Genomic DNA, 132830 nt, shown 5'->3' with positions numbered 1-132830 from the left:
GACATAAAACTTAAACATTTCCTTTGGTTTTCCATTTACAGTGCCACGTCTGCCAATCACATCCCTTGAAATGTTTTCTAAGCTTGAATTGGTAAATGTTATTCACAATTTATATATTTCTTTCTTATTATATAACCTGAGTGTGTGTAAGTGAGTTTGAGGAAAGAGAAAACGCTGTAGGGTGCATGTGTTAGGAGTGCATCTACAGGTTCACATCCTATGATAGTGCCTGACTGTGTTTGTATATGTGTGTCTCGGGCCCATGGGACAAGGTTGGAGGAGTGGGGAGTGAGTGGCCCACAGCTGTTTTTCTGCTCATTGCCGTCTGAGGTCGGAGGGGTGAGCGGATGGACTTTTAACTACCTCCCCCTCCCCTTCTGCCACCAGTCCACACTTTTACCATTGGGGGGCACGGGATGGACAGGAGGAAAGGAGCAAAGCTGCTTTGAACTCCACTCATTGTCCCTGCCTCCTCTTTCAAATTCAGCACGCCCCCCTCTCTCTATCTCGGTCATCTGTTTTCCTCTCCTCACAGACTAGCAGAGTTCTTTGAGGTTTGAGGAGTTTGTTTATTTCCATGAGTGAGTTTCTGACTGATGGATGTGCTCTAGTGGAGCAACAGAGTGGTTATGAAATGTGGTAGTCAGAAAAGCATGGGGTGGGGAAATCAACAGCTTGGGGGAATCTGATGAAATGTGACTGCTGGGTGTTGTGGGGTTCATTTTAAAGGAGTGTGATGTCAGTGCCATGGATATTCTGATTTGCAGATGGTGGTATAAAACCCACAGTACTGTTTTTTCAAATTTATAGATCTCTCTTTGATGGCACTCCCTCCATTTATTGAACACTTTATGAGGTAATTACACGGATAGATAGAAGGTGTGGGTACTAGCCAAAAGGTTGTAACGGGCCATTGTCAAGGTTAATCATATTTTTTTCTCATCCCAACCAGCAAAAAAATACAGGTTTTATGTGACCATCTCCCTGTAATAGACTGCTTTGGCTTGTAAAGGACTGAGACTGTGTTTGGGTAACCTGCCCAGCAGTGACCTTCCTCTGAGGCTTTTGCAAGTGGCACATGGTGGGCTTTGCTTTAATAGGATAACTTGTGAAAAATCAAAGATGGATTGGCCCCGTCACAAGAAGTCCTGAGGTACTCGGGGCGCTGGCCAGGGTTTATGTTGCTGCCTTTTTCTTGGCTCCTAATGCACCTTCAGGGCCTGAAAGAATGTAAAACAGTGTCTTGAGGGTTTAAAAAATACAAGTGTAAGTAAGTATGTTGTGTACATGCTTGTGTGAGGAGGAGGGTTAATATATACCCCTCAAACATCTCGAGCAGCCCCTTCCAGTGAGTTCTGGAAGAGGAAAAGGCCCAAAACACACAGTGCTACTGCAAGCTGTTTGATGTGGAAGTCTTATCGCTCGGAGCACTTTCAGAAGTTATTTTATCAAGCCATCAGAGTCACTGCACCACTCCTTCCCCTTACCTCCACGGTCTGCACAAAGGGCCTTTGGAGACTCGTGGAGAAAGTACTCTCCAGACCACTTCCCCTCGCAGTTCCATGAATTGTCCCTGCAACATTGTGAGAAGCCATTACACCAGTTTCCGTGTTCGAGGAACGAGTGTTCTAGCAGCCCCCTTTTACTCCCAGCTTTTGCACTCAGCACCCCTACGAATGGCTTTGCATATGGGACACGGTGAGAGCGAGCAAGGAGCGCTGGAATGCACTTTGCTACTTTGTCTGTACACTCTAGCTATCACCCACACTGATAATATGAGTTAAAATACTGGCCACCAACTGAGTAACGTACGTTTGGTCTTTACGGTGTATGGGAATGGCTGGGACTTACTGTACCCACCAACACAACCATTGTTTGAGTGCAGGACACAGGGCTGCCTAATTGGAGCCTGGCACAGAGTTTCTGGCAGCCGAAGCCTCTGAGTGTCAGAGACCGTGGTTGTTTGCACATTCTTTCTCTCACTGGACAGTAGAGTGGCTACATCCATTCAGCAGTGGTCGGATCAGTGGCTGCATGCTATGACCAAAAATGAATTGTTGCGCGGGTACACAAAACACACAATGCACGCATGGCAACAGGACATAGGCGGGCATCCATGGAAACACAACCCACTAGGCTCTCCTGGGTGCCTTTGCCCCATGACTGGAGAATGCGTGTGAGATGCCACATAAAATACATGTGATCAGTGAAGTTCCCAGAGCTTATCACATGATGTTTGCTGTTGTGTCAGGAAAAAGCTCGAGCAGAAGTTACTAAATGCAGAATTGTATTTAGAGGTATATACTTTAGTTATTCCTGCAGCATTCATAATACTGAGCTGCAGTATTTTATACTCAGAAGCATGGAGGTGGGTTGCAAAGTGGCTTGCAGATATGCCTCAACTGTAGACGAGCACATGAGGTCAGTGACTTGGATGTGATGGGAATACTTGGCTGTCATATTTCCTTAGGTTTTTCATCTTCAGTTGAGCTGCTGCATACAGAATAAAACACCTGGGTGGTGTTGCTCTGGCGTGTAGCTCTTAGATTTACCAAGAGTGGCAACAATGTGTAATAGCTGTTTCTGTCCCCTATATTATTGTAGTTATAAAGAAAACAGGGAATTCCAAATGCTAGTTTAACAATTTAAATATTTTTTTGTGATTATGTCTTAATTATCAACATCATCAGTCTAGCTTTAACATCCTTTACACCCATATTGAAGTCTCTTCAATCACTAGCCTACAGCTTGTAAGAAATAATTATTAGTGGTTTGAATAAAAACAAACAAATTCAAAGTGAAATAAATTGTCAGTTTTAATTTAAATATATTAATATGCTGGATCTTCACATCAGCAGGGCCTGGTGTGGGATATTTCCTCTGAACTGAACATTGGGACTCTGTCCAGATAGTTTGGCCAGCTATGGGTGGCCCCCAGAGGAGGGTATAGACACAGCTATTCCAAAGATAGTGGGTGTGGAGATGGGACTGAGAGTACAGTGGTGGGGTTGTGGAGATAATAATGTTGGACCGCTGCTGTGATCACAGAGCCCCCCCCCCCCCGTTTTGTCCTCATGAGCCACATTTCTCCTCCTTTCCTATAAGAGCTTAATCTACAGTCTGTACCACAGCCAGCGAGGGCCTTATCAGAGGGCCGGCATGTTCGCTTCGGCCTTGGCTCCGTTTCACTGGTCAAACCTGGCTGAATAGATACACACTCCATACAGATACAGTCACAAGTTCAAGCTCATGGTTTACTCTGAGAGCAATAGCAGTATCTAAATAGCAGTCTATAAAGCTTACGAGTATGAGGCTGTAGAACAAAACTATATCAGTTTCACTTTAACGATTTGCAGCATCTGTATTTATATATATGTGTGTGTGTATAACTCTGTAACTTCTGTCGGTGCTGTGCTTTTTTGGAAATCGAATTTCCCAGAGGAACCCACCCGAGGGATTAATAAAGTTCTATCTTATCTTATCTTATCTTATCTTATCTTATCTTATCTTATCTTATCTTATCTTATCATCAGTTCAAGAAACATGATCAGTTTAAGGCTTGTGATTCTTTATAGCCTAATAATCACACGTCTTTTTAATAGCTTTGTTTTTGGGCATTTAAAAAATATGGAAGCAGCTTAGCTATGCTCAGCATCAACAATAAAGGGGAATGCAATGTATTTTACACATCAAAGTCTGTTTACAGGTGCTGGGAGGACTGTTGCATATGTGTGAACAAAGTTATATAAAGACTCGTGGCTCCAAAGGGAGCTGCACAAAATCATATAAAAGCACAAGATTGATACTGCTTATTACTTGAGGCTAACTGTTTGGTGCAACATTAGATGTAAGTAACAGATTGTGTGACAGATTTGGAGACAAATTGGTTGGGCTTAACTTCCGGGCAGCAGTATTGTTCTTGGAATATTTCCTTTCAGCTTTGGAACAAAGCTGCTGCTACCTTTTAGGGAGGTGAGGGGAAAAAAATCTGGAAGCAAATGGGTGTATTCACAAAAGTACAATTTAATAATCTGAACACAAAGAAATCTTTATGTACAATCCTAAATAGACAGTATATTATAACCCTTAAAAAAGCTTTTCATGTCAAACTCTCAACCTTTTTTGGTTCCTCTGGATTCTAGACCTTCAGACATAATGGCATTCATTCCAGGAAATCATAAAGATACAATTCAGCAGCTCTGTTTTTATAATCTCAAACTGGGGGCTCCTCTTTCTTCGATTGTTTTTCCAATCAAAGGCTCTGTATTTCATTCATTCTTACTGTAAAAAGATTGTTTTCCTTAAGCGGTATTACTCTGGCAGTGCAGACCACGAGGCTTCTGCGTGTCTCACTTCTATGGAAAACATTTTAAAATTCTACTCCTTCATGCACAATTAACTTCAGATGTCCCTGGTAGGTGGCTAGTAAATTCTTGAAATACTGGAGTGTTTTTTTTTTTCTTTCTGCCTCACTGTATTTCAGTAAGAACAAATTGGAGATCTGTGCTTAAGAAAAAGCAACGGAAATGAAATGAGACAGACTAAAAACAAGGCTTGTCCCAGCACCCCACAGAGAAAGGCTTGTTCAAACTCACCATCAGGCTGCTGGTAGGAGCTGTGAGTAGGGAAGGGCCCCGGTATTAGAGGAAGGATAACCATGCGGATGCCACACGGAACCTAATGACTATTTAAGGCTACATTTGACGTTTTAAGGTTGCTTTCCCATTCATGATTGGAGGTCCATGCAATCTTATCTTCAGAAAGCTTGAAAACTTACATTTAACTTGGCACATATCTTTATTTATGCTAAGAAAAATCCCTGTTTGTGGTTTATAAAGCTACAAAATGTACTGAAAAATTTGGATTTTGTGGTCTCTTTGAAAAACACTTAAAGATTTCAAGTACAGAAAATAGGGGATTAAACAGGAAAGCAAGCGCACTGTTTTTTAACTTAAAACCTGAGCAAAAACAAAATTCCAACTCTAACCTTTCACCTTGCTTTTTGGATTCTGAATCTTTACGCTTCAATGTTATTGTTCTGGCCATCAATTTGGGATGTTGGCAGAAGATACCATATTTGGACAAGCGGGTGGAGTGTTATGTTAAGTTGGAGTATCAGCTAATACTAGGAAGCAATAGTTGGACAAACTGAAACAGATATCTGCTAATTTTTGCAAACTAGCAGTAGTAGTTATGAATAGTTATTATTTATTTATATAGCGCCAAATCACAACAACAGTCACCTCAAAGGTGTCAGTATTGTAAGGTAAAGACCCTACAATAATACAGAGAAACCCCAACAATCAGACGACCCCCTATGAGCAAGCACTTTGGTGACAGTGGGTGACAGTGGGAAGGAAAAACTCCCTTTTCACAGGAAGAAACCTCTGGCAGAACTTGCTTTGGGGAGAGGCATCCATGTGCCGTGACCAGTGGGAGGAGAGGGGAGAGAGACAGAACAAAAGCCACACTGTGGAAGAGCCAGAGATTTGTACTCACCAAAACTGAAGCACAAACTTGTTGAACACACAACAAGTCTTAATATTTGTCAGATAATTCCATCCAAAATGCTCTCTTACGTTAGCTTCACTGTATTTTGCTGATTTGTAATTTCATTGAAATTGTATATTTAGACAGCATGCCAAATCAGTTTCTGTTCTTAATCACATTTTGACTAATTGCTACATTGTGACTTTGTAAATCAGAGTATTTTCCCTGGAAGGTGGAGAAGCTCCGAGAAAAAGACGGAAACAAGCACTTAACTCGGTGGGCTCAGTTCAGGACAATATGTGAGGGCGAAAGCCACAAAGACAGCTTTGTATTTCAGCTTTAGCTCCGAGTGGCTCTGCTGGCAGCTACACATAGACCAGTATTGTGTCTATGGATTGTCCATGGGACCCAGAATTAAGTCACACCCCCACAGTGTCACATGAACCTATCCAGATGTGTTGAGTGTGCATCAAGAGACAGAAATCAATCTTTTATTCTGAGAGAGTACAAAACTAGGACAATAATACTGTATCTTTGTCATCGCAGCATCAATGCTAGCATCTGGATACAGAGCCGTCACCTCACATTTATCTCTGCTGCTAAAATTAGAACTGCAGATCTTGTATCACCTCTTGCACTCTGAGGTGATGAAAAGTCTACTCCAAGAGGTTGGATAAATATAGGCCCTGACTAACTTTGGAGGTATCCATACTTAGAATCAACCCAAATTCCTAAAACATCTGAAAAGTATCACAGGAGCCCGCTTGTGTCACACATCAAGTCTTTTTGCCTGAAACAGCTCGTGATGTCTGCCATCGGCACAGCAAGATTGAGGTTTGCTGTGCAGGAATGAGAGAAACGGAACAAACAGAAAGTCATCCTCGGGAGTATTATCCTATTTTTGAGGCATATTTTTATTCATCTCTCCATTCGCCTCCACCTCTGATTTCCTCAAAATCAGGAGCAACAGCGGAAAAAGACAGAGATGAAACACGGACTGCTGCCTCTCCTCTCCCCCTCCTCCCACTTTCCTCGTTGGCTCCAATTAAACTGGCCCTAGTTCATATTGCGTAATAAAATCCAAATAAAACCCCCCATCGGCTTCCTGTGCAGGTTCATGGTGTGGTTAATAAAGCCGCTATCAGCTCTCAAAGCAGGACGAGGTCTTATTAGAGCTAGTGGAATGCAGTAAGGCCCACTGGATCACAGACTCCCAGCTCATTAGTGAGCATCTGTAACAGCCCACTGACATGGGAGACTGGCTGGCTGATTGGGTGATAGTCTGGCTGGCTGACCAGAATGATTGACCTATGCTTTGTTTAATCCGTCCACTTTGTTTTGACGTATTTTGTTTAATTTTGATTCCTTTAGTGGACTGTGACCAGGGATGGATGGAGGGATGGATCCTAATAATAGTTTTGTCAGGCAGAAGGTCAACAACCAGATAACGCTGATGTTAATGCATTAAAGAACCATTATGATAAACATTTTGCAGACCACACAATCTTTATAATCAGTTAATAATCAGAAATGTAATTTCCTAATGTCCCTGTTTGGATCAGTGGACTGATCTAGAGGTGTTGATCCTACTGCTATTTAGCAAAATTAGACTCAAATCCTACACAAAGTATCTCATGTATTATAGTTTTGAACAAGCTGGAAGGAGATGTCCTTTTGGCTAAGCCAAGTTCTTCAGAGGCCTTTTACAGGCACACTTTAATTTTTTGACACATTTTAAGGTTTTTTGATTTCCTGAGCTGGACAAAGCATCATGTACCACGCTGGTGATTTGTATGCCAACATAAAGCTGACACTGTAGCACAGGTTATTAAGACTTTTGTCCAAGCGTTGACTCATGTTTGGGTATCTGAATAAAAAGATCTAAAATTTGGACCCAATAAGCCAAAAACTGTACAATACACAGCATTTAATATGAGAAAGATAAGCCAGATAAATGGAGGAAATATGTATTTTACCCACTGGTCATCTGACCAACAGGGAGTATGAATAAAGAATAAAATAGTACCAAGAAGTGAATCCTGGAGAACGCCACATGGAGGGAATTTGAGGATGAGATGAAGTCTTGTTTTTTTTTTGTTAAAAACAAAACAAAAAAAGCAAACAGTTCTCATTTTTCTAATTTGTTTTCGCAGAACGGTGTGAAGTTATTAAGCTCTCTGTTATTCAGCAAGTTTAGAGAAGTACAATAAGATGATCCGGCCTATCATGTTTGATTAGAATTATCCTATTTGATCAACGGTATTTTGGTAGCTAAGAACTTCCTCTGTGACATGAAATTAAGGGCCTGATATGGAAAATCAAAGGTTCTTGATCCGAGACAATAAATTAAAACATTTAAACATTAGTAAGAATCCAGAGGACAGGACCAGATAAGAACTCACACTTAGTTGGAAATAAATTAAAGAAGACTCTGAGGGGAAAAAAGTGTCGGCCTTAGGCAGCTTATGAACTTGTATCTTGAATAATTTTTTGGACAGAATGAAAAGCCTTGATGATAGCAGGTTTAAACAGGGTCTTTCTTGAAATATGTTACATATTAAAACTTAGTCAACACTTATTTCCAGATATCTCAAGCCTTCTCTGCCATCTGGATAATAAAATAGTCTGCAGGCTTTGTGATGAAAAGGATTTTTAACCCATTTCTCAAAGCCGTATCTGTTCCTAATCTAAAGTTCTGCTTAATTTCGCCTACAATCGATTGCTTTGCAATATATTCAAAAGTACAGAAATGGGCTGAAAATCCTTTATATCACAGAGCAGATGGAATATTGTTTTTTTCCACAGGGTCAAACTTCTTAAAGTCTTAAAGTATTCTAGGAAACAGACTGAGAACAGAGCTAAATGTTGAACACTGCTCAAAATCACATTTAGGAGTGCCTACCCATCACAAGCCTACGTATGAGGTAGAGAAAACTTTACAAATAACAGAAAAAATATTTTGAACAGTTAACAGTATATATCAACGATGATATTAACTCATGCAGGATGGGCCTTTGGCATTCTATCTTTCTTTTTTTAAGTTATACATTCCTGTTGCATTTCTAATGGTTCCAAATATTTGGTAAATAAATCTTTACTAAATTCTCAGCTGCAAATGTTCCAAGTTTGATGACGGCCTGGCTTTCTGAGGTTTTATTTTACATTTCAATTCAATTCAGTTTTATTTATACAGTGCCAAATCACAACAACGGTCACCTTGAGGCTCTTTATATTGTAAGGTAGACCCTACAATAATGCAGACATACATTTGACATGTTAATTCGCAGTCTACTTTTCTAATTTTATTGGTATTTCATGTTTTTAAAAATGACAGTAAATTCTGTCAAATTTGATAGAAAAAAAAGTTCAGTTACAGATATTTTGTGTGCAGGAGGAGGGGCGCACATTAACACACAGATTTGGTGATATTTCTGTGCACATTTATTGATATCCATTCCAATCAGAACTAAGTATCAGAAACTACCTATAAGCTACACTTTAAACAGTCCCATGCAGAAGCGTGAACGCAAACTTTCATCAGTCTTGTCATTATTGTCTTTGGCTTTCTGTGACAAAATACTGATGAGCATCCCTTGAGAAACTACAACCTACAGTGCGGCCCTGCAGTGTAACACTCTGCAGCCTAACTGCATTTCTTTTCTTTCTTTCTATTTCTTCTTTTTTTTTTTTTTTTTTACAATTTTGAACATTTTAAGTGTCTTTAGGGAAAGATGCCACGCAATAATGAGCAGTTTTAAAATGTGTTGCGTAGGCTCATTGCTGTTTAATGATTATGTCGTAGTAATGAATCACTCCATGTTTTAGGTGCCTCAGTGCAATAACACTGAGGCACCTAAAACATGGAGTGATTCATTACTACGACATAGTCATTGACTTTATTGCAATAAGAGTAATAACTCTAAACGCTTAAAAATTGCAATAAAGTCAATATACTTTCATGTCTCGGTTTATTAGCAGTGATCAAGCTTATGCATGATTTGCTCTTGTATCCTGCCCTATAGCAATGTCAATAGGCTGCAACAAAGGGTCAAGCTCCTATAATTTGTCATTTCAGTCTTAAGCGTAATGATGTTTACGCTTTGCATATCTAATATTATACTTTCTGACCCAGTAGTCTTTTAAATGAAGACACATCTTCCCATTTGTATGAAGAAGGTTAATTATGAGTTTACTGTGGCTGGGAAAAAAAAAAAGGAGAGACAGGCTTGGAAAAGAAGTAAGAGGAGGGACTTGAGCTTGACTAGGGGCCCGCAAGAGACAGACCCTTCCTCTAAGGGGATTCATTTGGTAAAATGATAGCCCTGTCTGGGATAATGCAAAGTAGAAGAAGAAGCCATATGGGCAGAGAGCAGCACGATGTTAATGCTTTTTTCCTCGATGGAGGCTGTTCTCCACAAAAATTTAGCCCCAAAAACTCTGGATCAAGAGGCACACTGTGGTTCAAAGAATGCCCCAGAAGTCATTGTTGCCAGAGATGGAGGGTTTGTACAAATGTAGCAGTCAGGAATCTTTGGAAAATCAGTTTGTGCTGGGAAGCTGAAGTGTGCTGAGAAACATTTAGCATATTTTAGGCAGCCAAAACAGATGATTTTTTAAAATCACATTTCAATATCTAATGCATAAATGCGAAACAAACATTATGTAACACAATCGAAATTTTAAATGATAAAAATTCGATTCGAGGGAGATATTTACTTTTGGTTCCATTTTTCTCAAAGTTGAAGTCGGAGCAGGGCGTGCCTTCCTCTGCTGTGTTTAGGTAGCAGACGTAAGGGTAAAGAGACACGAGCCAGAAACCTCCACACGCCAACAGCAGGTTTTAATTTTTCGACCGGCGAGGCAGGTTAACTTATGCAGACACCAGTGTGTGCGTTTGGCCGCGTTTATTTTCTTTTGATTAAATAGGCATTTGGGGCATGTGCAGTTGGGTTTGAGACTCTATAATGCCTTTATTCTCCAGGAACTTGCCGGGGGATTGAAAGCGGTGGAAGGCGAGGTGAGAGAGGAGTCAGGGAGGGAAAGCAGGAGCACAGGGACAAGTGGCGGTGAACTGCTTCTTTTTGTCACTCCTTCTCCTTTATTCGCTGTGACATCTTCACCCTCTGCTTCCATCATCTACTTCTTTCCCAGGGCTCTGGCACGAAATTCCACACATGCCTTTAATTTGGAATGACGCAGCTCAGGAGTGAAGTTATCTTACCGCTGTGGAATTTTCCACTCTTGCCTCTGACATGAGCCCAGAAGCAATTAAGCAAAAGGAGGAGTAGGGTTTATTATCGGATTGGAGAAGGGGGCGATGGCTGTCCGTGAGAGAAATCGAAGGTAACACTTGCTTCTGTTTGCTCGGGCCTGTGTTTACCGGGCAGTGCCAGCGAGAGAGGCAGGATGGAGAGATAACGATTAGGGGGTGGGAGGTGACAGGGGGATAAACGCTGCTGTCCTTGGCACTAAAAGTCCACGTGCTCTGAGAATGAATTGGGAGAAGATGGGAGGAAGAACATTTATCTTGGCCCCGTTGACCCCAGCTCGCTATCTCACTTTCTCAACTCACTCGTTCAGAAAATGTTACCCTTCACATGATGGACTGAATCTGAACTGAGTCATGGCTTTCAATACGCTTCCCAACCCTCTCCGACAGAGTAGTGACCGCCGTTACATAAAAGACGGAAAAGACAACATTTTTAAATCGTCTCCTCTTCCGTCTCACATGGCCTCCTCGGGGGGAATTTGTGGGGTCAGAGTAACCCAATCAGGGCCCGTGTGATGGATCTTACAGATATGTTAGATCCGTGGCTCGGCAATTGACCGCCTGGCCTGTTTTTGTACTCACATCCTCGGTTTGGTGTCTGCTCCTTTTGTCTAACTGGCAAAGGAAAAACTGGGTTATAAAAAGAATACTGACGAAAGGCCTTTGAAGTTTTCCACGAGAAATTGTGGAGAGGAGTGGGGGAAACAGTTGGGTCTCTTCTACTTGAAATAGTAATTATGCTAACGCTTTGATACTTTGAAAACTGGGAGCACACATTCAAGTCTCCTATTCTCAGTGCTGCAATAGGGAGGAGAGGAAGAAAAATCCCCATTCTCCTGAATAATAACCACACTGATGTTCAGAAAAGGCTTTATTCCAAAGTGACTTCAGAGCTTCTTTTTCTCTCGCACACAAAATCTGAAAACCTCCTTTTCAAACACTAATTGATATTGAATGTAATGACCAGCTTCTTCTTCTTGTCTCTCTCAGTTAATGGCACAAAGCCAGCTGCACCGCTAAAAAGAGCATTCACTCTGTGCAAATCAGTATCATATGAAGTAGAGGCTATGCTGAGGCCTTGGTCTAGTTTCCATTTGTCCAGGTTATAATCTTGGAAAAGCTCTAAAATATTTCAGATCTATAAAAAACACTTTTATGGCTTTTATATATATATTACAAACAGGAATGGGATCCTCAGGGTCCAGCAAAACTTTGGAAGTCAGTCATATTTTTCTGTCATCTGTATCAGGGAAAATGCATGACTACGCTGCAATGAGCTATTAGCAGAACTGAAACGAGTGCAACTCTGAGCCCTTTGCACCAGTTTCAGTTACATGAAACCCACCCATAAAGTCTAGCCAACTCCTGCTCTCCACCCTGTGCTTCAAATGAAAGCAAAGGGTGTGCGCTGGAGTAGGAGGAAAACAGAGGAAGAACTGGCCATCTCTTTTCTGTCAATTGAGGATATCTACAAAAAGAAAAGAAAAAACTGTGAAAGAGTTAGTGAGAAAGGAAGGGAAATGGGAAAATAGTTACAAACTCGATGAGTCAAGAAATAGACTTCTGATATACTGTTTGCAGGAAGAAGAGGTGAGCAGCGGTACAGCGGGTTGTCTGGGTCAGCTAGCAGCTCATTGAGAGTCTGTGTCCTCTCCCTGAACTCAGAAACATGGAGGTGACACTGCCATCTCCCTCTTCAACAGTCAATATCAATAACCGCTTTAGACGTCACTGGAGGAGAAGTGGATGGGGGATGTTTGTGTGATGGTAGTGGGTGTGAAACCTGCTCTTTTTCTGTTCTTGATGAGGAGAAAGTTTAATTGTGTACTTAAATTTTATAGGTAGAACAAGAACATCCAAACAATGCTAATAGCTCATTTGCACTGAACTGCACCCGTTCGGTATATTATCCCTGTGAGTTTCAGTCAGTTTAATTTAGTGCCAAATCGAAACAACTTTCAGTTCAAGGCACCTGAGGCAACAGTTATAGTAGGGTTTTCAAACTACGGTAAATTGCAGTTGGAAGACCTTACAACATTACAGAGAAAACCCCCAACAATCAGGAGCAACCATTTGGTGACAGTAAGAAGGAAAAAAAAAAATCCCTTTTAACAGGAAGAAACCTCCTATTGAACCAGGCTCAGGGAAGGGACAGTCATTTACCACAACCAGTTGGTGGTAAAGGGACAAAGACAGGATAAAAGACACACTGTGGAAAAGAAGAAACCCTCATTGCACCTTTGGAAGCCCCCAGGAGGCCTATTGGAGCATAACTAAGGGATGGTTCTAACTATAAGTTTTATCAAACAGAAAAGTTTTAAACCTAGTCTTAAAAGTAGAGACTGTGTCTTCTCTCTCAAAACCAAACTGTGTGAGCTGGTTCCACGTAAGGGGGCCTAAAAGCTGAAGGTTCTGTCTCCCATTCTAGCAAAGCTAATGTGGGAGAAATCTGCTCTCTCATTCTAGTCCCTAACAGTACTCTCACTGTGGCATTTTGGACTAATTGAAGTCTTTTAAAGGAACTTTTGGAACAACTTGGGAATAATGAATTATAATAATTCAAAAGAGCCACAGTGATTTAAGCAGTGGATGGCCCAATTTACATTTTAAGAGAACTCAATTGAGTTTACTCACATACTATAATGATCATGGCATATGTAAGTATATTTCTGTGTTTCCTATCACTCATGCTATGGGCAGGGGTTTGCTAGTAAATAAAATGCAATGTCAGTGGTGTTGGTTTCAACATCTACATGCATACATACAAAATGCAGTACTGCTGTAAGAGTCAATTCCAATTGATTACAGGGTTGAGCTGGTTTCAAAGTGGGACCATCAGTTAATACAGATGCCTGAAAACTATGTAGGTATACATTAGTGTAAGATTAGTTTAACATTAGTTTAAGACTGCATTAAAAGCAAGTCAAGCAAGTCAAGCAAGTCAAGCTATATCAATTATGGCCTACTTTTAGACTGAAATAGCTTTATTGGATGGGAAGGGGGCGGAGTGGGGCACCTTGCTGACGTACATTTTTTATGACTTTATAAAGCTTCATCTTGAGCATAAGTTTTTAATGTGATCTGCTCCTAGCATTAAAAATGCATGTTATGTAGGATTGTCATTTAGTGGCTGCAGTGTGCGTACTTTCGACTTCCCTCCACTCCTCATCTTATTCTAGTTGTAGGACCCTGTGTCTACTCCTGAATGCCTAATGTTCTGTCACACACATCTTATGCAATAGTATTGCGTTATATTTTCTGATAAATTCAGTGCTCATTCTTTATTTTTCATAATCTATTGAATCTGTCTTGATTGTGACCAACTCTTGAGGGAAACATCTGGATTTTAAGATGCTGAATGTTTCACTAAGTTGATGTGCTAGTTTTTAATTAATTAATTTTTTTTACTATTGTTTGGTCTTTGGCAGGTTGTGACACTTTTAGAACATGCTGCAGCTGGAAATTGAATTGATGCCATCAATTGTACTGAGAGGAACTAGGAAACAAGGTCATATTTACCTTACATTGGGCCTCCTCTTAAATGAAGAATTAAATTTAAAATCCTTCTTCTCACATACAAATTCCTAAATAATCATCCTCATCATACAGTATTTTAAATATCTTGCAGCATATTACTCTAATAGAGCACTTTGCTTTCAGGCTGTGGGTTTTTTGTGGTCCTTAGAGTTCCTTTAGAATTTCCCAGAGGAACCCACCCGAGGGATTAATAAAGTTTTATCTTATTTTATCTTATCTTATCTAAAAGTAGAATGGGAGGCAGAGGCCTCTGCTGTGGAACCAGCTCCCAGTTTGGATTTGGGACTGATACCCTGTCTACTTTTAACATTAGGCTCCTAAAAGCAGAGAGAGACGATTAGGCTCGGGCTTTTCTTTTTGCTTTTTTTGATAAAGCTTTCAGTTGAAGCTCAATCAGGTGGCCCCGAGGCATTCCTTACTTTTGCTGCTGTAGGCTCAGCCTGCTGACAGACCTCCTATGATGCACTATTAGTATTTCTTCTGCACTCACATCTTTTCACTCCCCATGTGTTTATACACCACTGCCACACATCATTAAATTTTGTCTTGTCTCTCCCACAGTGTGTGTCCTGTCCTGTATTCCTATGGTTTCCTTTTTTGCTTCTCTTTCCTCTCACCCCTAAATGCGTTGAGGCAGATGGCCGCCCCTCCCTGAGTCTGGTTCTGCCAGAGGTTTCTTCCCATTAAAAGGCCGTGCTCATTGATAGGGGATCATATCTGAGGGGTTCTCGGACTGTGTTAGGACTCCTCACTTTACAGCGTGAAGTGCCTTGAAACAATTGTTGTTGTGAACTTTTTTTATCATTGCATTCTGTTTTATTTATATTTAAGATGTGTCCCAACTTGTTTGTTATTGTATTTTTCTTACTTTCCTTCAACAGTTTAATGCTCAGATACCATAAGTAAACCTGACTTGGTCCGAATTGCAAATCCTTGTAAGCCTATTCTGCCTTAAAAGAAGAATTGTTAGTTTGCTCAGGTTTAAAACTGAAGGCTTCATTTGTATGTTACTGAATGAACAAATTGATAGATTGCATGGGTCAAGCAGACAGAGGAGAAGTAACTGGATTTAGTGGAACCATGGGGTTTGGGGAATAAGGGACTCTTAAACACTCAAATATTTCCATCCACTTCTAAAACTAACATTCCCCAAATCTGAACTTTTGTCTTCGTGCACTCCGCCTCACTGGACCCTACAATTCATCTTGTTATGTGGCAACTGTTCACAGTCTGGCCCAGAAGCTTCTGTGACTGATGCAGTGCGAAACATTGTTGTTTTTTGGAGGCCAGGGTTACTTCCCTGGTTTTGTCCAGACTGGCTCTGCTGATCCGTGCTCTCTGACTGCCTCGGCAGGCACTCGGCAGGCTTCTCCTCTGGCCTGCCTGCTGGGCTTCCTGTGCTAGGGAAAGAGAGAGAAGCGAGTGGCGGGCTGCCAGGAACCAGAAGCATGTGTGAGCAATGTGTAGATTCAGACCAATGGTGGAGGCTGTGTGTGTGTGTGTGTGGAGGCTGGGGTTGCTGTGTGTTTGCAGGGGCGGTGTGGGGTTGCCATACCTTCTCTGTGTAATCACATCTTAATGATATCCTTCCATGTCACTCTCTGCATTTAGTTTCCTACATGTAACTCTCTGATGGCAGGTTTCATTTGGAGGTATAGTCTGCTGCCATTTAAGCTTTTTTCTCTTATCTGCACTGGGGAGGATTCTGCCTAAAATCTGTAGTGCACAAAATGCATTGAAAAAGTATTTCTCTCTTGAGCTCTTGTTTGTTTTTGTTTTTTTAATGCCCAGATTAAAGTGCAGCATTGCACAAGCATGCAAACCATTGACCCTGATCCCTCTGAGTCCTTCCTCACCACCACCACCACCCCTGAGGCCTGGAGAGACTCTGAGCCTTGACCCGTAAAAGTGACCACCTGGCCCTAGGAGATTAACCCCCAACCTCTACCTTCACTTATATCTGACTTTCATTCAACCCCCAGAGAAGCGAGACAGAGCCCCATTCAGATGACAGACTCCCTGACTGCTTGTTAGACACACACTCAAGCTCGCGCTACAGCTAGACCAAACACTGCACCTCAGATTGCTACCCTGAGATGCACTTTACTGTTTACTCCAGCATGCTGCATTTGAGGCATGACTCGGCTCTGTTTGTCCCAGAGCAGTTTATTAGTGCAATTTCCTCTCCACCTCTGGGACAACAAACTCCCTTCATTTCATAATTTAGTGGAGCTGCGGATGATCCAGCCCCCGCCCACCCATTGGCTTTTTGGGGACTGGTAAGCTGTTTACGGAAATACTTTTTTTTCCTTACCAAATTGTTGCCAACTTGGCCTCGGCACTTATCGTGAACTCCTGAAGTCAGTCTGCGTATGAGTAATGTTTGGAAGTGTATTCCAAGAAAGGCAATTACTGCATCAGCCAAAAAACAACACGCTGCCTCCTCCGACCTACATGCTAGCCTATTAAACCGACATGACAAATGGAATGCCTTTGCTCTATAAACAATCAGCACGTGGGTGTAAACTTAAAAGCTTGCGCTGTAATTATGATGGATGCCTGGGTTACTGTACCTCTTCAGAGAGGCTGTCAGTGTACAAAAAACTGCATGTTGATGGAATCAAGCTGTCTTGAAGTCTCGTATTTACACTATGTTATCAGACTTGTTTTGGAGTTGTATCACAAAGACCTGCTATCGGTTTTCCCATGAAGTTATCTCCTGGAATGCGGATCGCCACTTGCTGGGTTCCCACAGAGACAGGATGGGGCTTGACTCCCACCAGAGACACTGTCCAGAGGCAGCAGAGATGCAGCAGAAATCACAGTTTGCCTAGAAATCAAGAAATGACACTGACATCTGGATGTGAGATAAAGATGGGGAGGGGAAAGAAGAGTCATGGGAGAAAGGAACAGCTTTAGTGTGAGTTTAGGAAGATCCCTGAAAAAAGTACCTAGGAGTACACTGATGTCCTAAGCAGCAATCTCCTGACTTATCAGTAACAATTTCTTTTCGATTGTTTTAATTTACGTTTTTTACTGCTTGAAATTAATTTTATTGAATTTGAAAAATAATGAATTTTTTCTTTTTTGACACAACATTAGTACAACTGCTTTAGCCTCTATAAAATTGCTTCGCTTCTGCAAGCCACTTTGCAGTCCACCTTCACCCCAACTCAATGCTCTGTATCTGACTTAATCAATTACTCATGTTACTGATGTGTACTGTGTTATATATTCAGGTCTTACTGTTGCTCTCACAGCCTTATTCTTTTCATATATGCTTGTTTCAGGGCAGGGAGGTCCTCGAGCAGAGCCATGCTATCAAAAGAAAACAATTACTGTAGATGGAAATATTAGTCTCCAATTGACTAGAGTGGTCCTGGCTAAATGTATATTGACTTAAAAGTAGTGGTTCTGTTATTTCACCACCCAAGATATGCACTGAGTTCCAGATTCGTGTCGCCACTGTACCTCAGTATTTCACTTTGTTTACCAGCTATAGATCAACTAGCCATGCCCCTCTGCTGCTTAGTGGTGCATAGTGAGGGTACAGTGGATTTATCAGAGGCTTGTTAGTAGAAAGATAAGAAGTGAAACAATGAGCTGAAAGAGCATAAAATGCTCTTTACGTAGCTGATGGTACTTACAGTTCATCACTATAGGCTGCTGTGAGGAAAGTCAGCGAGCCAATTCAAGCTGTTTTACAGGGGTGATCAATCAAATCACAATGGTGTTGTCGTGGTCACTGACAACTTCAGAGACAGTGTTGTGAACATTTTAAGTCAATGGGGCAATAACTACCAATAAACAAGCCATGAAGAACAGAGTGATAGAGTTCAAATATCCTGGATTCATCATTTCCAGTGATGGTGACACCATCCACAATATAAGCACCTGGATAAACGCAGTGTGGACATCCTTTGTCCACACTGCGTTTGTCCACAACTGAAGCTTTGAAAGAAAATCATGTTCCCAGCAGCCCTCCATGGCATCCTGGACAGCTAGAATGAAGCACAAACATGCTTTCCACTGAATGTGGAAAATGTGCACGCTTCTATGGATAATAGGCCTCCTATGGGACTGCACCATGAATGGAGATGAGAAAATGAATGGGACTAGTACTGGTTGCAGATAAGGCGTGAGAATTGCGATGTATGGGTAGAACTACTGAAGACTTGGTGGCCGAAACCACTCACAGTCCCCAAAGACAATGACCCTGAATGACACGTCTAAAAGGAGGACATGCAGTATGGAAAAGTCACACCAGAACACATCTTGTCATTTGCTTCAGGGTCAAATGGTGGTCTCTATCTAATGTTTTAGTTTTAGCCAGCAAGACAAAAAACAAAACATGAATGTCACATCACCAGCGGATGTTTGTAAGAACCTTAAAGTTTTTGGTGGTGTTTTTTTCTTCTTTGATTTAATTATTACTTTTCGGATATCCAAGCATGTGTCAGTGTCTGACATAAAAAACAGCTACAATACTGTCCTGTCACAAAATCTACCTCAGTGTTGACCTCTACACCAAACCACTGGGATCAATGTTTCCATAGTTGTGCTTTACTTTGTCTCATTTCCCCAGACATCAACAAGGTTAATGTGGCCGGACTGTAAAACTCTGCAATATCCACTAACTGTGGGAGGTTGGGGGTAAAAAACTACCAGCGACCCAGCCCTCTAAAGGGTTTCACTATGTTGGTGGTCCTCCTCGCTTCACATTTTATGGCGCAGTCTAGTCAGAGTTTGAAAGGTTTTCTTGGATGGCAAAAGGAGCAAGTAAAAGTGGAATGCTGTAACGTATTGAATGTGGCAAAGTACCCTGATGTATATGTCCCACTATTATTCTTCTGATGGCACTAAAGCAGGCCCTGTGCATCACATCTCACACAGTTCCAGCTGCTGGGTAGGCCCACTACATTTGTGTGAAACTAATACCGTTAATTACCCACATTATATGTTATTGACAATTTGGCTGGATCCTCCACAGCTACCTTGTGTCCCTGAATCCCACCGTTGTCCCTGAGGTGCATCTGCTGATAATCAGCTGTTTGCAGAGCAAGGAAGAGATGGTGGAAGTGGCTGGTTACATAGTTGTTTGCTGGCTTGAGATCATAGGTTCTGCACATACAAAGAGCAAAAACAGAGCCTGCCAAGCAGCCCCAGATCTGCCCTGCAACATGAAATCTTAAATGCCGCTGCTTGATTTGTGCTCTAATCAGCATACACTTCACTGCACTGGTGAGCCAAAGGTAGGTACTATCCAGTAAAGCTAGTAATGTACTGCATTACTGCTGCAAACTTTGAGTAGGTTTGCACTGCGTCCTGGACCATTGTTAGCAGTTAGGTTGCTTTTTAATGTGCAGTGTATCATTATGGGTCCAAACTGCTGTTCTAACATTCAGAGGGGACACAGACTGAAAACAGGCCAGTGTTTAAACTCCACAGGCAGGTCGTGTCTGAGGGTGTGTGCTGTTTAAGCTTGGGATTACACTCCTTTGTAGACATGCCTACCAGCAGCTGTAGACAACACCTTTCTGTTCTAATTCTGCTGCAGGGGGCGCACACAGAGTTGGACCCTTTGTAATGTAGTTAGTATATATGCAGGTCCGTGTGAGCAGGAACACTGGAAAGTATGTGAACATCTGCACCAAGCCTCATGTGCATCTTCTCATGGTACATTTTTAAATGACTCGGACCATATCTAAGTGAGTCTTAGATATGGAAAATGGAAAATATAACACTCCCATAAAAGCAAAGCTTTTATCAGGTTACTTACATGAATGCATTTAGTGTCTTTGAACCATTTTGTAACTTGCAAACAGTTAACAGGATACCAACAGCTGGAATCAAGTTACAGTAACATATACATATTTGTTCTTTTTAATCTTCCTCTTTTGGTCTTTTGTGACAGCGCACCATTTTATTGTATACACATTTGCCCCATTCACATTGCCCTGTGCACAAATTAACATAATTTTCCATCATTGCATAGAATTCATATTTAATTGCACTGTGAAAACTTCAATTTATGTTTGGTATGTTTGTTATTCATTCACCCACACACACTTGTTATGAAGGGGGAAACTGTCCGGAAATGACAATAAATATTTTTGTACTAGCCTGTAAACATTTTTTAGTTGCTGTAAAGTTGAACACTTTAACCTGGGAGTCTATGAGGGTTGACTCTTCAGCTTCAAGTGGCTGTTAGAGGAACTGAGACTTTCTGCACACTTCTCTGGTGTCTTTGGTTTGATTTGCCATTGATCATTTTCCTTTTCAGAATTCAATATATTTAGTCTGAAAAATCAACACCAGACTTGGTTTCTGCTACACTCTGTCTGTTGTCACAAATAAGAAACACTGCTACCCTTGATATTTCTGCAGCTGGTGCCTAATCATGCAGCACGACACACATCTAAAACTGTCCTATCCTTTTCAGTCAGTTAAAAGGGTAACATAACAATGTCATTACTATGTCTTCACACGCGTGTCCTCTGATTCTCTGTAAAAAGTCAGAGTTAACAGAAAAATGCCTGTGAGGTAAACAGGAGAACTAGTAAATACACTTCATATTAGGAAGTAATGCACCAAGACAAGCTGCTTGTGTCTAGTGTTGATCAGGCTAACTTTGCAAACTCTGCTAGCTGATGCTTCATTGAATTGTAGCAAAAGGATTTCTCTCTCTTTTCATCTTTTTGTACTTTTATGCATTTAAATGAAAGAATGAGCTGTGTATTTTCCTGCACTACTGTCAGTCTGAACACATGGCCTTACTGCAGCATCCCTCCATCCCAGGCATGTGTGGGCAGGCTGTAGCTAGTCCAGACATCCCTTTAACAACTGCAGAGTGGAAGAGAAGCTGGAGGGTGGGGGCTTTGTGGTTCAGAGGTTTTATTAGACTACGCCTAAAAAGTGACAATTATTTAGTTGTCCAGTTTTGTTGGCAAAAGTATTACAAAAATTGTCTTTTCTTAATGAGGGATCTTTCCACCCTGTGACTCGAAGTGTGTGGGCAGTGGTGACTTTGTGATTTTCATGTGTGAAATTTTAATCAGACTGAGCTCTGAGGTCTCACTGTGTTTTTTTTTTTTTTAAAGTTTGGTACATGGCTCAAGACTTCCTGAAACATATCTAAAGTTGACAAATTGAACACTGTTTCTACCAGCTTGAACCGATTTGTAGGCTTTCACAGACGGAAACAGCTTGTAATGTTTAGATGCAGTGAAATTTGTATGGAAAAGGCCAAAAGCAGAAGAAAACAGCACAGAGTTTGGCTGAGATCCCAGACAAAGAAGTATGTGTGACTTCAGAGCTTACACAGGGAACTGGATATAACTTCCGTTAAGGCGGTTTATTTATTTTTATTTACGGTTTCTTCAGGTGATTCACAAGTGATGCTAGGAGTTTCTGACATCATTTTCTGCAACTATTAAAGAAAAACCTGAAGGCTCAGTTTTTGAATGTTAAGATATCCTGTACCAAATGGTTGTATTTGCCAACTATCACCACCACCTGAAAGACCAGCTTTGTCCAATCAGTCATCATGCCAAACCTTAACCAGTTGAATGTCTCTGCCTTAAATTCAAATTCAAATTCAAATTCAAATTTTATTTGTCACATACACAGTCATACACAGTACGATATGTAGTGAAATGCTTGGACAACTGCTCGTGACCTAAAGAAAACAAAAAAGGAAAAGGCTATGAATAAGATAGGAAATAAATATGAAAAATTAAAAAGGGTAAATTTAACTAGGAAGGAATAAAATATAAATTAAGGTTAAAAATGAAATAACTGTACAACACAAATTAGAATGAAGGGTAAATTTAACTGGGAAAGAATACGATAAAATATATAAATTAAAGTTGAAAATAAAATAACTGTACAACAAAATACACAATACACAATATAGAACTATATAAGAATGTATGAAGAAATATAAATAAATATATACACAATAACAGCAGCTGTACAAGTATTAACTGGAAATGAAGAATGTAGTGACCAGTGTTGTGCAATCCACATTATGTCTTGTGCAGTGCAAATATGCTTAAAGTGATTTAAGTGATGAAGTGAAAACAATGTCCAGAATGTCCAGTGTGTGTAAGAACTATATGTGTGGGTCAGTACTGTGTTAAAATGCAAGCCTCAAACAAGTTTCACAGTTTTCTTGTATTGTGGTTATCACATGATATGTGTAATCCAAGCAGCAATCCACAGGGCTGAAAATCTATTAATTAATTAATGAGAAAAACTGCAATTCCTAGACTGGTCACTTGAGTTGATCGCCATGGACTCCCACGATAAATGGCCCAACTTCAGCAATTACTACAGCTTGATGAAAAGAAATGTTCTGGCCTTTATAGTATATTTCCCCCTGTATATTGACTACACAGAGCTATGTATGTTTTTTTTTTCTTTTTTTCTTTTTGATTGACATGCATACTAATATGGGCGGCTGTAGCTGATAGCTGTCCGCTAGGTCTCCACTCTGCTAATAGACCGAACTAGATGTCTCAACTGAGTATTGAGTTGATTCTTTTTGGAGTATTTTTAATGGTATTTTATCTGACAACATATATATCTTTTCTGTGGTACATCACTACAGCACTAATTAGGAGATGTTTGTGTCTCTGCATTGCACCCGTCTTAAAGGAAGGAGCTTGCTAACCTAACTTGCTACTGCCGATAAAGTAATGTGTCTCCCTCTCATTCAGATATGCTCTTTTCTGGCAAAACAGTCAAAAACTGATGGTTGAAATCACCTGTAATTATGCTTCTCTCTATCATGTTAGAGTGAGAAACACTCCCCACGTTCCCCCGTGGAGCACATAAACTTGCACTGAAGCACCTAGATGCATACATTTGCATACTAATAAGAATACTGTACCTCCTCAAAGCATTTACATTAGAGTTGGTCATGTGACATTTGTTAGCTTGGACATATGTACTGCTTATTGCATTAATTTGCTGATTTAATGAACTCTGGTGCTGACAGGTTGTGGTTAATATATCACAGTGATTAAAGTTAGGAGGTAAAGTGAGGTTGGCAGCTGGAGTGCTTGCACATGATGTTGTCCACGGTGTTGTAGCTACACGGTGCTATATTATACTGCTGATCCCTTTGAAAAGCTGTCGTTGACCAGCTCATTTCGAGATTGGAGCAGTTTGAGCAGCAGAGTTTTACTACAGCTACATCTGTATTCAGCAGCCCGAGTCTTTTGGCTTGGAGTAAACTCTGGAAGAATGATTCAGCTGTGTTGCACTGTGTTTGACCCTGCGTGCTGCCTCCAGTCTGCATCGATGGACTTGCGCTGAACCGGGCAATTGCTGATAATGTTAATAAATGAGTTGCTGGAAGTCGGTGAAACGTGTCGAGCACTGCGAGCACAGTAGGTCAGCACGCTGCTGATTGGAAGCAGGGCTAATCGGCTGGGGTTTGATCCACAGTACAGCATCTAGATTTGAACGCCCCTGCCCTGTATCACACTGTTTACACGTACTCAAACTTCTGCAGCTAAGCAGTCATCCAGACAAATTGAATTATGAGTCTGACACAGATGACACCCTTCGTCCCGCAGCGTGCAGTGCCAGAGACAAAATACTGGGGTAGAGACAGGCTGCGGAGAGTCGCAGATTGAACCTTTAACTTCGTTTTTGAGTGACTTTCTGCCGCGGACCTCCACCATTGCGGAGAACACAACAGCACAGAGAGGTTAGATTCCACTCAGCTCTACATGAAGAAAAACAACAAACACTTTTAGTCCTCTTGGCTCAACTTCTTCGCTCAGTCCTCTTACCTCTTTCGGGCGCTCCCATTGGAGCTCAGCAAAAATAACACCGTGTCACATTTCCCTCACCCCAAATTGACTTAATACTCAAGTGTGCTTGGGTGGTTTCGGTTTGATACACTCATTACACACACCTCTCCCACTCACTCCTCTTCAGCTCTGTACCTTCATGTGTCTTTTTTAGGTCCACTGTTCCATTTCTCTAAAATTTCTACTCCGCAATGTAGACGTAATGCATTGTCCACATAACATCCCCTCAAAGGGGAACACACAGGTAAATTGTTTTTTTAAGTGCAATGGGCCTTGTGGAACATTATGGGAAGTGCTTCTCGTGCTGTCGGCTCCAGCTCCACTCCCGCAGAGGCGTCCATTAAAATAAAGTAAAAACGGAAGACGTGAGTCTTTGACTTGTTTCCTGTATAGAGGAAGAGTAACGTTTTCCTCGCTACAGGCAAAGGACAGGGAGTTTTCTGGAACAGTAGGGTGCAGGAATGGGTGCAGATAGCCTGACACTATAATTAGTCATTGGAAAAGTTTTGTGAAAAGTGGCCGCTGTAAGTCCTCAGGCTGGAGGAAGAGAGTTCCTTATCCCCCAGCAACATGTGAAGAGAGGGAGGGAACCTGCTGAGGAATCTCAACCATGTGTACTGCATTTATGTGTGTGTGTGTGTGTGTATACTCTCCATCAAACCCTGTCGCTCATCCATTTCTCACGCCTGTTGGCCCCCACAGAGCGAATCGCACTGCTAATGTCTCCTCTGGGAGGCTTGGATGTGTCAGTTATAATGGAGAACTTTCTCCTAAATCACAACTTTTTTCATATGCGCCATCTGTGAAAAGCGACCTACACGAAAACAGTTTGGTTCAACAAACATGTTATCATCCCCCTCAGCTACTTTGGAATTCCATTTCAGTTTTGATAGGAAAGACTTTACAGACGTTCTGCAATCCTGTGGTTTTGGTCAGTTTCAGTGTTCCCTTTCTGCATCTTGTTAACTGAGCCACTGTGCACTTACTGAGCAATGAATAAGGAAAGAGGCCCAGTGTAGCAGGCTTTGTGAAGTAGTATTAGCTTTACAGCTTCTGAGTCAAGCAAGGGGTATTTATCCTCTTGGCAGCTCGGTGACTCAGGTGAAAGTGAATGGAGACACTGCTTGTGGCTCCAGATGTGAGTTATCTCATCCCATCTCAGTGGACCAGCATGCTATAAGTGTTTGGGGACTAAGGGGAGTAAGCTAGGAGGGTGAACTACAGTGGGGCAAAAAAGTATTTAGTCAGCCACCGATTGTGCAAGTTCCCCCACCTAAAATGATGACAGAGGTCAGTAATTTGCACCAGAGGTACACTTCAACTGTGAGAGACAGAATGTGAAAAAAAAATCCATGAATCCACATGGTAGGATTTGTAAAGAATTTATTCGTAAATCAGGGTGGAAAATAAGTATTTGGTCAATAACAAAAATACAACTCAGTACTTTGTAACATAACCTTTGTTGGCAATAACAGAGGTCAAACGTTTACTATAGGTCTTTACCAGGTTTGCACACACAGTAGCTGGTATTTTGGCCCATTCCTCCATGCAGATCTTCACGAGAGCAGTGATGTTTTGGGGCTGTCGCCGAGCAACACGGACTTTCAACTCCCGCCACAGATTTTCTATGGGGTTGAGGTCTGGAGACTGGCTAGGCCACTCCAGGACTTTCAAATGCTTCTTACGGAGCCACTCCTTTGTTGCCCGGGCGGTGTGTTTTGGATCATTGTCATGTTGGGAGACCCAGCCTCGTTTCATCTTCAAAGTTCTCACTGATGGAAGGAGGTTTTGGCTCAAAATCTCATGATACATGGCCCCATTCATTCTGTCCTTAACACGGATCAGTCGTCCTGTCCCCTTGGCAGAAAAACAGCCCCATAGGATGATGTTTCCACCCCCATGCTTCACAGTAGGTATGGTGTTCTTGGGATGCAACTCAGTATTCGTCTTCCTCCAAACACGACGAGTTGAGTTTATACCAAAAAGTTCTACTTTGGTTTCATCTGACCACATGACATTCTCCCAATCCTCTGCTGTATCATCCATGTGCTCTCTGGCAAACTTCAGACGGGCCTGGACATGCACTGGCTTCAGCAGCGGAACACGTCTGGCACTGCGGGATTTGATTCCCTGCCGTTGTAGTGTGTTACTGATGGTGACCTTTGTTACTTTGGTCCCAGCTCTCTGCAGGTCATTCACCAGGTCCCCCCGTGTGGTTCTGGGATCTTTGCTCACCGTTCTCATGATCATTTTGACCCCACGGGATGAGATCTTGCGTGGAGCCCCAGATCGAGGGAGATTATCAGTGGTCTTGTATGTCTTCCATTTTCTGATGATTGCTCCCACAGTTGATTTTTTCACACCAAGCTGCTTGCCTATTGTAGATTCACTCTTCCCAGTCTGGTGCAGGTCTACAATACTTTTCCTGGTGTCCTTCGCAAGCTCTTTGGTCTTGGCCATGGCGGAGTTTGGAGTCTGACTGTTTGAGGCTGTGGACAGGTGTCTTTTATACAGATGATGAGTTCAAACAGGTGCCATTCATACAGGTAACGAGTGGGGGACAGAAAAGCTTCTTACAGAAGACGTTACAGGTCTGTGAGAGCCAGAGATTTTCCATGTTTGAGGTGACCAAATACTTATTTTCCACCCTAATTTACGAATAAATTCTTTACAAATCCTACCATGTGAATTCATGGATTTTTTTTTCACATTCTGTCTCTCACAGTTGAAGTGTACCTCTGGTGCAAATTACTGACCTCTGTCTTCATTTTAAGTGGGGGAACTTGCACAATCGGTGGCTGACTAAATACTTTTTTGCCCCACTGTATAAGTTGGTGGGTAGAAATGGGTGCCTGGTACTGGCCAGGCTAGGAAATGCATCATTCTTCCAGCATGCAGATGTATACATCTACTAATCTGTATACTTGCTCAGCATATAGCACAGTTCAGTCTTTAACCTGTCTATTTCCTCAAGCCCACAAAACAGCAAGATCAAACCACATTTCCATGATACGACACCAACCCCCCTCATAGAAGCAACAGTCATCTCAAGGTGTTTTATGTTGTAGTAAAGACTCTACAATAATCAGAGAAAAACAATCAGATGAGCAAGCACTTTGCCGACAGTGGGGAGGAAAAACTTCCTTTTAACAGGAACCAGGCTCAGGGAGGGGCAGCCATCTGCTGCGACTAGCTGGGTTTGAGGGAAGGAAGACAGGACAAAGAAATGCTGTGGAAGAGAGCCAGAGATTAATAATGAATAATCCTTCTTCATCATTGTACTCATTAACTACAAAAGAAACTGCCATAAAATAAAAGAGTTAATTTTTCTGATTGTTACAAACCTTTGATCCCTTCAGTCCCATGACACTTGAAAAGAATTTCATATCTTTTCAATTTCAAGTCTGTTCATCAAACAGAAAGTCAGGTGGCTCAGTCGGTGGGAGTCCCAAGCCTGTTTCTGAGCTTTACTGAAAGACGCTAACGAGCACGCTCTATGTTTACAGAATTCACAGACATTTCAGTACCTCATGGAAGATGCTTTTGAACTTGTGAACTTTTCTGATATGCCAAAGGTATTCAGATATTCAGATGAGGCACTTACCTGGTTCCAGACCTTTGAAACTGTTAGTTCCTTTGCTGTTAATCACAGCCTTGAGTGTAACCAGTGGTTTGCACCAATGTTGCAGACCCTCAGTTTTTTTCCATTCATGAAGATGTCTCTTGATTGCCGACTTGTACAAGTATCATTGTACAACCTCCTTGAGCGTGCTCGTTGACATGGAGGTCTTGCATATTCTAAAAATGGTTTTGATCACTGTTTTGAAAGTTAACCCAAAATGCACTTTTTGAAGTTTTCTCCAGTAAAAGCAGTTAAAACATACAGGGTAGCAGTGCTTGTATCTGTTCCTCAATGTCACAGACATTAAACTGTTTCAGTTTTGCTCTTTGCTAAACAATGACATTTCCCAAGTTGTCGATGTCGGTTATAGAAAAAACCCCCATCTAAAAGTATTTTAGATTGGCTTTATATTGTGCCATTTGGAGTGGGTGTAAAACTGATCTGAGTTCAGTTAAAATTGTTTTTCAGACCTGAAATTTTCTTGTTGGTGGGTCTTTTATTTGGGAAGCTATGATGGTTCAAAAATGCTGGAAAAATAAGCTGAATAAAATGCACTGAAACTACCAACAAATTCTGCGATATGAATTAGACAAGAAACGGTTGAAAAGGTGTTATTGCGCACATTTTCTACCCCAAAAAACTTATCTCGGCTCTTAAAAATCATTCCTTTACAAAAATCTAAAAAAAAAACAAGAGTGAACTGTACATTTTGCGTGAGGGAACTATTTAAGAACCGTACACCTCTCAGCCTGTCTCCTCCCTAATATCCACCACTTCACCCTCAAATAATGCACTTTCTCTGCATTGTCAAGACACGTAATTAGGCTAGCTGCGGTGCAATTACACATTACTGCCAACTTATAAAACTTCCTGCAGATTGGAAACACTGGGCTGTCTACACGATAAGCCTGTATTTTCCCTCTGGCGCTCCACCATCATCCTTCTCTCACTTTTCCATGTCTGGCTGGCTGGGCCTGTCTGTGCGTCTGCTGCACTCCAGTCAGATCCCACGAGACAGCCTATATTACTCCGACCATGTGCGTGTGTTACTGGGACTGTGTGTTTTGCCACTTAACATCCCGGCGATACTTGGAGGAACAGGGAGGAGCACAAACAAGACTCTGGGATGGCAAAACACACATGCAGAGTGATTCATTGAGTTGTCTACCAAGTCTGGCATGCCTTTCCCAAAAGAATGATCTATGTGACTTCAAATTCTGTGTTGTGAAATGAACCAAATGTAATGATTTAAGGGCTGTTTTTGTTTAGTGGGATTCCATATCCAGGCTGCAGACAATTAACGTGAAGTAGATCACCATGACTCCGCTACCACCCGCCCGATTTTCCATCTGTAGCGGCACAGAAGATGGCAGGCATCAGTCTGTCTCTGTGAAGTGCACTAAATGTCACTTCTGACCCACGCGGTGTGGACATATCAAATTAGCCACTATGGCTGCATGAAAGCACTTCTCTGCATTACTCATATACCAGACAGAGGTCAAATATTTTGCCCATGGGTACCTCGTGTCCTGCCTTCACAAAGCATCTAAATATTATCTAATTTAGATAAACATACTTTTGCATTTAAATAACGAGATGTGCCATAGGGATCAGCAGACAAGTGCCTGTGCTTTATCGGTTCTCCGATCTGATGTGTCAGTCATGTTGTGCCTTGGAGGAAAGACACTAAAGTGCTGATCACTGTGTATCCCAGAAAGTCTTGATTGCTAATTTTTCCCTGAGTAGGATCCAGTTACTGTGCAGAATCCTCAAGGAGATCTCAAACAGGCAACAGCTGGATGAGGAGGGGGTTCGTTTTATTTACCAATGAATTCAGGTTGAAAAAGGATGTTTCATTACCTCCCAACAACTGTTCCACCACTGTTAAACAAGTATCTTAAACCAGATTAAATGAAATCTCAGCAATTAAAAAGGAAAGGCTTGAAGGAGGTCTGCAGTCAGATGGCTCACGATTTTGCAGTCCTTGGCTGCGTTTCTAAAATATCCAGTGAAACACTGTAAAGGCTGCACTGATGCAGACTGTGATTACAGTACAGGAAAATGAGCGCTTCACATCTCAAACATTCAGAGAACTACTCGAAGACCAAAGAGGAGTAAGGGTGCCTCTATGCTCACCGCTTGGGAAACGAATTTGACGTCACATTCTCTGGTGGGCGCTACTATTTCGTACCGCTTCGACTGGTTGTGCACCTCTCAGTTGTTGTAACCTGGCAGGTTGTGCCGGCACCACCACAACTAGGTCGATCGTGTCAGTTATTGCCACTTAAACAAAACATCAGTAGGGAAGCTGAGATCAACATATACAGAGGAAGCAACAGTCTGAACACATCAGACTGTGTAGGAAAAGCACTCGGTGATATATTTGCTTCTGATTTTGGCTTCTTCTCTTCCTATATCAGTGCTGATGTAGCAGTATTGTCTGAGCAGTGACGCCTATTGTTCAGAAATATAGTGCCTGAATGGTGAGCATAAATAAAATTGACCATGTGATGAAACGACCAATGCAGAGGATATGCTGGCATCTTAAGTATTGCTGTCATGGACTTTGCCTGACCTCAGTCCCTCTCAGCATTTGCCAGGACATTTGATGATTAGAAGACTAAGAAGGTCATGCATCCATTCCTGGCATCGCACAAAGCTCTTTGGAGTATTGTGAGATGAGGTTGGGAATTCGGAGATTGTCTTTGAACCGTTTTGCATCTAAGATATGACCTTTTGTCGGTCTGGCTAAGAAGTGACACAAATATATAAAAATGTCAAAGGTATGCTTAAGGTTCTTCAGAAGTGTCATATTTATTTATTTTCAATATTGCGCCATATGCTAAAGATTAGCCCTACAACAATTTGTTCCAGTTGATTCTGCCATTATTTTTTTTTAGCAGCCTATGGTAATTTCCTATATGTATAAAATGCGATGCTCTGCTTTTTTTCAGAGTTAGCAGGAAGCAGCTGTACAGGCCTCCTTTTTTGTTCAAATGCGTTAATATTGTCCATATATCACATTTAGCTTGTGCAAATTAAGCAGGGGCCCAGGGCTTATTTTTGAATCCATGGCATGTCTATGGGTTAATGTGGTCCTGGTGGGAGAATGCTCCATTTACACATGTAGATAAAACCTGGTAGCTGAACATCATGCACTTTCCAAAAGAAACTCTCCTATATGATATAAAAACGGCTGTTTGCGTGAATCCGGATCAAGGTGGATCAAAGGAAATCTCTACATCAACACATAGCAGCTGTTCACTCCACTGGTTCAGAGGTGAGGCAGCTTTACATGATCCTCATGTGTTGAGAGTGGCCCGCGTGCCCTCTTCCCCACAGATCTTTTACCTTACAACAATAATCAAAATCCACAGCCGGACCAAAAACACGCAAAAAAATGCCCAGCCGGTTCCTCAGATCTCCTGAGCAGAAGCCTCTGGGTGGTGTGATACCGCCGAAGGGGGTTCAGACCTCTTACAGTCAGGCCCTTTCCACATCTGTCTTTAGTTACAGAGGGCACTTTATTCTGTCAAATCCCAGCTGTTTTGGGATTTACTTTGTTGGTGGAGGGGCAGTTTGATCACGGCTGTATTACGCGGGTAAAAGCCTTGAGATCATATTTGAGAGGATTCTGTGCATGTTTTTGTTTTTGCTTGGATTATCGGTGCTTTTTCTCAAATTTCTCTGCCACTTCAGCTAGTCGCCGAGCGCCCACTTTGGGCTTGCGGCCTTGAAAAATAAAGCCTTCCGGAGGAACGAACTGAGTAGATTAGATAACCAGTGCTGGGATGTGATGTACCGAGCTCGCTCGTTGTCACTGTCTATTCAAATTGTAATCACATCTGATCATGTGATGGGTGACTAAGACGTTTTGTTTTTAAATGAGTTTCTGAGACATACTGCTGCAGACAAAAAGACAACAGTGTTAGTGAGAAGTAAACATGGAACACATGTTCATAATCACTGCACAACAATACTCCAAATGTTGAAAGTATTCCCCTGCTGTTGATTCACAGTTTCATTGGAAGCGATGATGATGGAGAGAGGAATGTAACACACACTCAGTTTTGTGTTTATGTTACACTGTGGTGCAATTGTTTGGGTTCAGGGCAGCTCCTGTGGTTCTGCCAGATAGATTCAGTCGATGCAATGACCACTGGATACTCTGGCGTTCTTAAAATAATCCTAATTACAGGTCTGCAGATGGATTCTGATGGGAAATGGACAATTTTGGTCCAGGAGGCCCACAAATGTGCAGTTATTATAGCCGAGCCAAGTTTAGCACATTCTTTGTGTATGAAAAAAAAAATACATCAAGCTTTTTAAAAAAGAAAAAAGAAATCAGCTAGATGGACTCGAAGCAGCAGAAAATCATTCTTTGGCATTCTCTTTGAGAGCGAGCCATCAGGGCGATGTTAAATAAAACCTGTCTGGAAGAGGTTTCACATGCCCCACTTTTCTTTTTTGTTGTCAGGAGGAAAGCCTAAATCATCATCAGCTATTTGTCAGAACTCAGAACAAATGCTGAGACAAGAGACTAAGAGCCAGCTTCAGCATGACCAGTGGCCATAAATTAGACTGATCACAGAGAGCGGTGTTTGCCAGGTGGCACCACAGCCCCCTGATGGTAATCTGTCTGGCCCATGCCAAGCTTTAAAAGGTGGTTGCACTCGCTACATTGGGATTGCTGCAATTACAGCCTTCCAAAGCCTATTACCTGCTGATCTATTTAAAGCTACTGTAGCGAACCTCTTTCCCCAGGCACCTTTGATGTGAGCTTTACCTCGGGGGTAACCTATACAAAACCCTTTACCCACTGATTGGACATAATGACAATCAGTCAGAGGTATATTTACAAGTCAAGACACAAACGTTTTTTAGATCCAGCTCATATTTTTCTTTCTCTTTTCCTGTAAGTTGACAAGTTTAGCAAATACAAGTTAGAGTTCACATAGTAGAATTTATTTATTCTTTATTAAAGCTGTCTCAAGCCTATTTCCAGGTTGTAAATTTTATTCCTCATTTCTGGGCCCAAAACCTGAAGTAGATTTTTCAACTTCCCATATTACTTTTACTGAATATTGAAATATTTGCATGAACTTTTAGAACCTTTTTAACAGAGACCAAATGATTCAGAACAAAAGGTAAGATTGGATGAAATGAAACCAAGTTCTAGGAGCCTCACGAGCTTTGTTACTATGGGAAGATGGGAGGAAGTTCACCAAGTTCAAGCCAGACCGGAAACTTGGATTTAGTTCAAAGAATCACAACAGGCGAAACAGCTAGCCTAGCTCTCAGTCTTATTTTGGGAAGGACGATACCTAGTCCTAGCTAGGCCAGAAGAAGGTTAGCTTAGCACAAACACTGGGGGCAGAGGGATACCGGTAACACAGATGTTTTTGGGATGCTCTTGTTATCTTGCCAAGAATAACAAGAGCATCTCAATTTTTCTTATCAACATGTTTGATTTATACAATAAAATGAATAAAAAGTTGTGGTTTAATGGAGAGTTGTGTGCTAAACTAGTTCCTGGCCAAGTGCAGTAATTGGCTTTGGATCTGTAGACTAAGCTAGGCTTGTTTTTTCCCCATTTTTCCAGTCTATATGCTTAACTACACTAACGGTCTATTAGATGTCGTCAATATTTAATGAAGACATATGCAAGTGATAAATCTTGTCAGCAATGACATATATACCACTCTGGTTTGGATGACCATTTAATTATCAGTTATGTCTTGTTCTCTTCCACAGCATGTCTTTTGTCCTGTCTCCTCGCCTAACTGTTCACGGTTGATGGCTGTCCCTCCCTGAGCCTGGGTCTGCTGGAGTTTTCTTCCTGTTAAAAGGGAGTTTTTCTTTCCCACCATGACTAAGTGCTTGCTCATAGGGGGTCATTATAAAACGCCTTGAGGTGACTGTTGCTGTAAATAACTGAATCAGTTAATATACCAAAGTATATAAACAAAACTTTTCCTAAACTTGCATTATTTTGCTGTATGTCTTGACCCCGAGGTGTTGTATCTACAGTTTGTTCCGATTGAGCCACTGTAGTTTGGTGCTTTTACCATTTTTTAATCATGTTATTATTTATCATTATCATTTATTTGTTTGGCTACAATAATCATGTAGTGAAAAATCTAGGGGCTCCATTTAAACATTTTTGTAATAACTAAAAGATCCATAGGTCATGTTGGGAAATGCATCCTGTGTAATGGTGTAAAAATCTGCCAAATCAAATGTATGGTGATCCCTTGTGAATAAGGATTTTTTTCAAGTAGTAAAATAATTAAAGGAGAGTTCCTCTGTTTCTACCATCTGAGAAGAAGAAAACTCTGGGTTTTCTGAATTCCAAGTTCTGCCCCATCTAAAGGAGATAACAGCAGCACGGGTTTTACACACTTATCATAAAACTTTCTAATTATAACTAGTGCTCATAATAAGAGTTTACACAAGAAACCTGCAGCAATTTCTCAGGAAGGACAATCTCAGAGGAGGAGATAGAGAAGGGTGTTCAAGACCTTTAAGTTTAACAAGTGGTCCATGATATTTGAGTTTAGTTTTCAGTCATACACAATGTTTCAGCCACAGATACAAGCAATCTAATCTGTAAGAGATGTGCTTATTGTCCTCTACACAGTATCAATCTTAAGATTCGTGAATTCATGTTAGCGTTTTCTCCCTGGTTGATGCTGCTGGATGATTAGAGGAACAGGGAGGTATTCATATAAAACCCCTCCCCACACCTAGAGAGTCAAGATGTTACACCAGAGTTCTGGGGAATCAGGGAGCGGCAAATGCAGCAGCCCACAGTGGGCAGTGCTGCTCACCGAGCTCAGAAACGCTCAACCTCAAAACCACAACTGGCAAACGGAGCAATGACATCAGTGTCTCTGCACCACATTTCAGTGCGCTGCATATGAGCTGCATATGCACAGCACAATGGAAAACAGACGCAGGCCAGTGTGTTGGGTGCAGTGCGGCTCACGTGTGGCGTGCACTCCCTGAACACATGGAAGAACCACTGGTGTTGACCTTCACTGAGCATGTGCAGATGCCAAAGCAACACAGGCCAAATGAAACATTGTATCTTATCCAAACTAGAACAGCAGCTAGAACGTCTCATACAAATTTAGTTCCTTTTGTTTTTTTCAGGTTCAACTCACTTTCTTAACATGTCAGGCAGGCCAGAGTCATCATGTCCGCTGTCTTAACTGCTTCATTCACTAGAACAAATGTGCAGAAGGGAACTTAAATATCTCGATCTTTTTGACTCTGTTAAAAAATTGGGCATGTTTTTTTTCTTCATACACTTATAGCCAGGGCGTGTAGAGTCAACAACTATGAACAATGGAGGGGAAGAGATAATCATCAAGGAGGTAATTCAACGTTAAGCTGACTTTATGTAAACATGACTGCTTTTGTTGGGAACATATTAACAGCTGTGATCAAGTAAATGGACAGTCGAGGCAATAATTAAAAATAAGTCAATGATAAGACACTGAGTCTACCAGCCTCCCTTACTTTCAGGGGAATTCAGTTATACGCAACATCTGTGTCAATATTATGGAGGCTTTAGGGTCCTCTGTTCTTTTTAAGGCCTGGAAAAGGAGTTGCAGCTCTGAAGGCTTGGAGCCGGGTGGGTGTAAAGGAGGTGCTGGCAAACTTGATGGGGGAACAAAAAAGTTTGATTAACTGCTGTAAATAACTTTTTATACTAACTATGGTATATGTAAGCTACAGTAATTTGTTGAAAATGGGCCTGCTGAAGCAAATTATGTAGATATATGTTTACTTTGGCACAAGAACTAAGGGCTGCTGCTAATGATCATTTTTCAGTCATTGTTGAAACAGTTAAAAAAATGGAAAAGAATGGCCGCTTCTCAAAAACAGCAGCCTAGGACCAAAGAGCTGTTGGGCTTCTGGCTTGAAAATTACATAAACAATAATCAGTTATTATAATAGTTTACTGTTTTCACAGTAATTAATCAACTTATTACATTTCTGCATATGTTAATAGAAGCAAGGCAAGTTTGGGCATCTAGCCTGTGTACGCTAAATGTTACAGAACCTACAGCAGTGATTTGTTCAGTGGTGACCGTCCCCCACTGAAATCTGTTGCCTGCACAGTATATTTACTCAGTACTTGAAATGAAGTGTAATTTTACTGTATTTCAGTACTTCATGTTATGCTACTTTCTCCTTGTAGTCCAAAATATTTTGGATGCAAACATCATACTACAATATTTATTTATAAAGCTTCACTTTTGTTAGCATCACTATTTTGCAGAATTCAAAATAGAAATCTATTATACTGTCTTATTATAATTACAAATAATTAGAATAAATCTTTTGCTGCAACATTAAAGTAATACATCGGCCCACTCTTATGGCAAAACGTGAAATAAAAACAAAACTCAGTGGATTTTTTCCTGTCTATGGACATCCATGCTCTTGTTTCTTCATGTCTGTCAGCGTGACTCTAAAGCTAAAGTCTGACAATGGTAAGCATATTTTGATTGAAGGAAAGCATCATCCAACCAACCAAGTAAACAGAGTAAATCGACCAGTAGTTATTATAGTATAAACCTGAGTAGTTTTAATGACAACGGATAACAGTAATAACAGTGTAAAAATCTGTCCCGTGATAGCACTTTGATTTTAATAAGCACGAGTGAGATGTTTGTGATGAAAAATCATGTTCTGGGCAAAGGGATGGAAATTTGTGTCTGAGAACGAGAAAAATGTAAATATTTGAGTCAAGTAACACAAATTGATAAATTAAATGCTGTGACTATTTCATGTATTAATGTTGGATTATATTAATTAATCATTTTTATGATCCAAATATTATTATATTGTATGTGATGCATTATGAACACATTTACCTTTGCTACTATAGGTATACTTTGATATTAAAACTTGCATATTATTAATTTGATTTCTTTCTTCACTGACCATTTTTCACTCTCTGTGTTTAACCATTAGTTATTAATAATCTCTGGCTCTCTCCCCTCGCCCCCAAATGATTGCTGCCCCTTCCTGAGCCTGGTTCTGCTGTAGGTTTCTTCCTGTTAAAAGGGAGTTTTTCCTTCCCACTGTCACCAAGTGCTCACTCACAAGGGGTCATCGTTGGAGTTTTCTCTTAAGTATTGTAGGGTCTTTAGTTTACAATATAAAGAGCCTTGATGTGAATGTTGTTGTCATTTGGTGCTATATAAAATTGAATTAAACTTAAAAAAAATCAAAAGTATTAGTAGTATGACTATATGGTTTTAATTATTCAGTACTTAATTGCCAGGCTTTCATGCACAGCTGCTTTTTATGTAATACCATTTGTATGAGGGTAACAGAGAGCCAAGTTTCTACACTATTTATTTCCGATCAAAAGCTATGGCGCTATCTTTGTGCCACTATTCTGAGAGCACGTTAAAAAAAATTGAGCGCACATAAAAAGAAATTGCAGGTGCAAGTGTTGCATTTTGAGGCGAAATTTATTTTGAGCGAAGAAAAGCTAAATTTGAGTGAACAAAATTCATTGCTGCCTGCAAAAAATGCATTTCAGTGTTTGCTATTATCCATACACACACACAATAGCAGCCCCTGTCGCTCAGTTTTTGTATTTGCGCTCGCTCGCAATGTGTTGCTTGCGCTCTCAACATTTCTGTCCGTGCGCGCTCCGAAAACGTTAGAGCACTTATGCAAATATGTGATGTATTTATAAATCGAGCAGATATTAGAAGTTTACACAGCACCATTCTCGCATGAAAATATCTTAAAAGTTTATTTTGTGACCCAGAAAGAGTAATATTTCAAACTCTGCCACTCTGTGTTCCTCCGCCACTGCCTCGTTTGAGTTTCGGACAAAATGGATTCTGGGATATTGCATTTCATCATTTCGAGCTGACTGGAGACCAAAACAGCCAATCCGATTTTTTTGCATCCAAGTCTGTGATTGGCTGATTTTGTGGCACAAATATAACGGTGTACAGAAAGAGTTGAGCGCACGGGCAGAAATGTTGAGAGCGTGAGCAACACATTGCGAGCAAGCGCAAATGCAAAAACTGAGCGAGAGGGGCTGCTATTGTGTGTGTGTGTATGGATAATAGCAAACACTGAAATACATTTTTTGCAGGCAGCAATGAATTTTGTTCACTCAAATTTAGCTTTTCTTCGCTCAAAATAAATTTCTCCTCAAAATGCAACACTTGCACCTGCAATTTTTTTTTACATGCGCTCATTTTATTTTTATTTTTACGTGCGCTCAGAATAGTGGCACAAAAATAATGCCATAAAAGCTGCTTCCTGTAACCTCCCCGCTTCTTCTTGGTTCCCCCTATGCCCCCCTCCCCCTCATCAAATAAGTCCTGGAAACGCCCCTGTAGTTTATGGAGTTGCTCGTCAACTCACATATATTTCTGTTTGCAAGTCGCCTTCAGAAGCTGACACAGTGACGTTTAATGTGCATGGATAGGTTTAGCTTTAAAAGAGAATTCACTTTTATTTTTCTCCTGAAACCCTAAGTGTGAAGTGACCTTACTGCTCAGCAGTCTCCAGCTGCCTCCCTGCTAGAGAAGAGGGATGTTTCCTCGGCGCTGGTGGAGAAGAGGGGCTGTTCCCTCAGCAGATCCCAGCTCAGTCCGTCCAGAGCAGCGGCACGGGTGAGCGCCGGGGACTAGGCGGCAACGCAACGACGCATTTCACAGGTAAAAGTGGAGCGACACAGGGCGCCTTTCATCCAGGCATTCTTTTGGACTCAGGGGTCGTTGTTGGTTGTGGCTTTTTCTTTATTTCTTTTTATTTTTTTGTGATTTCTATTTTTTTGACAACACATGCGGCAGCTGTGGAGGCGAGCTGCTGCTGCTGCTGCTGCTGCTGTGAGGCAGTAGACAGCGGCTGAGAGTCGCATCTGCTCTGCCCTCAACATTTCCAGCGCTCCCTCAACTTGATCCAGCTGCCTCGGCGCTCTGTCTGCCTCCTCTGGTGGAATAGGAGGTTCGGGACAAACGGCCGGGCCACCTCGAGGATATGGCATTAGAAGGTGAAGGAGTGGGAGGATGGAGCTCCTTATTTATTTATTTATTTTTTTAACTTGGAGCGTCTGCGGTGGCGGCTGCCACAGTTTGCGGACGCGCTCCTATCAGCTGAAGGTTAAAGACTGCTCACGGAGCTAGTCCGGCTAGCGTTAGCCGCGCTATGTGCCGTTCTGCGCGCGTGCTGGGGGAACAGAGGCCAAACTCCGTCCAAATTACGCAGTTTTTAATGTCCTAGCACGCGCGCGGACATTTCCATCGCCCGGAGCACTAATTAAAGACTTGAGCGAAAACGCTGCAGGCCATGGCTGGTGCTCGGGAGGCATCCCGCGTTACTCCAAACAACTGTCACCTATATGCAATTGTAACTTGTAGAATTGCTTTTTCTCTAATTTCGCCCTGCTGGTATCCCCTTCCTAGTGATTAGCCCGACTTACAAAACGGAGCTACCATTAAAAGATGACAGCATAGTGGATCGCCGAAATCAGCCAAGGAGTTCCACTCATCCATGTAAGGTCTCAAGTCATGTTATAACGTCTACTCGTGTGTTGCTCACATGACTAAACCCCAAACAAGCTGAATTTTCTTCTCTGTAAAACTGCGCGTTTCTGGGCTAGGCTAGTAATGCTACGGCACACAGTAATCTGCACCAGAACCAGAGGGGCTAGCAGCATCCTGCCGAGCCCGTCAATCATTTTCTGAGAACAGCACGGTGACAGCACTCGGGTCCGGTAACGCGTGTAGCTCTCGGTGCCCGTCGTACGTACGATGAGCGCCAAATTGCGACGGAAGCCAGGCGCAATGAGCCTCTGACAAATGGTCTGTCAAGTTTAGGCGGCTTTGATGTTTGCTTGTTGTCACTTTGTCACACCTGCAGCGTGTTTGCATGATGGTGGCTGCCGCTGCTGCTTGACCTCTCTTCTCCTTCCCACCGTGCAGGCTTCCTGCACGCACTGCCTTATAACCTCCGCAGAAATGCGCTGTCAAAACAGCCACCCTGCTGTCACTTTGACTGGGAAATAACACGATTTGGGGTCCACTGTTTGATGTTGATCTTAAATGTTTTTCATTGAGTAAATCCATTAAATAGCCCACAAGGCTAGATAAGTATAAAACACTGGCCTGTGTTTTGCCTCTTAACCATACATCTTAAATTATGTCACAGTGTTTGCGATGGCTCTGCCGCTTTAATTTTAGAATGGCTTTCACATAAATTCCTCCTGTCACTTAGAGACCTCTAGGGGCCAGATTGCCAAGACTGTTTTACCTGACCAGTCCAAGTTCAGGATTTTGTTACAGTTTAGTTATTACGGTGCATTTATCGCACCGATCGCTCATATTTAAGCTGACCTGACTTCAGCTGTCAAACTGCTAATTAACATTATGCAGGGGTGATCTGTTCTTTTTTGCCAAGGTCTTTCTTAGGTCAGTGAGTTTCCATCGAAAGCTGTTAGTAAATGTCAGCAAAAGACATTTCCTGGACCTCAGAGTGTGTCAGGATTTGTAGATAAGAAGCCAAAACACTGCAAAAAAAAAAAGAAGAAAAGGCTGCGTGCGTGGGTGCATGAGTGTTATGTGGTAGGTCTTTTGCACATCCTTGAGATTTGAGATGGTGTGGGAACGCGAGGCTGTGATAGATGCCCTGAGGAGGGTGTGTGTATGTGTGTGTGGAGTGGAGGGGGGGGGGGGGATAGGGAGTGCATTAAGAAGGGAAGCAGCTCATTAATTCCCTCCAGCAGTGAGAGGAAAGGTTTGGTCAGCAAAACTGGAAGGGGCCCTCCACAGCTATGAAGTGAGTCGTAGCAGTTCAACTCTCAGGACTGATCCAAACTTCTCTTTCAGTAATCTTGTCTGTATGTATGTGTGCGTCTGTAAGTGTGTGTGTGATTGTTTGTGGTGTCGTTAACAGTAGCAAGTTCTGCCCTCTCTCTCTCAGTCGGTCTCCAGCGTCTTTTATAGGCCAAGAAAATTATTGTTTCTTTTTTTTTCTGCTATTGGGTGGCTGCAGCTGAAGCCTTTGAAAGCCATCTAATGTTTGCCCGGCTACAGGGATCCCCTCTGAGGTCTCGCCTGATGTCACATGTGATGTCAGAGCAGAGGTGACGCAGGCGGGAGGGGAAGGAGGCTGGTGGATGAAGCCTGCATGAAACATGTGAAAGCTATACTGACATCTGCCAGCACGCCTCTCAGAGCGAGAATCAGAGGCATGAAATGATCTGGAAAGCGCACTCTCTCTCTCTCTCTCTCTCTCTCTCTCTCTCTATATATATATATATATATATATATATATATATATATATATATATATATATATATATATATATATATATATATATAGAGAGAGAGAGAGAGAGAGAGAGAGAAGTATTGCTAAGTTCTGGCTGCTAGCCGGTGAATGCCCATATGTTTGGCAGATGGCCTGAGATTGTGTCTGCTTTCTGATTTCTCTGTGTCAGTTTTATGCCAATGAAGCCCTTGAGATAACCCTGACTGTTCATTTTCATGTGTTTACATAGCAGTTTTCCACATTTACCAGTGACAGCACTCCTGTTTCCGTTTGTGTGGGAGAGCCTTTTTCATCCCACCTGTGATGTGCATCACAGTCACCTGTCAACACAATTCTATCAGCTGTCTTAAAATGTGACACGCACGCAATGTGCTTAAACTTTCCTGATGATTCTGTTTATGCAGGACTGCTCGCTACCTCTCCCTCTGTGATGCTGAGCAGGAGCCATGCACAGTCCACATCTGATTAGCAGAAAGCCAGAGCATGCTAACCCTTTGATCACTGTGTTGCTGGCTGATAAACCAAACCACTGTCATCTCTAGCAAGCTCCGGACATTGACAGACACTAATTACCATGAAGCCAGTTTGGCAAGGCTTAGAATGAGTATGAGTTGGGAATAGCTCAGTGCAGGTGAAGCCTGCTGTGTAGCCTTCTGGATTAACGTGCATAAAATCCTTATTTTTTCCTCTTCTTTCCTCACATATGAAATTATGAGCATTTCCTGACTCTGGCATGGATCTCCCTTTGCATACCACTGTTGGATGCGTTCAGACGAGGAGAATCTCGTGATGTCAAATCACTGCATTTGAGCTGAACTGCGCTAAGCCTCACTGCACAATGGAAAATGAGTCCGCTGACATAATAACCGTCACATCACCAGCGCCTTTCGACTTGCCTCGTACATTAATGAGCCATCAGCTGTGCTGTTCTTGTGCCTGAGCCAGTGTTGTTGAACGTTGTCTTTGGGTTGAACAAATGTTTGGCTGGACTACTTCTTGACCGTCTGAAATGAATCAGAACCATACCACCGATGCGTTGGAATATGGTGGAGCAAAAACACCACCCTCCCCCTGGTCCTCCCTCCTTTCTCCCAACCTCCTACTCCCCTTCTCCATCCCATCCTGCCTTTGATTTTTCTGCCAGCGGAGTTTGACTGTAATAAGTTTTGGAGCGCGGCAATGCAGCAGGAATATCTTAGCGGTCCACATGCTATTGTCTGCGAGCTGCCATTCACAAAAGCAAAAACAACTGTTGCCATGGGATATGCTAAACAAAATAATGCTAGTGGTTGGGGGTTTTTTTTGTGCTTTTTTTGGCAAAACCTTTCCTTTGTGAGATAATTGACTTGGGGTAAACACACCCAGTAGTGCTGTGCGAGACTGCAATCCAATACCAACTAAATACAGGGCCGGTATTGCATGATGCCGATACTGATACTTTTAACTTCTAAAGGCATCTTAAGTAGGGGAGAACAGTGTGTCATGACCTATGACATGAATCATCATCAGTTTGGAAATTCTAAACACGTTTTAATGACCAATAAATGTATTTTCCGAAATAGTGTTCTTTTGGAGACCCGGAATGTAAATGTGCCTGTCTCTAAAGCACACTGGACCAACCTCTGTTCTTTAAATCTGCTATAAGCTATAAACAAAATAGACATGACAACACACTGGGATTCAGACATTTTTCATAGTTTGAGTTCTATTTTTGTTTTCCATAAAAATAATTAATTTAGAAGAATTTAAGTGGGCGAGTACTGAAGTTAGCGAATAGAAACAAAGTATCATGCTCGTGTTAATCCGATACCCATACCAGCGCTGATATTGATACTATCGATAATTGGATGGCTCCGCCCACCTCTAGCACCCAGCCTGTTGCTACCCTCTCTGTTAGGAGGGTGTACATTGTGGAAAGAGCACATGGGTTGCAATGTCGTGAAGAGCTCTTGTTTTGTAATAATCTTCTTGCTTTCAAGCATTTCTTTACTTGTTCATTTTTAGCTGTAATTTTTCTTTTTTTTTTGCAGAAGATAATAATTGCCCTAAACTCTAGTGGCTGCTGAGCCCAGTGGGATTTTCCCAAAGGATAGCAAGTGCCCAGAGGGCACGTAGCTCCCCGGATAATATGCCCACACTTCATGTTGCTGAGTTACACTCCTACCTGATGTGGGGAACATTGCGGGTCACTGTGGGTAAAATATGGCCTCAGGCTCGTTTGGGCTGTTTATTCCTCCGGCCTCAGCCCAAAAAATAAAACGCCTCCAAACTTCTTTCCCTGGGACAAACAGGAGCCTGCCGAGCGCCTGATTGGAAACACTTGCGACACTGCTGGCTCTGCTCCGTCCGTCCACCCCCCCTCACACACACACTCACACTCAACGCACTTCCTCAGGAAGAGAGACGGCCCCTCCGCTGGACATGGTGATGTCACATAGATAAACAATCTGCACGGCGTTGCTGTTTGCCGAATGTGTTCGGCCGTCATCTCTGAGAAGCCCCTGTGCATGCACACTCCTAACAGATGCAGCCCAAACACTTGCCAAAAACACACCCACACGGGTCAGTTGTTATAGTTCCAAGGAGACTGGGAACAATGTGCTGGAGAGGTGCGGCTCTTGTGGAATATTTTAGGAAGCGGGCTTATCGTCTTTTTTGGTTCCAGGCCCTGGTGTTTGAGATTTCTTTTGTTGTGGTGCCTTTATGCTGGAGCCTGTTAAATCCAGATTTGTTTTTGTCTGTAGTGCTTCATTTTAAACAGGAATGTGCTATTTTAACACATCTGTGTTAACTTTAATCACTGTTACTCAGTGGGTTTTGAGCACAATGTGAAAAGTCTTCTGTTTTTCTACTTCAGACTTCAACTGCAAACTGTCTGTAAAGTTTATTTTTTTTAGATTGAATTATTCTGCTAATTTTTACCGTGCTAGGTTTGTAATCTGTGCATCCCGGGGTGCTTAGTCACACCCTCTAACGCTGCAGTTCTGTGCACCTCAAGGCCTGATTTAGGTCTCCGTCCTGCATTGTGTGCCCTCTCTTCTTCCCTCCCCGCCCCATCTTAGCTAGGCCATGAATAAGGAGCTGACACCAAACTGTCAACCTGCAAGCCGTCATGCCCCTGCAGTCCGCCCCAATGTAGCCACCACACACTCAACTAAAAGAATAATGCTCCTACCTGTTTTCAATAACAGTGTACAGTTGTGGTCAGAAGTTTACACCCTCTCATCATAGAAATTCTTTACAGTGATGAGTATAATTTGGTCTTTTAATGATTTCTTTGAACTGGGTGGAATGATTGTTTATCGTGCATCTTTAATGACTTTAAAAATCAAGAAATAGATGAACAAGTTAGAATTTGCACCTTGACCAGGCACTTTTGGCGACCATCAGCATGCTTCTGGGATTATTTTGCCTGGATATTTGCCCCTTTTCTGGGCAGAATTGGTATAGTTCATTTAAATTACTTTGCTTTCTTGGCATGAACCTAAGTGAAGTCCACAAATTTTTAATAAGGTTGAAGTCGGACTTTGGGAAGGCTCTTCCAGAAGCTTAATGTTAGCCTCCTTTATCCTTTCCAAAACCAGTTTTCGTGTGTTTTGGGGATCATTGTCTTATTGGAAGACTTAGTTGTGAATACGTTTCAATTGTCTAGTTGTTGATTTGAAGTGAAGTATTTGGAATTAGTCTTTCTTCATTATTCCATCCAATCTGTGCAATGTACCACTACAACTGGCAGCAAAACAGCCCCAGAGCATGATTCTTCCCCCACCAAGCTTGACAGTTGGTTCATTGATCTCACTTTTGAAAGCCTCACCGATATACTTCCAAACATACCTCTCGTCTTTGTGGCCAAATAGCTCAATCTTCGTCTCGTTTGACCATAAAAGTTTTCTCTATAAGGCATTTGGCTTGACCATTTGTGGCAGCTGCAAAATTGAGTTGAGCATGAAAGGTTTGGTTTTCGAGCAGCGGTTTCTTTCTTAGTCAGCACGCTCTCATGTAAAACTTATTTTACTGTGGCTGCTGTTTTCTACTTAAAGGCAAGCTTGAGCTGTAGTGCTTTTCTGCATTGTTTCTGAACATCCCAACCATTCCTCTCATCTGATGTTGACAGTATAGCGCCTGGAAAAGTGGTGAGACATCCAAATAACTGGTACTTATGTACAATTGTTTGAACCGATGGTCTCTGAATCAGTAGTTGTTTAATAATGGCTCCAACAAACCTTCGATGGACTTTCCCATTGTTGACTGAGTCAATCCAATCCAGCCTCACTGGTCAATCCATTTAGTGCTGGCAAAAAGAGAAACTACCAGTTGTAGTTGATCATAATCACCAATGAGACGTGAACAAGCCTTGGACTTGACATTGTAGAACCTTCAGCACCACTGCTTTTTGTGTGAGTCAGCGTTTGTGTATGTTTGAGCCTGTATTTATAATTTTGACCCTGCGAATGAGAGATAATCAAAAATAAATTCAAATTTGTTCACACACACAATTCTTATTTATAAAAGTCATTAAAGATGTATACTACACAATAATTCCACCCTGGAAAAATAACGTTTCAAATAAATGTTCAGTGCATGTGAACTTCTGACACCAACTGTATGTTAATTGACCTCTTCTATCATTCACAAAAGATGCTACAGTAGTAGTTTATAGTATGAGGGGTGGTATGAGAATGCCAGTCCCTATATGTTTCCACTTGTTTTTAGCTTACTTTAGCAGCACATGTTATCCATAAACTATATCATTAATTTTCTCTCTGTGAGTGAGCCATGCCATTAAAAATACAGCCGATCAGCCCTTTTTTCTAGTTGCCAAATCCGAGAGGCTGCAACACCAATGTCTTTTTCACATAAGAAGGCATTGTGGTGAAACACAATGTTGTTGTGTTTTGGGGGGTTGAAAGCTGCCCATTGTTGCATACCAGTTCTCAAATCCAAGGTTTTATTTGACATAAAATCAGTAATTCCATTGCGTAACAGAATTAGTGGCATTTAAACAGAGCCCATCATGGGAGGGAAGGAAGGAGCAGGGCTGGTGACACGGTGGGGTGGGGTGGGACGGTTAGAGGGACTGAATGAATGCAGCTCACTTTACAGTAGGAAATCCTCACTTTTACTGAGGATGCAGATAATCTTCATTTAGCGCTGACACCGAGAGCCTCAGATTGAGGATTAAGATAGATTAGTGAGCATATGGATGTTGAGTTAAGCTTGGTTGATATGCAGATATCATAGCAAAAAATGAATGATCATATTAGCCCTTGGCCTAAGGCTTTAATTAATTAAGCCTTTGCCTGGTTGGAGGGATAGGCTTGAGCTGCAGGAAGGAAAGGGTACTGATACCAATCAGATTGCGGATTCTGATACGGGCCTTTGCAAGGCTGCGGGGAGGCATGGTGGTTATTCTTAATTTAAAGCACAGAAGAAAAGGCCCATCACATGAGTGACAAGCTGTCATAAATATTAACATCTTAGCGTGCATTTTACTGGCATTTATGCGATTTTTCTGCAACAGCTGTACCAAGCTTAAGTTGAATTAAAGTTCTAGGTCCACATTGCTCGCTTGAAAGCAAATGAAGCAAACTGCCAGCCCGTTTTCACTGACCTTGCTCACAAGTAGCTAAAACTCCAAACCCAGCTCCTTCTTGAGAAGATTACCCTAAAACACAAATGGAAAGAGTTAAAGTCAATAAAAGTAATAACTGGGTAAGAGCCAAGAGTCAATCCTCCAAAACTAACAGGTTTAAGGTTTTAAATGAAAAATATAATCGTATTAGGGGGCCAGACATACAAAGAAAGCAGCATTTCACGGTCTTGGATCCTGTTAATCACCTAGTAGGCTCTCCTACAGTTCAGGTACAAGAAGGAGGGAGAAGGGGTGGTGACGCTGTCCTCTGAGTCAGGACTCCTTTTATAGAAGGATTTTTTTTTAATCTCTTTGTGACGATCATGGCTGAACAAATTCTATGGAGCAAAACAAATGCTAATGTGTTTGCAGCTGAATACATTTCGGCAAGGCTGCATTGCTGTCTATTTCAGAAGCGAAAACAAGCAATTTGGCTCTGCCGTTTAACAATCATAAAGTGATTGGCTCTTAAAACCGTCTGAACGGCGTTTGATTCTGGCAACGAGTCACACGGCGCTGTTCCTGTATGCCATTTCTTATTAAGGACAGCCAGGTTGTTGGCAGTCTGTTCCAGCAGAAAGTATTGAATGAGTGGGCCGCAGCAGCATCTGTCCTGTTGACAAGGCAGCAAACATGACTTCATCAAGGGCATTACATCACGAGCAGATGCACACTGGGTATCATCATTTCAGTTCTTCATCAGCCCATCATACTGATACAGTGATTGCTGGGCAGAAAGCAATTCTTAAAACGTTAAATCCAACCTTCCCCTGGGGGTCCCCGCACTGCTGCCTGTTTAGAAGGTTGCAGAGAATGGTACTTCTATGGGGGAGCTCGTCTAGCTAGCCTAAAGTGGATGTAGCACTGCAGTTCCTTACTGGGTTGCTTCCTTACTGGTTTTTAGCAAAAATGTTGTGCATCATTAGCGTCTGCTTATTTGTTATACTTAGGAGGGATGCTTCTGTTGTGAAATTTTGGGCTGATGTTGATATTTAAAATAAAAATTTGACCTACAGCTGATACCAGTATTTTTTCTGTTTGCGTATTACCTGGTTACCCGGTTACAAGTATATGGAGACTTTTTATTCAGGGTGTATCAGAAAGAATCACTCGCTCACTCGGCAGAGAAGCTGGCGGTAAATTTTAAAATACAAAGCTGAATATAAAGTTTTCCATGCAAACATGTCTGGAGTCATTGCAGGTTGGTATGCTACCTACCTGCAAACACGTGAAACTCACGAATCTGCTTTTTCTAATGGTACGTGTTTCAAAGCTCTTTGAAGATTGATTAGACTTTTTGATACACACTGTTTTGAGGCTGTCCCATTTGTAATTTACCCATACAGCCAGGGGTTTTTCAGTTTGGCCTTACAGTTGTGATGCTCATACCGAGTAAACGTGGGGTAATGTGGGCTATCGACATACTGCACCGTCTATAAGGCTTACTGCGTGGTGCGTAGCTCTGCACAGGGTAGGAGAGAGGACAGTAACAGAGAGATATACTGGAGTTTATTTAACATTTACAGCATGAAGACAGATTAATTTAAGTAATTTATATATACCAGCAACAGAGCACTGAATCCCAATGAACCTTGATGAACATGTAGCAGTGAGTAAGTCACATTAAGTAGTGCACATAAGTTGGTGTCATGTCATAACAATTCCCTGTGTTTTTTTAATTTCCCTGCTTAATTTTTTTCTATAACAATTGAACTAATAAGATAGATTAAGTTGTAGCTTTTCTCTAAAAACAGCACACTTTTGTGCTTGATGGATTTGAATTTCCTTTGCCAGGATAATCATAGACTGAAAATCTGACATCATATGAAATTCTAATGATTTTTGTACAGAGCTTAGGAGTACACAAACGACTACTCCCAACTAGGAAATTTATTTAGGGCACATGTCTAAAAGCATGTCCTCTTCTTCTAGAACCAGAAAATACTTTTGAGATGACAGGGGAGAGAAAAGATGCGGAGGCGGGCAGAGAGAGAGAGAGGAATACAATCCCCTAGTTGCTTCATTGATGCAAAACATGAAGCAGCGGAAGGGGCTGCTAACAGCTACCTTACAGTGACTGTATGGAAGTCTGCAGAGAGCCTACTGTAAACAGTGATATTTTGCATTTTCACTGCAGCGCCAGCAGCCCCCTGAAACTCCTCTTCCCGCTGAGGAACATGCGACTGCGGCTTGTTTTTAAGGGTGTTCGTGTAGCCCCGGTTCACCATCAGTTCTGGAGCATTGACGGTTCGGTGCTGATGATGTCTGAGTGAAATGAAAAGAGGGTTGTTGCTAGGAGGGACCGGAGAAGATAGGTGGGAGGGAATGGCTGTTGGGAAGGCGGCTGGGCTGGGTTTCGTCGTGGCGACTCAGAATTTGGGGTCATTTTCTTTTTCTTCATTTTGTGCCTTCAAATGTTCACAAAGCTCGGGAACCCTAACAAAAACTGGACACGGGTGGCGGGGATAATGGTTTTATCGTCACCTTCTTTTTTTCTGTCTTCCTTCTGGTGTCTTCATGCCGTCCCCCTCTCTCTCTCTTTTTTCCCAGTGATGGCCTCAGCTGCGCAGCTGTGCCGGTGATCCCGCCGCTGCACGTAGGGAAGAAGCAGAAACGCCTTGACAACCGACCTACCTTCCTCTCTCTCAGAAAAAAAAGCAGAGAGAGGAAAAACGAAACCACACCAGCATTAACAAATGCGACCATGTACAGCGTGGAGGACCTCCTCATCTCTCATGGATATAAGCTGCCCAAGCATGCCACGTCCTCCACCCCTACCCCTACCCCAGCCCCTGCTCCCTCATCCCACCAACCCCGTTCAACCTCACCACCATCCTACAGCAAGCACCATGAAATACTAGAGAACAGGTCTGGCCCCAGGACAGTAAATGGCTATGAAAGAGGGCCCGTAGTGGCCTATGGGAATGGTGGCGGAACCAGGCAGCCCCAAGCATACGATGCTGGGGGCTGTCCCAACAACAACGAGTCCAGGGATAGGAGCCTGCCGAGACGGGATGGCGAGAACCGGTGCCAAACTGACACTCACTCCTTGGGAGAGTCGCTGACCTCAGACAGTGGGTAAGCTACAGACCCGTGATGTGCTGCTGTCTAGATGACTTTCTGCATGCCCTGAACTGATTCTTTTTGTCCTGACTGTTTATCATTTGATGTTGTGGTTTCCTTGGATGAGATTTCTAAAATGACGTAAGTCATCAAAGAGTTTTGCACAGGGATTTTGCAGTACATATTCAATGGAACTAACACCGCTGCCGGTTTTTCCCCTGTGTGTAACTTCATCTCATTTCATCTCTATTTCCCTCTTGCCTCCTCTTTCCAATCAAGTCTTGGGTGAGGGGAGGAGGGATAATGTGTGCTGGAGTCTAATCTGCCACATGGGGCCTTGGAGTTGTAATCAAAACAGCTTTTGGCCAAACCTATGTGCCCCATTTGAGCATGCCCAGTCTTACGCACACACTTAGGTTGCCAGGCTTGTCAGAATACCCCCTTCTTTACTGGCTTCCTCTTGTTTTAAAGGCATTAAACCTGCTTACATAATGCATATCTCATCAATTATAAAGTATTCATATAGTTTTTTTTAATATGTATATGGATCATAGGCTATATTTAGCTTAGTCTGGAGTAGTTATGCAAGTGAAACCCTCTCGGGTAAGGTCTGTTAAACCTATGATATTTCCGGAGATATCGCCAGGCTGCAGCCAGCCCGTTTTTTCCCCTGAAAACAGGATTGTTTAGTTTGCCTATTTACACCAGTTCTGGGGGTTAGTGTGCTGTAACTGAGACAAAGTCAATACAGCTGTTCCCTTGTCCACACAATTAGACAGGCTTGTCAGATCTCTTCCCCAACCCCCTTTTTCCTTACATTTTGCTTGGATGAGTCCCCATAATCCTTTTTAGCCAGCAGTCAGTGACGGAGCATCTCGAAATAGTCAAATGACCTTGAATAATGTCAGCAGTTGTGTTTGTGGCATTTTTCTTTGTTTTTCATTTTTGGTGTTATTCTTTGAGATGAGTAATCTGCATTTTCATGTCGCTGCTCTGCCAGTGCTATCAGAGCATTCTGCTGGGAATGAGGGAATCGCAAAGACATATGTTCTGCGATTTCAGTCCGTTGTTTGCTCATCCCTCTTTTCTTCCTCCTCATGCAAATCTGTTTTGCCTGGCAGCTTTGGTTTAGATAAGGAACGGGCCTTTATTGGCACTTCCACTCAGCAGTGCTACTTAGACCAAATTAGCCTAATGATGTTAACTCATCTTACACAAGATGCCCTCAAATTTAGCAGACTGCCACGGCTAGTCTCCCCTCCCCTCCTTCTCTTTCAAGCCAACGTCTGTGACCAGTGATGATCACGGATGGAAATGTCAAGGACGCTCGGCGGCCTCGGCCTCGAGGGGGACTACACATGCGCTTGCGTCTTGTTTACATTGTCAGTCAGTCTGTCACTCCACAAATAGGCTGAAACAATCCCGCTGCATGTAGGGACCAAATGCGGCTTGTTGTCTGTTGGGTCTGTCATCAAACATCTTCACAGAGATACAGCAGAAGCCGTCGTTGCATTTAGACCGTGCCCATTGTCTTAGATTAAGGACTAATGAGCAGTGCTGTAGAAAGACTGTCAGTGAAACATCCTCGACATTTTGATCTGCTTCGGAGGACGTCCGGGACTAACAGCCACAGCTTGTCATTGTGTAACATCTTCATTATGCCCCATAGAAAATCACAATTACCAAACACTCCATTATTACTCATAGTCATTTGTCTCCATCTAGTGGGAAATGTGCTCCTTTTTTTTAAATTGAATCTCTTCAAATTGTGAATAAAAATTTGCTACTTATATCACTTATATTTTACTTTTTAGTGCCCAGCTTTACTGAGATTTATTCAGTGCGTATGTCATGCAGTATTGCATTGGCCTACCTCTAAATCAACTATAACGATAAGGATCATGAAGAGAGCCTTACCCTATAACTAAACTACTTCATCTACAGCCAGATATTGGGGAGACACTTTCTTTAAAGGAGGGAAGAAAAAGAGTTAAAATCTTGGTTACCTAGTACCTAAATATTGGACTAGTTTTTCTATAAATAATATATATGATCTTAGCTAAAGCCAGTGTGAGGTTTTTCCCTACATAACACCCTCTACCTTTAAAACACCTCTCATTAAGACTACTAACTATAGCATTTTAAATATTTTTAATGAATAAAAAAGTTTTAACATCATTAGCTTTGGCTTCACTGCAGGTTCTCCAGCGTTGGCAGTTTAAACAGGAAGTAGTCTCTGGTGTTCAGAAGTATCTCCTGTTTTCTTATCTAAACAATTTCACTGACAGATAAGGGAATTTTATGAATTTCATAGAACTTCTATTTCTATTCTTCATCTGTTATTTCTGTCCCAGTTCTTCATCCAGTTTCATCTTTATTGTGCTATGGGTTGTTTCTTCTTCGACAAGCATTTCACTTGAAGCATATGGATGCCTTTGTGTGTTTCGTCACAGGTTTTGTGATAGCACCAGAGGACCTCAGTCTCAGTCCAAAGATGTGTCCTACTGGCGGAGGAGAGGCCAGGACTTCACTGTGCTGCTGGATTATGCTGACTTCCGAGATCCCCATGGAGGGGGACCAGGGAGCTACAGCAGACCAGACAGGCCTCAACAAGCAAGAGGCCAAGAGCTCTCTGCCGAGGAGCGTCAGAGGGCAGCTCAGGAGAGGCAGCGATGGGCGGCCCAAGCCCAAGCTCAGGCCCACGCTCAGGCCCAAGTCCAGGCCCAAGCCCAGGCTCAGGCCCGATCCAGAGACAGGGAGGCTGCTCTCCATCAGTGGAGGATGGCGACTGAGAGGAAATGCCAGAGCCTGGGGACAGATGAGTGGCGTCCAGCTGTGAACTTTGGCAGCCAGCTGTCACAAAGTGAGGGCGAGCGCTGGACACAGGAGCAACAACGGCTCCATGCCAGGACACCAGAGGGGATGGTAGTCCACCCGAGGACCAAAGCCAAATCCCAGTCCCTGCCCAGGATGCTACAGCCTGAAAGTCTGCAGTTTGTGGAAATACCTTCATCTGGTCAGGACCTGTACAGACGGGTCAATGGCCACCCATTCTTACACCATGATCTTTACAGAGCACCGCGCTGGCCAGAGAATGGCAGGCCAGCTAGCGCTAACCAGCTCTCAATGACACCAAAGCCCCGCTTCACCCGACCCCCCAGACCTCCCTCTTATGAGATGCACCAGCAGATCAGGGGAAGCTGTGAGGTGTTGTCTGGCAGAGACTCAACCATTCCCCAGTCCAGGGACAGAACGCCAATTCCCATATCAAGACCAGGTGACCTCCAACTGGACTATTTTGCACAGGACTCTGGACCTCCAGGATACATCCCTCCCCCATCATATAAAAGAGCTCCTATAATGGGAGGAGGGCGGCGGGGATATGGTGAAATTGCTGTTGACTACAGGTATGGACATGATAAGAAGCTTTAATGTTCCCTACTGTAATGTTCCCCGCTGTAAAGTACCCTACAGCAGAAGACAAGCATGACGAAATGTGTCGATAATTTTTGTAAGAAAAAAAATGTCAGAAGGAAATATCTGATACCACTTCCTATACATATTTTTCTTAAGTAGGACATGCATTTTATGCATAGACTAAAAGCAGGTAGCCACTCTAACGTCATTTGTTGGTTAGGGAAGCCCAAATATGAAGCCTTCAACTGATAATTTTTACTGTCACAAACTTGGGGTCATAAAATTAGACTTGTCACATGAGAGTTGTATCTTACTGAGAAACTGAGCAATCATTAGCTAACAACTTGTCAATTACAAGTCGTTAGCCAATGAGCATATTCCAATTTAAACTTGTCTGTGACTCCAATGGGGACCATAATTTACAAAATGAGTGTTATAATATGTTTAATAAGACTTGAAACAAGCAACCAAAAACTCATTAAGTCTTTACTGAGGTCATAAATCAAGGGCACTAAGGGTTGTTTCTGTTTCATACACTTGTATCACTTTTCACACCCAGAAGATAATTCCATCTTTTTTATTTCTGTCAAAAGGCTCAATTTCTGTCCTTTTGGTGGTACTTGGTAAATATTAAATAAATTTACCTTGTGATGCATAATTCTGACCTGCTATACAAAAGCTGGAGCAAAGCTATGTAGTAATAGTTTAGTAATTATTCACAAATTAATATTGAAGCCAGTAGGTTGTTTTTTTTTATGTTCATCTCCGTATTGGTTAACTTTGTTGTTTTAACTCGTAGGTACAGAGGAGAGATGTACCAGCACATTCAAGTTGCTCCAGATGGGTCTCACTGGTTCACCAGACATCCAGTAGGTCCGTGGGCTGATCCCCAGAGAGAGAGGAGCCAGAAGCAACTTTACCCTGTGTATACTACCCAAGAGCACCCTGGTGGAGGGGTCCAGTATATCCCCTTTGATGATCCCCGTATCCGCCATATTTCCTCAGCCCTGGGTGGCAACTCCTTGACGGATGCTGATAAGATTCGCCACATTCGTAACGAGCTTCCCAGCGTCACCGTGTCGGAACCTGCACCCGACGACAGTGCCTTTTTGCCCCCGCCATTGGGGCCTTTCATCGCTGCCAAATTGGCCGATGACGGTAACCAGACATCTTCTAGCGACTTTGACAATGACAATAAGAGGTGGCACAGCAATTTGCACAAACAGACCGTCGATAACTTCCCAGCACCTGACCAAAACTGCAACAACAGATATCCTAAAAACCATCGCCCTCCTCCTTCGCCCTCTTCAGCCTTCCAAACCCCGTTAACAAGATCTTCTTCTCGTCAGGGCTCCAGCTCAGACCAGGTCTTTGCTGAAACCATCACCCAAGTGAAGAAAATTGCCCCAGATTCAGGGCCAGAAAACAATAGGAATACCAAGAGAAGAGTGAGTGAGACCATCTTCTGCCTTGTGTCTGTCCCTGTTCATACACCGACTAACATTAACAAAGACTTTGGAGCTGATCAGAACAACAATGAGACAATACCGAGCTTGACCGTCACCAACACTGAGACATTCGCTGTAGGCCTCAAAGAGAGCCCCAATATTAGGAGCAAGTCTGTGAACGAGATGCCTATTAAATCCCATTATTCTCGCTTTCACACCAGCAGCACATCCTCAATGAGGAATTACAAGAGAGCTCCTTTAAGGAAGGAGATAATAGATGCCTGGACACTTCAAGCCAATGAAGATAAAGAGTTGTGCTATGCTGGGTCTTGGCCTGGAAACCAGTACCGTAATCAGGAAACTCAGACCGGCTCACCTTTGACAGTGGTAAAAAGTCCAGAACCCCAGAGCCCTCCGGGTGGGCAGGGACCTGTTCAGTCTGCCTCAAATACAACCACGGATATTGGCGTGGTGACAGACAACAGCTCCTCTTATGGCTATCCGATGGCAGGCCAGAAGAACCTTCATCTCTCCAGCAACAGCGCTTTTTCCCGCCTCAGCCTGAGCCCAACAGAACCGCTATCCCTTCAGCCCGCGCAGCAAGACCTGTCCTCTCCACCCAAGGTTCAAAATCAGGGAGACGAGCAGCCATCATCTCCGAGAAAAAACAGCACCCCAGAGACTGCAGAGCAAGTCGTCTTTGGTCAGTTTCTCCTAAAGCCAGTGAACCGACGACCCTGTGATGTTATTGGTGAACTGGAGAGCATCAATAAGGAAATGGAAGACACAATCAGCAAGAGGCCCATTGTGGCTCAGTGCATTGATGATCTTGATGGGATGAATAAGAGTTTAGCTCGGTTTAATGCAGGAGCACACTTTATTGCTGGTCCAGAACCAGGCAGGGAAGCAATCAGTCTTCCACCATTGCACAATATAAAGCCCAACAGTACAAAAGTCAGATCAAAGTCATTGGCATCTACTGCTGACCTAGAGTCCATGAGTATGAGGAGGTTTTTTTCCAGATCACAGGCCAACAACATACCAGCTACTAATGATCATTCAGTTCACACAAACTCAAACTGCAGAGACAACTTGTCCTCGCTACCCCCTCACAATGAGTCTAACCGCCACTATAGACAGGATATCCCAGTCCCTCAAGAGTCTTTATTGAAAGATGTGGGGTTAACTGTGTACACTGAAACTCCCGGTGGTCCCGGGGAGCCAGTGCAGCGCTCACTCTCAGTCCCCTCACCGCTGGATCAGAAAGATTTTACTCAGTCGATGGAGCCCTCCTGGGACACGAGGACAGCAATTCTTAAATATAGGTGTAGCCCTGAGCACAACTCAAATAATGAACTTGAAACCGAGGGGAATGCAAAAAGAAAGGCTGAATCAAACAATGTTCCACCATTAAGGGGAGACGTGAATTTAACCATCTGCAGGACCAGGAGTGAAAGCAGCAAATCACCCCAGAAAGACAGTTCACCACATATCACAAGGTTGACCAGGGAGGTTTCTTTTGTGTTTGAGGATGATGATGGCGATGTGAGATATGCCATGTCGGAGCCACTGACCTACAAGAATGAGTCAACAATAGCAGATAAGCACCTAGAGAACTTATTGATTCAAGAGAAAGCCAATGCTTTACGTGCAGAGGATCTCAGCAACCTGTACGAGGTCAAATGCGCAAAAGGAATCCCGGAAAATGAGTCCATCGAACAGAGGGCGGCGCGGATCCTGGGTATAGCCGTTCCAGTGGAAGCTTTAGGCGTGGCTGACAGGCAGTCTGATGACAGCCAGGATGATGCAGAAGCTACTGCAGCTGAGGAACGACAAAGCCCAACTGATGACACACAGCAAGTGAAACGAGAGTGTGAGCAAGTGAAAGAGGAGTCCTTGGTTGTCCGAGGTACAGATCAAGAAGAGTTCAAAGAGACACCATCAGGTATGGATAAACAAGTACAAGAAGAAGATAACAGGCAACAGCACAGCAATGATCACAGTGATGGCAGAGACAATGACGATATAGAGACTCAGTTAGTATTAGACCTGCCCGAATTCCCACCAAGTAAGCTTCCCCTGTCTCTGCCCATCAGCCCCGATGAGAAGCTGTCCTTGAGCATTTGCAGTTGGGAGAAAAAGGGGCGAGGTGGAGCATGCAAACTAATCGAATCCCTGCAAGATAAGCTGAACTCTACCGCGGTTTCATCTGCTACTTGTATGGACAGGTCAACAGCAGACAGAATGGCCCGTCTGAAAGAACTGGACTCTGTGTCTCGAATAAGACGCCTTAGTCTCAAAGACATCAGGTCTGGTGAAGAAGAGTACTCGCAAGAGATAAATGAAGACAGAGAGGAATGTGAAGTTCAGGAGAAGACAAAAGAAGACGTAGTCGAGCAACAATTAGAAAAGGAGGAGAACGAAATGGCAAGAGAAGGAAAAGAGGAGAAAAACCCAAGTGAGCATGATAAGTTGGAAGTTTCTGAAGAAGACTGCAGATCAAATGAAGTGAATGAAGGGGTGTGTAAGGAAGAGCCGAGACAGGAAGACGAGGTTGAAGGGATTAATGTTGAGACTGTGGTAACAGCAGACCATGAAGGAAGTAAAGAAGTAGAAACTGATGTTAAAAAGGAAGAGCCAGAAGAAGAAGTGGTTTTGAAAATTGTGGAGGAAGACAATGAAAACTCTAAAGATAAGGTGGAAGACGAACTGAATGCAGCAGGGGTCAGCAGAGCGGAGACAACTCAAGATACCGGCGGGCGAAAGTTACCCAAACCAAAGCAGCGCACTAGGCTCCAGAAGCCTCCTCTGCTTCCTAAACCTCGCAGTGTTCCCAAGAGAGAAATAACGCTGCCACTTAACTACAGCGTTGGGACCTGTGGCCCCTCAGATATGGAGGATGAGGAAATGCTCTCCATTTCAGGTGGGTTCAAGTCAGTGGCTAGATTCAACCTTTTCCTATGCCTATTTTCCCTCCTGAATAAAGCACCCTCAGTGTACTATACACATGTGATTATTAACCATTTACAAGTACATACACTGCTGATTATGTTACTGTTAATGGCTGGGGGAAAGATTTAGAAGAGAAGCTTTATAACCATTAAATATCTGTTAAGATGCAGTTAAGCACATCGAGAGTGTAGCCAGGAGTGCATGTGAGTTCACAGAAAGACATAAGTTTGCACCGTTATGTTAAGACTGTTTTTTATATTTGAACAAAGCCAGGCTAGTTGTTTCCTGTAAGATGTTTTATAGCTATAGCTTTATACTTTGTGTATCTCATATCTCACTATAACGCTTACAGCATGTTTTACATACATAGAAACATCGAGCTTTGCTATAGCTAACCTGCCTTGGAAAGAACTAGCCTACTAACATAAGTCATTAGGGAGGCTTTGTAGACCCTGCGATGTAGCCTGACATAGCCATAAATGACATTGTTGCTGTCATCTATGCTTGTTTGGGTTTAATATGTGTTAATTGTCATGTGTTCGTGTCCCAGTGTTTTATATGCAGTGCCAGCCTGTAGAAACAAATAAAATGCTAGGTCATTTTCCTCCCGTGGGTCCCGCTCTTTGTTGTGGTCAGTGTTTTGTTTTTTCATTGCAAACAAATCTCCCCTCAAGAATTTCCTAACATTACAAGTTCTTATATTGATGCTATGATTATTCTTCCTCATATTGAGACGATGTAATTGTTGTTGGTCTCTGGCCGATACATTTAAAAAGTAGACAGAAATAAACAGGAGGAATCAATGAACAGGCCAATTACAGTAGTTGCAGGATGCACCGACCCAACACGCAATTACGTTTCTACAGAGATCGGTTACGCCGTAAGTCACGGCGTAGATTTCCTCCTGAAGCATAAATCTGCAGCAAGTTCTTGGCCCACAACAATCATCAAGCATGGCTGTTATTATTTTGTCAGTGACACCTACAAAATTTCACAAGTGTCTTGCGTAGTTCCAATTACCGTACTCCTCTTTAGGAAATCGTGAATAAATGTGTTTGTTACAGTCGCACTATAACAGTCCCAAAATGTCAAACTATTCCTTTAAGGTCCACTGAGGTGAGAGCAAATAATACCGATATGTCTTGTTTTCGGTGGCGTTGTCTCATCTTTTCTTCCTTCTCTTTTCTCATCAGACTCTTACGACCCCAGTCAAGTGGAGAGGGTGTAACCTCTGACCACTGCCTTCACCACTGTGGAAATCAGTCTTTGTCAAGTTAACAGCTTTTTCCAGCAACAAAGGCTTTCATCTCACCTCTTGGCTCAGTCAGCTGTGACCCCTCCAGTAATGTCACACATGACTTCTCACAGAACTGACTGTCCCGGTGCTGCAAGAGTTTCTTTCTTTCTTTCTTTTTTTTTACAGCCAAATAAAGGCACTGCTGGGTGCCAACTCTCCAGGCCTTTTTCAGTCTCGTCATTGTCATCCTTCCACTCTCTCCACCTCTCAGCTAGTTTATTTGCTCGAGCAAGAGGACTTCCTCCTTTTGAAGTTGTCTTATTTTGCTTTTGGAGGAATGCATGTCATTATTCCCGTCTGCACTTGGGGCTTTCTCAGCAAGCTCTGGTGTTGAAATATGAATGTAAAAGTGCTTCTGCTCAACAAACAAACAAAAGAAATGTAACAGAAAAAAACATACAGACACACGTGAAGGCGACAGTATTGCATTACAATCAGTATTAACCTAACCAAATGTAAATAAGAAAGAGTTATAAGATTTTATTAAGAATATTAAAAAAAATAACAACAATTTAAGACATTTAATTGCTGAAGAAATGTATATTTTCTTATGTATGTTATGAAAGAGTAGATTTTTGGGGGGATTGTAGTGTTTGGGTGTATTACCAGTAAGGAAAGCCCTTGCTCTTTATTCTTATATTTGTGTGATAGAGAATGTACCGAGAGAGGATTGCATAGAGAAACACTGTGGTCCTTGAATAGCTTCACTCAGAGCAATACAGTTGTCACACGCTGGGGTGTTTGTGAAATGATTTCAGAAGCAAGTCTCTATTTCAAGGCACTGATCTCATTTGCTTTAAAGGCTCTACCTTTTGGTACAAGCGTTAGATTTGCACAGCTGAGATTATTGGCTTTATGTTACCTATGAGCACCTGATAATCTCTGCAAATGCTCAGAGATTATACTGGGAGGGATTCGCTTTTCACACCCTCCCCGCTCGAGTCTCAGCATCAGCAGTCGAGACATGTACCGGGACTGTCTTTCGTTAATCCTCATGTTGTTCCTAAAGAAATCTCAACACATATATTTTTTCCTGGAATTTGTGGAGTCTTTGCTGTTTTTGCTCACACCCTACCTTATGTGTGACTTCAGAAGTGCTTTTTTTTGCAGGAAATGATAGATGTAGCTATGTAGCAGTGTGCCTGGTACACGCTGTCTTTGTGGAGAACTTTTTCTGTGTGCTTATTTAAACTGGACATGAGCAAATCCATTTTATTTTAAATGAGATTGGAGACGTATGAAGGTGTTTTGGCAATAATAATGATTTTAAGCCAGAAACGCTTAATATCGATGCTGTACAGAACATTGATGTTGGAATACTAATCACAGTATCTGTACATGTTCAATAATTTAACACTGACATATCAATGCTTTGTAAGTTGTGGGCATAACTGGCAATTTGGTTCAGACTCACGTCACTTATGGGGTAGCAATACAAGAAATTTAAACACAAACCAAACCAAACTTTGTGCTATGCATTGGACATCAACACTCACTGGGTTTAATGGCAAAATTCCAAGCTAAAACTGTAACTCCTGGTTTGCTTGTATGACCCTGTCACTCTTTGATCCAGTTGTATTTGGGATCTGGTTTTAGACTTTCTCGGATGTGGCTCTGACCCTGAATTCATCGGCAGGGCATTAAAAACAAGGTTTTGTCTTTGTTGTGTTAAAACAACCCAGTACCCGTACCTCTGTGTTCCAGGTAATGTGTTATCTGGTCATTCCTGTAGGTCTTTTTGTACGGCGAGTTCTTTGTAACATAATCTAGACTATTGGTGCACATCTTGCTTTGATATTTTCTATTTTCATACAGAGGTATGTACAGCTTCTTTTGTATGCGCTGCATCTTTTTTTCCCCTCCTCTTTTTTTGTGCATGTAATGCGTAAGAAGTCACAGAGAGAAAGTGTATTTGCATATAATTGCATTTGGTACAATATAGTCTATCCAATAAACAACTGTTATATTTCATATAATGTATATTTTATTTTCAAAAGTTAAGCTACATATTTAAAAAGAACAAGGTATTTTTAGATTATTGTGAAAAGGGAACTGTTTTTGAAGGCACAGTATTTGTCTATATTTGCTATGATCATTAAGAATGATCAGAAATACAGACAAGTTTGTGCTGTTGTACAGTACTGCAGACTGTTCATAAATAAAAGTCTTTGCATGAAACATTTTGCTTCTGGTTGTTTGCATTGTGTTAATGTAATGAAATATCCGTCAAGAAGCAAGCCAGTGGTGCTGTGCCATACTGCTAATTTCAATGTGATACCAAGTAAATACGGGGCTAGTGATACCAACACCTTTAACCTATAAAAGGCAGCTTATGTAAGGGAGAGCAGTGTGTCAGGACTTATGAGATGAATCATCATCAATTTGCTAATTCTGAACATGTTTTAAATCACTGTGACTTTTACTTTCCATAATTATTAGTTCAACACAAAACACAGCTTTCAGCTTTTTATGGATTTAAAAATGAAATCTTTGGAGACCTGGTATGTAAATGTGCCTGTCTCTAAAGCACTCTAAAATGCTCAAATTCTGCTGTTTAAATGTGCTTTAGGCTTTTATAACTAAAATATATACGGTTAAAATAAATACGGTGGCACGGTGGTTAGCACTGTTGCCGCACCGCAAGAAGGTCCTGAATTCTATTCCACCATCAGGCCGGGGTCTTTCTGTGTGGAGTTTGCATGTTCTCCCCGGGTACTCTGGCTTCCTCCCACAGTCCAAAGACATGCAGTTAGTGGGGATGGGTTAATCTAAATTGCCCATAGGTGTGAATCTGTGAGTGAATGTGAGTACGAATGGTTGTCTGTGTCTTTGTGTGTGACTGGCGACCTATCCAGAGTGTACCCCGCCTCTCGCCCTATGACAGCTGGGATAGGCTCCAGCGACCCTGGAAAGGATAAGCGGAAGCGAATGGATGGATAGATACATGTGACAGTCAACACAAAAAGCTTTTAGTGGATGATTATATTTTTTTATTTAAAGAAAAACCTCAAATATATATTAACCTGTTCAGCTGCTTAAATGCAAATATCTAGTCAGCTAATCAGATGGCAGCAGTAAAGGCGATTTAAGTGGCTTTGAATGTAGCATTGCCTTGTTAATGACAGAGGTCACAGGCAAACAGCCAGACTGCTTTGAGTGAAAGGCAACAGAAATGCAAATGATCTGCCCGTACAGTTAGCGTAGAAGAGCATCTCTGAGAACCTCAAACAATGTCGACAGAAGAAGACCCCACTGGATGTCACGCCTGTTACCTAAGAACAGGAAACTGTAGCTACATTTCACACGGGCTTCACCAAATTTGCACAACACACGATTGGAGAATTGCAGAATTTGGTATAAACAATATGAAAGCATGGCTACATTAAAAGAAAAATAGATGGTACTTGTGTGTTATTTACTGCAATACGGTTTGTTTTTTAACTGCATGCAGGGTTAGCAGGGTTTTATGTTCAGCATCCTCTTTGATTTTGTCAAACTGATGTTCTTACTAAATATTAGGCAATCTGAAACCAAAGTGATTGATATGTACAAAATTTCCTATGCAACCCGAGACAGTCAGACAGAGACAGAACAGAGTAAGAGGACCATCTGCTGGACACATGGTTTTATGACTGCACTATGCTGTCAGGAATACGAGGTTAAGTGTGCTCAGGATGTCCTCACCTTGATGCTCATCATATCATGCATACTTTTTGGCATTAAAATTTTTGCTCCTACTTTCACTCTATTTGGAAGTCAGGACATTTATCAATAAATAAATTTTCATACTGAAGGTTAACCACACATTTTCCAACAGATTAACACAGACAGCAGCTAAATTGTTTCAAAACAATTCAGAGGGTGTTTTGTATTTTCTTCTTAGCTTTTATATTTATTTCCTTTTAACTTTTTGATTTGAATTCAGTTTAGTTTTTAGTCTGTTTTCTATTTTCTAAAATTTCTATTTTTTGTAGATGTTTAGTTTTAGTTTAGTTTCAATTTTTGTCTTTATTAATTATTCTTGAATGGAGGGCATAATGTCAGAGGCAAGACACAGACTCACAGGCTTGTAGACGTTCAAAGTCTGCATAAAAACATTCAAAAACGGTAACGGTTTTTCACATTTACTTTTAGTTATCACTTTGGTTTTAGTTAACTGCAGTAACACTGATTCAGTGATGAGATTAGAGTAAGGCACCCCCACAAAACAAAACAAAACAAAACAAAACAAAACAAAACAAAACAAAACAAAACAAAACAAAACAAAACAAAACAAAACAAAACAAAACAAAACAAAACAAAACAAAACAAAACAAAACAAAACAAAACAAAACAAAACAAAACAAAACAAAACAAAACAAAAAACATTGCGCCAAAGATAGACACAAAAGATCCAGCGCTGCGATGGCCGGGAATCGAACCCGGGTCAACTGCTTGGAAGGCAGCTATGCTAACCACTATACCACCATCGCACAGAATGTCCTGAAAATCAAACACTAACTGACCGAAACACCTCTGAGCTCCGAAGTGAATCGCTGTTGTATGAAGAACATAGATTTAAAGTTGATGATCTATATTAACTGATCAAAGTGTGTTTACCGTTCTCTATAGTTCAGTTGATTTAGGGAGGTAACATGCTGGAACAAGTAATGAATTTATTTATTGCAATTACAACAATCCTAAACACCCCACGCCTTTCAGACACAGAACTTACTCTGAGTCTTTTCAGGAAGTCTAGCAGCTTTTTAACGTCAAAAGAAGTCTTTGCGATGCTGCAGAAATGAATCTGATCATAAATGTGGCGCTAAATGTTCCTTTTGCTTAAGAATTCAAACCTTTGTAATGAAATGGTATTTTTCACATGCTGTTCTCGTTTAAATTGCCTTCATAAAACAGGGTTTCAACAGGGTTAGAACACATAGTGGTGAGTTTAAGATGCGCATTTTGTATTCCGACTTAAGCACATTGTTTAATGAGCCTGGAAACAAAAGCGTCGGGACATCTTTAAGTTTCTTGAAGACGTTTCAACACTCATCCGAGAAACCGTGGACGGGTGTGGGTCATTATCAACAGTGGTTTCGGGTGAAGACCTTGCCTAGCTCTGTCATATGACTGAGGTCAAATGACCAAAGATTTGAATGGGCGTTCAGGCGCCTGGGAAGGGATCTCAAAACTGGATTATTGGTGGCAGACACTTGGTGTGGAAAGCCACCGCCTCTGTTCAAAGATGGTCGTTCACAGTGGACATAGGTGGCTTCTTTCCCTCCTTTTTCAAACCATGTGTCTTCTCTGTCCAAATCGTAGACACTGGCATTCACAAAAGAGCGACCTTTGGTCTTCAGATACAGATGTACAGCTGAGTCTTGTCCTGTTGAGGTGGCTCTTCTATGTCGTGCCTTGCGTTTATGAAGTGGCTGTTTGGTTTCTCCAATGAGACATTGCTCTTTCAACACGGAGGACAACCAGCGTCACGCTGTTAAGGGGATTAGTGTCATGACGTATATTCTCCCCTACCCATCTTTTGTGTCATTTAGGAAAGCTCGGAGTTCGAGCAGCAGTGCGCTGGACTGCAGGCAAAGAAAATGGAGATGCCGGGGATTGAACCCGGGGCCTCATACATGCAAAGCATGCGCTCTACCACTGAGCTACATCCCCTCGACCTGCCGCTTTCGGCAACTCGGCTCAGACGGTGTAATTTGAGAAGATTGCGCGACAATTGAAAATTGATTTCCTGTAATTTCCTTACTAATGGTTGTAAGTTTGGTAGACAGGTAGAGCTGGGTATCATCATCATAACAATCTGAACTTACTGTACAGAAGATGATGTTGCTATAATTCACAATATTGTGAAAGTGAATTTATAATTTATCAAGAAACAATTTCCCCAAGCCAAAGCACAAATGAAAGGAGAAGTAAAACAGGTTGGTCTAAAGTATGATTAAAGACAATTACTAATATATTGGAAAACCAGTAGATGTTTTTCTGTCTAACAGCTCCATTTCTAAACATGCAACTGTTTGATATAATGTGGAGAGTGTTGGTACAGATTTGATACTTAACGGCTGCGCAACCAATATAACATAGAAAGTTGTAATACAACCAAATTAGACATAGAGTACTTATCAATAAAATAATAATTTCAATAATTCCATCTACTACTACGTCTGAATGTGTCGGATTGTCGCCTTCAGTTTGGGACTAAAGAGATGTTTTTTTTTAATGCAATCATTTCATGCTTGTTTAAAAGCCAGCTTTCAATATATACAGTTTCTAATAAGCACAATGACCAGATAAAACATGTGGCAGTGTTTTTATTTAACACAGGCTACCGCGAAATGTTTTGATGAACCAACTGTGGGTATGAAATTAAACTCTTTTTTTAGAAGAACAATCTAAATTACTTTATTTTCAACTGTAAAGCCAAACTAGATTTTAAACATTTATTGTTTAAAAATGACAGCATATGTACTTGGTATCTCTAAACTATTTTAATGTGTTGTATGGGGCTTTTTCCACAAGATGGCAATATTGGCTTTGATTCTTGCAGAGGCAATGTGAATCCAACCTGCAGTATTTCTAATGAACAGCATGCACCCTCTTTGTGTGGCTCTGTGCATTTAGACATTACAAAAATCTATAATGCAAGTATTTATATGTTGGTGTAAGATCGTTTTAGAGCTGATGTAGAGCACACATATAAGTGTGTTTGTATAATCTCACCTAGGACTATAGCAGTGGAATCCCGCTGGTCACAATGAGGTCTTTGTGTCGAGTGCAGAAGCAGCAAGTGAAAACTCATGTGATGGAAAGGCAGTACAGTGTGCAAACCCAGTCTTAACTGTACACATTTATGTCTCTGCACAGTGTGGATAACCTGCAGCACACATATTTGAGTGACTGTGTTAGGGTCAACTAAGCTTGTCAGCACTGGTGCGTGCAGCCAACCGAACTTTGGGTGCAAACAAAGCATCGATCTTTAGAGTCTAGAGCTGCTGTGTGTGGATGTGCCACCAACCTGAACTTGCACAAGTTATTTAGGACAATAATTCAGAAATGATATTTTCTTCTTCTTTCATGCGAACAGTCACAGCAAACAAATCCTTCCAAAACTGAATTATTCAAGCATCTGATGGAAATCAAATAACAAAAGAAGCAGTTTTTATTCTTTCAAGTCTGTGTTGCTCCATCATCACATACAAATATGGACTCTTAGCAGAGCCAGGGCTCCTCTGTCAAGCCGACAAAGCTCTGTCTGTGCTACCACGAACAAGCCAGCGGGCACATTTACTGCATGGCCCTGATGGAACGGCATCATTTAGAGCAACTGAAATTTCCGCAGCTGCTTATGTGATGTTTTTCCACAAAGAGACTTTTACTTCACTGAAATGATCACTTGAACTTACACTGGCAACAAATTTTGCATGTTGTTGTGTCCTTCAGAGGACAGCAAACCTCTCTGACTTTATTTGCTTTCGCATGAATTGGTTTGCTCTTTTGACTCTGACTATAATAACTCTGATTGATAATTGCCTACCTGCAGAGAGTGTTTGTTGCCAGATGGGGGTAGTATCAAAAACATGTGCTACAACCGGTCTGTGGACTACTCTTGTTGATGCTGTTGTTGGTCCGTCAGAAGTGTGAAGTCATAACATAGAATGAGCTGAAGTGAAACTGAGTGTTAAAAACAATGGAAAAGGTCCACTGTCTGTACTTTTCATGCTGTATTTTTTATCTTTGATTGTTTTCACACTTATCCCATTCCTCGTGAACTCTACTGTCACTCCAATCCTTATTCCAGTAGACTTATCAACCAACTAGTATTCCACGATTGCATTTGTCATCCATGTTCAGTGATGCACATGGGACCATGTTTGCAGTGGGTGAAAACCTCTCCGTACACTGTCCTAACAGAAACCCAAACACAGGCTGTATGATTCATGAGGCTGTAGGCAGGTATCAACGCCTGTGCCATTTCTTGAAGACTGTTTGATTAACTTGTAAATATCACTTGAACATGCTAAAAATGTGCACACGTACCTGCTTTCATCGCACACTCAGAAAGATTTACAAAGTGAGTTATACATCTGCATTTCATGAAAATGAAATCAAATTCCAGAATAGTCTTATAGCCCAAGAGAATACACATGCCAGGTTCCCTCTCTGTGTGATGAGTTGGAATATTAGGACTAAGAGAAGGCAAACAGACACAGTGAACCAAAACAACGTAGATTTCATGGGCTTACCAAAGAACGGCTGCTTGTTTTCAGATGAAGCAATCCTGGTATGGCCTCTACGGCTTTACACCCGGGGGAACAGCAACCCTACAAACAGAACTCCAATGCCCTTTCACTTTGAGAAATGCAGGAAAAAACAGCCAAAACATTCAGATACAGGAAAACAAACTCTGTTTCCAGAGTATTTCTCTGGGTGAGATTCACAGACACAAATAAAGCAAAAACACAAAAGCTCTTTAAAGCCTTCTTTTGTGATTTTAGGTGACTTTCCACTCTGCATGCCACCATGTGGAAAATTGTACTGGTACTATCTCAAGTACAGTATTTTCTCACAGAGCCCATCTGGTGACACCGGTGTGATTGTCACATTGGCAAGCCAGTAGTTTACATTAGTTTAATGTCAGCACTCATTAGAAAAATGAATCCTTTGTGCATCTCAGACCTCACACATGTTAGTTGGCCCGATTACACAGAAACTAGCACAGAATGCGTCGCAGTTATGCCAGGTGGTCCTCAATACATGTTCTTTCTCAATTTTGATTTTGTACCAAAGACTCTTCAAAGAAATCACTCCCAGTTGTTCATGATATTTTATCAAGCCTTACCTAGACACCTTTTCAGAAAGTCCATGTTGGGTACATTTAGCCTAGAGTTCAATTGTCAGATATATTTTCCTCCATTCACTATAAAGAACCAATCTGCTGAAGTGTGAGAGTGACATTTTCAGCTAGACTACAGTAGAGAAATCACAGATGTCTCTCATTAGGTCACTAGTTTGGATCCCTCTGTATCACATTACTGGCCCTAGCTGCTCTGTGATTAAGGTGTTCCTGTTCTGTGTTTGTGTTGTTTAATACTGCACAAGCCAGTAAGCTACCCGTGACTAACAATGGACACTCTAACATAATGCTACTGTAGAAGCCCAGAGACTTAAAGCCTGACATTAGTGCTTATCGCAGGTGTTTAGAGGATCATTTAATGTCTTGGCCCCTTAAAAAAGTTTAACACTAGTGACTTGGAGGGTGGGAAAAAAAGGACGTTTTATTGACGGAGCTTACATGGCTAATATCAGTTTGGTCCATAGAGTATAGATCTGAATTTAAACAAATCTGTACCCATTTTAAAGAGTCATAACCTACTACAGGCAGATGAGAAGAGGCTTGGATGAGCTGTATAAAATAGATAGACAAATAACTAAAAGTAATCTAAAATTATGCATTGTTCTATTTATATAAATATAAATAAAGAGGTAAGTCATGTAAGTCATTTATCTTATGTAAGTCATAAGATAAATGACTTACATCGGCTCCTAGGCTCCAAGTGAATGCCAGTGATAGTAATGCACGTCTAAACAAGCTTCTGTTTGCTAAGTTTTCCATAATGACTTTGAAAACCATTAATTCCTGAATGCAACCTCATGGCAGTAATGCGAGCAGAAACTTCACCATGCCTTCCAGCGGACGTGATTCTGTGCTGTTACTTGGCCAAACATCCTGTCAAACTTCCCTGCACTGAACAATATTGTTTGTTTAGCTTTAATCATCCACTGTCTTGTCTTAGAGAATTAACTTTATGACTTCCTTTGGGTCCCTCTCTGAAATTCAAACCTCACAATTCTCTGACTCCCTCGTAGTTTTCTGTCGTTACAGAGCAAACAAGCCAACTCATTATCTGTTCCTCACTATATAAACTGGAGTGCAATTCATGTCTGTGTAAATACAAGTGAAAAGAAGGATCTGCTTGAAGGAATGGGGAATATAGGTTGGATTTAACAGGTCGTGCAGTAGTTATTTTAGTATCAATTTAACGTTAATCTTTATTGCATAAGACTTTCCACACATCTGCTTTCAAACACCATCCAACAAATGTAAATATAAGCACTAAATCTGAATTAACAATAAGAATGTTTATTCTGTTCCTTGTGGAGAGATTTATCATAAAACGCAGGCTGGGGATCAGAGAAACATGAAGATGGAGTCTAAACACACAGTATACATTACACATAGCGCCTGGGGCATTTTTAAAACATGTAATATCAGTGCTCACTGCGGCCCCTAATGCTAAGAAAAGAAGGGAAAAAATCCCAGTTTAAGTTTGCAGTACATATATGTTGCCTCTGAGTAATCTCTGATTGTGCCTTCAAAACTTACACAAAATCCCCTTAGTTCTTCCCAACAGGACTGGAAATGGATGCCCCAGAAATATGGCAGGAACACACGTTGACACTGCAACTGGATTAAGTGATGTGTTTATATTTGGGAAACAAATATCCACATTTTGAATCAGTATATTTCAGTGAAAATGAAACAGCAAACATTTAATCCTTCTTGAAACCGTACCTAAAAGCAAGCAATAGAGTCTAATAAAGTGCATGAAATTTACATGTTGTAGTTTGAATTTTCATGTAATTAACATTTTTTTTAATTATTATTTCTATAAAATAGGTAAGAAAAAATGTACAAAACAGAGTTGGATTGTTAAAGGTACTTTTTATATTTATTCTCTGTAGAAATTGACTAAAAATGTCACCACGGGTGCAGTGCTTTGCAACTAAGTGCGTTAAGATGGCTAATGAGCATTGCTCTTTAACCTTTGATTTCTTTTTAGCTCTACACACATTTAACCATTAGACCTATCCTTTTGTCAGGCCACTATTCTAATCAAATATAGGTTCTGCTCACTAACTGCGCCATCTTGTGGTATAAATTTGTATTACATAAAAGTAAAGCGCAGCACTTGTTTAAAATCAGTTAATATCGCTTCAACGGCATAGATATTTTGGACGTAGCAGTTATTTCTACTCATTCAGTTGACAGCATTAGTTAATTCTGGAGTCTTTAAACAGTCTTTAAACACAACAATGACATTTACATTAAAGCCAAATGAGAGAGTCCAATTCACTTTCCACCGTCCTCAGAACTGTAAACAATAAATCAATTCAATTCACTTTTATTTATACAGCGTCAAATCACAATAACAGTCGCCTCAAGGTGCTTTATATTGTAAGGTACACCCTACAATAATACATACAGAGAAATACCCAACAATCATATGACCCCCTATGAGCAAGCACTTTGGCGACAGTGGGAAGGAAAAACTCCCTTTTAACAGGATGAAACCCCAGCAGAACCAGGCTCAGGGAGGGGCGGGGCCATCTGCCGAAAATCAAGAGAGTGAAACAGAAAGAATGAGAGAGATATTCTTCAGCATCGTCACACTACCATTGTACATATTTTCACTGTTTAATAATGTTTTTAAAAAAACAGATTAGTCTTGTGAAAAAACGCGAGTGCAGTTCTACTTTTATCACACCGTCATAGCCATAAAAGTAGACTCGTATGTTACTGGAAAATTCAATGCCAAGAGTTTGAACGTCCCTACGGAGCGACAGTATCTGGTGTTTTTGCTATTGAAGTGTATGTCATCAGGCTAATATCTAACGAGCCCCTCAAAAAGTATCTGTGGATGTGCAAGAGTGTGGAAGCAGATTCAAAAAGCTCTCTTAAAAATCATTAATAATAGATATAGATATGTCTAGGATTAGCTGGCCAGCAGAAGAGCAGTATGTTTTATTGGATAAAAAAACTCAAACATGTAACCGTAACAGATAGGTAACTCCTGTATTTTTAGCATGTTATAAATTTTAATTGGCTATAAAATAATTGGTTTTCTTAGTTTTTAGTAAGTTTTATTTAAAAGCATGTTTCAATGTAAATAAAGCATATATTAGGCTTTTAAAATTGTATTTGTTGTATGTTGTGCTATTTTTGTATAAGGTACATCTCTGATAAAGTGAATATGGCCAAATGATGTATCTTTTTTTTTTTTTTTTTTTTTTTGCCTGTCCCGTTTGGCTCTTTTGCCATCAGAATTGTTGTCTAAAGGCAAAGAAAGATGCCCAACGGATTTACTTTACCAAATTGACCATCCCAGCCTTGCCATAATGGTCCATTTGATTCACCTTTTATTGTTTATTTTATTTTCACTTACTGAATATGGGACAGACTTGACTGGGGGAAAGAAGGGGAGAAAGAAAGAGGGAAAGAGAAACAGCTGAGAAGAGGGACGGGGGAGAAGGGCAAAAACCAAAAACCAACAGAGTGAGCAGAAAAAGAAAAAAAAGAAGAAAAAAAGAAAAAAAAAAGCATATATCAATCACCTGGGTCACCTGCTGAGAAAGAAAAAAGAAAACAAGCAGAAGAGAACAAGAGTAATAGAATAAACAGCATCACAATGATATATGGGAATATGACAGTAAATACTAAATATTAAACATTATTGTGCAGCACATAAGATCAACAGAACACAGTGTGCTTTGAGGTAGGAGCCAAAAAGGGTGTAGTTTGTGGGTGTGATCACCCGTGTGTACACCTGTGAGCATGGACGCGCTTGTTTTTTGTTTTTTAAAAGGTTCCTTCATGTAATGATCTGCTAGAGGGTGTGGGGGGGCCACAGCCCTGTCCTCCAGGGCATGAAGCAGGTATGGAGGAGATCAAAACTCCAGACATCCAGAGGCCCCCAGAACACAAGAGACCAAGGAAGACCAACAGAGGGGCAGCCGCGCCACTGTCCCAGAAAGAGCTGAGGAGAGTCCCAGATGAGGGCTCACTCAGCAGCCGCGGAGCAGAAACCAGGGGGAGTTGCAGTGACGCGCCCGTGAGCCAAATGATGTATCACTGACATGTATCAGTACTTCACCACAAGCAGTTGCCTCTACGATGTCCCCGTCTGAGATAAACGTGCACTCAGACCCACAACAACCCTTAACCTCACAGCAAGATGGGGCCTTTTCATTCGATCAGACACCAAGTGTTTCTTTTTTCTTTCTTTCTTTTTTCGTCTTTAAAGTGAAACAGTGAACCAAACACTTATGCGGTCCAAATTGTTCCCTAGGCAAACTGCTGCTGCTGCCAGTCCAGTCCAGCTTGGTCCTCCTCCTCTTCCCGCTCCTCAATCCACATGTCTCTGTCCACACTGTTGCCATTCTGTCTTCCCACTGTGAAGGCAGGACAAGGAGCTGATCCTCCACTCCAGAGACCACCAGCCTGACAGCACATACAGGCAAAGCATGACTTCAAGGCTCACTGCTTGTGGGTCATTCTTTTTGGTGTGTTTTGGGACAACTAAAGTCTGTTCTTTCTGGAAATAAAAATCTTAAAATATTTAATTCTAAGTTAAGAGGTTTTGCAATGTGATGGAATGTAGACCTCATTTCTTCTGCTGCATAATAAAAGCTTGTTGATGACTTAAATATGTGAAGCTGCAAAATTAGAAACTCACATCAAAGCAATTTAGCAGCAGTGACGCTCTGTTAGCTGAGCTCAAAGGAGTGAACGGTGCAACAGTATTTATTTAGGTCAGGGGTGTCAAACAGAAGGCCCATGGACCAGAATCGGCCAGACAAAGACTCCAATCTGGCCCACTGGACAGCTCTAGAAAATGTGCAGGAGTGTACGGATTAGGTTAGGATAGGTTTTACAGCTGTATTGATAATTTGCCATTCATACTGCACCAACGCAATCAAGTAATAGATGAACAATTAAATGACAGAAAGTTCCTGTTTATTCAAAATCTGCTTTATAAATTTACACTTGATACACAAACATTTTCTTTGAATTAATGAAAACATATTTTATCATTCCGACAACGAACCAACAGAAACATTTTCTGTAATTTTACACATTTATTATGTACTTTCACTGGACTGGCCAACGTAAGATCAAAGCAGTCTGTTTGTGGCACCGCATGTCAAATGAGTTCGACAGCCCTGATTTAAGTTGTCACCTATGACATAATGCAGTCTGCACAGTGTCGTTTACCAAAATCGCTGAAGTGAACTCATTTGTGTGCAAACATGGTTGAATGAACATTTCATTAAAATCTCCACAACCCAGCAGTGAGTCAGCTACAGCGGCTTGCAAAAGTATTCGGCACCCTTGAACTTTTCCACATTTTGTCACGTTACAGCCACAAACATGAATCAATTTTATTGGAATTCTGCGTGAAAGACCAAAACAAAGTGGTGCACACGTGAGAAGTGGAACGAAAATCATACATGATTCCAAACATTTTTTACAAATAAATAACTGCAAAGTGGGGTGTGCATAATTATTCAGCCCCCTGAGTCAATACTTTGTAGAACCACCTTTTGCTGCAATTACAGCTGCCAGTCTTTTAGGGTCTGTCTCTACCAGCTTTGCACATCTAGAGACTAAAATCTTTGCCCATTCTTCTTTGCAAAACTGCTCCAGCTCAGTCAGATTAGATGGACAGCGTTTGTGAACAGCAGTTTATGTTTGGACTCATGTATGATTTTCGTTCCACTTCTCACGTGTGCACCACTTTGTTTTGGTCTTTCACGTGAAATTCCAATAAAATTGATTCATGTTTGTGGCTGTAATGTGACACAATGTGGGAAAGTTCAAGGGGGCCGAATACTTTTGCAAGCCACTGTATATGACATTCATGGGTCTTTTCTTGCTTTTGGGCTTTCTGCTTGCTCTCTGACACACAAGTGTAGCAGTTTCTTTCATTTGCATGTGTGTGTGTGTGTGTGTGTGTGTGTGTGTGTGTGTGTGTGTGTGTGTGTGATCCTAATTGTCTCCCCTGTTCTGCCTGGCATGTTTGCTTTGCTGACATAGGGCACCGTGGCTGTTAATCTGCACCTTTACTCCACACACAGGCTGTTAGGAATGTGTGTGGGAGAGGACAGCACTGAGCTAACAGGCTCTTCTTCCAACGTCATCTCTGTTTACCTGCTATTGTTCACAGCTCCTGTGAAGCGATGAAGAGAAAGAAGTGATTTATGTGTGTAGTGACAACAACAAGTGTTTGGACTGCTGTGGCGCCAGTGCATTTCTTTATCCTGTGGAACTGGCTGAAGCCCGGAGCCATTAACGCCACAGCAACTTTAATTTGTGGAGACATATTGTGTGATTATTCGCTGACTTGGAAAAAAAAATGGTGATTTTTAAATTATTTGTTAATAACGATTTCTAGCAAGCCAACACAAACAGAGACATGTTTTTTTTTTCCTAAGTTGCCCATTAGATGCCTGCTTCTCCTCGTTTTATCCCCCTTCTCCTCTTCTATGCTGCATCTGATATTGTTGATGTTGTTTTTCTTTCTTTCTTCCTGAAAAATGAATAGTGGCTCTGTCACGTCAGGGAGCACGGGGTTCTGGGTTGTCTCCTTCCTGTTGCCTGTCTTATCTCGTGCACAGATCCTGGCTTGGCCTGCTTTGGTGTCAGAGGAGCCCCCCCCCCCCAGCCTCCTATGGAGATAGACAGAGTAGGGGTTGGCCCTGCATTGCCCTGCCATTTTCATAATCAGTGCCCCAAGAGTTTAAAGCAGCGGCAGGAAGTTTCTAACATCTCCTCCCTCTTAAAATAGACATATATGCTGAGTATGATGCACGTTTTAAATGGAAAGTGGTAAAATGCAAGACAGGGAGGGAGGGATGGATAACGGGTTTGGTATGTGGAGGGCTTTTACTTGAGGCCCCGCCATGAGGTCCTCATTTGTTCCTGGGGCCATTACTGCGACAGACTGTTTACAATCACAGACAGATTAGGTTTACTTAAGGATTTATGTTATTCCTTTAGCTGAAATGTATAAACACGGCTAACGCTTTTCCACCACCCTGCTGTTATAAATTAATACTGCTTGCTGGGGCCGGGGGGCTTACTTTAAGTACACCAAAAATGTGTGATTTACTGAACAACGTGCGGAAAAAAAAATGTCCTAATTCTTTCCCAAAGAGGTGGAATGAACGGCACGGTGAGCTCTGAACCATGGTGCTAACCGAGCTGGCTTTGGCTTCATCCACTTTCTTTGCACTTAACAGAACTCAACACCCTATTAACAAGTGTACCTGAGTCAAGAGAGCCCTGCTGCCACTGGGTGGTGCAATATGAAAGACAAGTTGCTCAAAGAATTCAATAACAGGAAAACTTTGCATTATACCTGATCAGCTACAATAGAAATATACAAGTTCACACAAAACTCTATGTATAGCTAACATGATATAAAGAAGATTATATAGCTATAAAACATTTGCATATTTCATTTTTTTTAACTCAGCAGATGGTATTTGATAGAAAACCTTAAATATAATAACAGCATACAGGTCTCTAGCATATTCTAATTAAACATAATTAGTCTGTGGGAATATGGCTTTCTCTCTTGAACTCTGTACACATGATGAGTTTCTGGGCTTACTCATTTTCTGTCATCCATCCATTTTCTTCCACTTATCCAGTTCAGGGTCTCGGGGGCTGGAGCGTATCCCTATTTTTCATCACACTGAAGAAAAATGCCAGTCTTCTGTGCAAATCTTGGTCATATTGTGTTTCAAAAAAGACGATTATCTATGTCATTCTCATTGGATGATGACTTGTTCTGACAGTCAGACCCACTTCTCCTCATCATGTTTAGTTTTTTGAAACCAAGCAACAGTGAAGACGCTGATCTCAAGGCTTCAAGACAGGCCCTGAGAAATCAATGGATGACATCATGGTAGCTATCTCAGTTTTTTACACTGTCTATGGTTACAGCATGCAAAGAGCTGAAGTGAAACAGAGAAGTGATAAAACTATAAAAAATGTGCACCTCAGCCACTGTCTGTGCTTTTCATGTGGTTTTATTGATCTAAAATATTTCTTTAGGCATCTACCAATTCTTTGTGAACTTTGCTGTTCAGGCCCACTTTTCAACCAGTCAGCATTTAACGTACACACAGCATCGTCCCCATCTGGCTACGTAGTGTCGGCTCTTTAAAGAACTGCACACAAGTATGTCTGCATAGGTTGCATGTGGATAATCCTTCTCTCTGCCATCCATTGCTCCCAGGGAATGCAGATAACTGTTTGACTGGCCTCTGGCTCTCTACCAAGTTCTGGTGGGATCTTTCTCCTCATGCTAGAAGTTGGAGATAAACACCCTGCGGTCACTTTCACTTTCTGTGTTCACACAGATACAAAGAGCAAGCTAGCCACACCTGTGCACTTGTCTTGTTTGTGCCAAGTGTCACTGTAATCTTTACTCATTCTCCAATTCACAAGAATGAAGCAGTACTTTCCACCACCCTCTCTCCATCTTCATTTCTTCTTCCCAACCTGTTGGACGAGGGCATACTTACTCCTGTACTGACTTACTAAACATTCTTGCAGTATAAATAGGATCATATGTGCTCACTCACATAATGTTGATAACGTCGGGTAATTCTCATTGAATGGAGCTATTTTTATTGACACTCCTTTAAGGGCTGGTTAAAAGCTAGGAAAAGCAGAGACAGCCTTAGAGTGGCCGTTCCCATGCACTGCAACCTCGTGTTAGGAAATGAGTTTGGTGGTGTTGAAGACAGTGAGAAAATGTTTCAGTCTATCGTCAAAAAATATTCTAAATATACCAATATCTTAAACTTAGACCAGCTGAACCAGTTCAATTCAATTCAATTTTATTTATATAGCGCCAAGTCACAACAGCAGTCACCTCAAGGCGCTTTATATTGTACAGTAGATCGTACAATAATAGATACAGAGAAAAACCCAACAATCATATGACCCCCTATGAGGAAGCACTTTGGCGACAGTGGGAAGGAAAAACTCCCTTTTAACAGGAAGAAACCTCCTGCAGAAGCAGGTTCAGGGAGGGGCGGGGCCATCTGCTGCGACCGGTTGGGGTGATGCTCATGGTATTATATCATCTGTATATTATACAGAGACTATGAGTGACTCCCCTTCGAAACTAAACTAATATTTAAATGCTCCGTGCCGGATGGAGGCATATTGGTTATAAAGATTTTTCTAGCTTGTGAAGATATGCTAGAAAAAGCTGGCAACTCAGCAGGATACAATCAAAACCTCCTAACTAAAATTTGCTAGTTTTCCATTTGTCTCTGTCTACACACCCTCTCATCTCTTTCAGTGCCATCCCTGTCCTGTGGCTAAAGCCAGGCCAAACCACAACTCCTCAGATCTTTCCTAATTACATGTCTGAGCCTCAGTCACAGAAGAGCTGCGCAGCGCTGAGGCTGCTGAAGCTTTTCGACAATCATAACAGAAAATGGCTTCATGCACTTCCTACTCTGCTTCAACAGCAATGACAATAACTATGGGGGGCGGGGGGCTATTTTCCCAGGCTCTTTTAGTCCCGCTGAATAATAATTTTCCAAGAGGAAATGATAAACACATGAAGCAATTACACTATATAAGAAATTCAACTCAAATCTGAATCCTTGCTTTCAAGTTTATGACTGCGGATCAATGCTGTCATTTTCAATTTGGGGCCAGGCAAGTATCAGAAATAAAACGCTCTAAGCTTGGCTCAGTGAGAGTTATGGGAGATATCATTATTGTTCTAAATTTTCTCTCGGCTTCTTCCCCATGTTTTTAACATGGGGTATTTCCATCCTGTGTTTTTTCTCAGTGAGTGTAGCCCTAACCACACAACATGAAGGCCCAAGTTCATTAGCATGCTGGCCTCAAATCCAAAGTGGAGGTATCCTGGCTGACCTCTCACACACCTGCATCTGGACACTTTTAATTAACACATTCCTTTTTTCCATAGGTCTGTTTGTCCTTTAAAAAAACGGGGGAAAAGGGTAAGAGTGAGTGAAGGAACATGGCATCCTGGGCTGGTTGGTATCCGGAGTAAGGTTTGGCATGTAGCTCAGTGAAACCACAGATATTCCTTGGTCTTCAATCCCTTCTTTTTTTCTTCCTCTGACTAGCCTATCCCTCCTCCTTTGCTCACTCTTAGCTGGGCTTTAGCTAACAGTGTGGCACATTCACCACTGTGTCTTTTCTATGCTGGGGTCATAACCTCTCTTAAGAATGCTCTGCCTTTTCTTAAGGCGTGAGGAGGGTCACGCCACGCTAACAGAGGAGGCTGTCTTCCATTCATGCTCTTTGGAGATGTACAATTAAAAAAAACATAGGCCTGTTTGTCTCGTTTATACACGCAAACAACTGGAGTCTGTGCGAGGCTGTTCGTCCCCCTCGTGTCTCAGTGAGATGGATTTATACTGTCTTCTTTCCCAAGAAAAACCAGAAACGTCATTCACTCTGTCCACCAGATCCAAAAATATTTCAGCATAATTAATTTAGTGTACTTCTCAGCTCTTTATTTTTGTTTTTTGAGGACTTCACAAATTAAATTTGAATACTTGCAGATGCAATCTTTAGCGTGGTTAATTTGTACTGTTTGGCCTGTGATGAACTGGGAATCTATCCAGGGTGAACGGATGGATGGATTTGTAATTTCAGATGCTAGCACATCAATGCTAATTAGCAAAAAAGAAAAAGTAAGCTGGGGCTCATTAGCTTAGCAAATATTTTGTCATAACCCAAAGTATTAAAAACTGGTGCTGAAACTTAAAAGTTATCACAAAGCCCAAGTCATATTGAGGAGAACATGAATGTGTTTGGCGAATTACGTCAGCTGTGCTCACCATCAGTGGTGGTGATTTGTTTTAAAACCTACCAGGCTTGTTTAAAGCAAAATTATATTTTGAAAGAAGAAGAATTTGTGCAAATATGAAGCTACATTCATCCAAAAGCAGGGTGAGCACTGGATGGGGTGGTTGGGCTTTCAGTTTTGACGGGAGCAGTGATCCAAATGATGTTCATTATGTTACGGAGTATAGCATGGTGGGAAAGGACGGAGAGAAACCCCCCCCCCCCCCTTAAGTTTTGTTGGTTTTGTTTTTGAGTTTGTTTTGGATTAATTGCATGTTTTTGTGTTTATTTACGGTTGTTGCACCTGTGTGGGAGGGGAGATTTTACTCTAGCCTAGCTGCCAGTGAGGCGGAGTTGAATACAGGGAGCGGCTGATTGGAGTTCCTCTTTATAAAGGGGAGAGGAAGCAGGAAGTGTGGTTGTTGTTTTTAGTAGGACCTCGGTGAAGCAGGAGAGCCCCGGAGATCCAGGACAAAGTGTGCGCATTTTTAATAGAAAGGATTTTTTTTAGCCTGGCCTGGTTTTTGCTTTTAACGAAACGGAGGATGTGGAAAGGAGGACGTATTCCTATGGAGCTGTGAGAGGACGTGCTGGAAAAGAGAGGACGTGCTGGAGAAGAGAGGACGTGTCGGAAAAGAGAGGACGTGCTGGGAAAAAAGGACGTATTGGAAAAGAGGAAAACGAGCACTAGACTGGAGACCTCCTGCGCCCCGATAAGAAGAACTGGACCAGCTCGGGGAAGCTTAACTGCCGGGAGGTAATGTGGAGACCCAGCCTCGAACAAAGTTAAAGCCTGAAAAGGTGGGTGGCAAACCTGTTTTATGGAGCTGCAGGATTGATACGGTTGGTTGCGTGTTCGTGCAGTGACCCTCTCTCCCCTGTTTGTAACTAGGCGAAGAACTCGGACCGCGGTGGTCTTTGGGCTTTGGATCCCTGGCCGGGGTTGTCTTCAGCCGGTAGTTTGCCTAGAGGAAGAACGAATAAATTTTGTGTAACCCATTGCAGTGTGTGCGTGGTGGTTTGTTGCTGGTCCTCACTAGAATTCCTATTCTTTTTGCATGGAGGCTCTCTTAACAGACCTCCCGTAACATTTGGCGTTTGTCGACAGGATTTGTGACCAGTATACAAACCTACCTGCCTTAGACTGATTAATATGGCGGATGAGTTATCTGAAACCAGGAATATGGCGTCACCATTTTTTATCGGTGCGCCCTGGGTACCAAAATTTTGTGGGCTTAATACGAATTATGAAGATTGGGAGAGTCAAATTAGCGCAATGCTCCGTGCTCAAAAGTGGTCGATAGAACAGCAATGTGATTTTGTATTGAGTGCATTAGGAGGAGAATCACGACGTGAAATTCTTATTCTGGAACAAGCGGAGCGGGATACGCCAGATAAAATCTTTCTTCAGCTTAAAGAACTGTATGGGGACAAAACAGCCGTGGGTACCCTGCGTGCCATGTTTTATGAATGTAGACAAAGGACAGAAGAGCCTATTAGAAAGTTCACGTTACGCTTAAGGGAGTTGGGCCATCGCCTGCAGACAAAAGAGCCACAAGGGTTTCGGCGGGCTGACCTGCACCTGCGTGATCAGTTTGTCTTGGGTCTTAGGGAGGGTGAGATACAGCGTGATCTGCGGCGTTTATTAAGGCACGATCCTGACCTCTCATTTGAACAGGTGCGTAAAGAGGCTCTGCAATTGGAAGCGGATGCGCTGTATGGCGTACATGAGGACTCCGCTTGTGCTGTAGTAAGAGGGGATTTAAAGTGGCAGGATACTCTGAATTGGAGAGATAAGTTTAAAGTGGAGATCCTTGCAGAAATGAAGGAGCAAATTATGGATCTCAAAAATACTCTTCAGGAGGAGCTGAGGGAATTTGTCCGACCAGCACCAATGCCACGGACGTTTTCAGCTCCTAGAGGTGAGCGAGAAAGGTGGAACCTTAGTTCCCCTCAATATAGGGGAGGTGTTGAAGTGTCCGAGCCACCCCCGGTGACAAGGCAAACCCCACGGTTAGTGGAGCGACCACGGCACAAGTGGGATGAGCATGGGCAGCCTATTTGTAGTAGGTGTGGAGTTAGTGGACACATGGCAAGAGAGTGTCGGGGCACTTCATCTCAGATGGCTTTAAACGAGTAAATCCAGTCGCTATGGGCCAGGTGATTGGAAAGGATGATAGTGGTCCAATTCAGTTAAACCACCCTCAATTTTTAGGGGCATGCCGTCAAGTAGAAGTATTCATTGATGGTAAAGAAGTGACATTTTTGCTGGATACTGGGTCTAATGTAACATTAATGCCACAAGCCTGTTTTAGGAGATTGTTTGGTGAACAGGAGCCGGGGAAAGAGAGTGATCTTAATTGGCTAAAGCTGAAGGCCGCGAATGGATTGGCTATTCCTTACGTGGGCTATGTGTTAGCTGAAGTACAGGTGGGAGACATTACCCTAAAAGATATGGGAATTGTGATTTCAAAGGACGACCCCAATAATTCTAATGCATTACCTATATTAGGTATGAACATCATCGTTCCATGTTGGGATGTGTTTTTTTTGAAACCTCAGACGCAGACCCAGACCTGGCCTGTTGGCTCGACTGTAGACGCTCAACAAGCGTGGGCATCTGCTTTTCAGGACTGTCAAAGAATTCAGGCAGCTGTCCCCGTACCACAAGTAGGGACCCTGCGACCCGCTTACCGCCACCCGGTGAAGATCCCTGAACACAGTGAGCAGGTGATTTGGGCTAGGGCCCCACAGACACTGAGGAAAGGACAATGTATCTTGGTGGAGCCATTGGAAGGGCCTAGTACAGTTGCCGTTGCTCGATCGCTAGGAACTGTCTATAGAGGCCGGGTCCCTATCAAAGTAAGGAATCTCAATCCTTTTCCTATTACGTTACGACGTTATGAGGCCCTGGCTACATTCTCCACGGAAAATGTCGACATTCAGGAACCTTTTGAAGTCACGTTTGAGCAAACCAGGCCAGGCATTGTTGAAGTGGGCGTATCCCAGGTGAGCTCGGAACCATCTGGTAAAGCTCCTCACATTGAAGTTATGACACAAGGGCGGTCGAATCTATCTATGGAGGAGCAGGAAAAGTTAAATGGTCTCTTGAGGAAGTGGGGCGATGTGTTTGCTGCCGACGAAGAGGATTATGGCCACACAGATGTAATTACGCACTCTATTCCGACAGGTATGGCACCTCCTATTAGAGAGCGGTATAGGCCAATCCCCCCTAAAATGTATCAGGAAGTGCGAGAATTGCTGAATAATATGATTCGATCAGGGGTGGTGCGAGAGAGTACAAGTCCCTGGGCAGCACCCATTGTCCTGGTAAGGAAAAAGAATGGGGAATTGAGATTTTGTGTGGATTACCGCAAGTTGAATGCAGTGACACATAAAGACGCCCATCCATTACCTAGAATTGAAGAGACCTTGACGATGCTGACTAAATCAAAATACTACTCCACCCTTGATCTAGCAAGTGGGTATTGGCAAGTGAAAGTTTCTGAAGCTGACAGGGAAAAAACTGCATTTTGTACTCCTTTTGGCTTGTATGAGTTTGAAAGAATGCCTTTTGGATTGTGTAATGCTCCAGCAACATTTCAAAGGTTGATGCAGAGTTGTTTGGGAAGTCAAATCACAGAGTCCGCTTTTGTCTATCTGGATGATGTGATAGTATATTCACCGGATTTTGACAGCCACCTAGAACATCTGCAGGCAGTGTTTGCAAGATTGAAGAGCTATGGGCTGAAGTTGCGACCTGATAAATGTGTTCTTTTCCAGCAACAGGTGAAGTTCCTGGGTCACCTGGTGAACAGTGAGGGTGTGGCTCCGGACCCTGATAAGATTGCCGCTGTACAGAAGTGGCCGGCCCCGCAGACTATTCATCAGGTGCGTTCCTTCTTGGGCTTTGCCGGTTATTATCGGCGGTTCATTGCAGGGTTTGCGGGTGTTGCTAGGCCTCTTAACTCGCTGCTAGTGGGAGTACCGAAGAATAAAAAACAGAATATCCCCATAAATTGGGATGAGGATTGTCAGCAGTCCTTTGATCTTCTGAAGCAGAAATTGCTCGAGGCTCCTATTTTAGCTTTTGCTGATTTCAGATTACCCTTCCGGCTTTATACGGATGCCAGTAAAGTGGGCCTTGGTGCAGTACTGTCTCAAGTACAAGATGGGAAGGAATGTGTGATAGCCTATGCTAGCAGAAGCTTAGCACCTGCCGAAAGGGATGATGCAAACTATAGCTCCTTTAAACTGGAGCTGCTCGCTTTGAAGTGGGCGGTGACTGAGAAATTTAAAGATTATCTATGGGGGTCTCTGTTCACAGTTTATACTGATAATAATCCATTGGTCCATTTATCGACTGCAAAAGTGGGCGCAGTGGAACAACGGTGGGTAGCCCAGCTCGCAAATTATCAATTTGATATTAAGTATCGGCCTGGCCAGGAAAATGTGAATGCTGATGTTCTGTCTAGAATGCCATTGCAGGTGCAACCCCAGGATTTGGTGCCTCCACAGAGTGTGGACGAAAAAGCATGGGTTCAGGCTGTGAACATCGATTGGGATCCAGGATGCTGGCAAGGCTTACAAGAGCAGGACCCCACGTTGCATAGAGTGAGATACTACATGGCCCGAGGAAAGATGCCATCTGGGGAGGAAAGACGCCAGGAGCCTACTGCAGTCTTAAACTACATGAAACAATGGTCACGGCTGGAGTTGTCGGAGGGTGTTCTGGTCCGCAGGGGGGTGGATTCCAATACCTGTGAGGCGTACTACCAAATCCTTGTTCCTTTGGAGGAACAGCAACCAACATGGAAGGCTTTCCATGAAAGGAATGGTCATTTGGGGGTGGCAAAGACACTTTCGATGCTGCGCCGTAGTTTTTATTGGCTTCAAATGGAGAAGAGAGTGCGGGACTGGACAACATCCTGTGAACGGTGTGTACGTCATAAAGGTCGTGGTGACGGTCGGGCCCCACTTAGCCCTGTTCTTACACACGCACCTCTCCAAACCGTGGCAGTTGATTTCCTGACATTAGGTAGACCGGCAGACTCATACCAGTACATTTTGGTCGCCACTGATTTGTTTACAAAGTATGCTTGGGCAATACCTACCAGGGACCAGACCGCTGCAACTACAGCGAAGATGTTGTTGAGACATATTATTCAGCCAATTGGATGCCCAGAACAACTGCACTCGGATCAAGGGGCTAATTTCGAGTCCGCCCTCATAAAGGAGCTCTGTCAGTATTATAATTGTCAGAAAAGTCGAACTACTGCCTATCATCCTCAGGGAAATGGGGCCTGTGAGCGTTTCAATCAGACATTAATAAATATGCTGTCCACCCTAGAGGAAGAGAGGCGGACTCGGTGGGTACAATGTTTGCCCGAACTGCTCCAGGCTTATAATAACTCTGTCCATGCGTCTACAGGTTACACCCCCCATTACCTGATGTTTGGATGGAATGCTCGTCTGCCAGGCGAGCTGTTTATGGGGACGAAGAGACCCATGGAGTCAACCACGACGCAGGAGTGGGTGAGGAGACATCATGAGCGCTTGAGGCTGGCATACCAGATGGTGGAAAAGAGCAGCCAGAAGGCTGCAGGCCGGATGAAGGACAGGTATGATGTTGGGGCTAGGGCAGCACCATTGCTCCCGGGGGAAAGGGTTTTAGTCCATACGACAAGAAGGGACGGACAGGGTAAACTGGCAGCACACTGGGAGGAAGAGATCCAAATTGTAGTTGGCCAGCCAAACCCTATGAACCCAGTCTACAGAGTTCGGCCAGAAGGTAAAGATGGGCCTGTTAGAGTGGTCCATCGTAATCGCCTGCGCATATGTACTTTCTTGCCTTCCGTCAATGATAAAACAGGAGGTGGCGCCTTAGAACCAGGAACGGCAGCTGCGCATGATATAGCGACAGCCTCAGACCAGTGGTTACTTCTATGGAGTATGGCACAGCAGATGCCAGGGCCAGGTCACTATCCGTCCTCCAACAAGTCCGCCCCTGCAACTCAGGAGGGTTTAAGGAGATCGGCCCGTGAAAATCTCGGGAAGCCCCCACCTCGATATACTTAGAGTGCCCGAGGACGGGCTAGGAAAAAGTTGGGGTGGGTGTTACGGAGTATAGCATGGTGGGAAAGGACGGAGAGAAACCCCCCCCCCCCCCCTTAAGTTTTGTTGGTTTTGTTTTTGAGTTTGTTTTGGATTAATTGCATGTTTTTGTGTTTATTTACGGTTGTTGCACCTGTGTGGGAGGGGAGATTTTACTCTAGCCTAGCTGCCAGTGAGGCGGAGTTGAATACAGGGAGCGGCTGATTGGAGTTCCTCTTTATAAAGGGGAGAGGAAGCAGGAAGTGTGGTTGTTGTTTTTAGTAGGACCTCGGTGAAGCAGGAGAGCCCCGGAGATCCAGGACAAAGTGTGCGCATTTTTAATAGAAAGGATTTTTTTAGCCTGGCCTGGTTTTTGCTTTTAACGAAACGGAGGATGTGGAAAGGAGGACGTATTCCTATGGAGCTGTGAGAGGACATGCTGGAAAAGAGAGGACGTGCTGGAGAAGAGAGGACGTGTCGGAAAAGAGAGGACGTGCTGGGAAAAAAGGACGTATTGGAAAAGAGGAAAACGAGCACTAGACTGGAGACCTCCTGCGCCCCGATAAGAAGAACTGGACCAGCTCGGGGAAGCTTAACTGCCGGGAGGTAATGTGGAGACCCAGCCTCGAACAAAGTTAAAGCCTGAAAAGGTGGGTGGCAAACCTGTTTTATGGAGCTGCAGGATTGATACGGTTGGTTGCGTGTTCGTGCAGTGACCCTCTCTCCCCTGTTTGTAACTAGGCGAAGAACTCGGACCGCGGTGGTCTTTGGGCTTTGGATCCCTGGCCGGGGTTGTCTTCAGCCGGTAGTTTGCCTAGAGGAAGAACGAATAAATTTTGTGTAACCCATTGCAGTGTGTGCGTGGTGGTTTGTTGCTGGTCCTCACTAGAATTCCTATTCTTTTTTGCATGGAGGCTCTCTTAACAGACCTCCCGTAACAATTATACAAGAGCTGGTGTTACACGATATTTTAGCCTGTGTTATGTTTTATTTTGATATCACTGATTGTAGATAAACTTGCTGCTTGTTGTGCAAGTTCTCAAATCAGGCTGTCTTTTAGTTAGTGGTTATCAAACATTATCTGGAAAATGCAGCTAAAAAAAAGCTACAGACGGCAATTTATGTTTTTAATTTTATCATTAACATGAAAAAATAGACTGAATTTTAGTAAAAAAAAACAAAAACAAAACATTTTCACAATAACGTTAGAAGACTCATATTTATTTTCACTAAAATAAAAAATCATATTCATTCATCTGAGCTGAATTCTATTTTCCCTTAGTTATCCTTGCCCCATGTCAGGGTCCTGGGTCTGAGCGACCCAGGATCCCTGAGCAGTTATGAATTATATTGTTATTATTATTATTTGTATTTTGGTGTTGCTTCCCTTCTCTGTGCTTGTGTATATGTGTGTGTGTGTGTGTGTGTGTGTGGCTGAGCACCTGTTTATAGGCGGCGTCAGGCCTGGAGGGTGTGGTCCTGCAAGGGGACTGGCCACACCCGAAGCTGATCAGGCCTCGTCGGGGGAGCTACTTAAGAGAGTCTTGGAGCTCCCACCGACGCGGGATCATTGCATGAGACCCCACGTTAGTCGTCCTGTTACCGAGTTAGTGTGTGTATTCCCGCAAGTTGTATGTGTCCTGACGGCTGCGTCTTTTGTTTCCCGCAGGAGGAGCGTGGAAGACACGGGAGCAGCGAGCACCGGGGGGTGCTGACACGGGAGCGGAGAGCACAGAAACACGGACTATTCACGGGGAGACACGACACGGGAGTCTGGGAGAACACGGGGATTTATTGCTACGTTGTTTTTCACTTTGTAAATAAACACTGCCTATACATAGAGCACCGCGCCTGGGTCCTCCTTCCCCACTCCTTCCACGGTGTGCCATGCCATACCGTGACACCCCATCTGATTTTTACTTTTCAGATTTTGATGTAAATCCCACTTGTCAGTACATGCTTAAAGCCTAAGTAAGAAAAAATGCCAAAGGGCCAGTGGTTTCACATTAAAAACATATTTCTGACTGAATGTATTAAATGTTGCCAATACATTTTTTACATTCTGTTGTACTTTCCGTGATCTGAACGTAGCTGGCACGTGCAACTCTGTCCAATTCAAACTCTCTCAGGGGGTTTGTTTTTGTCATTGGTGTGCCTGTTAAACACATCCTGGGCAATAGAGTCAACACAGTATTCACTACACTTTACATATACAATGTTGACAGCTGGCCTAGGAGTGGAGTTCCGATCAGAGACAGACACAGTGGTCCTCATTGTGATGATAAAAATCAGCTGGGAACGAGAGGAAAACATGGCTACAGGTGGAAACCGTAGCATAATTCAACTGCTGTGAATTAAAAAAGCACAGCGGAGGTTTTGTTCATAGAGGCCAGCTTATACAACTCACAGAGGAAGTAGCAAGAATGGCAGGGGACAAAAAAAAAGCCATGAGGATTCATGAGGCAGATTCTTGGGAATACACAGCAACAAGTCAAGGTACCCCTTGAAGGGGGAGGAAGGAGGGGATGGAGGGATACTAAAAACATGGCAGGAACGAACTCAACTGCCTCTCTCATATCCCAAAGCCTGAACCATTGTGTTGTATTTTTGGATTTCTAAAATCTGATGAAAATATGAAATCAGGTCTTGAGAAAAGTGAGTGAAGCTTATTTTAGGGCCAAACAGGAATCCAACTAAAACATCCAGAGACAGGGGAGCCATCCCTTCCCATCCCAGAGTCTCCATGCTTCCTGTTTTCTTTCAACCAAAGGGGCACTAAAAGCTCAAGACTGTGTGCGATTTGGGCGTGTGTCTGCGATTTGAGGAGGACGTTTGGCCCGGTAATGGACTTTATTAACACGGAGGAGGAAACGAGTCAGGACTTTTGGGAAACATGTCTAAAACCCAAAGAGTGGGTTGCTATTTGGAGATAAAGCCTCTTTGTTTGTGAGACATCACAGATGCTGCTGATTCAGCAAGGTGAAGGCAAGGTTATTTAAAGCTTTGAGGTTAGGCTGTTGCACAAGAACTGACCCCACAACGGTTTGGATAAGTATAGTGTGGAACTACAGGTCAAGTCAGTTAGCATGGTGGTGGGCTTGTTACTGTAAAACACACACGCATGCACCCACGTAAGCATTTTATAACGTCAAGAGACATAGAAGGTCTACTGCTATTACAGTAAAAGCCATGGGAGGTGTGTCTATATGCACATACATGACTATTCAGACCCTTCACTCAATACCTTCTGGAAACACCTTTGGCAGAAATTACAGCCTCAAGTCTTTTTGAGTATGATGCTACGAGGTTGGCACAACTATTTTAGGGCAGATTCTCCCACTTTTCTTAGAACCCTTCAAGCTCCATTAAATTGGGTGGAGAGTGTTGGTGCAGAGCCATTTACAGATCTCTCTAGAGTTGTTCAATCAGGTTCAAGTCCAAGCCACTCCTGTGTTATCTTGGCTTTGAGCGCTCTGGAACTGTTTATCATCAAAGATGTCTCTGTGCATTGCTGCATTCATCTTTTCTTCAGCTTGGACTAGTCTCACAGTTCCTGCTGCTAAAAACATCCCTACTGTTTGTTTCACTGTTAGGATGATTTTGGCTACTTTAGTTTCCTCCATGAACGATGCTCGGCCTTCAGGCCAAAGCCTTCTATCTTTGTTTCAACAGACCAGAGCATTTTTTCATGGTCACAGAGCCTCTCTGGTCTGACAGCTATAGAAAGTGTCCTGGTGGTTCTTCCATTTACAGGTGATAGAGGCCACTGTGCTCACAGGGACTTTCAATGTTGTAGAAATGTTTCTGTACCCTTCCACAGATCAATCAATCTTGCCTCGGAAGTTTACAGACAATTCCTTGGACTTCTTGGTCTGTGCTCTGTCATGCACTGACAACTGCGGGATCTTATGTAGACAGGTGTGTGCCTTTCCAAATTATGTCCAAATCAGCTAACTTCCCCACAGGTGGACTCATCTGACAGATGATCAGTAGAAACAGGATCCACCTGAGCCCATTTTTGAGTGTCATGCAAAGATTGTGAATACTTGAGTACTTGTTATATTTTTTGTTTTTTATTTTTAGTTCATTTGCATGGATTTCAAGCAAACCTTTTTTCACTTTGTCATTTTATTTTGTTAAACTTTTCTACTTTGCTGTATGTGTGCAACAGGGCTCACACTGTGGACCTAAAATCTCACCGATTTTCCTTCCACGCCTTAGCAGATCAGCTGATCTCAATGCCAGCCGACGTTGCCCGATGGCTCAACTGATACACTACTACTACTATTATTAGCTATCTAATACAGGGCACACTATTCAAACTGCTTTAGTCTGCCAGTTATTGCAAGCTGTTTTGAAAACCCTCCACCTCCATACCAGCTCCTCCTCTCATGTATGCAACAGAAGGATTCACTTCTGTGGATGGATGCACCATCCACAGAAGTGAATCCTATGCACACCATTAAACACCAAGTTGCTTTTTGCACAATGCAGAATCTTTTGCACATTTCTATTGCACTGTTGTGTCTGCACTGTCTCGTGTCTCTTTGTTTTGTTTTTGTTGCAATGTTTGCACATTGCACTTCATGTAGTCCTGTGCTGATTGTCTGTTATATGTAGCACCATGATCTTGGAGGAACGTTGTCTCTTTCACTGTGACAAACTGACAAACTAACATGGGTATGAAATTGAATTAAAAATACAGGAAAATCTATTTCTTAAATTAAAAAAGTAAACCAAAGCACAAAAGTAGAGGGCTGTAATGCATCAATTATTAATACATTTGTTAATATGCACGAAAGCAAATTGAGGAACTGTTGTTGTGATTTGGTACTATATAAATAAAACTGAATAAAAAATAATGGGCATCCAGATTTCGTGGCGCACCACCGTCCACAGGTCAATAAAGAGTATTACTGGTGATTTAAGATAAGATAAGATAAGATAAGATAAGATAAGATAAGATAAGATAAGATAAGATAAGATAAGATAAGATAGGATAAGATAAAACTTTATTAATCCCTCGGGTGGGTTCCTCTGGGAAATTCGGTTTCCAAAAGCACAGCACCGACAGAAGTTACAGAGTTATTTTTTCCAGCCATAGTTCAATATTTGAGGCCATAACTGGAGTCAGCAGCTAATGTGATGTTTAAGAAGGTTTTAAAAACAATAAAGGGCTAGTTTGTGAGAACATTGGATCCCCAGCTCCTCGACTCTTGGGCCTGTTTGTCTCTTGACGACAGATAAAGCATAGCGATAATTCCCTTCAGTTGCTGTGCACTGACAGCTGATAGATTCATGCTTTCATAATTGGTCGACCTGTTTGCACATAAAACAGTTGAAACGATTTACACGGGATGAAACACCAAGAGTGCCGTTTGGTTTTGGGTGAGAAGTGCAGCATATGTGTCTGTGTCTGACAGTGTTTAAAACTGGTAACACATGCGTGACTGCGTGCTGATCCACCCTCGGCTCTCAGCCGCTCCACACTGTGCAGATAATGTCGAGCTCATCTGACAATGTCAACTGAAAAGAGTGGAGTTGTATTACACAGCACTGTAAGTTTAGAGTTAGACATTCAGTAAGGAACCAAAGGGGATGCTATATTTAGAAGGTCCAGAGAGCGTGTTTGGCTCAACATTACAAATGAGTCTTTAGAGAAGATTTTTCTCGAGTGCCAGAGGAGGGGGAAATTGAGCTCTTTTAAGTCAGCATACAGAGAGTTTTTTTTGCCAATTTATCAGCAAAAAACAGGAACTGAGGCATTAATCACAAAACAATGACTTCCTTTTTGGCTTATATGGGGAAAAATGGTGGCTGTTGTGTTCAGATATGTGAGAGAACAAAAATTTAGCAGTTTCTTATGACTCATGATATGTTTTGTGAATATCTAGTAAGTTGATGTGACAAAACTATTGGCCACTGACCACCTTCTGTTTTTGTGATTTATCAGTTAACAGTGATGTGATCTGTCCATCCCTACTGAAAAGATGTGATTTTAATGAATCAGCATAAATTTGTTGAAATTCATTGTAAAACATTACATTATATAGAGACAAAATAAAGCATTAATCAAATTGTCTGGAAAGTAGTTCAACAGTCTTATGAATATATATGTGCTAAACATTTAAACATTTTTAATTAGTTACGTTATTTTCAAGATCCTTGGATACGTTGAGAAAAGGGTTCTTATTTTTGTTCTGTACTGAAGATTTCTGCTGATAACTGCCACTGTGAAAAAACAAAACAAGAGAAAGTGAGCAAATAGGTTGTTTTGGTCATTTTTAATTAATGTTTTATTTTTCTTTGTTTCGATTTTTGCTCTTGTTGCAGATGTAATTACATTTTGTATTTCTTTCTAAGAAACATTTAGTAGGACAATGTAACAGAAAAAACAGGCTCATTAAAATGTAATTAATCTATTAAAACATGTAAATGTTTTTATTAGCATAAATATTATTATATTGTTTAAAGACTTCTTTAAAAGTCTGTCGACCCCCAGTGTGCAGAGATATTTTACAGGGCCCCTCTGTTCCCCTTAAACTCAGAGGTCCTGATGACCTTTGACCCACGTACTTGTCCCTCCACTGCCTCCCCAGCTCCACCACCTTCAGTCTGCTTTGAGACTTTGGGCGTCAGTGATCATCCTGCTGAGCGTGTCTGTGCAGTCCCTCCATAGGGAGTTCCCACTTTCAATATGGGCTCGTACAGCTGACACTCTATCTCCCTCTTTATCCACTTATCGCACACATACACCTCCCTGTGAAACGCTTGCTCCTGAGTGACAGAGTCAGCTGGGGTTGTTTCATAGGGGAAAAAGTACCTTCCCAGGCTAACAAGCAGGGGGTCTCCCCCCAGCTCTCTCCCTGCCCTTCCCAGTCTTTTAATAAGACTTTTCTCGAGCTGTCAAAGGTGTCAAAATGAAATGGGAGAGGGCCCCCTAACGTGAGGTCAGGGTGACAAACAAAAGAAAATGCCTGAACATTTGGATGTGAAATCTTCCTACAATTTTTAATGTTTAATAGAAGCAGACTAAAAGTATTTTATATTAAAGCTTTGCTGTCCATCTTTACACACACGCACACCATTCCCTCAGGCCTAAACCCACCAGGGGTTGTTGAATGGGCACTGTGTTATTAGTAGCAAGAGATCCATCATATATGGCGAGCAGTGACCCTTGCAAATACCTGCCTGTGATTAAATAGCAAAAAGAGTCTTCCAGGTCCGAGAAGCTGGAAAAAGAATAGGAGAACCACTGAGTGTACATTTGAAGCATGATGGGACTTGCTGAGATGGTGCTGTGATGTCGTTAATGGCAGTCATTTCTTTTGCTGGCATTAAAAGTGATATGTGCTAATCCCCCCCCGACTCAGAGCCAGTTTAATTAAGAATACTGTTGCGGGAGGAAATCACACTGAGGTGGAAAATAGGATTATAATACTAAAGAGGGCAAAAAATCTTCGCAGTGTAGGAAAAGTTAAGGATTAGAGCAAAAAAACAAAAGCAAAAACAAAACAGAGTGAGCGTTTTGGGGGCATAACTTTCCCACACAAGTATGCACACACACCCAAAATGCTCTCACACATTTCTGTGCTCAGCCTGTCGCAGGAGTTATTATTAAACATTTTTCACAACCGCGCCGTTTCCACACAAAGGCCGGTTTGTCCAACTCCTGTTTGCTCAGTTTATTAAAATAGCCACTCCACTAAAAGTGATCAAACCCCTTCGTTCGACCTCTAAATCTAAGTAGTCGCTCTGAAAATATTTAATATGCACCATCGATGCAAAACCAACAAGCAGTCTCTCTCGGTCTCCTCCACTGCCTGCGCGTTAAAACAACACACACAGACGTCGTGGAATGTGACCGTATCTCCCCCGATAAATCCAAGCTTTTGATTTTCTTTCGGCGATGCTTCTAGTGGAAAAATGCCGTCTCTGCTTGGAATGTGTCTCAGCGCTCGCTCATATCGTTATTGCTTAAAAAGAAAAGAAGGAAAAATGAATGCAGACATTGTTTAGCCAAAGGAAAGGGAGAGAGGAAGAAAAGGGCCAATAATGTTAGTGTTGTGTTGGCCCAGGCCTTACTTTTGCCATGTGAGGCTTTATCTTCCTCCCTCATCAAGCAAAGTCTGCCTTGGGTTATTATTGCTGACCTGTGATCAACAGGTCAGCTGAGAAAAAGCTTTTAACCCCTCTGTAATTCCCAGATTGTGTACATTGCACTGTAACTGTGCACATGTAGCACTTTATCCTGCTTTTAAGTTCCTATCATTAGTGTTTTTCACACCGAAACTTTGCTTTAAACGCTCTCTGCTAGTGTAAACACTTCTACTGCAGGAGGCTTTACATTACAGAGTGATTAATCCTATGGTTTCCATATGAGAAAAATAAAAGCCCACCCCTCAGCCCCTGTGTGGAGAAACAAGCGAAAACTTCCTCGTTCGGTTTGACTCAAACACAAACCCGACATTCATAATATCCACAAAATAAATGACCCGCTCCCTCTGAACTCAGGGGGAGCCGTGTACAGTGTAACATAATCTGCATTCAAAGTGTCGGACGCACAGGCCTCTGCTCTGTCTCCCAGCGGTACCTCCCCGTCAACCCCTCCCATCACTCCAACTTGCCTCCGAATTCTGCTTAACTCCCAAAACTGACACACACTCGGTGCAGCACTGTCATCCCCTTGTCCTGCCTTCACCCCCAATCCTTAAACACACCCTTCCCCTCCCAACCCCGCCTGTCCTTTCATCCAAAGAAGGTTCCCATTGTGTAGGTAGTTTGTTCTAAAAAACAGGGGTGTAGCTGTGCCCGGTTGGCGGGTGCTGAGTTTCCGTCTCGGAAGAGAAGACATCGCTATCTTGTTGTGATTTCAGACGCTTTGGTTCAGTGCTCAAAGGACGCCCTGTTGGTTATCTCTGAAAAAATTAGAGTGAAGCAGAGAGATTGTTGGTGTTTTGTTTTTTTTAATAAGCAAAAAGATTGTTTCCATACTTTAATTCCAGGTACATACCTGTTCCTGTACAGCCTGTGTGTTCTTTCTCCTGAGGCGTCAACATCATCTTGTGAGAGCTGCTGGAAGGGCTTACTGACGCACAAATTGTCCTTCGGCAACAGAGTGTGATGCGCCAGGTTGTGACATTTGTGAGACGAGTCTGTCACTCCCAACTCCTCATTTGTCGACATGCACCGCGACAGTTAAAAACGTCTGTATTTGAACACAAACCATCATATTTTCCTGAAGCTAGCAAAATAGCTTTTGATGTCTAAACCAGGAAGTAAAAATAGGAACAAATAAGAAAAAAAAGAAAAGCAAACTAAAATGTTGTAAACCACATTCTCTTTGCTGTCATCTTCACCCACTCCAGCCTCCTGATGCAGGCTCTGAAGCTCTCTGAAACAGGTTCGTTGGCTTTAGGCAGCCAATAATGCTGCAGCTGGTGTGTCAGGGCACAGACACCAAGGCAAACCATTTGTGTAACAGAGAGATGGCAACAGCATTATATTACACTATGACATGATAACACAGTTTTAGCCTCCTTTCCTTTCTCTTGGTTCATGGCCCCAGTCTGTCAGGATCGGCAACAGGACTTCAGCCAGCATTATTACAAACACTGGCGTCCCACAAGGTTGCGTCCTCAGCCCCATCCTCTACACCTTGTACACCCACCACTGTGTCGCCTCCAACAAAGACAACATCATTTTGAAGTTTGCGGACGACACTGCAGCAATCAGTCGCATCACTGGAGCAGCTTATAGGAGAGAGGTGACCGGTCTGGTGTCATGGAGTGAGCACAACAACCTCACCCTCAACACTGAGAAGACAAAGGAGATGATAGTGGACACAAGAAAGAAGAGGAGGCCTCACCCACCGCTGTCTATCCGGGACCTTGAAGTGGAGAGGGTGAGCAGCTTTAGGTACCTGGGCGTCTACATCTCTGAGGACCTCACCTGGACACTGAACACCACACAGCTGGTCAAGAAGGCTCAGCAGCTGCTGTATTTCCTGAGGAGGCTGAGGAAATTTGGTATGTCGGCCAAGATCCTCAGCAGGTTCTGCAGCTGCATTGTGGAGAGCACCCTGACCAGCTGCATCACTGCATGGTACAGCAGCACTACTTGTATGGACCGCAAACGCCTGCAGAAAGTGATAACAACCGCGGAGAAGATCATCAGAACTCCGCTGCCCTCTCTGCAGAGCATCTACCATCGCAGAGTCCAGAGGAGAGCTGCCTCCATCCTCAAAGACCCCACACACCCCCAACACGGACTGTTCACACGTCTGCCCTCGAGACGAAGGTTTAGAAGTGTGAAATCCAGAACATCCAGACTCACTAACTCCTTCTTCCCCACTGCCATCAGACTCTTCAACAGCTGACCCATTTTGAACAGTAATAATAATTTTTTTTGCATGTCTGATCATCTTACATATTAAGCCAGCATATTAAACTATAGCTCTTTTGCAAACATCTGTTTGAAATCTCCATATTTTGTCTCCTTTTCTGTCTTCAGCTATTTATTTTGTACTATTTGTATTTATATGTTCTATTTCTATTGTATATAATAATCGGCATCTGTGGGTGGAGAGCAAAGAAAGAATTTCATTGCACAAAGAAATGCCTTTTCTCTTGTGATACATGACAATAAACACTTTGAATCTTTGAATCTTGAAGTGATGGATTTTAGGAGCATGAATTTGAGATTCTGCTCCGTTTTGACAGGATTCCGCTCATCATGTCGTCAGTTTGAAATCATGTTGCTGATCTCTCATGTACAACAGCTCAGAGGAGTTCTGGATTTGGACCTCGTGTTTGGGGAGGGAATAAAATCTGCCGAACAAATTGCATTGGGACATGACACATTATTATACTAGAAAGCCACTGGAAGATGTTAAGTGGATGCACATTAACAAATAAGCAAGGTGGCAACTGCTTTTTCAAACCACTGTAAATCCTTTCCTTTCACCTCAGTGTAGACACCCATCTCAGAGCTCAGAAGGCTTGAATGGAATGTAGTGACCACTATTTAAAATAATGCAAACTCAAAAGTTGGACATCTGACCAATTATTTACCAAGTCAATGCAACACTTTAACTTTCTTGAAACAATTCTAAGATAAAAAAAAACTAAATTAGAACAGTTTTACACACTGGGGTGAACTCTTACAGGATGTACTTTTATTTTTCCCTCTTTCTGTTTGCCTCTGAAAAAGCCTCTTCAGCAGGACACACAAAGTCTGTCTTCAGTGTAAAAGGGAAGGAAGCGCAGGAGACTGGAATACTGAGAGCGTCCATGTCAGCGTACGTCAGAGATTCAAAATGGAAAGTCAATTTTATATAGCCACTAAGGTTCTGGTATAATATTTACAGTGTGTGAACACACTGATGCTTAATATAGGAAACACTGCATGTAGTATTATGGTCCACAAGAGGATGGATCAGGTCCCGTCAGGGTCTAACTTTGCTACATGCTGTCATGTGATCTTATTAAGGTTTTGACTTGCAAGGTTTCACGATCCCAACACCATCCCTGCTTCAAGTGGTCCTCTGAGTTATAGTTTCTATTCATGGCATGGTAAGTATAGTGCTATCCTTGTTTCATGCCATCCAATCTGGGACCCCATCTTTTCTTCTTTCCTCACTCTGCATTTTCTACCTGGTGGTCTGAGCTTGGACAAGACCACTGCAAGAGACAGACTGGTTCCCCTCTTTGAAGTTGACTGCCTCTGAAAGGAGCCTGAATTGGCCTGAGTGACAGAGCCTGAATGTCTGGTAGACATCAAATAGACTGGTCACCCAGTTCCGACAGCAAGCCCTTCCTTCCCCTGCCTCCTTCTCTTCTTCTGTACTTCTTAACCACCCATCCACATCAAACATGAACTTTTCTCAGCCTGTAATTAAAACCAGAAAAGGTGCAACAGAGGCGAGTTGTTTGGGCTACAGACGTGCTGCTGGGGTCAAAGGTGATATAGGTTTGAACCTCCTTTTGGGGAAGACATTTGCCCCAGATCAACATGGCACAAGCTCTGTTCAGGATGAAGAAAATATTATGGAGGACATGTGAAGTCCCTCTACATGGACTTCATCTTTCTGCACTCCTACTTGGCTAAAGAATTGTAAATTTTTTTTACTTGTACAGTTAAATAAATATCTACTGTATCACCAAAAAATATTTACTATAAGCTGACGATGCAGGTAGTGGAGGAATGTTTCAAACCAATCCTTTCAGAAAAGAAGCAATAAAAGACAATGAAAATGCCTCAGTACACACAAAACTGTTTTATTAGAAAATTATACTTGAAGTATCAAAGACAAAAATAATTTTTCTCCAGAAAAATGTTCCCTATCAACATTAAATTGATTAATATTATTGCAACAGCTTTATAAGGTTGAGCTCATGTTAAATTCTTTATATTTTGTTTAATGTTCAGTATCATATTTCATGAATTTGTTATGTTTATTATGTTTGTAGTGGCTGTCCTAAGAGGACCACATCTCTGAATCAAATAAGTTGTTCTTGAGTTCAAAAACACATGTCTACATCTTGAAAAGAAAACAGATATTAAAATATAGCGATAACAAAAAAGTCATCTGAATTAAAAGCCTTGAGCAGTATGTGACATGGTTAGCTGTCAATATCTATGATATTTATAGTTAATACTAAAAAATAAAATTAAAAATGAATGTGGGGTGTTGGCAAAACAGTTGGTTAATGCCTTACAACCAAATGATTTCTCAGAGATGCTAATCTGCTTCTGAGCCCACACCTGGTCAATTGACATGATTTCTTAGACCGGACATGGTCAGAGCTTCCATCTTCTCTCCATCATAGTCAGTTATTTCCTTACTAACGTACCAAAGGAGTGATTAAGAACTTTTTCACACCCCATCTTCCCCACATCTCACATGTTGGACAAAGTGGTTTAGAACCCAACTCAAGTCATTGTTAATGGGAAATGGACAGACCTTTAAAATGGGAACAGCTACAGTTTCCTGTGAATGTGTAACAAGTGGAGTTTTCAGCAACAATAGCTGAATATGGCCACAAGATGGGAGTAATGTAATAGATTGATGCAAACAGAGGAGGAGCTTTATGAGAACGCTTCCTAATAAGAATGGCGACAGATCGCTTTACTTTGATATGTTTTTATTTATTTCTGTTTTTAAATTAGACCAGGCAAGCACTGCTTGCCTTGCTTATCCCGATGGAACACCGCTGGGTTTTATTTGACCTTTGTAGCCAACAGTATAACACTAAAAATCTGAAATGATGAGTCATGCAAAAGTCTCAAGAAAACAGTGATGTATGTATGGGAAGTTGTAGGGTTCAATCAGGTAAACAACACTCATGTTAATGACTTGGGAAAACTAACACTGGAGAAAAAACACACACTTATCCTCAGACTGAACCTTTGATGAAATTTTATGAGGAGTTTCTTAAGGGACTTCATGTTGCGCCATGGATCCTCATGTCCTTTAAGTACTAGTGAGTAAACACAACCAAACTGCCCTTGGGTCTTTGTTTGTTCAACTCGTTAAAACATGACATTTATTAGCTCGGTGTTCCTTTTCACTGGGGCTTTTAGCGCCATTAGTCTCTTAAGTTGCCCCTTTATATGTCTGTGAATGTTTATCTAACTATGTAGAAGAGGATGGTGGGAAGGGAAGATAGAGGGGGCGTATGAAACATCACATGCCAAAACTAGTCACTCAGCACTCTCATCAGTGACAGGCCATCCAGCCTTAAAATGTCAAAGTATGCCTTCTGGCTGTGACACATACCCCTCCATACCACTCATCAGCTCCAATCTCTACAAACATTGACTGGTTACATTCAGTACTCTTCTAATTACTAATTTGCCTAATGTATGTGAACTCAAGTGTTTGTAGCTATCTGGGTTGGGAGGGACAAAGAGGGTAGAGGGGTTTAGGTCAGACGGGAAACCGGCCTCGGGGGAATTTCTGCCTCGTCTGAACACTTTACAGGATTATTTGAGCTAACTTTCATCTTCATTGCCAGGTCTATAGCAGCTTGCCGAATGCTCTGACCTGCTGACCTCCACCTCTGCTCCACTCTCTCTTTGGAATGAAATTCCATCGTGAAAAGTGTCTCTCCTAACTGCAGTCTCATAAGTATTATTTTGGCTAAGCTCACCTTTAGGCTGCCCCACAGCCAAATGATGGGGTGTCATTACCAAAGTAAAAAGCTGCAAGGTCAAGTTAGCACAATGGTCTAATTCAGTGAGGTTAAGAGGAGCCTCTGCTGAGCTAAAGCGGTGGGTGTCTCTCAGTGGGCTATTATGATTGATGTTTGCAGGCTACCTGATCCAGTCATTTTAAGTTCATTCTTCTGACCTCCTTCAGTTTTTGTTAAATTGGTGCAAAGCTTCTAACTAATGTAGGCAAGAGGCTAAGACACTGACGGTATAAAAAGAATGATGTCTGATATCAGTTAGAATGCAGTCTGAAAACACCAAAAAAAGAAAAAAAAAGAAAAGAAAAAACGCTCAAGAAACAGAATCCAGGAAGAGCAGTCTGAGAAAGAGATTAATGCATCATCAGCACAATAGTTCCGGCCCCTCGCAAAGATAAAGGAGTTATCACAATAACAAGTATTTACCAGCACCTCTGCATGTACAGTAATGCTGATAGTGCTGCAAAAGTAGGGCCAGGTTCAATTAAAAAACCAAAGATTATAGCCTTACCTGACAGCCATCACTGCATCACCGGCTCTACTCAAATCTAAGATAGCTGCAAGATTTTGCAGAAATTTTGAAGGCTGTCTTTCTATAAACTGATCACCCAGAGACGTCAGTCTCTATAAGAACATTGGTTGTGATGACTGTCAGTATGATGGGGGTCCTACAATTCCCAAAGATACACAACCAGACAGAACTGAGCGACAAAGCAGTTAATTTCTTCTGCTAGAATGTGGAAATGTTGTTTTCCTGGCTTTCAAGGGATTTTAATGGAATTAGGCAGTATGTTCGATAGTTAAAGAAATAATCTTAAGCTGGTAGGCTAAACCAAACACCCTGTCAAATGCAACACTCTCTATTACTGTTTTTTTCCTCCTTTTTTAATATTAAGTGAAATAGCATAAAGAGAGTGAGAGCCTCTCTCGCCAGCACGCAATGGGAGCTGGAGTCAGGCTTGGCCCTGTTGCTGGGATACCAGGGTCACCCCCTGTGGGTGACAGTGTTCATTGGTTGCTCTGTGGTTTGGAGAGAAAAAAAATGGGGGAGGCAGAGCACGAGTACTGATCAAAGTTTAGCCAGGGCCCTGCTGTTCTCCAAATAAATCCCCCCCACTGCTGGGCTCTCAGTGCCAGCCTTGTTTCAATAAGTCTCCCTTATTGTACACGTAGCCAGGGGTCTTTGAGCCGAGCCACTCACTGTGAGCTTCCCACAGGATTACATATCTAAATATATGGTGTGAGAAGAGGCGCTGCTGCAGAAGTGTGTGTGTGTGTTTGAACGTGTGTGAGAAGCATTTAGTGATTCAGTTAAATTAACCAGAGCTAAAGAGGATCAGAGCATTGAAGGGCCCACCTCGCACTAGCTACTCCTGCTTTACTGCGACTTTACCAGTGATCCTATTACCTACTGAGGCTATCTTCAGCTGTAGTATTTAAAAAAACACTGAATTTATATTTTAAGATACCCCCACACCCACAAAAAAGAGAATATTCCCAGGGTTGTGCTTTCATTTGCTATCTCACCAAGAGGGAGATGAGATGAGGCTGATAACAGTTTCATCGGTGCATTCTGCAGACAGACGGGTGCAGGAAGTATTTATCAAAAAACACACCTCCAGCAGCTCTGAAACGGTCTTGTTTGCATTTTACCTTGTGCTTTATCGTGAGAGGCCATCTTCCTATTTATGAAAAAGCTGTGGGAATTTCATAGTTTTCACCAAACTGAAATTCATGATGCAATTGCAGTTATACTAGTCCACTAAATGTCAAGCTGCTCAGGTGCTGTTACATGGTCAGACGTTGATTTTTCCTCATGCTTATCACTTAAGCTAGCAGAATGAAAAATTAAGAAGTGTGACAGTTTAGATTTTTTAAATGATTTTATTATTGTTGTTATATCTTTAGTTTTCCAAAAAATTATGACAGCTATTTTAGGGATGAGCGAGTATTCCACAGAATGACCTTTGTGATTTTTTGTCTGTTCTTTTGTTGTGCCGTCAGTCTCCCATATCTTTGTTTTTTTCATATCTTGATGTCGTTGGCTCATGTCTGAGTCACATCAGCATCATTATCACCATCCAGAAGTAGTTTTATTTAGTGCACTAAAAATCTGCTCTGCTCAATCCGCCTGCTCAGAAAATTAATTACCATACAACGCCTTGTCAGTGGCGCCATGCCCTCTAAGGTGTGTACTTGTACATGCCCTTGTGGATTGTACCCTCTGGAGATCATTACACATTAATGACATGTGCAAAAGTTCAACTTTTTAAAATTTCTATTTTAAAAGTTGGCATTGATGCGACCCATTAATTTATTACTGTTTCATGCATTTGTAAGCAGACTGGCATTTGATAGTGTTTTTCAGATCTTACTCACCACTTTATCCATCTCATGTCAGCATCTCCAGCTATCAAGGAATCCCCTGTTAACATAATATGTGTGTCTTTGGACTGTGGGAGAAAACCAGAGAATGTGCTGCAGGGAGAGCAAGTGAGAACCTTTCTTCTTTAAGTCATCAGTGCAAACCTCTGTGCCCATGTGCCACAGACACACAAGACTGATAACAAATTAAACTTGTCATTTTAACTTTGAAATCTAATACCTTTAATTTAACTACTCTTAGTCTACTTTACAATTTCCTGTATAATACACCCATCAGCCACTTTTTTGTACCATCTTTTTAACTGCCATGTGATGGCTGCCAATCACATGGCAGAGATTCAGTGCATTAATTAATGCATGAAGAGCATTAATGCTCTGATATGTTTTACTAGTTTTAATCTTTTAACTCACTTTTTCAAAGAGATGCAAATAAAACACAGCAGAAGATTAATAAGATTAAAGATTCAGCAGCACTAAGTCCTGTCGCTCTTACATCTATTTTCACCTGTTTATGAGGAGTGGTGGAGGTTTGCCCGGGGCTGCAGCCGTCATGTCAGTGGGGGGATCCTGGGGTTTCTCTGTGAATTTCACATTCCCGTGGCAGCGTGCTAGGTGTTTGCTGAGATTTGAAGTTTAATTTGTACCTGTAGAAAGAAGTTGTAGCCTACCCTCTCCCACACTCCATATTATCCATTGTTGATCTGCACACATCTGTTGCTGCCACGGTCGTCGCACGCTTGTATGTCATTGTCATGAGACACTCTCCCAAACAAAATCACAGTTTAGTTATGCAGCATGCTTACAGGAAAGTAACAGTAATCTAATTACTTTTTTGCAATAGTAATCCCTTACTTTAAAAAGTAATCAGATTACTTCATTACTGCCCATCTCAGGCAGTAGACTACATGGGGTGCCATTGCTGTCAGCTAAGAACAGTAAACTAAGGTTAAAATTGACATATTGTGCACGCTTTTCAGGGTTTTTCACTATTTCTGATATTGTTACATCAAAGAGCAAAAGCAGCTCATGATCATATGCTATTCAGAGTTGTTACTTATGTTTTCCCTCAAATGGATTCAAAAAATATTGCTAGCTTAAATGCACAGATACAGCTTTGCTAAAACAAGCAAACCTTAAACACAGAGCAGTGCATTTCTTTCAGCATTCTCACGTGTCTTGGAAATCCTGCAGATCAACACTGAAAAGTCAGTCACCCCTGTTAGTGAGTGAGGCATTCTGTTGATACTACAGTGTGCTTGGATGGGTGCAAAGTCGACTGGGGGAAGGGTTGGACTTCTTGGATTTCTAAACGGCCGGCAACGCTGTAGATATGGGTCCAAGTTAATAGGCGGCTGTGGTTCCCACTGTCAAGCCTGATGGAAGCCAAACCCTGCAATGAGTAATTTCACAAATATAGCGGCAGGTGGGACTTGTTGGACATGCCTACTCTCTGCTTTACAAATGGTGGGTAATGTTCCTGACCTCCTCACCCCATCGGGGGGCCTCGGCAGCTGGGGCACCTCAACCAGAGCAACCCACACTGACTCCCTTGCGTGTGTAAACGCATGTATGTGCATGAATGTGCGTTTGTGGCTGTCTTTGTATATAAATTGCCACACGGCCACCTGAGTTTTCCTTTATCCTGTTACATTTTTCATCTGCACCACACACGGTTTCCACAAAGTCTCCAGTGAGGCTCTGTCCAACTCACAAGAAACTTCCAGCTTAAATCCCCTGTGTGAACTCCATTCCCTATCCACTTCTATACACAAACCCACCTTATCCAGACTGTGCAGCTCCCGTTTCTGCAAAGTCTTCACAGTGACCTCTGTCACTCTTGTGGCTCTGCAGTAGAGGAGATAAATCATACTACCACTTGATATAAACATGTCAGCATACAGGCTTGGGGTGGGGTGATGAGATCCAGGGCTACTACAGAGATTTGTCAGGATAATGGACTGTGTAAGACAGACAGACACAAATTTAACCATAAGCCCTTTTTCATGCATGAACCGTGGTTCATCTCCTCAGTTGCCAATTTTTAAGCTCCTGTCCATGTGTTTGAAGGATTTGTGTTGTCTAAATGTACCAACTGAGCTAATATTCCAGTACATACAGTAATTTTCAGATAACCCTAACCCATGCTGAGTTATTCCAGCAGCGTGAATACTTCTGAAGTCGGCTATTTCCTGCCGTGTGCACCATGTGGTAAAGGACAACTGAAGGAAATAATACTGACATGATTTTCCCTGCCAGGAAGACAACATAGTTCTCCAAGCTAGTGGTCTAATGTTCCCATAATGGTCCCATAAAGGTGATGTAGGCCGGGACACTCTGGATGGCGTTGTCCTTGACAATCAGGAAGCAAGATATGAGTCTAAGTGCTTCTGCTGCTATAGTAACGCCTCTTAGAGGCCGAGAGGCAGGAGGTCAGGCGTCATGGTGATACGGCGGGGTATACCGTCATGTCTGCAGCTGCTGTATGGTAAGAAGGATGAAGAAAGATGAAAAGAAAGAGTGGTACTGGAACAAAAGAGCCACACATAAAAAAAAAACAGCAAACCGAACGAGACAGCGAGCTGCGAGAAGTGCTGAGTGGTTGAGTGCTGTGTCTTCTCAACACTCTATGAACCAAGCTAGATGTGTTTAATAAAATGGTACAGTAAATGGCTAATGCATGCCTCGTGTGGAAAGGGGCAGAAGGACAGAGAGTCTCCATATCCTGGGGCCACAAGGGTCAGCTCATTAAAGCAACTGTCCACCGCTGAAGACAACATGGGAACTCTTTGATGAAGCCGTGGCTCCGCGTCAGACATGGAGATGCATCTATAAACGCTCAGTCTGCCTGCTAAAAGCCTCTCTTGTCTGGGACAGGGGGCAAAGCTGCAGTGGAGGACTGCAGGGGTCCCCTGTGAGAGGAGAAAAAGCTTCAGAGTTAAACTAAGCTGATAGGAGACCCTGTTCATCTTGCCACCCCTCAAGGATGATCCAATGCTGAACGCACAGCATGGTGCCCCATTCAAGATGTTCATACTGGTGCTAGAAAAGAGAAAAAAAACTAATAGGAAACTCAAAAAATGCCAGTATTTACTTTTCTGGCTGACAGATGTGACAGCTGTGGTGGTAAAGATGTGAGAAGCTCAGAAAAAAAGTGATGTGTGTACGTATGTTTGGGCTTCCTGCTTTTCTTCCCAACCAAAATGTGGACAGACGGGGGCTTTTCCTCTTCTCACAGAGCAGTTAGGGGTCTAGAGGGACTTCTCTGAAAGAAAAGTATGTAAAGCCAACTTTTTGGTTTGGCTGAGTAAGCCTGGCTGCCCTTTCTTTCTTTCTTTTTCTTTCTTTTTTTTTGTTTTCCACTGGGGATAGTTTTAATGACTTTGCAAAATACAACAGACATCCTGAAATTAAATTAAACACTAGAAATGGAGGCAAACCTCACTCTGCCATGGAGTGAGATGATAATGGTTATTTTAAGTTATCGAACGTATGAACGATTTCTGCATCTCCTCACCGACCACTCAAGCTCACATGCTGACATTTTTATACAAAGCAGCAATGTTTCTTAGTCTGTTTTCAGCCACTCACAACCAAACAGTAGAAAAATGTAATGGGGCAACAGTGGATGGCTTCTTTGTTCAACTACCCTTTTAAATACCTTTTGGTTAAATCTGATCAAACCATACTGAAACCAGCCCGATGAGTCAGCTCAGCCCCGGCTGAAAGTTAATAATAGGACTTCTTTTGTTTTTTAGCTGTAAAGCTTCAGCTATTGTTGAGTGGCTGTTGTTTTGTCTAGGTGACTTGTCAACTGACATTACTGCTATTATATTCTTTGAAGATGACACTCCCCTTATCCAAAAGACACAAGAGAAGATTACCTTTCATTTGGAGTTGTGTTTCTGACAAGTGTCACTCTAGTGTTTCCTTTTTTTGTAGCTCTGATTTAGACTCCACCAACAGAGAACTGCATCCACTGGTCTGCACTGCAGTCTATTTTTAGTCTAAACATATCAGTTAGTGCGCAAACAGTCATCTCATCTAGTTTAAAATTTCTATTCTTAATGATTATTACACTTAAATAAAATAAGTGGACTATTTTGCATAGAATCTACCCTACGTGCACAGTATATTATATATTTCTTGTGATCTTCTTTCCTGTATTTAATGACTTTGTGTTCTCAGGTTACTGACTTTGCAGAGTCAAATGCTCCTCAATTCAATTCAATTCAATTCAATTTTATTTATATAGCGCCAAATCACAACATAAGTCGCCTCAAGGCGCTTCATAGATACAGAGAAAAAAACCCAACAATCATATGACCCCCTATGAGCAAGCACTTTGGCAACAAACTCGGCTCTCGCACTGTTTGTTTGCTCAGAAACAGAAACACATAAACAGGCCCCTGCAGTCAGCATCACTGATGTCACTGTCATCACGCTCTAGCTTTGTTTCTTCCAGCTCGGGAAGTGGACACAGGTCAAGGGAGGCTGGTTCACTCTGGTGATTCTGGACATGAAAGACTCAGCCGTCCTTGACCTTAGAAAGGTGAGGCAACCAAATGCTGAAGTCATGGTTTGGGGAAGAACATTTTCACATGCATATGGAGTTTAGTTTTGATTTCTAATGAAATAACAAAAGAATGTGATGACAAAACTCAGCCAGTTCTGATAGAAATCTGTTCAGCAAAACATGTTTAATTCATGCTCTGCTGCCTTCAACTAAAAGCACTTGCAACATGTCTGTCATCATTCGAGTGCATAGGCTGGCCAAATAAACCTGCTCACCCTAAAATCATAAAGATGCAAACTTTTCTTACTGGTGAAAAGATAATTACAATCAGACTGAAGGTTTCCTACAGGCGCACGGAAGATCTGTCTCAGTCAAACCTGTGGTTCACCTCATTATCCTGATGGTGGCAGTCACGAGTGTATCACTTTTTCCTGGTAGAAAGGAATGCCTTTTTTTCAGTCTCTGTATCAGTTCTGAAATAAAGTGCCAGGAGCTTTAAGGTTTGATTTGACAGGCCAGACATCGCTCCGGCAAACTGCTGCAGTTCATATCACATCTTTTCTGGACAGCCTCACAGCTTCCATCAAAATCCCTTCTTGCTCTGTGCTCATGTATCCACCTTGTAATTACTTCATTTTTACACATTCCTGTCCTAACCATCAGTCACACGCGCACCAAGACTTATAAATGCTCCTTTATCTTTGGAGATTCTGGGAATGTAAACACAAAATGAAAAACAAGTTGCGGCATATTTCACCCAATCAGCATCAGGTCTGCAAAAAAACGCTTCCTGCCTTGACGGGAGGAGGGGGTGCGGGGTCTAATCGATCAAAGGCAGGCTAATCTTCTGTGTCCAGTCTCTGGCAGTGTGAAACACCGAGCACTCAGGGGCTTTATCAGGGAAGAGATGCCCTCTGACCCCATGCTGACTGCAGGTTCTGAGACAGGAAAAGGTCACTGGGGTCACAACAGAGACTCATTCACACCTCACAGAACTGCACCACAGGAGGGGGAGGTGGGTTCCTGCTGGGGTCGGTGAGTGGCTAAACAGCCACTGTATGAAAAGCCAGAGTCCAGGCAACGATATCATAGCTGATATCACGTGTGCCAGGAGTCTAGACACTCAAGTATGTGGCTTGGAGAACTTGATCTTCCTTAATGTGTTATCTCGCAGCGCTAATGTTTATAGTGAGCACAACTTTTAAAAAATGATTTTTATATGGCAAATGGCCTGTATTTGTAAAGCGCTTTACTTAGTCCCTATGGACCCCAAAGCGCTTTACACTACATTCAGTCATCCACCCATTCACACACACATTCACACACTGAATAAATATACAAATATATATATTTGTATATTTTATATTTTATTTGAACCCAACATATGAAATGTGTTGGGCACATTTTGAGAGCGTGCATTCCCAGAACTGCTTCAAGTAGAGGAATTTTCCTTCCCCTGACATTTTCTCAGTATCTTGGCAATATGACAAGTTTTTTATTTGTTTGTTTTAGGTAGCACCAGAAGGTTTTAAAGATTGTGCTTCATCTATGCCATACGTATGTCACGACCCTATGTGCACCTCCCTATGTAGCTACTTGTCAGGTTGATGCTGCCTGTAACTACTCTGACTGGCCTGTCCAGTACTACTATCAGTACTACTAGTACTAATATAAGGGCTCACGAATGTCAGCTAATTCCTGGAGGGAGACTGCTGAAACTATCAGAATGTACAAAAAAGTGGAAAAACTTGAGAGATGAATATATGATATGAAAAAAGAACGAGTAGGGACCCAGGAGAGACAAAAAACGAGCATTTTATTTCATTTAATCACAGCTGGTACCATTTGTAAAACACTGGGATACACCACAAATTAATTAACACATAAAACATGCCAGGCACTCACGCAGGTCACGTCGTAGGCCCTAGAAAGATTGACTGCAGAAGTCCAAATCAGCTGTGAGGCAACCATGACATTTTCCTCACACCTACAGGAGCTGGAATTAAACAGGCCTGCATATCTGTTACGTAATATTTCAAGACAGGTAATCTGAATATGTTCGAGTTTCCTGTTTTGTTCAAAAGACCAGAATGAGAAAGAAGGTCCTACAGAGCAGAGGTGTCAAGCTCATTTTAGTGAACGGACAACATGAAGATGAAATTGACCTTAACTGGGCCTTAACTGGGCTTAACTGTTTCATTACTCAGACATGTTATTGTAGTAAATAAGAGTTGTGATTAAAAATCTGAAATTTTCTTTTAATTCAAAGAAAATCTTTCCTGTTGAATAAAAAGGGAAGTTATCCATTAATTCATTTATGTTGAAAACCCACCGAATGTTCTGTTTTTTTATGTCTCACACTTATTTTGGTGCTGAATGACTGGCCAAGGGTGATGTCTTGGTAACATCTGTAAGAAGGCTGTAAAAATGATGGTGATTCAAACCTCTGGACCATCAGGTTGGACCCTGGTGACGCGATCTGTGACTGTAACTGAAGAGCTTTAGTCAGACAGGCCTCTGGATGTGAGCCTGTGTAAAACGGAAAGCTTTGTATATCTACCAAACACCCTGATCACCTCCTTTGATGCTGGTGCAGATCATAAATGCGTTGCTTTTGAATAAACCTCCGAGCGCAAAAGAGCCTTTTGTTATTTGAACAATCCCACAAAAAAAACAAAGACTAGCTACTGGTTTCTGCTTAATATTGTGCACGTCCCACGCCTTTCAAAAACAACTGAAGTTTGCAGTAATCCCTGGGTAATTATAGCACTGACTTCAAACGCCGCGAACACAGAGAGCTTTACAGTTCAGCTCTTTCAGAGCTGTGTACTCTCTCTCATGACAACAAGGTGAGTGAGGCACATTGACCTGTCCACGCACCACAAAACATCCACTCATAAAGGCACGCATTATCAAGGCAGCCTTCTGCGTGACTTTGAAAGGAGAGGGTAAAGGTATCGGTTGAAAAATACGATCAAACTTTGTCATCCAGCCAAAGCCTGCGCTTCTTTGTGCGCTACAGTATCAAAGCAACATGGTGTAGGATCATCAGAGAGCATCAGCTTTGATCTGTTGACGGCTCAGTGTCTGCGGAGCTCGGCGGCTGACCTTTCATCTGGCCCAGAACCTGGGATTCGCTCTGGCTTCAGTAATAAGATGATTAACAATAATAACCCCCCGAGAGAATAGGAGGGAGGGTGGGGCTTTGGGAGGGAATGAGGGTGAGTGAAGGGTATTCTGAGCCTTGGCTTCTCCTCTGCTCCACTTACTCTCCCCATCATCCCACTTAAAATTCTCTGTCTGGGTTTCATCCAAATGTGACAGTTTGTGTGACACGATGGGCAAACATCTTCCCTCCCTAATGTGAGAGGACCTCGCAGGATGGTACGTGTCCTCCACAGGTCAGGGGTGCACACTCCGCCACTACCTCACCGCAGTGCATTATCATATCTTGTATGTATACACAAGATGTCACCGAGCAAAGAAGAGTGATAGTGCTGACAGTCAGGGAAAAGAAAACATGCTGTTGTTTGATGCACTGAAGGTTGTTTTGTTCTAAGATTCTAAGACAGATCTGTTCTAAGATCCTTCCTTCACAAATACGTCCCTCAAAACATATAAATTAAACTAAATCTAACACTAAAGCTAAAATATACTTGAAATAATTAAAACTAAAATGTAAGCTGGAAATAAAGAGAAGCTAAAATGACTAGAGGGAGAAATCAAATGAAAACTACATGCTGAAGATTTCCCTCTGCTCACAGTATGATTGTGTTCTTGTCTAGAAGACGGTGTTGATTCTCTGCTGTGCATGAATGTCAGGTTGTCACAGCACACGTTTTGACAGCCTGCAGTACTGAAGACACTTCAAAGTGATTTCATGGATTCAACTCATTGCTCTTCCTCAAACAAAGTGAGATTCTCATTTGCAAAAGGTTCCTAAACCGTGACAACACTGGGCGAGTTTGTGTGATTTGTTTTGCTTATCTCTCCTAGATGGTTGCTAGGGTGACCTAGTAATTTGATGCTCTGTGTTGTCTTTCAGAAAGGCTACAACTACACTATTAAAAAAAGTGAGATGACACGGCAGCACGAATAAAGTGTTTTCTGAGTTTTCTCAGCCTGTGACTGCTGAGGTTGATTTGGAAAGTTTACATGTTTAGACAAGAGCTCTGGCAACTTGAATTTTTTGCTCACAGTTTATCTGAGAGTTTAGCAATAAAATGCTAGTTTTCGTGTATTTCTGCCTTATACAAAAAAGGCAGGGGCTGTACGCTGGCTTGTTCGTTCAGCATTTCTTCCAACATGAATCCAAACCAAAGATTTTACTGTTGTCCTCACAAGAATCTTGTAATTAGATGAAAAAGAAAATTCAAGTTGACAAAACTAAATCTCAGCAAAGTCAAAATTCAATAAGGTACTGAATCAAGTTACCATGACATTTTTTAGTTTTCTCCACTTTTTCTTTTTATAGTGTATTTCATTATTAATTCGTCGGGAGATGAGCTGGTTTAATATCTTGATGCTCCATCATCCAGGTAGTCTGTTCATCTGGATGTAGCGTTTCCAGTGGGAGAAACCTTTCATCACTCATCCAAGTGACTACTTCAGTCTCAGCTGACTGCAGGTTTCCCAACCTTATAAACAGTATGTTTGCTTGATGACTGAAACAAGCACCACTGAAGGAACAATGGGCTGGGAGGTCAGTTTCATAAAGGAACTGAATCAACTTTTTGGGATCTGGTTGAATAAAACGGGAAAACGTAATCCTGATTTCTGAGACTTTCTGGTGATCAACCACTGTAATCCGTATGCACGTTACTACAAACCAAGCAAACAAAAACATTAAAGTCTAACATTAAATGGGGTGAGGTGATCAGATGTTTGCCATCTTTACTTTTAAATGATTTGACCAATTAAATATTACAATTAAATACCGAATAGAGTTGTAGACACTAAAGGGGGCCTTCCAAAAAAGAACAAAAAAATCCCAAACAAACATCTTCATGTGAAAGTCCCCTGCGCAGAGAGACACACAGACATAGAGAAAATGCATTTCTGGATATGTAGATATGTACATGTAACTGCTTTTTTTTCATGACACAAAAATAAAGTTAAAAAAATAAATTAAAAACGAACACTTAGTTTGGAAAAACCCATGTGACTGGTAAAACATGGACTGATAAAGTTTAGATATTCATAGAAAAACAAATAGATCTTAGAAGTACACATGTGAGGGACATCCTGTTTATTTTCAGTCTGCCCGACAGTGTGAGGCCCCTATTTGGATCTCGATCAACTCAAAACAGAAGTCACGATGGGGGGGAGTGTTTGCTTTCTTTGGGGGGTGCTGTACAAACACTTTAGGACACCATTAAAAGCAGAAGTAAAGATGTGCGAAGCAATTCTTTGATGTCAGGGATGTTGTTCATTAATAACAAGTCAGCTGAAGCCGGAGCGCCACAGCTCGGGGGGGGGGCGCAATACTGGGCGACGGACTCTTTCCTTCCACTGTGTCACCTCGGCATTCAGACACACAGCGGCCCATAGCTTGCTGCGGCTGGCTTATTACAGTGTGCAAGCCCGTGCTGTGTTACATACGTATTTACTGCTGGGCTGCGAGGAATGAAAAGAGGCCTTCATTTTGGACCTAACCTCACTTGACCACACGCCACAAGAAATGTGGGTAAATATATATCCATAAGAGCTCCTACTCTTTAGTGCGCTGGTCCCCGGGGACTTAATGAAATAGATGCTGGAGGCCCCCCTCCACAATCAGCAGACTGAGGCCCTGGGCTCAAATTATAATCAGCCTCAGTTTACACTTTGTTTGTTGTGGGGCAATTAGGCCGTCCGAGCTCAGACAATGCGGTTATACTTTCCTGCAGCAAATGGCCTGCATCCTGTGCCTGAGCACTGCCAAGAAAACCCTCAAATAACAACGGAGAGAGAGGCAGAGAGATGTGGCTTCTGTGGGTCTTGCCTAAGAACAGGCCTCAACCTGGCAGCATGTTTGTGAGCAGAGAGAATCAGATATGGCCTCATTTCCCTGGAAACCACCTCCTCAAGCCACCTTCACACACAGTGTCTGACTTTTTTTTTTTTTTTAAACTTTCCCTCTGTTTTTCGTTTTTGTTTTTTACTTTGTCCTTCTTCTCTTTCACTGGAGGTCTTACTTGACTGATGCAAACTGTTAAGCTGAACCTCCCGGTTTCCGATTTGGAGACTACAAGTAAAGGGAAAAGAGGGCTCGGCGTAATAAGCTGTCAGATTGATGCTAAATTGAAAGTTGGTTGCAGCACAAGCATCCATGTGCTTTCTGTGCTCACTCACAGCGTCACCCTGGACTGGAATTTATGGGATGTTTTCTCCCTTTGCTCTTCTAATCTTGTGAGTCTCATACGGCACTGATTTACTATCTCTGCGATACAGCAACTTGGCAGACGCTCAGGTCGCCTGATTGTATCTGGCACGACACACACCAGCACAGTATTTGTCAAAACATTTGGCTTTTACACATTCTTTTGTTGGTCTTCCTCCCTCTATGATCCCTTCCTCTTTCCCTACAGACTCTCGTCCTCCCATCCTTTTCTCTTTTTTGCATCCCCCCCACCCCTAGAATCAAAGGCCTCTAAAGACCAACACAAACACACGGTGAGAGACAGAAACAATGTTAGCAATGAGATGAGATGACAGACTGATGTCTGTGAACAAAGATGAAAATAAAAAGTGGAACAAATGTCTCTAATCTGACTGTAGAACACAAAAGAATGTTAAAAGAAAAAAAAAAACAAAGAAGGAAAAAAACACCAAACAAACCAGCATATCGTGGGAAAAAACGGACAATGTACAGATATGCATCTATCTCCAGAGGTGCTTTCATGCGACAGCACAACCCTGATTGTCCCCACAAACACAAAAGAATCCGTTTAAGTACTTTGAATTCTTACAGGATTAGACTGTCCCGGTATTTCAGTTGTGCTGGCTGCTTGGCAGGCTATATAAGCTTGCTGATTAGGTAATGTGAACATAGTGGGAGACCTTGTTGGACATAAATTGTTTGTGAGTCTCTGTAAGAAGCACAGAAGTTACAGCACTGACTTCTGACACATCCTAAATCCTGAACTGGAGTCCTGTGTCTGATCTGCACCTTGACTTTGATACAAGTGACTTATGATTCTGCTTTTGTTTACACAAAAACCTTCAGAACCCCAAATGTTAGAAATGTTATTCAAGAAAAAGTTGCAGCAATCTTGACATTTTTTTCAGTCGTTGAAGTATAAAGCTGTTTTTGCGCATGAAAAATCGGGTCAAGATATTTTTCCAGTTGTCGTTCATGACACATACCACACAGCAGCTTCAGACAAGTTCATACCACTGAAAATAGTCAATGTTGTTTTGGCAAGTGAGCTGCCTGGACAGAGGGCACGAGAGGCTACACACAAATGAACCCCACCGGCCAGCAATTCATCAGGGAATTACCTGTGCTATTTGCACACTCACATAAACTAACAGCACATGGCTTTGAAGGAGCTGCCAAGTTAAAGATCAACTAATGTCATTGAGATTCAGTTTCTCACATATAACTGTCAGTTAACGTCTGTAAAGGCTCAGGACTTCAGAGGATGTATGACAGAAAGTAAGGCAGACTAAAGGAAAAACACACACACTTGATTCATGAGTTGTAATCCTGGTACATTACTGGCCTTTAGACCCAGAGCTACACTTTGGACTTGATTAGATTTTGGGAGCTTTTCGATGTTGAACTTGTTGGTCTTGAATTGTGACCTGACAGACTTGATTTCCTCTGATTAGGATCTCCCCACATGGACTTATGCAACTGACTAAAAAACAATGACGCTGCTTAAAAATTTCCAGCCTCCACCCCATGTAAGGTGCCATCTTGGGTGTTCCCTGAACTCTGATGCCTGCGGTGGCTGGGTGGGGACCTGCTGTGGGACACTTTCCACAGGGTCTTTGCTTCTCCCCTCTTTACTGGTGTTAATCAGAGCCACATGGAGACAATTTAACACCACAGTTTCTCATTTCTATACACACTATTTATAAACACAGTCAAGCAGCTCAAGGTCACCTCATATATACTACTTTAATTTTTAACCTTAGTTTTTATGATGACCTTTGATAAATTCTTGTGTATGCTTGTTTTCATGAAATAAATAAATTAATGAAAACAATCAAAACAAAATCTGTTACAGCATAATAAACAGTGAAACTGGATATAACACTGCTAGGCCACTGGTCCCAACTAAGAAGGGGGCGGGTTTATTAAAGTGGGAAAATCGAGCTTTGCCAGCTTTGTTTGCTTGAGAAAGGAACAGTGTGTTTTTGCTGTGAGCTCAGAGAAAAGCAGCTCTAATAGCTCTCATCGCACATGGCCATTTATTTAATTACATGAAAAATCTATTTCACAGCTGTCCAATTGTCCATTCATAAAAATAATTGTGTGCATTGCTGGCCATAGTCATTTTATTCATGAAGATAAATAGCCCTGCCTGGAGACAGTTCCACAGCGGTATGTGTGTGTCTGTGTGTGTGTGTGTGTGTGTGTTCTGCATCTATAGAGGGAGTTCCTCATGTCCTCAAACACATAATAATCATTCTTACTAAAGGTCAAACTTACACGATGGGTTCAGATAAGGATGTTTTTTTTCCTCCAGTCCTCCTCTCACTCTTCATTGCTAACACCAAAAAGGTTTATTTATCACTTTTTACATCATCGTTCTGTTCTCCAATCATACACAGCACAGCAATTTTCAGCAAATGTTTCATTTTTGCCATTCATGTAACAATAACAAGCTAATGCTAGCAATCAACACTTCCCAATGTCTTCTGTTTTTTTTCCAACATTTGGCAAACCTTTCTTTCTCCCCTCCAGTCCCACAGTCTCCTTACAGAGGCATGGGCCAGAACTTCCCATTATCCGAGTCCCTTCTTATTACCCAACCCATTATTTCCTCTGCAAAGACAAAGTGAGACAGGAAATGAAATAAATGTAGTGCAGCAGTTGAAAATGAATGGCTTCTGATTGAGGCCACCGCTGCTCGTTGTTTATGGCGCCCGTTCACTAGTCTTTTCCATCACTCGGATGCTGTGTCAGCGTAGAGTGAACACAGTCACGCAGTGTGTTCACAGCAGTTGAGAGTGCATTTATAGTTGTTTCATTCTGCAGGAGCTGAGATGGCGTTAGTGCACCCAAGAGAAAAAAAACAGATTTTATTCTACTCTGAATAAACCTCCACTGGTTTGCCCTTGCTGGATCTAGTGAGCAAGCAAATTTTACTGTTTCCTTTAATAAATGTTAAGAAAGATGACATTTATGGATGTAGATGGGGAAAACAACTGAATTAACAAACTGATGACACTCAAAAAAATATCTTCGATATTTTTCAGTTTACTTGTTAAGTTTACCACAGCCTTTGCTGATGCATGTGTCAAGGGAATATTTGGTGGTCTGGAAGATATCGAGATATCAGACTTGTCACGATTACATCCAGCACCATTACTAACTGCCAAGTCAGTTGGACGGCCAAGAAGATCAAACAGATTATCTTTGGTCTCTGAAAAAATGAGCGTGAAGAAAAACATGAACCTGCATGCAATCTTTATTTCATAACATTTTACAGTGTGAGCTTTCACATAGCGAGATTACTGGCTGTGTGCCTTACATGACCATATTAGATAGCTCCACTCTCACGGACATCATACAGAGCCAAGAATAGGAGAAATAGTTGGAAACAGGGCATTGAGAGCAGTCTGAAGCCCAAGCTTTTGGCTAACGAGGACTGCTTGTAAATTTGATCCTATTTGGTATGAACGTCCACCATAAAGTATATATAAAAAGAAATGCATAGTTAGAACATTTGATCCAATTTTATTAGTATGCAAGATTAGGCAGTGCTATGAAACTGATAAGAAAATGCACTTACATAACAGCTAATTTCTTTAATCAAATATCTACATGTAAACGGGTAAATTCTATAAGCAAGAACTGTTTTCTTTTCGTTTCCCGCCCAAATGGTTTGTATGTAAAAAGTATGTAGTCAGTTTCATTTGTTTGTTTGTCTGTTTGTTAGCAGTCTAGTGTCCACAGTTTTTAAGATATTACGTTCAAATTTTCTGTGATGGTAGAAACCAATAACAGCTCAAGCTGATTTAATTATGGTATACTTTATAATACCCATAACTTTTTATGGATCACCATGAATCTTCACAGCACGTTGGCTTGCATTTGGCCTTCAATGTTAACGCTGATAATTTTCAAGAAACTATATGAGGTAATATATCATAGAAAGGGTGTGGAGTACAACACCTCATGACATCACAGTGACAACATAAAGTTTCGCAGAATCACACAAATTAATCTTAAAATCTCGTGTTTTTACAGGACAGAGAAGATGAACAAATTTCAGCCAATTCTGCTCCAATCATATGGTTAAAGACAATGAAATACTCCATTTATTATGTAATGCTAAAGATCAGACATCAGCATGTTGTAATAAAAACATAAAACATCAGATTTTTGGTAGAGCCCTTTGGGGGGAGTTTCGCTCTTGAGTGCTCTTATTGAAACTTTCTTCTTTTTGTTTGCAATCTGAGTTTATTAGACCAACTGTAAACAGCCAGTGTAGCGAGTAAATGAGTGGCAGCATTTTCCAAAAATTTGTCTGGTGACTTTATAACCAACTCACAAATGATAGCTTTTCACTTCAATTCAATTCAATTCATTTTCATTTCTATAGCACCAAATCACAACAGCGGTTCAATGTGCTTTAAAAATTGATATACTGTTGCAAACTATAACAATTGAAAAGGAGATATTTACTCAGATATTGATGAAATTATTCATTTACTCCAACAACACAATTTATTTCCAGTGTACTATCATGAAGTTGTCCTCTAACAACAAACCACAAGAAACTGAGTTTGTAAGACTCAAACTAGGAAGTTGTATTTATGTATAAAACCTAAATGCAAAGCACCAAAGAACAGAAATCATTCCTGTTTTATGCACAGGAATCACTTGCTTATTTTTACAGCAAAACTGTGGCCAAGTTGGCGATGCTTTCTCAGGATGCCAGTAGTGCTGCGTTGCCCATAATCAAATATTCGTTAGCATATGGCATGAAATGAACACTCTTGAGGTCTAAATATCCTGAACCCTATGCTGTGCTAAAATTACCTTCTGCACTCATGTATATATCTTTCAACGTAGCACTCTTAATTCTTACTCTCATGTATATATCTCATGTATATCTCATGCACATATCTTTCCACGTAGCACTTTTAATTCTTATCCCTACTTTTATTTTTTCCATGTCTATTTAAGTGTTATTTATGACACCATGTTTGCACTGAAGCACCGCAGCAATTTCCTAATGTTGTAAACCTGCTCAACATTTGGCAATAAACCCCATTCTGATTCTGATTCTGATTCTGATTCTGATTCTGATTCTGACACACATCAAAATCAACTTGGCCCCCCCACAAAAAAAAAAATTTCTTTGTTTTTGTCCAAAATGAAGAATGGCTTTTTTCATGTGAGGCATCAATATGGTTCCCATCACTGGACACTTGGCAAGTCAAAGACCTTTGCTTACAGAATCCACTCTGGCTGTAAACCTTCTCTTGTATTAAGAAAAACAGTTCGACAAAATGTATTTCTGCCAACAGTCGTTTGTGTTTTCTGAAGCCTTCCTTCTTAAGATTGACTGATTGATTTAACTCAACATCCAGTCTTGATGCAACCTGCATTCTTGGTTGTTTACATAGCCAATGAATTAAAAAGCATGTGCTGGACACATGTGCCATTAGGGTTAATTCAATTCAATTGAATGCAGTTCAGTTTAATTTTAAAGTTGTTGTGATTTGGCAACATTTAACTTTCACTGTAATTAATGATTAAATGGAGAGTGGTGTATAAACACATAAAGAGTGAAAATAGCTGGTCATCTGTGTGTCATTTGTCTTCAGGGACTGATAAAGTCAGATATCATCTGTACAGCAGTTAAAATGTATGCCATACCTTCTAATAATACTGTGTAAGAGAAGCGTTTATACTGTAAATATATTTGTTGCAAGCACAGAACCATGTGGACCTCCATAATTAACCTTTGTGTGGGAACAAGACTCCCCATTTAGATGAATCACATCTCTCCATTAGATAGATATGATTCAAACCACTGCAGTACATGAGCACAGATATCTAATATCAAAGGATGATCATTCGTAACTTGGACAGTTACATAATATGAGGTGCCCAGAAAAAATGAACATTGTACATCCACAACACTAAAACCAGCTATTACCCAAGTTACCTGTTGTGACACCAAACGGCTCTGACCTGTTGAGGCCTGGAGTCCTCTGAAGGGGTCTTTCAGGATGAGCCACAAAGACATTAGCAGGAGATTCTGTAAGTCCCCTAGTTATGGGTCAGGGCCTCAAACCAGTCCTGAACAATGTTTTCTGTGAGGCATTTTTTTTTTTCTGAAAGTGGTAACAATGTTTAGGTGGGTGAATGTGTTAAAGTCACATCCACATGAATGTCAGACGGGCTTTTGAAGAGAACGTTGCCTGGACCATCACGTGGCCTACACCAACTTGACTTTTCCCCAGAATGTATCCTATTGGCAACTTTAAGAACTGCCTGTTGACTCGATGCTTAATATATACTATCCCATTACAGGTACCAATTTAAAGAGATGATCAGTCTCATTCTCTTTGCCTGTCAGCGGTTTTAATGTTGTGACTGGTTGGTGTGACTTAAATGTTTGCCTTCCATTAGTGGAGAAAAATGAACACAACTGGCTCTGATTTCAACTTTAGAATTAGAGCATATTTAATCCAAAAGTAAATTGTTCATGTTGCTTTTCTTGGATTGGCCAGCGCAACTTAAATAAGTGCTTCTGATTACCGGTAATGAGGTTGGGATACAGTTTCCAAAAGGCTTCACACATCACAGGCTAAAGCAGCAGTTGGATGACTATACAAGAGAAATGGTTGCATAAACAAGTGAACCTTGTAAACCAAGAACCATTTTCTCCAGGTCCCTCACTTCCTTTAACCTCCATCGCTAATGAAAATATCCCCAACCATCACCACCCTCTCTGCTCACTGGAAACTCAGTGACAGCATTAAGCTCTACATTCCTGCCTCGTGAAGTTCTTGGCTCCTGTTTGCTGTTTGGTAGAATGCTTCAAATGAGTCAGTGGGCACAGCCGCTGGAGTCTTGTTTAAGCCTCAAGCATGCGACAGCCAAATGTTGTTCTTTGAAACCTGTTAAGATAAAAGGGGGATTTTCAGCATTACTGTACAAGCTTGGAGTAATCAGCGTGGGTTGATGTCCGTTACTTTCTCTGACTTGGCACCACCTTCCTCCACTGTGCAAACAATAACAGCCTGAGCTTCTCCCTATAACTCTGTTTAACTCTGTTTAACTCTGTTTAATTAACTTTCAAGCTCCACTGGTGGCCTCTTTTCGTTGACCAATTTGCAAAGAAGTGCACCTTTTTTGCCTTCCACCGAGGTCCAGTGTACCCTTGACAATATATCCAGTTGCCAGGGAAATGTGATATCCAAACAAACGGAGCATGGGGGCTGTTGACTCAGGATATTGCTAATGTTTTACATTACCCAACACAAGACCCAGTTGATCCTGGCTCAGGAATACGCAGCCTATCAGCAGGAGAGTGATCCACAGCCTGACTGCACAAGCTTTTAATAGTGCACAGCATCACCTACACATCCTGGACCCACAAAGCAATAAAATGAAATATTGTGTTAGCTGGAGGATTTATTTAGGAATTAGGTACATGGTTCATCAAAAGGCACTTTGTCTTCATGATAAAGTCCACTATCAGCCTTCCGCCCCTCTTTCATTCTACCGTCTCTCCACTACTATAATGGTGGTATAACACATTCATAAGAAAAAAGCTACTGACATTGTAAAATGAATACTGTGCTGTAACAATGAAGAAGGGGCAGAACATCTGTCTGGATTCATGACTGAAAGTGTGTGTACAGACCAGAGCGAAAAGTGTATACTGTGCACTTTATTTTTATATAGCTGAAGCTGCACATCTTTACAGAATTATAGCAAGTTTTCATGCAATTAAGACATTTTATAAATGCTGTGGAAGGCTCTCTTCCACAGCATGTCTTTTGTCCTGTCTTCCTTCTCTCTCCCCAACCAGTCGCAGCAGATGGCCCCGCCCCTCCCTGAGTCTGGTTCTGCCGGAGGTGTCTTCCTGTTTAAAGGGAGTTTTTCCTTCCCACTGTCGCCAAAGTGCTTGCTCAAAGGGGGGTCATATGATTGTTGGGTTTTTCTCTGTATGTACTATTGTAGGGTCTCCCTGACCTTGAGGTGACTATTTTTGTGATTTGGCGCTGTATAAACAAAATTGAATCAAATGAATCGAATCAAGAAAAAAGACCAAAAATTGCTTCACCAAAGAGAAAAAGAAATCTGGGTTTGTTGGTCTCAGTTCTCAAATGAAAAGCAAAAGAAAAACTAGTGAAAGTAAAAATTAAGAGTGGTTCAGCTGTCAAGCCTCCAATACAAAAACTGAAAGGCAAAAAAGGAGAAGATACACAAAGATTAGAAAAAATATTTAGGAGTTATCAGCTCATCAGGCTCAAACATGCCTCGGGTGCCAGTCTTTGCATCACTGCATTGGTCCCAAAATAGCACACACACAGCTGGCAGGTTTACACACCTTATTGTTTCAGAATGGCTGGTGCCATTAACCTGCCACAGTGATGTACTAGCAAGAAACTTTGGACTATGCTAGCGTCAAACATTCAAGCTTGTCTGAATGTGCTGCATATGTGTGATGAAAATGATTCCAAAATTACTTCTCCTGTGTCATATGGCAACACAATGCATTACACAAAGCAGCTACATAAACTCCACTCCCACCGTGACAACACTTGATGCTGTGCCAGATTTAAAAAAGTAAGAGCTCCAATCCATTAGCTCTCAGTAGTTGACTTCATGAATTTCCTTACAAATAAAATTTTAAGTACTGGAGAAAAAGAAAAATCCCCAACGGCAGCTTTAATAAATGCAAACATTTATCTGCACAGCTTTTCTCCATTTGCTCTAATGTCTAATGAACTAATGTCAGCAATTATTTTGTTCAAACCATCAGTGTATGTATTAGACACACTCCCTCTAAGACTGTTCAAAAAGTGTTATCATTAATTGCTGCTTCAATATGAAAAACGATCCATTTATCTTTATTTAGTACGTTACGCAGCTCTGTCTTCTCAAGTGATTTTAATTAAACTGTTAATTAAAACTCCAATACTTGATTCAGGTGTTTTTGCCAATTGTAGGCCAATTTCCAATTTTCTTTATTTCAAAAACTCTTTAAAGAGAGGAAAGGTGGAGTGGGTATGGCATAAATTCCACGACTCCCACACAGATCACAGGAGTCTGTGTTGGGGTTGGTATTTCTGGACTTTGATTTGACCAGTTTTCCCTGTTTGATTCGGTTTAGGAACAAAACACCTTGGCTGGGTTTAGAAAAGGATCATTGAATCATATGTTTAAAATGCACCATTTTACAGCATTAGACGGCAAACCTCTAATGCACACCTAGCAATAGAGTTCAAGAACAGCGGCATCAGTAAAGAAGGTCTATCCAATTCAAGAGTCTGACAGAAAAAGGGCACCTAAGTCATTATAGTGTCTAAAGGGTCTTCACCAAATATCTCTACGTGGTGAGCTTTGGGAGTGATGTCATACTTGCCTTTTCCTCCAGCTCTTTCCTATTGTGGATTCTGTGGTGTCAGATTCACAGCCATGAATCTGCCTTGAAATACCTGCAAAAAAAATGTTATCTCGCCGCTGTACTCTCTGTTTAGTGTTAATTAACTGAGCAATTGTGGACAAAGCTTGGGTTAAAATGAGTCTGTCCCAAGATGTTAAATTGATTTTTTTTAAAACTATGTGTCCACCGTGTCTTGTTTGTTCCACCTTGAAAAATTATGCATGCTGTCTTTCTTTCCATTTCTTTCCATCAGAGAGAAACAAAGAGAAACAGAGGCGAGTGTGCACTGGGACACATTTAATAACACAGGAAGGTTTTGGTTCAAGGAACGGTCTTGTTAGCCACAAGCTCTGGACTCTTTATGCCGAGCAGTCTCAAAGACGCTATCAGAGCACTGTGTTTGCTTTGGCTCAAATGCAGGCAGCAAGCATACAGTGTAGAAAGCACTGCAGCAAGTTGCACACAGATGGTGGGCCGTGTCTTTCAGTGGTACAATCGCTCTGCTTAATCTCCGAGCTCCTGTTCTCCCACCCACCTGGCAGAACATCCAATTAAAGGACGCGCAGATGTCAGCCAGCTCGGCATTTCTGGTTGGATGAACATCTATCGGTATACCAGGAGATGTCCGGCATTTTCAGGGCAAATTTGCCCCTTCAAGTGTTTGTGAGGGAAAATAGGATGTGCTTTTTACGATGCCCTTTTTTGTGAATGAACCTCATTTACGAGATCAGGAAATAGGCAATGGAAAGTCAAACATAAAACAGAAGCCCTTTAATACAGTGTCTTTACACATTCACAGAGTTAAATACACACACACACACACACATGAGTGAGACATCACTTCACCGCATACAGCAAACACACATGGGATGAAATGCGTGCAACAGTGAAGACACACATAGAAATAATCCATATGAAATGAACTCAGTCCCTTCTTCACAAATACACAAAAACTAACCAATGCCAATAAAAAATAGTGAAGCAGACACAAATCTGCGAGTCTTCGGCCGGGTCGAGTGACTGACACAAAGGGCTATAATTCCACACATTTCAGAGAAGCTTTCCAAGCCATACTGACGTCTCTGAGACTGGAGCGAGACGGGTAATGGCCAGTGTTTACCACCACAAACTTCCTCATCACTATAGGACTGATTCTATAAGTAGCACAAAGCAACTGAGCAGAGGAGGCAGTTTCAATTCCCTCCAATTCCACAGGGACAAAAGGGGAGAACTGGGAGAACGAGCTGAAGGCAGACAGAAACAGAAAGAGAGATAGCGAGTGGGTACTATGTTAGAACAACTCCACTTAAGTTGAGCCGCCCCCCCTTGCTCCCATTTTTCTTCCCTACCCACCTCTCTCCACCCCAGTGGATACTGGTGCCAAACTGCCGGGTCGCGGTGGCGAGGGCCCATGTGGTGTATGTCTGCGTGCCTTTGTGTGTGTGTGTGTGTAACTGTGTGGGGGTGTAACTGTGTGTTGGGAATGGGGATGTAGAGCCAGGGCATACCTTAGGCCCATTAGTTCAGCCCTCGTTGGCTTCAGCAGCAGAGCACAGCATTAATTGAACACAGTAGCTACAAGATCACAGCAGCACCAACCACTTTGTAAAATGAGTAAATTGCCTGTCTTGTCATTCCTGGGCTCACCTTTGCTGTGGATGCTGTGTTTATAAGGGTAAAGGCAGTGGATAATATCTAACATATGAGCCACAATAGCCCATCATAATGGTGGTAAAACACACACACATGCATAAACACTTACCTAAGCATAGTATACTCAGAGTTTTGTGAGTCTTTGTTTTATATTGAATTAAGACTGTATCACACGTGGAAGTTGTAGGTGTTGGCTTCAGCTCCACTAGCACGCAAACTAGGCTTTGTGGGTTTCTGATTTTGAACCTGACCCAGGAACAGACAATCTCACTAAATTACAGTATACCAAATGTAAATTGTGCTAATATTACAACCCTGTGCTGACACCTTAATTTTCTTTTAATATAACACCACCATCAAGGTAAAAGATTAATGGGTTCAACACTTTGGTTTATAGCATAACTAAGTGCCAATTATTGCAGTTTCCCCTAATGGCCACTCAGTGCTGGCTCTAAGACAGAGTTAATCCCAAATATGAAGCTAAACAGCATAACAAAAATGCTTTACAATCTGGTGAAAATAATATTTTTGCTCACTGTGGTTTCTTTTACTCGTCATAACAAGTGTAAGGATGATTTTTTTTAAGCTCTTCAATTTGTATGCTGATAAAGTTAGGGGCTTAGCTGCACTGATTGGTGTCCTGACACAGACACCAAGAACTCCACTTCTAATTCAAGTCACTGAAATGCTGGAAGCCTGGCTGCTCATCACTGCCTTTGTTACCTGTTGAGGTGCTGGCTCTGGCTGCTGGGCTGGGGTCAGCATATACACAGCTTTAACAACACTTTATGGTAGCATGCTGTCTGTGCAGATGTTTGCCGAAAGTCAGAGTTGTGCTGGCAGTATTATGTAGTTGTTCCTCTCTTGCAAACATCTTGTCCTTTTGTGCAATATAAATAAAAGTAATTTCCATATCCCCCCTCCTCAAAACCTGTAGATCCCTCCACCCTTTTTTTCTTTCCTTTTCTTTTACTCTGGGTTTAAAATAACTGAAACAGCTTTTCGATGACATAATTGTAAGTGTAATGCATTTCTCTGGTTCAATCTGGAACTTTAAGAATCTCACTTCTTAGACAAATGTTATGCTGTTCAGTCAACACTGTTTGCTATAACATTAAAGACGTGGGACTGCTAATGTTTTCTGCCTAGCTCTCAGAGTATCATTTTCATTTCATTATTAACAATCACTGCTAAACACTCCTTTAATAGTAACTTAACTGACAGCAGAAAAATGGCGGCGGCGCACACAGTTGCAGCAGCTCGATGTACCACTGGTCGGTGTGGTGTTTGGTTATCTTTGTACGTTTTGTGTTTTGTTTTGTGCGCGATCAGTCAAGCGAATAACATCTTCAGCAGACATGATCTTCTTAAGATCGGAATGAGTTACCGTGTGAGCGTGACCATGGAATTTATCCACACACACAAAATACCAGAGGAAGTAGCGAGGAGACCGGGCGCTCCTTGGATTACTATTCCGGCGGGAGGGAGACGCAGACGGCGACGAGAGAGAAGGAGGAAGCGAGGCTGCCGGGCTGGCGTGCTAACCAGGCTAAGGAGGAAGCCTTTTAGACCACCGCTCCCGAGTTTATATCTCTTGAATGTCAGATCCTTGGCGAACAAGATGGACGAACTAAGGTTACAAATAACAACGGACAATCACATCAAAACTCATGTATTCTTCTGATCACTGAGTCCTGGCTGCATCAGTCCATCCCGGACTCTGCTATTGAGCTAGCAGGCTACACCGCACAGCGCCAGGATAGAACAAACAATTCCGGTAAGAGAAAAGGAGGGGGAATCTACATATACGTGAATAACAGCTGGTGTACTAACACAGTGATCATAGACCGTCACTGTTCTCCGGACATAGAATATCTGACTGTCAAATGCAGGCCCATCTATCTTCCACGGGAGTTCACTGTTGTGGCAATAACAACTGTTTACATACCGCCAGATGCAAATACTAACGTGGCACTAGCGCTTTTGCACACGAACATCAACAATAAACTCAATAAATACCCTGACGCAGTGCACATTATAGCGGGTGATTTTAATCAGGTGGATTTAAAAACAGCTATCCCTAATTTCCACCAGCATGTGAAGTGTGCCACGAGAGGGGCTAACACCTTAGATAAAGTCTATTCCAACATCAAGAAGGGCTACAGGGCAAGACCCTTACCACATCTGGGCCAATCTGACCATTTATCCCTGCTCCTAATTCCTGCATATGCCCCAATCAGGAAAACTGCGTCGACCATCACTAAAATTGTAACAACATGGCCAGAGGGCGCTTCTCAACAGCTACAGGACTGCTTTGACAGAACCAACTGGAATATCTTCCAACATCAAGATCTGGAAATGTTCACAAACAGTGTCCTCTGTTACATCAAACACTGTATAGACACTGTCACAGTAGACAAGCAGATCCGGGTTTACACCAACCAAAAGCCATGGATGACCCGGGAAGTCCAGCAGCTGTTAAAAGAGAGGAACAGCGCCTTCAGGTCCGGAAGCAGGGAGAGCTACAGCAGGGCTAGAGCCAACCTGAAAAAAGGCATTAAGAAGGCCAAGGCGGACTATAGGAAGAAGATCGAGAACCACCTGGAGAGTAAGAACAGCCGGCTGGTGTGGCAGGGTGTCCAGCAGCTGACAAACTACAAGTCCAAATCAGGTATGGCTGAAGGTGACCCAGCATTGGCGGAGGAGCTGAACATCTTCTTCACACGCTTTGAGGTCACTGCACCCTATGCCTCAGAGGAACAGCTACACCATACAGCCCACAGCAGCAGTACCATCATCACTCTGGAGGAGCATGAAGTGAGGCGCACCCTGCGGGCTGTTAACCCGAGGAAGGCAGCCGGCCCAGATGGTGTACCAGGACGTGTGCTGAGAGACTGCGCAGACCAGCTTGCCTATATTTTCACCAGGATTTTTAACCAATCCCTTGAACAGTCAAACGTCCCACCCTGCCTCAAGACCTCCACCATAATACCCTTGCCCAAGAAACCTCATATCTCTAGCCTAAATGACTATAGACCAGTGGCACTAACCCCGGTGGTGATGAAGTGCTTTGAGAAACTTGTGCGTTACCACATCACAGCAGCCCTACCCAGCAGCCTTGACCCACACCAGTTTGCCTACAGAGCAAACCGATCGACAGAGGACGCCATAGCAACAGCACTCAATGTAGCATTAACACATCTGGAGAGGCAAGGAAGCTATGTGCGTATGCTCTTTGTGGATTATAGCTCGGCATTTAATACCATTCTTCCATACAAACTGGATGCCAAGCTAAAAGACCTAGGGCTTCCTCACAGCACCTGTAAGTGGATCAATAGCTTCCTCACCGACCGCAGACAGAGTGAGAGTGGGATGTTACACATCTCCAGCCCTAAATCTAAGCACTGGGTCGCCACAGGGCTGCGTGCTTAGTCCACTGCTCTACTCGCTTTATACACACGACTGCACCCCCGCCCACCAGAGCAACACCATTGTAAAGTTCGCAGATGACACTACTGTGGTGGGGCTCATATCTGGGGAGATGAGTCTGCCTACAGAGATGAGGTGGAGCGGCTGTCTTCATGGTGCAAGGATAACAACCTTCTCCTAAACACGAAAAAGACCAAAGAACTCATAATTGACTACAGAAGACACAAGACAGAAATCCAACCACTAATCATCAGCGACGACTATGTGGAGAGGGTGGCAGACTTCCGCTTCTTGGGAGTCAGCATAGAGGGAAACCTATCCTGGAGTGTGAATACCTCTGAGCTACTGAAAAAGACACAACAGAGACTGTACTTTCTGAGAGTGCTTAGGAAGAACAACATCACACAGAGACTGCTGGTGTCTTTCTACAGAGCCTCCATCGAAAGCATACTAACGTACTGCATAGGCATATGGTACGCTAGCTGCACAGTGGCTCAGAGGAAAGCACTCCAGGGAGTAATCAACACTGCCCAAAGGACAATCGGCTGCCCTCTCCTCAAACTGAAAGACCTACACAGTTCCCGCTGCCTCAAAAGAGCCCATAACATCATAAAGGACACCTCACACCCTGGACACTCCATGTTCGAACTGCTGCCTTCAGGTAAACGGTATAGAACAACATACACAAGGACTAACAGACTCAAACACAGTTTCTACCCAATTGCAATATCATGTCTCAATGCTACTAAAAGTAGATGACTTTCATTGCCCCTGTTGTCATTTGTGCCCTTGATGTTGGAATGCTTTCAGACATGTTTTGTTGGATGCGCTAACAAATTGACTGAGTGATTGATTGTTTGAGTGATATATCAACTAGGTCGTATGTTGAGTGTCTGTATGGGGCCTTAGGCCTGGATTGCTTGGGTGTATTTACTGTATGAGAACACTGTATTTTATATGTATTTCTATCTTTTATATCTATTATAGTTTTTAAGTATTTATCTTTCGTGATGTTGCACTGACCGGAGACATCTTTCAATTTCATTGTACTTGTGACAATGACAATACAGAATATTCTATTCTAAAAATAAAAAATAAAAAATAAAAAAAATCAAGTGGCTATCGAATAATCGCTAATAGTTAAATATCTGTGTACTGATATTAAATAGCTACAATTAATGTGTGGGGGTTAACAGCAGTTTAATACTTCACTGTTGTTCAAACGGAAGGATACTGTGTTGTTGTATCTACACTTCACGTGTTCAGATGAAAATTTAGGACTCTTTCAAATATGGTCTCTTTAACTCAAAAACACAAATACTGCTGTGACAACATCTGTGACATTAAAGAGTCCAAAACTAATATCAGTCTAAATCCGACTTGTATATGTAGTGTACAGATGGCAGATAACAGACCACAGACAGAATAAAATATGGACTTAATTCTGGCTCTGAAAGGCAATGCTAATGTGGAAATATCTTAAACTTGCAATCTTTTCAATGGCATACCTGTGGTCCCTAGAGACTTAGAGAATAGAATAGAATAGCTCTTTATTGTCACTGTTACAAGAACAATGAAAGGCAGTTTGACATCTCTCCGTGTGAAATACACAAAAGCGTAAGTAAGTATTTACATAATAACACCGACCTATAAAGACTTCTATAGAGTCCTATAGAAGTCTACAATGAATCAGACCTGTTCTATAAACACTTTGATACGCTTTCATGCTGAAGTCCATTTTGTAGCTTGTAACTATTCTTTCTAGGTTTGGAAAAGAGGATTATCCTGTGTATGGTTTTACAGTCAGCTTCTCTACTTGTTTGTCATCCACTTTACCAACATCAAGATGGTGATGGAAAGGAAACACTGCTCAACAATTGGGTGACATAATGGTAGCTACCTTCATCTTTAACACTGCATGTAACAAACAGGCACACACAGAATCATGAATTGTTCTAAAAACATCTATTCTTACCTTTTGCATATTGGAATATGTTGTTTGTGTGTGTGTGTGTGTGGGGGGGGGGGGGGGGGGGCTTCAATTCAGACTGTGACTAATGCATAAAAAATGCAGCGCAACTCAAAGTAGCTAATGTTGACTTGTGGAAACCCAGTAAATCCCAAGAGATTGCTTGATCTTAAGAGCATACATATATACATATAAGCACGCTGGTGATGTAACCCATATTCCTGCCAACAATTTTATGCCTTCCCCTCATGGGCATTTGGAGACAATAATGCATGAAGAAATATCACCATGCATCAGCAAAAGAAAGAAACAAGAGCACTTAAGGTTTCTGTAGGTTCAGACAAGCTAAATTGGGTTTAAGACAATTATGAATGCATTTTAAGCCCCACAGATGCGTTCTGACAGCAAAAATGTGTGACGGACATGGACAAAAATCAGACAGACACATTTCACCTATTTTGTGTGTTGGAATAGTGCTCCTTAATCTGTTTGCGGTGCTGGAGTACATGTCACGGATGCGATGGCTCACAGAGGAGTGGAATTGGAGGACATCTCTCATGATAATGAAGTGGTAGACTTGTAAAATAGACAGATGCAGAAAGAACTTTCAACTGGTAGGAACAGTAATCAGTTTAATATTTTTCTGTGTCTTGTTCCTGATGTTTCATGTGTGGGTGCTGTCTTTGTTCTTGTTTTTGATATCAATGTGTGAATTTCTCTGAGCTATGTATAATATAGATGATACGATATTGCTAAGATGGTTAGCTAACATTTGGTCGTGTCGGCCTAATCGGTGATGTGTCAGTAAGGTTTGTGTAACTTTTAAGTGGGCAGTATGAATCAGTCTCTCCCTTTTCACTCCCCGGGAGGGTATGTGCATGCTGTGACAGTAAGTCCTGCTGGCACCGCTGATTCAGACTTTTCCATGTTTTTTTCTGCTCTCCTCTGTGTGAAGCTGAATAGAAAACAAGGTTTGAAAAAGGCCACATAAAATATTACTTCATTGCATTTACATGACTGATGTTTGGCTACTGCATTTTGCACTTACACTTTAATGTTGCCAATGATCTAATGATCAATGATCTTATCACTCCAACTTTTTCATACCTAAATTTCATAATTTGAGTATTTTCTTGCACAAGTTGCTATAGACATGAAGTCCGTCTGTTTTCTTCATCTGCAGGCCACTTTTTAAAATGTGCTGCTCCTGAGTCTCATCGAGTTGAACTGAGCTGAATCAATTTGCAATTTCTGAACACATTTTAACTATATTTTTTGTCCTGGTCCACCATCCTCAAAATATCGGTCCTATTGCTCTAGTATCATTTCGTTACTTTGGTTTTGATAGTATCAGTATTTGGATTGGTCAGCCCACCTCTAACAGGAACTCACCATTATTGGGTCTGTTCCAGTTAGTTCTGACAGAGTGCAGTTTGTATTTGTGGTTATCAGTTTCATGTTCCATGTAACAGTGTGATCACTGCAGATTACATTTAAAAGCAGTGGCTCAGGTAGTACATCTTTAGAAAAAGTGACATGCTAACTCCATAATCCAATCAAATTTTAAGGTTGGTTTTCACATGTGACTTTTTTCTTCCATTATCTCACAAATACTACATTCTTTTCCATCTCTAAAGTAGTTACAACACTGGTTGGTGAAATTTGATGTTTCCTGTGGTCAAAAACCTGCAAAGTGTTGAAAGTGTAACCATGTGGGGATTGTCTATGTTTATATAAACTATGTATAGTTTCAAAATGTCTGACTGCAATGCTGAAAGCATCTACTTTTCTCTCTAAACAATGGCTGAAAATCGAAGTGTTATCCACATGAAGCTGAAATTTCCACTGTAAAAAAGCCTCTCTTTGTTTTCCATGGTTCCTGCGGTGAGCGCTGAGGCCTGGGCCCATGAAGATGAATGAGTCAGTGCATTGATCGCAACTGGCATAAAAACACTGTAGCTCTCTGGAGTTCTTATATCCGTCCATGCTTCCTCCCTGTCCATCCCACACACGCTCATGGGGCATGTAGACGAGCACTCGAGCCTCCCACAAATCCTCTTGTCTCTATCCTCTCTACTCTCTGCAGTGGTAGTCTGTAGTGTGTGTGTGTGTATGTCCGTGGCCAGGAAGCTTCCTTGGAGCTCTGCCGGGACATTTGTGATTCATCAGTGAGTTTGGTTGTTGCCTTTGTTCTTAACGCACTAGTGGAGTGGGTCCAGTAAAACGCTGATGACGCACTTCTCAAGCATTCAACCCAAACAGAGCTACTAACCACCACCACAGTCCTCACCTCCTTCCCCCGAAACCCTCCTCTGGACCTCTGCTTCCTCACGTCCTCCTCACATGCCACACCCTCCCACCTGCGCAAACAAACAAACAAACCTTTAATCCCACATTTCCCCTAACAAGAAAAAACATCCTGAATGACACTCCAGCAAAAGAAGGCACAATTTTAACTCCCATTTCTCAAAAGTAATCAGCTGGATTAACAAATCTCTTCCATTCCTCTCCTCTGTCATCACCACCTCTGGTTTTGTGTGATTCCTCCTCATTACCACTTCAGTTAGTAAATAGAGCCTGGAGTAGTTGGAGCCAGAAGGGACCAAGGACTGTTTTTTTTCCAGCCGATGGTTGTTTGGTCAGCATCACATCAACACTGGTGTGCATGTGCGGCATACTCCACCATGTCTGGTTGCAGCGGACCGCGGGTCAGCCGACAGAAGTTTAGCACACGGGCCTTGCCGCCCTCCAGTTATCATAATCTAAAGCTCAGCTCAAAGTGAAAGTATAACTCACTATCAAGTCAACAGAAAACAAAACAACGAATGAAAAGCCACTCCTGCTGTCATTAAAGAGTGTAATTGTAGGTCCAACGTGTTGCATTGTATTGTCAGCTCGGGGTTTCTTCTCACCTCTAGATAAAATAAAAGAATCTCACAGACAGGATCTCTGGCACACAGACTTAACATGTTTCTGTGAGCTACTGTATTTGTTACAACGTTTGACTCTGTGGAAATCTATAAAACAATAAAAAGTCTGACAGGTTACTTTAAACAACGGTTGGGATCATTTTACCCGGCAACAGCTGCTCTTTTATTTTTTAAAATATTTCACACAGATGGAATAAACTACGGTCTGTCTTCACAGGAGATGTTCTACTGACAAAAAAAGACAAATGTACTGTACATTTAATGTGCATATACTGCCTTTAAATAATAGAGAGAGCACAAAACCAGTGGGAAAGTGCAGTTCACTAACTCCGTTTAGCAAAGAGGCCGAGCACACAGCTCTCTGGATACAGCTCTCTGTGTCGGCACACCTGTCAACCAAAGCACCCCTAACATTTAGCCTTACTAGTATCCAAATGGATGAGTTTTTAAGGTTGGATTAATAATTCATGAATACATTAAGCTCTAACCACTCAACTCCACCGTCAGGTTTTCTTAGTGGTCATTTGTGCTAATGTAAACAAAAATTGCCCAGTCCAAAAAGACTCTCATCCATAATAAATATAAGCTGATGTCACATCACATTGCTATGTTGCCCAGGAACGCTTGCTATGTGATCTCACTTGTTCAAATATAAAGTGATATACCACTGAAAGGAGCGAGCACCAACCATTAAAAGTACAAAGGTGAGTTTTTACAACTTTTTACTGTTACAAATACGTTTAATTTGATCGAAAGAAGGTAATTTAATGATTAATACAATTATATTAATGTTCAATTATTTAAATTATCTTCCTATTAAAACTATTATAAATGTTTTAATATGAAAACTTTCTAACTTTAACTGGGTTTCCCGTATCATAAGCACAACTCTACCATTTGTATAGAAAAAATATAATCAACCATTTGCTAATTCCATTTAATAGTGGGTTATTCAAAATTCAGGGGTTTATGATGCTTTTTAATTGTGTGCAGAGATAATATTCATCATAGTTTTCATTTTTCAATTGGAAGTAAATGATTTGGTTACATGCACACATCTGATCTGCCCCACAAACAGGAAAGCTAACTTTGGCAGGAAACAATACAACTCGCTCCCATGCTCCCTGGTTCTGATGAAACCTCTGAAGCACATGAAGCAGTGACATTATGTCAATGACAAGAAGAACAGACATGTGGACACCAGTAAAAACACAACAAACACACTTATACTTCAGTCAGCTGAATAAACTTTAGATTTAGCCTGCTCTAATCTTATGTAGTCAACTAAAACTAAATGAAAACCCGGTCAAA

The 132830-nt window shown here is 42.0% G+C and overlaps 2 protein-coding genes and 2 non-coding genes across 7 annotated transcripts; 2 read left to right on the top strand and 2 right to left on the bottom strand.

The window, feature by feature from the left end:
- Window positions 1-34973: 34973 nt before the first annotated feature.
- On the top strand, window positions 34974-61040 carry jcada (junctional cadherin 5 associated a). Of its 4 annotated transcripts, XM_086307315.1 has the most exons (6): window positions 34974-35121; window positions 38267-38448; window positions 49245-49772; window positions 52211-53164; window positions 53974-57545; window positions 58768-61040. In XM_086307315.1, exons 3-6 carry the CDS (start codon window positions 49399-49401, stop codon window positions 58800-58802), a joined length of 4935 nt encoding a protein of 1644 aa, XP_086163441.1. In that variant the 5' UTR covers window positions 34974-35121; window positions 38267-38448; window positions 49245-49398; the 3' UTR covers window positions 58803-61040. The 4 variants fall into 4 exon arrangements, with proteins under 4 accessions (XP_086163441.1, XP_086163439.1, XP_086163442.1 ...); XM_086307313.1 differs by lacking the exon at window positions 34974-35121 and having other exon boundaries at window positions 38175-38448; XM_086307316.1 differs by lacking the exons at window positions 34974-35121; window positions 38267-38448 and adding an exon at window positions 38460-38783.
- A 2231-nt stretch (window positions 61041-63271) lies between these two features.
- On the bottom strand, window positions 63272-63343 carry trnag-ucc (transfer RNA glycine (anticodon UCC)). The gene has a single exon. It is a non-coding gene; the product is annotated as a tRNA-Gly (tRNA).
- Window positions 63344-64454: 1111 nt separating this feature from the next.
- Window positions 64455-64526, bottom strand: trnaa-ugc (transfer RNA alanine (anticodon UGC)). The gene has a single exon. It is a non-coding gene; the product is annotated as a tRNA-Ala (tRNA).
- A 16189-nt stretch (window positions 64527-80715) lies between these two features.
- LOC147322746 (uncharacterized) lies at window positions 80716-84642 on the top strand. The gene is made up of 4 exons (XM_086305067.1): window positions 80716-81267; window positions 81352-82455; window positions 83053-83326; window positions 83996-84642. The coding sequence occupies exons 1-4, from the start codon at window positions 80716-80718 to the stop codon at window positions 84640-84642; spliced, it is 2577 nt and encodes an 858-aa protein (XP_086161193.1).
- Window positions 84643-132830: the final 48188 nt, after the last annotated feature.

Source organism: Aulonocara sp. 'chitande type north' Nkhata Bay, linkage group LG9 (assembly GCF_057382095.1).
Source record: "Aulonocara sp. 'chitande type north' Nkhata Bay isolate Kocher_YH1m ecotype deep benthic linkage group LG9, A_spYH_male_GT1.1, whole genome shotgun sequence".
Lineage (NCBI taxonomy): Eukaryota > Metazoa > Chordata > Actinopteri > Cichliformes > Cichlidae > Aulonocara > Aulonocara sp. 'chitande type north' Nkhata Bay.
The sequence above is the reverse complement of the archived record's forward strand: the minus strand, read 5'-3'. Positions and strand labels throughout refer to the sequence as shown.

Excerpts from the sequence above, each read along its gene's own strand:
- jcada (XM_086307315.1), top strand. The coding sequence starts at position 49,399 with ATGTACAGCGTGGAGGACCTCCTCATCTCTCATGGATATAAGCTGCCC. Across the intron at positions 49,773-52,210 it reads TCGCTGACCTCAGACAGTGG|GTTTTGTGATAGCACCAGAG; the intron begins GTAAGCTACAGA and ends GTTTCGTCACAG. Across the intron at positions 57,546-58,767 it reads GGAAATGCTCTCCATTTCAG|ACTCTTACGACCCCAGTCAA; the intron begins GTGGGTTCAAGT and ends TTTTCTCATCAG.
- LOC147322746 (XM_086305067.1), top strand. The coding sequence starts at position 80,716 with ATGGGCCAGGTGATTGGAAAGGATGATAGTGGTCCAATTCAGTTAAAC. Across the intron at positions 81,268-81,351 it reads GACCCGCTTACCGCCACCCG|CCATTGGAAGGGCCTAGTAC; the intron begins GTGAAGATCCCT and ends ATCTTGGTGGAG. Across the intron at positions 82,456-83,052 it reads CCCCGCAGACTATTCATCAG|GTGCAACCCCAGGATTTGGT; the intron begins GTGCGTTCCTTC and ends ATGCCATTGCAG.